We start from the raw sequence: 144,179 nt of genomic DNA, 5'->3' as shown, positions 1-144,179 counted from the left end.
AGCTGCTCAGATGGTGAGTGTGGTCACTAACACTTATCTGTTGTGATGATCACTAGAGCCACTCTGTCATGAAACAGGAAATACATGTATAGGTTCTCTCCTCATGCATGGCTCTCCTCAGACTATACCTTAATTACTGATTGCTGGGAGCTTCCACTCCTGACACTCCAGAGAGAGCACGAGTCAGAAATTCCTGAGAAAATGTTGCAACTACTCATTATGTTCAGAAGTACCAATGCATTAGAGATCCATAAATGGTGCCATTTGGAGGAAGCCTCACTGAAACATCCCAGATGGGATATTTATGGAATTTCTGGGTGGTCCAAATGACCATGGGACTGCTGGAAGTTAATGGGTCACAAGAAGGAATCGGTGAGGCTGAACATCAGGCAACATTCATCACAAGGGTGGTCTGGCTAAGTCTTAAAACACATTTCTACAAGGAGCTAAGCCACATGAAATGTCACATTTGGGCTGGGGAACCAAAGGATGTGCACAGGTGTGAGAAGATCCCTATGGGCAAAACTCATCTGCAAATCACCCTCCAACCACTGCTCCACCAGGGAGCCTTCTCACCACCTTCTGAAATCATCTGGAAAAGCTCAAAGTCAAAGAGAAATAGAAGTCAGAAGGGTCAAACAGCTCCCTTCCAAGTATTGTTTCATGCTAAAAATCACACCAGCTTTCATCAAGTGCACCAGTTGAGGTATTTCAAACTCTTTTCTTTATATTCATTGATTATTGACTTCACCCTCTGGCATCATTTAGCTTTCTGAAATCACACAAGATTATATGTATAATATAGACTTGATCAAACGGCTGAAAATACTGAAAAATTGGGTGTTCAACTTACACATGATTATCCATATAAAAGAAACAAAAGAGGTGAAAGTACTGAGCAGCCTCTCCACTCAAAAATATTAAAATAGAAGTCAGAAGCTCTCCAGCCCTTATCAGCTCAGAAGCTGGCCTTATGCTAGGTAAAGAGAGTTTTCTAATACTTTGTGATGAGCTATGAGAAGCTGGTATTGAGACCTCTCTCAAACAAAGCCACATTTACAAACATAAAACACACTGCAGCTTAGTTAAGTTTGAAAAAAAAAATACTTTCAAAGAGGATGTAAGTTTTGTGAGCTCAGCCAAAAAATCTCCTGGAAACTTTTCTGAGGGAAAGAAAAGAAAAATGCTCTTTTTCTCCTTCCTCAGTGAACAGAAACCCTGAATTTTTGCAAATGGTCACCAGGAGTCATTTATCACTCAAATCAGGCTGCTTGTTTCTGTAATGAATGAGGAGTCTCATGGAAGGAGCAGCAAGGCAGCTGTCATAATTCATTGGGCTGGCAGTAAATGACAGGAGTCAGACAAGCTTAGAAAGAAAAGAAAAAGGAAAGGCTTTACATTAGGTTTTTAGCCTAAAGGGAAGTTTTATATATAGATAATAAAGACATTCTGACTTCTGATTTATGACAGAATAAGGAAGGGGAAGCTCCAGTCTGCCTCCAGGTGAATTGCTCCCAGCAGTGCACTGTGGTGCAGACAGGAGATTGGGAATGGCCACAGTGCTGTGGAACAACCAGGGTCCTGCTGCTCTGCTGGGCAGTGCCAGCACCGCCACGCTCTGAACCCACTGCAGATGTCAAGCCCATTAGCTCCATCCTCAGGGTGAGCCAGCACAGCTGATGGCTTCATATCCATATTTCTACTTCCCACAAGCCCAAGGAGCTGAGAGATCCTCTGCCTACCACGATCAGAGGCAAGAGGAGCTCCCCCAGCCCACACACCAAGTGTGCTGGCTCAGGCACCGAGCCCTGGGGGAAGCTGTCCCCGTGGGAGCTGGCCCATGAGGAGCCAGCCTGAATTCCTGCTGCACAGCTACCACATGGCATTACCAGGGGGCTGCTTCTCCTGGCTGTCGTGCCATCAGTTTAAATAGTCAAGTCCTAATCTCCCAATCAATCATCTTCAGAAGTAGCACGCTTTAGTCATCCATCAAACGCCTTTCTGCGGGCAAGCAGGAAGTGTTATTTAGCAAGGAGGCAGCAATTTTTAAGCCTCCATTTTTCTTCAGCTGCCTGAATTAAAGAAAAATTAGAGTCCCTGCAGATGTGTCTGACATCACAACAGAGCTGTACTGCAGCATTCTGCTCTTGCTGGGCAAAGGCCCCACATGGAGGAAATCAGCTCAATGGACAAGATCTACTGAAGGACCAACCCTGGATGAGTGCAGCCTTGATTCCTCAACCAAGTGCGCTCAGCTTTGGCCTTTACCTCTCTGAAGAGTCAGTGAGCGCTCATCAGTGACCACAGGAGCACAGGACCTCAAATACCAGTTACCAAGAAGCTCCATAAGTAACACTAATTATGAAATGTGGCCTATTTTCATGTTGCTCAAATACATCTAGCACAGGAACTCTACAAAGATAGTTGAATTCTGGAGTGAATGCAAAGCTGTTGAACTTAAAGGAGGAGAATTTCAAAGGCACAAATGGCACTTAACTTCCAATTATGCCTTGGAGAAAGTTCCACTAATGGCTAATTTAGCTGATTTATTTTTATAACCTTTAATTACTTCACACCATTTTTTTTTTAATTGAACAGTATAATCAGTTCAACAGAGCAGTTGAAAAACAATGGGCAGACTAAAAAAGGTCCTCTCCAATGCCAGGTTTCCTTATGAAAGTTTAAATTCTTTATCAATTTTAGGTAATTATGCATCTCAATAAGTGGGAATACTCGCACTTAATTACAACATCTACATACAACAGATAGTAGCTAATATGAAATCTGATTATTCATATTTTGTCTCAATGAGATTTTACCAGTGTTATTGGGAGGAAATAATTAGGGATGAAGACCATACTTTTGTTTTGACTAGTATAAAGTCAGGGGCTTCTCCTGTTTTAGTAACACAAGCTATAATATTGGCGAAGTTGATTGTTTTGACAGCTTGCAATACCAGTACCCAGGAGATCCAGCAGGGCCAAATACTGAAGAAAAACTGTGCCATTTTAGGTCTTCTCACAAGCTATTCCCTTGGGCCACAGGTGGAGGCTGAAACATTTGCAAACCATCCAGGGTGATGCAGCGGCACATTTTTTCGAGCAGAACTCCTGCCTTTTATTTAATTTTAAGCATCGGAGTCTTAATTAAGGTGTTTTACGTGCCCTGGGGATTTGCGACGCCTTCTGGCGGGAGCGTGGCCGGAGGCAGGGCAGTGTGCTGCGAAGCGTGGGGAGAGCCGGTGCTGCCTCGCAAAAGCAAGAAGCGATTGCCCTCTAGTGCCCAAAGCAAGCCGAGGATGCACAGCCCGGGGAGCGGGAGTTCAAGATTCTTTCCCAGTCACCTGCCTGTCTGGTGCTGACCGAACAGGCTTTTTGCAGTCAGCTCTTTGCTGGGGGGACACATGACCCAGCCCTGGAGGCTGCCCCTCCCACGGAGAGCAGGAGTCCTGATCTGATAAAGTCCTGAGGGAGTCCTCAATGCCACCCAAACTGCAGCACCATCTTGCAGAGGATGCTTCACTTGATCCGGTGTTATCTTTTGAAGGAATCTTAATTGGAGGTTTAATAAGAAGTGAAATCCCAGCAGGCAGACAATTGTAGAACAAGGGAAGCACCAAAGCAGGGCAAATGCTCTTAAGATTATCAGGATGACTTCAAGTTCCTAATGGTAGCTGTGATTCCTCTTACATTTGTTCTCTCACACATAAGAAATTAGTAAATGCATAAAAGGTTTCCTATTTCTGTCCCTACCTCACTCTCCTCTTGGCCAGTTATGTGACAGAGCAGGGTCACTACTGGAACAGCCCAGAATCCAGGGGTCTCAATATCTCCTTCCAAACTTCCAACTGAGGAAGGTAAATCAGATAAGAGCTTCAACCCACCAGCGTCACAAATGGTCTCAGAAAACAAACTCCTTCTTTCTAAATGCTTCTTACAAGCATTTTCCAGTTTTAGGTGCAAACCTTAAGATGAATGAATAGTTTTCAGAACACAAGTCAAAAATGTAATCTGAGTTAATGGAAGAGGACACATCAACTGGGAAGGATCTGCCTGGAAAAAGCATTTCTTCCCAGCAGTTCCAAAACAGTTCATTGTTTACTGTCTCACATTGTTCCAATAAACAAACAACATCAATAATTCACAAAGATGTTAATTCCTGCTTAAATTCATAGAGCAGCAAAGGCTATTTATTTAGTTAGCTTTAACTGCCTCTGAATCATGGGGTTTATTGTTACCAGTGGCAATTTCTCATGAACTTAGGCAGAACTGCCAGGAATTGCACAAGGGCTTCAGAGCAATGAGGTTTAAGCACCCTGTCCTTGATGCATACAGGAACAGACCAGAGGCTGAGGGCTTCAGCCAGAGGTGCCATGGACCAGCACACACACCACCTACTTGTCCACCCAGCACTAAAACAGCTTCCTTGAGGTACTTCTCCTTCTACACAGCACCTCCCACTGATCACTGAGGGAGGCAGAGCCAAGCACAGCTGTACCCCACATTAGCAGCAGCCTGCTCATTCATTTGGAAAATCCCCACAGAATCTTTATACTTCCTAAACCGGACATGAACTCTGATTGCTCTAAGTGCAGAATGGAAACTGGAGAGAAAGCCCTACAAATCTCTCCTCAAACTCCTGTCATATCTTTCACTTTGGTAACATTAGTTTTTCAACCCAATACAGAATTTATACCTTATGTAGTTTGAATTTGATGCAGAATATGGTCCCAGATTTAACAAATATTCACTTGGTCCAAACGTTGCCCCTAAAATCTTCCATTGTTCCATCTGCAATAGTAATGACACATTTTAGATAAGACTAGCAGATAAGGAGATGCACATCCTCAACTAGTTTTCTTCAGAGTTCATTTCTGTATCCTAAGAACACGGGGGAGCTGTTTAATGCAGTTTATCTTAATGCACCAAGAAAGCAAGTGACACTGAGTGCTCCTTGAACTACTCAGAACTTCCGTCTTTACTCACATTACCAGTATCAATCACTGGCCTTATTAATGTGTGGTTTTAATTGCTTTATGGATTTTGTTTTACTTACTCTTCTTTTACTTCTTGTTGCAGATAATGTTAAGAGTCCTCTTCATTGATTATTGGCAGCTGCTGCTCTGTGAGAAAACCTCTTCCAATTTGTATTTCCCGATCCTTTGACTTCCTGCTCCGGCAGCCTTACAGCCTCCCCGAACACCTCATAAATGCACTGCAATGGTCACATGAACACCTTGGAAAGGGAACTTCTGCAACTCCTCATTCCCATGGCACATTAGGAGGAGCACCTGGAAGAGTGCTAAGTCCAGCAGGAACTGGAAGCCCTGCCAAAGATGAATCTCATCGGGAAGCTCCACAGAAGCTTCCGAATGCTGGTCATTCTCCTGGCCACCTTCTGCTTGGCAAGTATTGTCATCTCTGCCTATTTCCTCTATACTGGCTACAAGCAGGAAATGGCCCTCGTGGAAACCACTGGGCAAGCAGAGTGCGAGGACCTCAAACTTCTGCCCTACAGGTCTACGGAGCTGAGAACACCTAAGCCAATTGATCCCTCTAGGACTGATCCCACTGTGCTCCTGTTCGTGGAAAGCCAGTACTCCCAGCTGGGGCAAGACATCGTAGCCATCCTCGAGTCCAGCAAGTTTCAGTACCACATGGTCATTGCACCAGCCAAGGGGGACATTCCCCCTCTCACAGACAACGGGAGAGGGAAGTACACCATCGTTATATACGAGAATATTTTAAAGTATGTGTCCATGGACTCATGGAATAGAGAGCTTCTGGAAAAATACTGTGTGGAATACAGTGCTAGCATAATTGGTTTTCATAAAGCCAACGAGAACAGCTCCCCCAGCAGCAGGCTGAAAGGGCTGCCCTTGCAGCTGTACAACAACGTGGCCCTGCGAGACTGCGTGGTGAACCCTCGCTCGCCCCTGCTGCGCATCACCAAAGCGCCCAGGCTGGAGCAGGGCCCCCTGCCCGGCCAGGACTGGACGGTGTTCCAGTTCAACCACTCCACCTACCAGCCCGTGCTGCTGGGCGAGCTGCAGTCCGCCAGGCCCACCCCAGCCTCGCTGCCCCGCGCCGCTCTCCACGCGACCGTCATCCAGGACCTGGGCCTGCACGACGGCATCCAGAGAGTCCTTTTTGGGAACAACCTGACCTTCTGGCTCCACAAGCTCATCTTCATCGACGCCATCTCCTTCCTGTCGGGGAAGAAGCTGACGCTCTCCTTAGAGAGGTACATTCTGGTGGACATCGACGACATCTTCGTGGGGAAGGAGGGGACGAGGATGAACGTCAACGATGTGAAGGTAAGGCAAGAACAGGGGGATACCATCCCAGACACGGGTGCCTGCTAATGGGAGTTTAAAAGGAGGCAAAGCTTGTACAAGCTGAGCAGCCCTTTTTCCTGGTAAGGGCTGGAAGTGCACAGGTGCAGCCAGCAGATGCATAAACCACAGCCTGAGATGAAAAGGCATTTTTCCCACAAACATACAGAGATGCACTTATGGATGTGTCTACGTAGGGGCATACACATGTTGCACATACATAATACCTTGCACATACATAATATCTTCTAGAGGCCTGTTCTGTATTATTTCTCTCATTATTGCTGTCAAGTAGCCAGAACCCTACAAGACAGTTGCCTTTTTAAACCTCACCATCACTGCACTTAAAAAAAACAAAGAGCAAAAGGAAAAAAAGAGCCTGAAGAAGTCACAGCCCCAGCATGACTCCTAAGAGTTATCAGGATAATTCTCATTACAGACTAGCAGGTAAGTATTTAAAGTTACCAGTGACAGGGTGGAAGCACATCATGCACTTGAGCAAGTGACATAACCATCTGACAGAGTGAAAGGCCCACAGACTACTCACTGGGGGCTCTTCTACACTTATTTTCCTGATTTGTTGTATCCAGGGACACCATTAAATTTGGTCAGAGTAATTCTCAAAGATGTGTGCAGCTCGGAAAGAATAGACAGAGCTCAACAGCATGACAGTTATTTCTTGTCATTTTCCACATGTGGGAATCATAGAGATTAATTGAATCCCTAAGCATGCAATATCACAATCTCCAGCATTTATTCTGGAGGGTTTTTCCTATAAATACCCAATGCTTTCAGGAACAATAAGCAAGCCTTTTGTTTTCAAAAGCACATTTCTATTTCATTTCTAAACCCTTATTTCCATTTCTACAATTTCTATGTTCCTCAGCCTCCTCTCCAGACCTTTGGGGTAGCCAAACACCCAGCAAGAGCAGTAGTCTCACAAACAATTGAAACAATTTTGCACATCAGAACAGTTGGGGCAATTCCATTAGCCACATCAGGTGTATGAATGCTCATCAGGGCTGATTCTGAGCACCAAGCACTCGGAGTGCCTGGTGCCTTTGAGATCTGAGCACTGTGCATCAAGTGCTTTCTCTCTGGAAATACATGGGGAAATGCTCTGAGCAAGGGCTCCTACACAAGAGGAAACTCACTCCAAAGGCACTTGTGAAACAAGTTTTTCAGCAATAGCTTCCTGCCTGCACCTTTTTGAGAGCACCTTTCTGATGTGGTTTGCTGCGCTAAGGAAGCCTTAATGTTACTGTCCCACAGCAGTCCAAGAGCCCCCACTGCCAGCAGAGCAGTGTCCACACAGGGACACTTGGAGATTCAGAGCTGAGCTCTCACTGGAATCACCTCATTGTGCAGGAAAAAACCCAAGTCACCCCCATTACTGTCCAGCAGTCAACAACATTGCCAGGCAAACCTTTCCAGCTGTGCTTGGCATAGCAGCCACACTTCTGCGCTCGTTATAGGCGACACGGCAGAAAACTCCACATCCAGGGGCTGCAGTAAGAGCTGGATGCTGTTAAAAGCATTCAGAATCATATTTATGTGCTGCTTGCCTTTATCCATCTGAAAATCAACCAGTCCACGCTGCTGAATAACTAAACAATAACAAGGAAAAACATCTGCCTGGGATTCAGACATTTTTCATTTTTTTTCCAAGCAATGCATGGTGAGCTTTCTTTCATTCATTATGTTTGAGTCAGGGTACAAAGGGAAGCTTTCATTTTCCCCACATTTCTCAATGCCAAATTAGCAGCCCACCTTCCTCACAAAAACACCAGAAGTGCCACTCATAGGATAAATCCCCTCCTCACCTCACACAAGTAATCACACCACAAACACTAACCACAGGGAGAAATCTCCTGCAGGCACAGGCTCAGAACGAACCTTCCCCTCAAGCTCTCTTTTGGGGACAATAAAAAGTTTTTCTCCCATTTTTAGGTGAATGTTTCACACATAAATCCACCCTGCAGCTTGAGCACCCACAGTTACTCTGTCCTCAACGTTATGGATTTCATTTCAAACCTGGCAGAGATTTGTTCCTCAGGGTAACTCACAAACACTTGCTACACAAGTCAGTCTGCTCCTACAGACTGGACATTCCCAGCATCCATTATAACCCACAGAAGAGAATCCTGTTAATGAGCATAACACTGAAAGCAGAGTGCACTTTGATTAGTTTACAGAAAAGGGTAATTACAGCCAGTTAGAGAACAATCTCCCAAGTCACTGGGGAAGGAGGAAATTAAGAACCAGCAGACCTGCCTTCACCTTCTAAGGCACAGCAGCTTTGCTTGAGAGGCAGAAATAACTACTTAGGAGGCTGATATTTCAGTGATGGCAAAGCCTTGCCCTGCCTTTGGGAGGAGGGGCTGTGGCTGCTCACAGAGAGCAGAGATTTAGGGACTCTCTGCTAGGCTCTCTAAAGGTGCCATGCCCACCCAAACCCCTCAGGAATGCTTTAATACCCAGCCAGTCCCTTGATAGCAATATTGGCATGTAACAGTAATCAAACAAGTCAACCTGTGCCTGTGTAATGACTTCCTGCAACCCAAATGTTCCTATTCCCTCACAAAGCCATTTGTCAATTAGGTGCCTCAGGGAGATAAACATATATATAGACACACACACACTTTTATAAAGGGTGGCATCAGCTACAGAAACAGAGATTAGAGAACAGGGGTTATTATGGGCTCTGTTTACCACAGAAGATCTCCTAGTCCCTGGTGTTGAAGAAGTTGTGCAAGGTTATGTCTGGCTAAGTAATTAACAGGAACTCAGCAGAGCCACAGAGAGCTGTTTTTCCCAGCTTTGTGGAGTTCTATCTTGAGCCTAGCGAGCCTCTTCAAATGAATTTCTCCCATTTCTGCCTGCCAATACATTATCTCAGTGCTTGATTTTCAAAGGCAAAAGAATTCTTCAGTTAATTTGCAGAAACAGTGAATTTGTGTTCTTGTAAATGATACTGGGTCCCAGCCACATGAGTCCAGTATCACTGGCATCAGTGATTTGGCAAAAAAACCCTGGAAAAGTCTTTTTATGTTGTCTCTGGGAGAGCCACACAGAAAAAACACAAAGCTTTCACCCTTAAAGTTTGCTTTTAACTGAGCACTAAGAGGGCTGCATTTCCCAAACAAGGAGTAAGAGCTTGCTGAAGTATTGCTATTTTTCCTGTTGCCATAGTATGAGCCAGTACAATATTTACTCCCCCAGGAAGAGCTCCATGCAGCCACCAGGGTTTTCCAGCACCTTTCACAAATACACCCTCTATTGTTAACTCAAAAGCCCTGCAAGAGCACAGTGCAAGCTAAGGCATTTACCCCTCAATAAATAAAACAAACCAAAACCTACACCAAATGAAACAAAAAGCTTTAGCTTTTCACTTGGTACCCTCCTCTCAGCCCCAGGATTTAGACTGCAACAAACCTCCTTCTGGGTGGAGTCAGAACCACCTGCTCCCCTCTCTTATCCCACTCTCCCAGCTGGAGCTGATGAGATAATCGAAGAGAAATTGCCTGTCCCAGCACCACCATATCCCAGAGCTCCCTTCCCTAAAAGCTCCATTTCCCTTTTCTGTAACCCCTCTAATTGTCACTATAGGGATGGGAGGATCCTGGGGCTTTCTCAGCTGCAGTAAATGATGGAGCCATGCTCAGGAATGTCATTTCTGTTAGTGCTGACTGCAGGCCTCCCTTCTCCCTGCAGCCTGTCTGCCTTCTCCTGCTGCCTTCTCCCTCTGAGCTCCACTTCCTTCAGTGGAAATAACAATTTGTCTCTGACACCCCCTCACTGCCACAGTCTGCACTTTGTCTTTGACCTTCATCATCATTAAAATGCCTGGAACACTTAAAGCCTGTGATTTCTGGCTCATTTTAGTGTTTTCAAGACAAAAATCATGTTGCAATTGCATCTTTCCTGGCAATTCCAAATTAAAGAGTACTGGAACAGCAGGGAGCTGAGCTCAACCTCTCCATCTCTCCAGCATATGATTATCCCTGGTTTTTGTGCAAGGACAGCTGCTTTCAGGTGGAACTACTGGAAATGTCTGGGCCACATCACCAGGTATGGCAGAATGGTCAGTCATGAGATAAAACAGTCACCATGATACCCTTTTAATCATAATAAGCCACTTCCAGTAAAGGAACCATGGCCATGGCCAGCCCAGGGAGAAGCTGAGCCCAGAAACCCAGAGCAAGCCAAGCATTAGTCACTGAGCCTGGGTGGCACTTCTGTCACCTTCTGAAGCACTTGAGAGTGACACAATGAAGTGGAGTCTGCAGCTCCCACTTTTGGACAGTCTTAAAGTCCTTAAAAATGAATTCAAAAAGCAACTGAGAGGCATTACATGAAAATTTTAATAATCTTTTTTTTTTTTAAATGGGAGTCCCTGCTCCCTTCTGCTTCATCAGAGATGACAGTTAATTCAATATTTTCCTTGTTCAGGTCTCTTGAATCACCCAATTCTTTCTGTAATAATTTGAGTGTTGAATACCGCTCAAGTGCCTTGTCAAGACACATCAGACAGAATGTTTCATTCTTCTTTTGTTTCAACAGGGCCTGTTCTTTCATTCACAACTTCAGTAGCAGTGTAGTTAAACACCACAATTCCCTTGGCACCAGCAGAACCCGTATCCTTCTCCTTGGCAGCCTGATGGATTGACTGTCTATCCAAGGACCCTCCTGAATTCTAATAGATTTGGAGTTTTCTCATCTGCCACCTTCCCACTCAAAATTAGGTGGTCTTCAGAGTGTTTTATAGAGTCTTGTCAGAAAACAGATTCTGGTGGCTCAAATTTTCTACCTCTTGAATTTATTGAACAACTGTGTCCCTAGCAAGATTTTCCTCAATGTTTGAAAACTCACTTGGTATTCTTCTGTCCCAGGGAACACACTGGTGTTTGGTCTGTAGGGTTCAATTTGGTATTGTTTGTACAAGCAATTAATCTCAGAATAATCTCTGTTAAACACAGAATTAATCTCAGATGTTTGGGGTTTTTTCCCCCAAGGAAAAAAGTCTAACACTGCACAAAACAACAAATGAATTATTTAAAAAAGGGAGAGAAATCATCCTTTATTCTGGCTATAAGAACTCAAGAGAACTTCATTTTGAAAAGCATTTTAAAATTTGATGTTTTAAAAAATGTCACAATACATTTTATAATATAGAAATGGCAGGTCTTCCAGGTCAAATTCAGATTTCTGGTGCTCACAAGCTGACTTGTGTCACATTGCTCTTCTATACTTGCACTGATTTCCTGGATTTGTACTTATTTCTTGAATCCTTTCTCCAAACTAATTCTGAAGTCATAGGTTATAGCAAAATGGAATCTATTTCCAGGATACACGTGGTACTCTATTTAATTTAGCCTCACTTAGGAATCCATAGGAGCCAAAAAACACATCTGCTTAATATCAACCCCTCCAGAGACCTGCATTAACCTGAGCTTTAAAACAACACATATTAGTTAAAAATGAGCCCTAGCAGCTGCTTCCTGCACAGAAAACAACACTCTGGAATGATGGAATGGCCTTGTAGAAGGGCCAGGCAGTGCAGACTGCAAGAGCAGTGATAATTATTGCCTTAAAAGCACTTGAAGCAGCAATAAACACATTAGCAGGAGCCCATCCATAATGCAGCTCCTTCAGCGGCGTTACTTAAGTGACTTTAAATAAGCCTTTGTCATCCAAATGGGAGCATGAGGAACACTTGGAGCAAAAGCTCAATTTAGCACTCTTGGCATTATTCAAATGATGTGCAAGTGGCAGTGCCCAGGAAAAGGGTGGAGACAGGGAGGGATGGACAAACAGGTGAGAAACTGAGAAAATCTCCCAGAAAAAATGAGAAATTTGAGACTTAACTACTTAGCAATAATTAACCAGGAGTTTTCTGCAAACCTCTGTGTCACAATGAAGTATAAAACCAAATATTTGACTATGTCTGGCTTCAAATCCTTAGCCATATCCATCCACCCCTATACTTTACATACATATGCTCACAGAAATTAAGTCTTAAAGTCTTTGTCTTTTCTGTGAATATGGCCAAAGATCCTTTCAGTTACTGCTTTTACTCCCAGTGTTCTACACCTCCACCTGCCTTCTTTCCATCCAGGCAGAAAAAAACCCCAACAAAGTACTACAGAGTTTTTTTCACCTCATGGGAAATTCTAATATAAGACTACTTAGGAATTTAACTTTGTCATTTTGTGTCAACAAAATTTCTAATGTTAAATACAGTAATTTATAACTTAAATAGTCACACACATTTTATAGATAATATCTTAAGATATTAAGTTAAGTTAGTTCACAATTTCTCTCCAGAAATATCAGGGAGAAAACAAAACCATTTTTATTCAATTCCATTAAGAATTTCATTTTCAGTGTTTACCAGAAAATTAAAGGACAAGCTAATAAGAATTTCCTGAAAAGCAGTGTATTAGTTAAAACACTTCATGGCTTTCTTTAGGAAACAAAGCCATGGATCAAGTATTTTTTCCCCCTTCAGAAGCACAAATTTTACATGTCCTTTACCGAGCCATGACAATTTCTCTAGGTATTTGTAAGTCTTACCCTTGTCTATGTTTCTGTTCTTTCTGCGAATTACCAGCACTCTCTTAGTCTGCTGTTCCCATTTTCCATCCAGACAACACCCAAACACAAGTGGGATCTGTGGTGTGGGACACACTCAGCTTCTCTGGCACATCACATCCCTGTTATTTTTAACACTTCTGATCGGAAAAGGATGAATCTCTTATCTCAGAGTTTAATTTTTTAATTGATGCCATCATTTAATTGGAATTTTAACATTTATTTTAAAAAACCCCACAAACTAAATCTATTAAAGCTAATACCACCCTCCCAATACTTTCTGACAAAGGTATGGAAATATTCAAAGAGTGAGAGGTTAGGATTTTAATTTTCCTTCCTTCCTACTTGTTTAGCCATTTATCCTTATAGATGGGTGGAAAATCCTTCTAAAATGGCAAAGTGACAAGGCAAAGGAAAATCCAGTTTATACTCCAGTTACTTGATCAACCTGGATTGCTCCACTGAAACAGCTTTCTGTGGCAAAATTTTGATTTATGAAATGCACAATGTTTCACTGGAATATGATTCAAACAAAATTGTGTTCTGCCAGCTCATCTGCTCTGGCAGACTAAAGGAAAAGGGGGCAGTTTGAAGAATATTAAAAAAAAATTCCAAAGATCATAATTAAATGTAGCCTTGGAATTGCTGATCTTCCAGAAATTAAAAAATGCAAGTAATTCACAATTTGCTGAGACATTCCTTTAATACAAGAATTTCAAGGAAATGGATATTTCAGGTTTTTGCTGCCTCTTCATTTTACTTAAGAGACAGAATTATTAACGTAGCTTTTACATTACACATTAAATCTAAAATACCGACAACTGAGGCAATTCCTAAAAGCTGTCTCAATATTCCACTTGAACTTCTGGGATTGAATCAGAATCAATTGAATCCATTGGCTTCAGCCCCTGTGTGTTTTTCACCCCAAAACATCAGCCCTTGAAGTAAAAAATGGTATTAAAAAATGATGGAATTCACATTTTTGACAGCAGACTGTATTTGCCTGCCTGGCCCAGACCTGATGAAATATTGGCTCTTCAAGCTGTCAGTGATTCTTGATAGCACAAGTGCTTTTTTTGGTGGAGACCCAATTGTTTTTAGAGGGCAGCAAGTTGTACCTGGGGAAAAGCAGCCTGGTGAAGAGCAGGACAAGGGAAAAGTGCTTTGTCCATTTCCCAGTAATATTTAATCCCTGAGGGCCGCAAGACTGGAGACCTCCTTTGTAATAATATTTACTGTAGGTTTTTCAACAAATTAGCACAAATGTTTGGGAACTGAATATACATACATAAATAAGCATTAATCTCCATGAATCTATAATTAATAGAGATTAAATACTCTATAATCTTATTACTTTAGGAGTTACAGGGACAAGTGTGAACTGTTGAGGCTATGCTCTGCATGGTTAATAGCAACAATAATAACAACAATAATGCATTACATTTAAAAAATAGGTTCATCTGCAGAATGTGAATTCTTTAATGAAAAAGCTCTCCATGTCTCTTCCTAGCAACATATCCCAAGATTTATGTGCATCATAAACAAACATGTCTGTGGTATTATCAAGTGTAATTCCTCTGTATTTGTTATTAGGAAAGGGAATATGGTTTCCCATATGCTTTCCCTCTTATTTCTGCTGTAACTGGGCACAGGCTCCCAGTACATTATCAGGAAACAAAACCCACCATCCCTGCTGTAAATATTGCAAGGTGAGTGTTAAAGACCAGAGAGAATTTCGGGCAGGAAACCTGTGCCTGGAAAGAGCCCCCTGCAGGATGGCTAAAACCACCTTTCTGCTCTTCAACTGCTCAAAGCCAGCTGAGATTGCACACACAGAAATATTCTGGATTATTCATTTCACTGGTGACCTAACACATAGGGTGTGCTGAACCCCAGCGGGGCAGAGAGGGGGCAAACAAAGGGGAATGCACAGCTCAAAGGAGAGCTTGAGGTGTAAGGAAGGATTTCCACAATGGAAAAAAACACCCAGCTTTTAGCACTTTCTCATCTTACAGCTGCAAATTATTTCCAGGATTTGGATGTACACCTGGCCAAACAATCCTGTTGGGCTAGCAGAGCAATACCCAAGCAAAGCCTGTCACAGAAATTCAGTATTTGTCATTTCTAAACAGCTATTCCCATATAAAATAAAATTATGGCATTACCCTTCAGCTGTGAGAGTAATAGAATCTCTCACTTCAGAAATGAGTTCTCTCACTTCAGAAATGAGTGGAATTTAGTGTAACAACTATAATTAAACCTTGATAGTTTGCTGAACATATTTTTCCCAGTTTAACGATCCTGTGTTACATGAAATCATACTTTACGCTTCAAGTAGCTACAGAGTTTTCAATGGGAATATTTAGAGGGAAAAGTGCTGCCTTTAATGATTAAGATCAAAAGCAGGTAGATTTAAAAGTTAACTGCCTCAGTAATGCCACTTTCTGGCTGCCACCAAAATCCCCATGAATGGCTCTGAAATAGCAATCTGTTTTAAGCAAAAACCAAACCTTCCTCTCCAACCTTTCTGTCTCAATTTAGCACTCTTGGCATTATTCAAATGATGTGAATTGTCTTTTTTAAGACGATGCCATGCAAGTATTCCATGTGCTGGTGAGATCAGCTCTCCTCCCTGTTCCCAAGTGCTGGAGACCTATCACCACAAGGGCTCACAACCAGGGTGCTCCTGGATGTGAGAACAGAGGAAAGCCACGAGATCCAACAGTTAGGAGACTTAGGAAAGGATGGCACATTCTGATTTTTCACTGGGCCATTATTGCCATCAGCCATTATTACTCTTGGAAGATATACTGCTCCTCTAGGGTGTGCTCAGGGAGCTTGGGAGCAGCTGGCTGGCTGTGGGCACTCACACAGAATCATAGAATAATGAAGTTGGAAGAGACCTCTAAGATCAGAGTCCAACCTATGCCCTAGGTATAGGTTCATTGAGGTTGAACACCTCAACTGCACTATAGCACCAAGTGACATGTCCAGTCTTTTTTTAAACACATCCAGGGATGGTGATTGTACCACCTCCCTGGGAAGAGCATTCCAGAACACAAGGAAAAAGGCTGGAAAAGCCATGTAGAAGGGCTTCCTGTTAGCACAAGTTTCCTTCCTAGGAAGTTACTGCAAGGACTGAAAGACTTCATCATTTTCCACAATTACCTTGGACCACTTGAATTTCTCAAGGTGCAGCTTTGAGTTTTTTGCCAGGTTCTATTCCAGAGTGATCTGAGGAGCAGCAGTACTTCAGTTTTGCTCTGAGTGTAATTTTCCCACATATGGGAAAGGTGTGGTGATACTTTTGAACCTGAAACATTTCCTTTGACTGTTAAAGAGCTTTGTTCTCAATTTTACCTGAAATCACCTAGTTTTATGAAGAAGCAGCCTACTGAAACTTCTGCAATTGTTCATTTCAAATGTGCCAGCCTCAGTTGGTGGTCTGGGTTGATTTTGTTGGACAACATACTGGCCTTTCATGTTTCTGTTCAAGAGAACTGAGTGGAAATGTAAGATGGGCATTGCCATTTAACTTTGGATCTTCAGCCGCCTCCTCTGGACAGCTCACTATGCTGTCTTCATGCTGGGAAGGATTTTCTGGCATGGAGGGATTTTAAACCTATCCTGGAGGACAACAAAGGCTTTAGCTCTCTCTGCACTGAACCTGATGGAACAGGGGGTGGCAGAAGCACTCTGATCTCTGGTGAAAGAAATGCAGTGCAAAGCAAGAACATTTACCTTGAAATTCCCTTTTTGTTCCACAGAAACATCCAATTCTAGTTATCAAAACACTGAAGCCAGCTCCCTGGATAATGGAAGGCAGCATCACAAAGAAGGGAGGAAGGTCAGAGAAGCTAAGCTCTGCCAGACAAGTATCAAGCATCTCAGAAATATTAAAAAGCAACACTTAATCCTAGTGGTTTTTAGAGCACACCCTTACTCATCAAGATTCTGCAAAATCAAAGTTTGACAATAACCAAGGAAAACAGTTCTCCAGACTTCCCTGGTTGCTGATTTTTATGGAGAGGGTGGGCAATGGGCAGACTCACACAGGGAAAAGCCCCAAACGTGGAGGCACTCTCTTAATGCCACAGGACAGATCCATCCTTGTGCCAACAGGCCCATTCTGAGCCCTGAAGGACACACCTCAGCTCAGGATGTATCACCTGCTCCAATCTCTCCTCTATGATTGAATGTGTGCAGAAAAAAAAACCTTAATTCCCCACCACAAAGCATATACAGCAGGTAGTTTTTAAGCAGTAAATTTAAGGCAGGGATTTGACACTGCTGGTCGGTGCTCAGAATTTTGAGATGAATGTACATGATGAGAACTTGAAGGAAGTTTGATTTCTGTGACAAGTTATCCAAGTGAATGATTTCCAAGGGCAGTGAAGGAACAGAAAACCACTCTGATTAAACCTTAGTAGATCCAAGTCCATAAATTAAAGTAGATAAATAAGGTAGCCTCCATTAGTCTAGTCTTTAAATAATTCATAGCAACTGAGTACCCACCTGTAACAGACTGTAGAGTTTATTTGTGATTATTTCTTTTTTTTGCTTAAGAAAACAAGTCTGAAGCACCAAAACACAAGAAAAAGAAAGAATATACAACTCAACCAACATGTAGTTGTTGCTGTTACTTGACTTTTACCCTATATTTGTATTGTGCCAAGGAGAGAGAGAGACTTTGGGGCACGGCCTAGTCATGACCTGAGCTAACTAATGAGCAGTGTGGGTTTTATGTGGGTGACATGCAGCACAGTGACTGCCACAAGACCACAATGGCTCAACAACCATTTTTTATTAACATACTACTTTAGACCTTGATGCTGTTCCTGAAAAGCCTTGAGACAGTTTTGCCATTCAATTTCTATTTTAGGGATTAATTTTGTGATTGATCAGAGCTGACATGAGGACTCTGTCCCTGCCTTTTGAGCCTCTTCCTTGGGGGCTCTACAGTGGAATTAGAGAGACAAACCCCACCTGCCTCGTGCAGATTGGATATGGGGAAATAGAGCATCTCTTCTTTATTTCATGGAGCTGTTGTGCTGGCCAGGCTGAACTGCAGCCACAGGGAGCAGAGCCACTGAAATCAAAACAAGCATTCCTGATCATGTTGTTTCAAAAACTGGACCAATAATCCTTGATCTCCCACTGGCAGATTGCCTTTCCTGATTCTCCTGCCTGAAGAGCCTTTCTTCAAGAGATTTCTTTTGCTGGAAATGCTTAAGCTTCTCAAAAGTCAGAACTGATAAGAAATAATCTCTAAGCCCCTTTGCTGCTCTGCTCCAAGTGCCACCAGCTCCTATCCCTGCTGCATGGACCTGCATGCAGGGAGGGATCCTGCTCGGCCCTGGGCTTGTGCCAGCAGCTCCCCACAGCCCAGGAGATTGCTCCTGCTCTCAGCTTGGGCACAGGCTGGCTTTTCCCCTCCCAGCACTTGGCAGCACATTTTGTTAGTATTCCTAGAAAATCCTTCAGCATCAGCAGTGATTGATACTGGAGACCCTCAGCTCTGGCCCAAACAGGCTGTAAATCTTCTCTCTTCTGACACACAGCAGCAATCACTGCTGGCAGGGAGCCACTGCAGCCACTCCCTGCTCCTGCAGCTTCAGCAGCAGCTCCTGTGGATGCTCCCAGCCAGGCCTAATGCCTTTGATCCTCCCCAGAATGGGAGCAATTGCCTTAACTCACCTGTGTGGCCCTGTTAAAATAAACCCTGCTTCTTATTCATGCTCCCTATTTTCCATTCATACTTTCTGCCCTGTTACACTGTCCCCTTGCTCTTCATTTGAGCTTTTTGCTGCTAGGTGCTCTAACAAGGCCAGGAATTCCTTTTTCCAACAAGAGACTGAATGATTGCCATGGATATTTTTATGTGTCTGTGCACCCACACTTGAGCAGTTGGTCAAGGTGCTCTCACTGACAGGCTGTGTCACACTCAGCATCATCTCTCTTCTAATACTGAATCAAGAGCCACCTCCTGAGTTCTCAGGGATGTTATTCACCACTTAGTCATCAGCAAGTTGTCAATTTGCTGCAGGATCCCCCCATTCATCTCCTTCAGCTGGAACTGGCTGAACCTCTACTGGAACAGATGCACTCCTCTAGGTCCAATTAAATGCAGGTAGACTCCTGACAGTTTTCTGACTTTAGGACAGAGTTACAACACAGCCACAGAAATGGATCTGATAAAGTGGGTATTCCATTCAAGAAATAAAAAGATTTTTTTCCTGTTTCCAATAAACATACTACACAAATATTTGCAGATCATCACCTGTTTCTTGCTTCTAAGAAATGCACCTATCCTGTCAGACCTCACACAAAGGCAGCCAACTCCAGGGAAATGCTGAACAGGCTCAAGTAATAGCTCTACAATAAAAAATAGATCTGCAGCCAGAGCTGGCTGCGTTCAGCCCCAGCTGAGAGCTCCCTGTTAATTATTTATATGGCACTACGGATTAGCAGGCTGCTTCACAGGAATAAAAGCACCAGGAAATGCAGTCCCAGCCCTAGGGAAGGCAGGGCCAAAGCCCTGGCTGTGCCCAGTGCTCTGCAGCCAGCACTGGGAGTGGCACCATTTGCAGGAAGGACTGGATGAGACGTGCCTCCAGGTCTGTGAGGTTTGGCAGTTTCCCTCTGATCCAGGCCCTGCTATTCCAGCCAGGACTGGCATAGGGTATAGAGCAAGTGGTTTCAAAATCCCATTAAAGATTTTACTGACACTAACCCCTAAACTGCTTTCAAACTCTAGCCACTAAGTCAATAATGTGGATTCTTGCTAATTCCTACACTCTGGTATTATCTGCTATAAGCATGGGAAGTTGGCTAAAATCCTCACCACACAGAAATCATCATCTCAGCTTCCCTGGGCTTAAAAATTCCTCAGCAAGTTGAGTTTTAACAAGTGCAGACACAGCTGAGTTGACTGTCCCCCTTATGACAGAAATTTATGCTCCAATCTGAAAGCTGAAAATAAGGAACTTAAAATCCCAGTCTTGCAGTGACCCCATCAGTAATGTCAGGCTAGACATCACTTTTTTACTGACGGCTTTCCTGTCAGAAAATAGCAGTGGCTAGTTATTTCACACCTTCCTTACAGTCATTACTATGATTTTAAGTTCTTTGTGGTATTCCTATCAATTCCAATTCCACCAGCTTTGAAAATTGCCAAGACCACAGCAGGCTTAGTCAGATTTTTTATCCTAGCATAGATTTCAGGGAGGGAGCAAGAGCAGGACGAGACAATCAAAAAATCACATCCTGACAGCAGCTGCCTGCAGTGCAGAGAAACATTGCTGGAAGTACTCTTTGCTTTCTCTTTTTTCCTTCCAAAAAATTTCAGCTGGAAATTTAGAGTAAAAACTATTACTTTGTAGCCCTCCAACTTTGCACAGACCAGCAGCAAAGTGCTGCACAGAACAGCTTGGGAATGAACCTCAGGGCTACGTAGCTGCACAAGCACTGAGGACAGATGTTAGGGACAAAAATGAATGAATGCATTAAAAATTGTTATTAATACCATGTTCTTGGTATTAATAACAACTATGTATCATAGAAGCCTGAGAAAGCTGTCTGGAAGTGAAAAACAATTTTGGTTGGAAGGATTTTCTGGAGGTGAGCTAATCTAAGCCCCAGCTCAAAGCAGAGGTAATGTTAAAGTTACGTATGTGCAAATATTTGCACGTATTTTCTGCCCACAGTATAGATAAATAAAAAGTATTGTGTATATGGTGAGCATATCCATATTTTATACACACAGACCAGAGCAGAAACCTGCAGCAGTGCAATCACTGTCCAGCACTAGGATCTGTCCCCAAATGAATCATGACTTTGAGTAATGGCAAGTGAGCCCATTTTTGACAAGACTCTCAGTCATACCCTCAGAAGGTGATGGGACAGCGCAACCTTGGCCAGCACCCCTGGGAAGCCACGCACTGGCACATCCTCCTGTGCCAGAAGCACTTCCTCAAACCAGTCTGTGCAAGTCAAATAACTCAGGATGACAGCAAATTACAGATCCACTGCAAAGCAGGGATATCCAACTTCCCCTCCTTGCCTAGATCTCCTTCCAGACTGAGTGAAGAACTTCCTCACCTGCCCCACCCACTGAGCATCCTCACCAGCAGGCTCTGCAGTAAATTGGGATGGGGTTTCCTTGGGCAGCTCTCCCTTGTGGAATGCCCCAGAGCACCCCAACGACACAGACCCTGCCATGGACCTCCAAGACCTGGAGGTTTTGCTGCTTGCCAAAATTCACATTCACAGCATTGCCTCTGGAGGGGCACATGTATGAGCAGGAGCCCTAATGAAATGCCAGGCTGGCTGCTCCACAGTGGGGAAATGTTCAGTCCTGCAAACCTTGTGTCCCTCCTGTGCTTTTCCTGATGCTCTCAGTTTCTGGCAATGTCCCTGAGACACCTCTGAGTGTCAGGAGTTGGGTTCTGCTTTGCAGAAATAATGTTTAGAGGTGTCATAAAGATGTTCTGACAACTGCAGTTTTCAAGCTAAACAATGTCTACATCTCAGAGACTTTCAGGATTTTTCCTCCAAAACTAGACTAAGTTTTCACCAGCTGATCTCACAGGCACTGATCCTTTCTTTCCCAAGAGCCTTTCTTGTCTCTAATGCTGTTACCTGCTGTGGGAACAGAATGAAGGGCACAACAAACAACACTGGCTAATAGAATACTAGAAAAAGGACGAGGATCTGTGCATCAATTCCCATAATGAATCCATTTTTGGTTTAACTGAAGTTTCAGGGATCACCAGTCCCTGTCTGTGCACTTGCACACACACCAACCCACAGCTGCACATACATCTGTCTCCCTACAGACAGCCCCAACATGGAGCCCCAATATTTGCCTCACTTTCCCCAATAAAAAGATGGGATTCCATCGTGCTGGCTCAATCCATGTGGCATCTGCCCCCCTCCCCCCAAACACCACTGCCCATGCAAGGAAGGGCTCGTGCTTTACCAGCTCTATTGATCCACTCAGACCTTTGGGTGGGAGGAAAGCCTCTTTAATACTTTGGCTGATTTTCGAGTTCTGTTTTGCCTTTACAATGTCTTCAGAAATCCAGTACTGCATTTTAGCATTGTTATCGCCTAACTCAGATTTGGAGTTTTGCTCCTCAGAGAGGCACCTTCTACCTCAGCCTGGCCAGCCCATGTTTGGCATCAAAACCACACCAGTCATTCATTTGCCTTCTCTAAGGATTTGATAACCTCTACACTTCCCTCAGCCACAGGTGTTTTGACCTTTAATTAAAAGGAAAATTTGTTGTCTTCCACTCAGAAGGCAGCAAATAATGAACTCATTAAAATGAGGTTACTGTTCAGGCCTTAGAGCAATAAGAGGCAAAGTCTCATTAGCAGCTAACAATCCAGAACATAGCACATAAATAAACCTAATATGGCAGAGCAAAATGCCTTGGTGCATTAAATTTGAGCAGAATCAAATGTTTACAGTCAATGATGTCTGGGGCATGAAGTCTTAATGTACTTAATGAAGGAAAGCAAATTACTTCTTATTAGGCATGAAATGTTCCTGCAGAAATCGCCCCAAAAAGTTTATTATGTAAATGAGGGATAGAGTTAGAATTAACAAGGACATAGCAGGGAAATATCAACTTCTTCCTAATAAATGCAGCAATTATGAAGAATAAAGACACAGCAACTTCAAATCTAGAAAACGTAATTATATGGATTAATGTAGAAAGCTACTGAATGCAATATAATGAAGAAACTGTATCTTGTGAGTGTCAGAGAGAAGCTTTGCTGACAAAGCAAAGAATCAATTAATAAAGTAAAATCCATGAGTTTTGAGAGATTCCAGGCAATTAAGGGCTTACCTTAAAAAAAGCCCTGTCTTTGCTTAGCCAGGCCTAGAGATGTGCCTGTTTGTCCCTGCACAGTGTGCTCCATGGCCCTTTCCTTGGAAAGTGATAATCACTAAGCATGATCTGTTCAGCCGTCCAAAAATAACCACCGGTGGTTCAACAGGGAATGCTGGTTTTACTTCCACAGGCATGCAGTGGGGACAGGGGTGGGATGGAGATCACTGAGCCCCCAGGGAAGGGGGGATGCCTGTGAAGCCAGGGACAGCAGGCAGAGGGGGAATAGCTGTGTGGCACCTGGCCTTGGAAAGGGATCAGCTTTCCAGCTGTTAAAATTCAATAGACCTTCTCCACCTTGCAGAGCCTTCAGAATCAAATCAAATAAATACCTTCTGCCTCCCATGGAGCCTGTGCAAATCCTAGGAAGGTTTCTGGCCCTGGGTGCCAGGGATAGGCAGCTTCTCCACTCTTTCATTAAAAATAGGGAAAGCAGACCCTAATCACCTAAAAAGTTGTTCCATATTAAGGGTGTGGAAGACATGAGTGGCCTTCCTCCAAACAGACAAGCAGTGACAAAATGAGTTTGCACTGCCTTAGCTGACAATATCTTCTTAGCATTAAATAGAGGGGAGGTCATGACAACAAAATTGAGCTGCCTATTATATGAATTAATATGCATATATGGAAATTGAAATGGCAAGAAAAAAGCCTTTAGGACCAAGCCAAAGCCAGTTTGAGTGACAGATTCGCCCTTTAGACAGAGGAGAATGCTTGACATGCTGCAGGTTCCAGGATTCACATCTTAATCCTTGCTCTGTGTTTTTAATGAGGCCAGGCTGGGCTGGGAGGCTCCTGCCTATCCTGCAGCTCTGTCATCTTGCTGAGATGTGAGGGGAGCAGGAGAGGAGCCCCGGTGATGAAATGATGTTTGTTCCCTGCCCCTTCTCCTACTGCACCTTAAGTGATGATAATTTCTCAAGATGTTCTTCCCTCAAAGGAAAATTCAATTGATTTTGCTCAGCCCATCAGTCTTTCTCAACATATCTAAAATGCTCTAGAGAGCTTGGAAAATTATCTTCTAAAATATAACGACTCTGATTCTACGTTTCTGACTTTAATGGTGTCAATTTAGTGGGGATTTTTACCAGCTGGGGGTTTTCCTCAATGTCTCAGCTAACAGTGGTGTTCATCTCTGAGGTTTTGCATTTTAGTGAACGTTTACTTGTTATATATTATGTAAATATAGTCCCACATGTGAGATTGTCACAGGATTGAAATAATCAACTTACAAAATGTCTGGCAAGATGGGCTGGAAACCATACAACCACCTTAATATTTACTGCTAAAGCACAAGATTTACTGACTTAAGATTGCTTTATTTCCTTCGGCAAGGAGAGGAATTTGCTTGGTGACTGTTGCAGCTGATAAACACTATCTCAATTTTACATCTTCCTTGCAACCCTAAGTATGTTTCTATTTTAAAAACTCAAGGCAGATGCACCCTGCCTGGAAGTCTGTTGTATTACACTCACCCACCTCAGCTGCTTAAACCCTACTTTTGTGGTTTATCCTGCACTGGAGATACTTCTGGTTTCTGGTCCTTGCTTAAATTAGATAAAAAAACTATTTTCCTATGAAGTTAAAGGAAATTATGACCATACAGAATGTAATTTTTTCAAATGAAGGACATTAGCTGGGCTGGGGTAGGGTGTAAACCACTGCAATCATTTTATCTTTGAACTCTGCAAGAACATGAAGGTCCAATCAATAGGAGTGTTATTAATAGATAATAGGAAAAGTTCTCAAGGGCCACATAATGGAGGCACAGAGAATGGATGAAAACAGAGTTTATAACCTATTCAGCATTGGCAAGGCCAACAGGGAGAGAAATGCACTCCCCATCTCACATGCAGCACCCCCAAATTCTAGGGGCTGGGGACCCAAAGCAGATCTGTGCGCAAGGAGCAGCTCCAGGAGCAGTGCAGAGCTAACAACCAGTTGTAAACATCAAGTAAAGCTCACACAGGTTCAATCATCTTCTCCCTTTCCCTAGGAGCTGGAAATACATCCAGAACAAAAACTGGACCAGTGGCCAAGACTATTTCTTCCATAAGCAGCACCCTTTGCTTCCTTTCATTTCCAGTGGATTTACCTTAGCTTGGAGGAGAGAATATAAATAAACATTAATTAAATTAAAAATGCATTTATGACATGGACACAGCTTCTACCACAGGCCAGACCTGAAGCTTTGCTCATTCACACTTAAGCCTGAATTTGCTATTCAGACACAGCCCAAAATGGTCCTGCAGGTAAGCAAATTCCAACACCTTCATGCCTAGATGATGAGCAGTATTCCTAATTTTATTTTGGGGTTTAAGCACATTTTATCAAGCTTCACTAATGAAGTGAGCCAGTATATTGCTGCCTCTGAGTGGCAGGGTTTGAGTCCTGCTATGGATCAGTGCCCCAGGGGAAAATGTCCTGGGCCAAGGCACAGAACCATCACCTCCTTGGACACTCAGGCACCCCCACTACCTTTTCTAGCCCATCAAACTCTCATGGAACAAATTAAGCTCTCTGTAATAGTCCTATAAAAAAAAGATGAGCCCAAAATAATATTAATTTTTCTAAATCCGTGTTAATTTCTTATTTATTTCAGGCTTTACTAGAGACTCAAAATTTACTGCGCACTCAGGTTGCAAATTTTACCTTCAACCTTGGATTTTCAGGAAAATTTTACCACACAGGTAAGAAGGAACTTCATGCAGTTAAATAGGTGACAGAATTTTAAATCTACCTTTAAACATTCCCTTTCTAAATAATCAGAGGGTCTGAGACATCATTTTCCCAATCTTTTATATTTCATCATACCTACCACACCTGAAAAACCTTACTCTGTCTCCTGAGGAAATAGAGAGATCTCTGCAACAACTTTGCCTCCTTTATAACACTAAGATTTACCACCACACATCTTTCAGGAAAACACCAAGGGCATCCTTGTGTACCTGAGCAGTTCATCCATAGTGTGTCTTTACCCCTTCGGACACTGAAATGGTGGAACATCTATTTGTTCTTCTTTAAAACAGAAAGGATTATGCTTCATCTTGGTTGGGTTTTGTTATAGTAAAAGTGCAAAGTTTTATTAGGTGTATATCTAAATGTACGAAAAAAATAATGGGGAAAAGTAGGTTTTTTTCAAGAACCACACTCTACTTCACAAGTTAATAAGGCACTAAATTGACCTAAATCTACAATCTCTTCTTCTAGTTCTTTTTGTATTTCAAATACCCACTTGTTTCCTCTCCATCCCTAACTTGGGCTTATCAAAGAGACCCACAGCTGCCTCACAAATTCCATTTTCTCCCTGCTCTGTCCCATTTTGAAGGCCTGGGTTAAGTTTCTTCACTTGCCCATGCCTGAGTGACTGCAAGTGAATCACAAACCCCAAAAACAGCCAGCAGTCACTCCCAAAATGCAGGGCACAGAGGGAGCAGCCATCAGGCCTTTCTCTTCAGTATGGAATTCTCCAGTAAACAAGGTTGTTTTCTTTTTCCTGCAGCACTCCCATCATAGGAGAGCAGCTTCCTTAGAACTCGCAGAGTGCTGCAAAGAGGGAAGCAAAGGGATTCAGTGACTCTGGGAGAAAGGTTCAAAGTACTGCTCTCCTTGTGTAGTGGCATTCTTCAAAAACCACGGCAGAAATGGAAAATAAAAGCCAAGAGCTGAAGTGCAGGCACTGAACAGGGATCTCTGGATGTTCCTGCCAAGTAAACAGTGACATCCGTGGAGCTTTCGCTTCCAATGAGTTTTGCAAAACATTAAAGGGCCTGTAAGAAGACAGGATTTCTGTGTTTACATCAGGAGACTGATTTTGGCAATTATTTCTTAGACTGAAACAAAATGAAAGCATTCAAATTGCAATGAACACAAAGGAAATGTGCTAAAAACCAAATATTGTTGGGTGGCTTGAAGGTGAGGTTACTGGAATGTCACTGTGCCTTTCCAGGCTGCAAAAGCAGGGCAGATGTGTCTGCAAATGGTGGCAGCATCATTGTGTCCTCTCTCAAATTGAAGGCTTTCTTTGTTACAGCCACAAATCCTCGCTTCTGCCTGAAGCAGATCCCCTTCACTAACACAGGAGGTTTTATTGGGTTTCAAGATTAAATCTGGTCAAAATTTAATATTGAACCCTAAGAAATATTTGGAAGCCTTTGCCATTGCAGCTTCATGCTTTCCACCTAGTTGTATTTTAAAACTTGTTTCACACTTTACCAGAAATGATCAGATTTCAATTAACCAAGGCTAATAAAGGGGTACTTACAAGGAGGATAGAGGGGAAGCTTTGCTAAGATTTCATTTTTATCCATATGTTGCCTTTATGGAGTGTACTTGGTATTTAACAGTGACATTATTATCGGGACAAAATGGAAAATAACTGATACCTTTTCTTTAATACCAAACATCATCATTTGTCCAGCTTTCAAAAGACCTGGAAAACAGCATTAATATTCCTGGCACTGTTTTGTCATATTAAATCCATCTGCCAGGTTATGGGGATAAAAAGATAGTGTGGCATTAAAACAAAGTAAATAGAGAAAATGGGGAGGGGGTGGTTTTGAAGATCATTATATATTAAAAAGAAAGTCCTACTGTTTATATTTAATATTCCCATAGTTAGTAAACATAATAGGAACACAGTGAGACAAGCCAAGGACACCAGGGTTTTTGGCAGACTCTTCTGTGTTTAAAAAGCAATTATGGGCCTTTTTTGCTTTCTAGTAACTTTTTTGTTCCTTTCTTCCCTCTGCAGGGACTGAGGAGGAGGATGAGGGTGATGACCTGCTGCTGAGATCTGTGGATGAATTCTGGTGGTTTCCCCACATGTGGAGTCACATGCAGCCACACCTCTTCCACAACGAGTCCTCACTGGTGGAGCAGATGATCCTCAACAAAGAGTTTGCAATGGTGAGGAAGAGTTCCCAAGAGATTTACTGGGATGCCTTCACTACCGTGGCCATGCCTTCCCCACTGGTTTCATGCTTGTCTATACAATACCTATAATTTACTCAGGCATGCAAACAGAGGCATGAGTGAGGTTAGAAACTCATCCCAAACCCAGCCTGTTTGTGACTAAAACTGAATTTTGTCTTGGCCTTTCCCACTGACACAGGCTCTCTGCAGAGGGAGCAGCCCTGCCCCAGAATCCTGGCAGGACCATGGGGATCAGAATCAGTGCAAACACAGCAGACAGCAGCTGGCCTAAACAGCTTTAGGCAGCACTTTGTACACAGGTTATCAGCTTGGCAAACTCTGCTGCAAAATACTCAGTAAGGCAGGGAGGAAGCTACAGTGAACTCTAAACCTGGTGTGTGGTCTGGGACAAATCTTGATGCTGACAAGTGAAGCTTCTGGGTTTCACTGTGTCTTTTTAAATGACCTGCTTGGAAAATGCAGGTCATTGAATACAGCTAACCTCTTGCTGATATTGACAGATAATTGTGCTTCCCTTTTCCTCATTTGTGCTCTGAACTTCCATGAGCCACCCTCCCCCTTGCCCAGACCTCACAGTACTTGTACTATTTACAGCCTTTTCAGGATAATTCTGCTGGCTTATTGCACATGGCAAAGAGAACCTGAAATCCATAAATGCTGGCTTTGGAAAGACACTGTGTGGTCTTTGGTGAGGCACAGAAATGCCAAGCAACCAGAGCTGCTCACAGGAGCTGAGGGACACAGTGGGGCTTTCTCAGCTGCTTTGGGAACAGCAGTTCCCCAACCCTTCCCAGCTTCCAAAGGCCAAGCCCCTGCCTCCCAACCCTCACATGAGCCAAGGCACATCAGGAAAAAGGCAGAGGCAAATGCCTGAACAAGCAGTTGGAAGCAATTTATTCCCTTGTTTATGGAAATACTTTCCAACCAACCTTTAAAGAAAATTAATTAAAAATGGCTTAACTGTTTACTTGTTATGCCAGACTTGCCTCCCTTCCCATCTCCTGCTTGGCAGGATGGCTTCCTTTGCTTTCTACACTCCTGCTTCCCTGTCAGCCTTCCTGGCACAGCCTGTTCATGCCTTTGGTGTAGCCTGGCCCAGAGACACAAACAGAGCTGAGACTTGAAATGCAAGAGTAATTTTTTAAATAATCCATATCTCAAAAATACACAACCCCTTCATCTTTAAACCTCTGGGGAAATTCTAGTATTTTCAGGAAGCATGGAGTCACCCAGGTCGAGCCACCTTTGGGAGTAAAATCTATAGCATGGCCTGAAAACAGAGCTGGTAATGGAATCTGTTTCTAACTTCCACTCCAGAAAGATAAAGCCTGTGTCCTGAAGGGTAGAGACTCCTTAGGGTGCCTATAAATAAGGAGCTGATGTCAGTGAAAAGCTGCTGTTATTACACTTTTATTTCCTGCTAACATTTCAACAGGGGTTGTATCAACCCCTTGACCTTGAATCTATATGAGCTGTACCATTTACTTATGAGAACATTTCTTTTCAAAAGGCTTCCTCTGAAATTCTCCCTTGTGGGAGAAATTCATCTTCCCTCTATGACAGCCTCCCTGATAGCTATCAGAGAGGTCCCAGCCATGACTTCAGAGTGGTTTCATTCCTCCCTGGCTGTCTCATCCTCAGCATCATGTCTTACTTAAGAAACAAATTCCCTGTTCTGCAGCTGCACTTCTCTAAGCCCTTCAAGTTAAAGCAAACCTCTTCCCATTATTCTCTGATGTCCAAGGTGGATCCAAATTTAAAATAGATGTCTGGAACAATACATGGAAAATTTGCTTGATGTTACATGTGTTTTGTCTGTTGTCCACTATATTATACTCAGGAGAACACAGCTTGATGCTGGTGCCATTTTCTCCTGCATTTCTCATTTATTGACCATATCTCCCTACCTCCTGTTTTGGCTGCACATACAGGTGACACTTTGTGTCAGCTTCTGCAAGAAAAGCTGCAGTAATTATTTGGAAGTGCGATCACATTAATTCTTCACCTAAGGTGCTATTACTTTGTTCACTTTTTTTAAACATGGCTAAGGAGGTAACAAGGTTTTCTGGAAGGGAGAGCACACCATTATATCCAAGAACAATACTCAACGTTGCTGAAGATGCCAAATAACACCCAAAAGTTCTGTTTATTATGACCTTTTGTCTCCTCTGGCTGGTAGATAAAAGCCTTGGCTCTGTTTCACATGGCTTTATCCACACCTCCTAACAAAGCTCTGTAAAATGGAGCTTACAATTGCAGCCTGCCTCAAATAGCCCTGTCAGCACACAGATAGAAATCAGGTACCTAAACAGCTTTTTTACACACAGAACTAATTGCTAATTAGGTATCTAATTGCCTTGATCTTAGTGCAGATATGGACACCTCTGTGCATCTGCCTTCAAGGATTCCCTTCCACGCACATTGCATGTGAACCAGGAGGCTGCCTTCACCCAGAGCCCTCCAAATTGTTCCATGCATCCCTGAGATATTTATCATTTCCACTGCCTCCGAGGTGAGAGGAAGAAACTTGCTCACATCCTGCAATAAATGTCATTGTCCCATTGCTCTGGATCTGGTAGGCAGCAGGGGAAATTTGCCTGGCAAAATCCTTATCCAAGTGTACCTGAGTGATGGCCCCACAGCTGCACCATGCATAGCCCCATTCCCAAAGTCCTCACAGCCAAATCTCTCATCAAGCATGAGATCCTCAGCCCCAGAGGAGCAAGAGGCAGAGGTTTTAACTGTGCTAAAGTTACAGGCTACCCAAAGCTTTGCTATCCCAATGTCATCCTATTTATGCAAATATGGATGGTGTGTTCCAGAGCCTACCTAAGGAAGTGGGAAATTAAAATTATTTTGATTATCAGTTGGATTTGAGTCGATCATGTTTTGTGGTTTTGGGTTTTTCTCTATCAGAGAATCCCAAAATCCATTAAAAACATTAATGAACAAAATCTCAGATTAAATTTTACAAACTGATAATTCCTCAAGTACTATTCTCCTTGTTTATAGGCATTGCAATGGATACACAGAGAGGCAAAAAAATTACTCAAGGGGAGATCTCTGATAGCATATATTCCAGAAATAAAACAAACCAAGCTTTCCCTGCCATCAATAACAAGATATTCCTCCTCACCCTTTGTACATCCTTATCTGACAAAAACAAGTAGAATGTATCTAATCCAAAGCCTGTAGCTCTTTATTCCATCCCTGGTTTGTTTGCTCAGTGATTATCTTCTGTGCTCATTTGTGAGTACAAAGCCCAAAGCACAGCAGAGACAGGGCAAAAACTGTCACTGGCTCCACGAGGCAGCTGGGAGCTGACAGGAAGGAGAAACAAAGATGTAGAACTAAACAAATCAATTGAGGACCTGTCTAGCAGCACTCCTTGGCTCCCACCTCCTGCTTACAGCCAACTGCAGATGCACATTAGCACTTCCTCTGCCTGCACCTCTTGAGCTGCTCAAACCACAAGTACAGCAGGAGCTTTTAATACACCAATTAAATCCCAACAATGGGAGAGCTCAGTGACCAAACAGTCAAGGCTAAAGCATCTACATGTGATGAAAAGAGCCTCATTTGGCCCATTATTAATATCTGTACTTCATGTGGGGAAGGAGAGCTGCCCACTGCCTCTAAAAATGGGCTGTGAATAGAGGATAAAATCATCCTGTGCAGCAGGATCAGATTTATTCTGCCTCACCTTATTTTGTTCTGAAATACTCATTTGCTGCATCACCTGCTATCAGACAAAGCCAAAAGGTTGTGCAAACTTAGCTGAGGTTGAATTTAGCTTTTGCATCTAATAAAAGCCTTCACACCTGCACCTTGACTGACTGTGTGCAAAGACCTACAGTAGACATAAAATTTATTAAATTAAAAGTTAGCATTCTTATTTCCTCTAACAATGGCAAATCATACCTACATTCCAAACTAAACCAACAAGCACAAATTTTGAAAACAAAAAACCCAATGTACATTTTCAAGGCAAAAATCAGGCAATTGCTCCTTAGAATACACAAGAAAAATACTCAGTATTTCTCATATCTTGACACACCAGTATACGCCTCCTTTAACACATGAGTTTTCACTCCCAAAATAAGTTTAATAACAAAAAATCAGAAAATCATTAAAAGGGGACACACAGTATTTAATCTTCCCAGGTAAACTGCAAATAGAACTGCCCAAAGAAAACAGAATTATTTGATAGTTGTTTCTTCTTAACTCCATATTGGCTATCGGATGTATTTGTGTGATGAGCTATGCAGTGAGCAGGTTTTATTCAGAGACTAACTTGTGTTTTATGTTGAGAACTCCTGAAAAACTGTCTGATTTGATTTGTGAATGGCAGATCACCATTTCAGCATTCTGTTGCCATGGCAATTCCAGCATCAAACAGCCAGGAGATAAACAGGATCTTACACATATTCATCCAGATCCCTACTTTGGGATAAGTCATCCGGAGCAGTGTTCATTGTCAACCCCAGGACACATTTGCCTTACATCTCTGTTTCTGTGTACTCCCTACCCCACATTTTGTGAAGGTTTGTCCATGAAAGCTGAGACAGGATATTCAGGTTAACAGTTTCACAGTCTGAGCATCACAGACCTCCCAGGCATGGCAATAAATGGCCAGATTCAAAGAAATCTTTTGATACAGCTTTTTCCTTTTTACATGTCCATGGCAAAAAAAAAAAATTAAATAGAGAACAGGGTGATTTACCATCTGTCATTATAGAGCTATCCCTCATTCCACCCTTTAACTGACTCATGCCTCTCAAGTAGGTAACAGCATTAACAAACTGAAATTACTTTATGTCCTCAGTAAATGACAAAATAGAGAGTTTGGGTTTCTCTTTTACAGGATTGGTCTGTAACCGGAGGTCTTTACTATAAGGAGTGGATCATTTAAAGTGGTTGCATTATGTAATGTAGGAATTAGCGTTCCCTACAGATTTAACCTCATTTTTGCCAATGAATCAAAACCCTTTCTTTGTTAAGTACTTGAGGATGCCCAGCAGAACCTGCTGTTCCTGGAATTAAAGTAATCAATGGATAATGTGGGCAAAAGGAAGGACAAAAACCCCCCCATAAAATAATAATTTCATATCTTAGCCATTTCTCTCTGCAGATCAGTTTTAAAGGAGTAGAAAAGGGATGACGTATCTGGTAGTACTGGGAGCAAGATGAATTTGTGTCTTTGGAGGAAATTTGCAAGATAACCTATAGATTATATGATGAACACGCATATATTTCCATAGAGGAATTGAGCTAAATATAGATATTGATAAAATGTAAAAGTAGTCCAAGCTATTTTTTGCTATACTCTAACACCATGGAAAAAATCAGGAGATTCAGAAGATATGAGGAATATTTACTTATAAAACTAGGAAGGAATCTTTCTCCTATGCCAGAACTAGGAAACAAAACCCCATATATGTCACTGCAACATTTTTTTTCATCTGTTTACTAGCTTAGTAAATAAGCAGCAGTGGTTCACTAGATTACCTTTAAAAAGAACCAGGCAAAATATGTGCAATATGTAATGGATCAGGAGGCAAATCTATTCCATGCAACAGCAATGGAACATAATCCAGAAGGATTACTTCTTCCTCACTGCAGTCACCCAACTGTAATTCCAGTTCCTTCCAGCTCGTGCTACAGTAGGTACAACTCTGTCTAGGGACAGCAGCTTCTCCAGGGCCACAGTGTGCAGGAACACAGCTTTGAATGATGACGTGGGAGGGTGTTCTGTGTGTCCCTAACGTGTCCATCCCTGTGGTGCCCTACCCTGCAGGAGCACAGCATCCCCACGGGCATGGGCTACGCGGTGGCCCCGCACCACTCGGGGGTGTACCCGGTGCACGCGCAGCTCTACGAGGCCTGGAAGAAGGTGTGGCACATCCGTGTGACCAGCACAGAGGAGTACCCACACCTGAAACCTGCACGGTACAGACGGGGCTTCATCCACAATGGCATCATGGTACACTGCATTTCCATGTTCATAGCAATACTACTGCAGGGACTCCAGAGGGGGCTGCTCTTACTGGAGGCCTCGCCTCTGCCAGCATCCTTAACATTCCTTAAAATTCCCCAGGATCCAGCAGCTGTAAGGATGCCCAAAGAGTGCATTTGTTAGGCAGTTTAAAAGAGGGGGACAAAAGTCACACAGACTCAGGCAACTGTAGAAGTATTCCTCAGAAACTAAATGTGCTCATGGCCCCATCACTACCAGCCGAGTTGTGGCTGCACTCTGTGAAATCATTAAATGGCCTAAGACCTCTGTTCCCAGCTCTGCTTCATCTTTATGCATGAAAGGATTAGAAACCCATCACCTGGGAAGGTGAACAGGTGTAAGTAATCTCCTCCAGCACTTCTGCAAAGCTGAAGTTTCAGCTCTGCTCCTGAAATTCCCAGAGGCAGGACTGGGACACCTGCCTGACTCTTACACCCCTCACCCAGGGGGGAGAAGTCTCCTCCCATGCACTTAAAAGTGCACAGAAGACAGGAAAACTTAGCAAGCCCTTTGGCCTGTCCTACCAAGCTGGGTGTTCTAAAGTGAACTGACAAATATTCCAAGGGATGGTTTCAAGTCCCAAAAGCTGCTCTGAATATTGCCTGTGCATACCAAGTGCAATTTGTGATCCCCTAAACAAGGCAGAGGGAGTGGCTCAAAAGCAAATTCCTGCAGAGTCCAATTACTGCTGGAACAGACTCAAGATCAGCAGTATTTTTACACATGTACCCAAATGCTCTACAAATGCAGGTTTTGGTTGTTGTTTTAACTGAGTAAAACTATATAAAATATTGAATAAAGGGAAATCAAAGTCCTTCCCCAGGTTGATTATGGTACTGCAATACCTGAATAAGCTGCTGTTCCTCTGTTCCCAGGTGCTCCCTCGACAGACCTGTGGCCTTTTCACTCACACTATTTTTTACAAGGAATATCCTGGTGGTCCTCAGGAGCTGGACAAAAGTATCCGAGGAGGGGAACTGTTCCTCACCATTCTCCTGAACCCCGTAGGTACCTTCTGTGCTGTTTTTGGATGTGCTGGCTGGCAGGAAGGAGGGAGGGGGAAAGGGAAGGAGATCAGGTTGGGAAATCAAAGCCAGGACCACTTGCTCAGATGTAACAAGCAGTTTAAGAACAAAGGAGAAAAGTGTCTTCTGCCAATTTCCAGCTACAACTGTACCTGCAACAATTTCCTGGGAAATGCATTAATTCTAGCTCCTTATTGTTTCCCAGCCTGAAGCCAGGTCCCCCGGAGAGACATGTGTGAAGCTGAAACTAACCTGTGAGGGTAGAAAAAACTGATCTTGTTCATTTTTTTTCTTTTTTTCATGAACTTAGCTCCTCAGGCGCTCCTCATATAGCTCGATGGAAACCCCAGGGCTCAGGCCTGATACCATTCCTCCATCACCATCTCCTAAAAACAGGTTTTGAGCTGCTAAAAAAAATGCCTGGTACCATTTAAGACAGGGGCCTAGAGGTGCAAGGAGCAAGCAAAAGAGCCAACCCCCCCTATGTATTGATTATTTTTTCTTGACATTGTCCTCCCTCCTTCCCATTGCACCCAAACAAGCTGCACCAGGCACAAGATGAATGTCCCTGTCTTTCCAGGTGGCCTCATTTTCAGTGAGTTTAAACTCCAGTACTCATTGACTCCTCTGCAGAGCTAAAGCAACTTCAGGTAGAGCTGACTCAAATCCAGGTCACTTTTATTTAGACACCTAAAAATAGATTTTTGGTGCTATACAGTTAGATGCTGGTGAGTGAACGTTTGGCTGGGTAAGTGAGTTGGTGTCCGAGTGGGATTCAGTGGTCTTAGAGAAATGGAACTTTTCTATCAGGAATTTTTCTATACCATACACATGACACCTCACTTGAGAATAAAACAGATCCTTCTTCTTTATCCTGCCTCCCCACTACCTGCAGTTCTCTCAGGCTGGCTTTTCTTCCCATGCTTTCCTGAACTGTAGCTTGGAATTCACACTGAGCTTTATCATACTTGGATGAATACCTGTGCATTTCTCACTGAGGTGAAGATTTCCTCAGATTTGGGCAGGGCAGCAGCCTGCAGCAGAGCATGTACTACTCCTAACCCCACAAGCAATGCTTAGAACAGCCCAAATTCCTCAGCCAATCTGTGTCCCAATAACTTGAGAGCGCCCTAGATATTGGTGGTGGTATTTGAAAAAACTGCCATGATCAACTTTTGATTAAACAGTTTTTCAAAAGATATATACAAACTCCATCCCTTCCTCAGATCATGGTTAGCAATTTCAGCAAATATATTACAAATACCTATTAAGCTCAAATACCAAAAATGTTTGTGCTTCCATGAAGCAATATCACACAGATGATTAAATTAGAAAGTGCCCAAGGGACACAGCATTGAAATAAAGTTTGCAGAGAGATTGTCAAGGGGATCTTCTGATGGAATTTTTTTAAAATGGCTTCTGCTAAATACTCTGTGGCTCAGAGAGATATTTTCACTGTATAATTTATGAATCCTAAAGATGAGTCATGTCTGGCAGAGATGATTTAGTAGTAGGCAGAGGAGGGATAAATTCCACCAAGACAGACAGAAATCAAACCAACTTCCTTGGAGTTTTAATGAGGGTTACAAGAATCCCAGGCAGACCTTTCCAGAATCCAGCTAAGGCAGCAGGCTGCTCAAGTCTGCAGTCTGGGGTACTTACTCTTTGCATAAACACTTCAAAGCAAAGCTCATTGAAGTTAGTGGGGAAGGCTCAGCAAACAGACTGGCCTTGAAATAAACCCAAATAGCCAAACTCTTTCAAAGGTATCAATCCAGCTCCCCTCTGAAGGGTTTCCTTCATGTGGAGGCTAAGAGCAATAACAAGGAGCTTCAGATGTATGTACAAATAAGAAATGCAAATACAGTTTGGGGCAGAAAATTAAATATTATCTTCTTGGACTTTTGCTTTACTATTTGATACAAGTAAGAAAAATTTCAGTTTAAAGTTTCTTACCTCCCTTGCCAGACCAAAGCTGACTGTTCAACCAGAGTTAAGTTATAATCATCTTTGATGTTATTTACTATGTGGTTTGACAAACATCAAAACCCAGTTAGTCACTAAATCTTAATTAGGACAGACCTCCCAAAAGCTGTAGCATCAGCACTTGCACAGTAGCAGTGAAAAGAGAGCAGCAAAACCACCACACTCACTAGAAATAAGGGAAGAGGGAAAAATTACATCTAAAGCTACAACCAACCAAAATGTAAAAAAGCTTTATAGAACTGGTTTTGTGCCCAATCTTATTTTGATAGCAAAATAAAACTTGTCCCAACACTATGATTCTTGTAACAGCATAAGTATTTCTATTAAGTATAGGTAGATCTTAAGCCAAGAAAACACATTAATACTCCAAAAAGTACATTGCTGCTCATGATGTATCTTCAAAGACAGGAGTGCAATATCAAAGAGCATCTTAAAAAAAAAATCACCATGTCCTTAATGGGAAAGTAACACTACCCAGCTATGTAAATATGCTAGAAAATTCTCTGGTTCTGATCAGCATTATGAAAAAAATATTTAGGTTTTCTGCAGGTGTGCAGCATCCCACAGCTCCAGCAGCAGAGGCAAAGTCAGCTTGAAACTTGCAAAAATTTATTTTCTGTTTAAAACCACGTTGAACAGCATCATGTGATTTTTTTCTCTTCCTAAACTTCTCAATTCTTTACAACTTTTTGCAGTGCTTTGAGATATCTTTTTAACATTTGCTTCATTGGGTTATATAAGATGAAAAAAGAAAGCTTATGGCATTTCAAAGGAGTTCAACATTTCAGTTATTTTCAGTCTTTTAAAAATTCTACCGCTGGTTATTTGCTTAGCTAATTGTGCTTTAGAATAACTTTTTCTTCTCACAGAATATGTTCTTACAATCTCCCTCCCTCACTGTTTTTTTCACCAGTGCTGTGCCACATTGGTTTTCTTTTAAACCTCTTCCCATCAATTCTCCAGGCACTTCTGGTTTTGCCACACTCCATAGAGAAACGAGCAGTAGAACCAGCCTGCTTTTTTTTTTTTTGGAAAGGGAATTTGGTGTGGAAGCTGTGCTATTTTCCCAGGCTCCCATCATCTGCTATCATGACCAAACACAGAACAGGAGGTGGAGAGAGCAAATGGGATGAACAGAGCAAATCCCTCTCTGCTTCCAAATGTAACCTGTGAAAACTCAGAATTAAAGGCAACCCATTTGTAACAAAGTCCCCAAAACGTTAAAGCTTTCAACAGCAGAAAAAAAAAAAAAAAAAACAACAACCAGGTTTCTCATAGGCAAAGTTAGAGAGCTCCATTGGTGCTGAAGTTTTCAGGGAGATTTTCCACATCCAAATGTCAGACTCAAAACCGAGTGGGTTCTCTGACCCTGCCCTTCATTCAGTCTCCCGGGAAGAGCCTGACATGTTTAATGCTTTTACAAACTGTTCTATTTATCACCTCTTGAGTATCCACAAGGTCTCCCACTATCTGTTTGATGGCTCCTTTCCTTTCCTCCCCTGCTCCACAGGCCATAAACAACAGCCATAAACATTTAACAGCCAAGATAAGCTAATAAATACAGCCCTAAATATTATTGCCTCCACGAACAACAGCGAGAGAGTCATTTCTCCTAAAAAACACCTCCTTAAACCGGAGAGCTTTTTATTAAGCCAGCAAGTGACAGCACAAAAGGCACCTCAGTCGGGCACTACAGCAAAAATGAGTGTATGGGGCTTTGAGGAGAAGCAGCAACACCCACGGGCTTGGTTGAGCAGTCAGTGAATTGGATTTATTTGCCAATGGGATACACGTTTTCCCATTACCCATTCATCTTGAAAACTTTTGGATAACCCAGGATCCTGGCACCCCTTTCCTGCAGCACCCTTTTATCTCTCCCTGTTACACAGGAATTCATCAGGACTGACTCTTCCTTTCCCCTTCCTCTCACAGGGTGTTTTCACTCCATCTCCCACTGACCCCTTTCCATAGTTCCGCCATCAAAATGGGCACAAGTAATTTTCTCCCTATTTTTATATGCATAACCCTCCCTATTCTAGGTTTACACCTGCCTCACCACACAGGATGTAGAGTCGGGCACACCCTGCCCAGGATTTGGCCCATAAAGCCACCAAAGTATCACATATTTGCAGCTGACAGATCAGGTTAAAAATGGAAAAGCAGCAGAAAAAGGGTGAAGTTAAACACTTCAGGCTTCTCTTCCCACTTCAATCAAACACCCCTAAGAAGCTTTAAGCAGAGGTGAAACGTGGCAGATGAATTTCAGAAAGATTAGCTTTTCTTCACAGGAATTTGGTTGTCGAGAGCGAAATCAGACCTGTGATTGAAAGGTAACTTTGAACTCCCCTCAGCAGAAGCTACAGGCAGCCCATAATAATGTTCATTATTATTCCAACTCCCTGGGAAGTGGCATGGGACACTTTTAATTCTGAGGGCCACTTAAAGGCATTTCCATTTTTAAACTCTCCCCATGACTAAAGGGCTTTTGCTCATTCCCAGCCTGTTGGATCTGCATTCTCCACATCCTGCATGTGCCACACTTGGAAGACTTTATTCTTGTTCCCTGCTCCCTCTCATCGCAGAGACAGGAGAATCACACGTTATTGCTTTGGCATATTAAAAGCAAATACAGAGAGGGGTTAATTTATACCTTCCACAAGAGATTTGGGAATGTTATTATGGAACATCTTGAGTGCTGGTAATGTTTTTCTTTTTATTTGCTTTGTTTCTCTGAGCATAGTTATAGAAAGAATAAAAAATAACCTTGGGCATTGTAGGAAATGTGCTGCAATCCAAAAGTAATTCACAGTGCGGTTCTGCTGAGGGCTCTGTGAGCTGAACATCTCAGCACATTTTGGGGACAGAAAAAATCAGGCAGGCAACCTCCCAATAAAAAATGTCAATATTTGTGGAGCTGCAGTTATCAGGGTGCAGCCCACAGGGACACACGTGTTCCTCTCCAACCTGACAAGAGGGAAAGGCTCATTTCACCAAATTGAAAGGGAGTTTTGTTAACAAGTTACATCAGAATTTATCTTAATGTTCATAAACACACAAATCAACCCTGACCTTCCTCATGGTCCTGAATATTTTTCCCCCCCGTGGTAAATCATTATTTTTCCCCCTTCATCCCACATGGCTGCACAGAGCTACTACAGGGAAATATTATCCCATGGAAACTCAAGCCTTCAGCAGCACATTTAGAAACTAATTAGCTTGAAACCCAGAGGATCAGGGAAACATTTCAAGGATAGCACATCTCTTTTCCTTCTTTCATGACATTTTCCTGCTTTATGAAAGCTGCTGCTCCACTCCACACATTTTGATATTTCACCAGAATTCCTTCCCAGCAAGTTGGGTGATGGCAGAAATAGCAGCCAACGACTGCATGTCAACAAGGGGGTACTGGGGAAAGAGGGAAAGAATCTGATACCTACATGCACACAACATGCAATTATTTATTCAAGTGAGAGGAGCAAGTCTTCCAGGTGAAAACAAGCTGACTCAGAACTCTCTGATTATTGAAAATGAATCCTTAATAGAAGTAAATGGCCAAGAACTAAATTTCCTCACTGTGCTTGCCATTCAAATTAATTGGAAAGTGGCTGATTTGAGAATATTATATCCTCTAGTGAACTGAAAATGCTGCCTTTTTTTTCTCTGAAACCAAGAGTGGAGAATTAAATTAACTCTGAGGTTTGTTTGCTCAGAGTAGGCCACCAAGCTGGATTAATTAATCATCATTTATGAACACTCTATCACCCAGAGCAGTCAGAAAACTGCTAAGATAGCAACATGACAGTGGAACTGCTATAAAAACAAATGATAAATTTCCTGCATCTCCAGCCTATAGTAACTTACCAGGCATTTCTTTGCAGTTCAAAAGAAAATATCCTGGTGAAAACTCTGTCTTAGTTTTTATAGGAGTGCTCAGAATAAACAGAATGATTTACACTTGTTCTGTAACTTGGGGTCCATAGGGAATGCCAGGGAATGTTTGCTTCCTCCGCCTGGAGATTACAGAGTGTCATGTCAGGGATAAGAGACATCATTCCTCCCATCATTCCAAGCCCAGTTAGAATCAGATTTTCATTTACCACATGTCTAAAGAGAAATGGCAGACAAACTGTCATTTATAGGCACTTATCCAAAGTCATCATCCTTTGGGCTTCTTTTTGCCTGCATGTCCCTTGTCCTCCACAGCTCTGCTTCATGTTCAGCTTGACCTAAACCAACAGTATCCAAAACCCCTGCAATCTGCTTTATTTCCTTAATTTGAACTTGGGTTTGTCCTTAAGTCTGAACTGAGTAGATTTATTTCCTTTTTTAAGAGAGAGTTTATAGTCTGAGGAAGTCTTTTCAATGAGAAAACACAGATGGCAAGAAAACAAATTCCTGTACCATGAATTTCACTAGAAAATGGAAATAACAAGAGAATTGAATTGCTGTAGACTTCTGCAAAGTCTTCCTGGGGCCCACAGATGTGACTGGCAGCAGCTTTGGCCACAATTAGCTGTGCTGCTGATCACTTGCACAAGTGTGACAAATGAACAGCCATAAAACTTCCATTCAGATCTTCCACTCTCACCCAGCTACACACCAATTGCACAAATTCATCAGAAGCAGTAGTTACTTTTTTCACAGCCTCTCAAAGCATGTGCTGAGAGGGGAAAAAAACTAAAACCCCTCTTTTTTCTACTTCCAGGCTTTGAAAAAAACCAATATATATAACTAATGGATTAGAACCTCCCAACCAGTTTTCTTCATCTGGGACCCCACACATCATGAGGTGTCACAAATGTATATGATCGGGGGAGCGGTGGCTGTGTTGGAATGTGCTCATGATTTAGCCTTTACTTTAGAAGCAAAACTTGGAGAGATAACAGGAAAAAAAAATAAAATATCAAACCTAGCAACTGTATTCTCAGAAGGAAAGGAACAAGGCACAAGATTGTTCTGTCAATACTGAGGAATTCATTTAATCCTGCCAACTAAACAATGGAAAAGCAGAAAGCGTTCCTGGGTAAATGAGAACCAATTTTGCTCTTCCAATAGGGAATTTTAAAAGAGCATAGAGGCTCTGCAGCATTTGTACAGCTGTCCCAAGGCCACTTCCCACCACTGCTGGACAGCAGCTTCCAACTTCCATCCTGGGAGCACTCAAGGTGGAGAGCAGACACAGTAATGAATATGGGCACAGGAAATAAAATGCCATTCTGTGCTTCTGTTTCCCCTTCAATCAAAGACAAAAATATTTCTGTCCAAACACTGACTTTGTTGCTTTCTTTAGAGATATTATATTTGGAAAACATTTGATTATCCTGTCAAGAGTATTAAATTATAAACAGATGTGCAGAGTGGAAAGAGAGCAAAACTTAAAAAAAAAAAAAAAAAAAGTGCAATTTTCAGGCATATAAATGATTTTGCTTCAGCAGCAGAAGGGTCATGAATATGAATAGTGCTGAATTCTAGAGAAGCCATTTGTCATTATTAAAATTAGTGCTTTGTCAACACAAAATTCTCCCTCCCAGCCTCCCCCTAGCTGCAGAAGAATCCACACATTAATTCCTCCCTTCTGGCAAACCTTATTTAAAAAAGCTAAAGACACTAAACATCCATTTCCTCCCAGAACAGTGGAATTCCCACATGACACCCAACTCTGGCTCCTGGGCTTTCCAGCAATGGGCCAAGCAGCAGGAGGAAAGGACCTAAAGGGGAACATTGATCCTATTTAATTGTGGAGTGGCTGAGAAGATGAGGTGGAACACATTTATACCTAAGTTTCCTAATGGATTTTTTCATTGCAAGTGCTTGATCGATGGGTAGGGAGAGTTTCAGATAGCAACAGAAAGGAATCAGCCAATCTTTTATTCCCAACACAGAATTGCCATCCTTGAGATTGTGATGCACTCCAGCTGTGCCCTCCAGAGGCAGGTGGCTAATCTTTGTCCAAAACCAAGTGCTTTTAGGTAAAGCTGTGCTAAGTCTGGCAGTTACAGAAGAAAAAAAGCGCTTTATTCTGAATTAATAGGGCAGTGCATCCAGAGCAAGCACACAAACTCTGAGTAGAGAATACAGTTTCAAGCCACTGATTTCTATTCAAATAGTTTTTTTAAAAAGCCCTTTGTTTCTCTCTACTAACTACTGTAGGTTTCATTTTCTATAACACAAGCCTGCATATACAAACATTCCATATAGAGAAAACAAAATTCCATATAGAGAAAACACTGTATATCTAAATTCTAGATGTAAGTGATGTGAAATAGCCCTAGAGACAAAAAGCACACAGTGAGAGGGTGCGATGGTCCTGCCATTAGTTTGCAAACAATCTGCGATCATCCATGCTCTAAAGTGAGCAGTTAAAACCCATCACCTTTCATCCCCAGTGATTTGGAGGTAGACAGCAAAGAATTAAATCCCATTTTACTCCATGAATAATGCATCATATCTGGGCCTTTTTCACTTCCAAAAAGACCACTGGAGCAAAAGAAGTCAAAAGAGTGTCCAAGATCTTTTGACTCCATGAAGAGCGATTAACTGGATCTTTTAAATTGGTTTGCAGCAAAATGAAACTCCTAGAATAAGCTAATACTCTTCTCCTACAAGTACATTTTAACATTGAAAACAATCTCATCCATTTTCAAGTGTAAACAAAGCACAAGGAGCACACAGATTTACTTGCATACTTCATTTGGTGCAATAACATTAAATGTCATTTAGCACTCATCAAACAAATGCTCCAGAAACAAGGTGATATTCTCCAGCAACATTCCCTACAAATGGTTTCCTTGTCAGCACTTTAAAACAGTTTACAGGAAGAACTTTGCACATTTGCGGGAGTTGAACTAGCAAGGATCTGTTTGCATTGGCTGGGGTTTATTTTGTGAGAAGAGGATGATTTATTACCTTCCTTATGGTTTCTGGGGTAGTACTTAGGGACATGCAGCAAGTTCAGGGCAATTTTAAGAGTCACTCTGTTTATGTCAAACACTTGGGGTCATAAAAGGAAACAAGAACTGGAATCCACCAAATCAATCCACAGAAAAAAACAATTTGTACAGCTTCCAATCTCTGCTTAGCCCGGGCCCAGAGCAGAATAAAAGGGAAGAATAAATTACCTTTTATGGCATAAAGTGTGCAGAATGCCATCCCACTGCAGAGGAGCCATGAGGGACACTTTCTCCTAAGCTCCATCTGTCTCCCCCTTGGAGGAGCACTAAAAGCTCCTTGTTAATAATTTAACGAACTGATGGACACATTCCCAAGCATGGGGGGCTGGCGCTTAAAGAAGCACCACCTTGGCACAGCAAGAGGGTGAGAGTGGGAAGCTGGTGGCTTCTCATCCCCTGATGGACTAGGGACAAGCCTGGGACAGCAGAGCAGGAACCTGCAGGAGGGAAAGCTTTTCTGCAGGTGGATCACTGCTAAAAACCCTCCTGAGACACACACAGAGGTATTTCAGAGCCTGTCTCAAGCATATCTGACCCACAGCCCAAGCTCCAAAGGAGTGCTGCATAAACACTGTCCCTCAGGCCTGGGTTGGGCAAGGCATCGCTCAAAACACACCCAGAAACCCTCCAGCACATCAATTCCATTCATTTTGAATTTACAAACTCAAAATGCACTGACCTAAACATGACTCCTGTAGCAGCTTCCAAAAGAAGAAAGCACAGCCACTGTCCTGCACATGACTTTATAAACTTCTCCCGTTCCTAATCATCTCAGACGAGGCTCACCTGGACACAATTATCTCTGTGCAGAGCAAACCATTTACTGGGAACCAGGTGTCCCCACTGTCGCCAGGTGTCCCCACTGCTGACAGCTCATTTCTTCAGAATGAGGTTGCTTCAGTCCCCCAAATCTGCCTGCAGCTGTGATCCCATTTCACTGTCAGTCCATCCCAGCTCAGGCCACTGCACTCACTAAAACAGCCAAGTGACAACATTCAGTTTAGTGCCATCTTCATGAAAGTAAAAAATTACAATCTACAGGTAAAACAGCCACAAAACTGAGTTTAATCACCTCGTGGAAAGAAAACGCTCGGAAATACATTTCAAGTTATTCTTATAAACTCTCTTTATTCCTCTGAAATAAATCATGAGATCTACAAGGCAGTGGCCACGTAAAGGCTGATAACAAGAAGTTATATCAGCTTTAAGAAGAAAATGAAGACAGAGATACTTAGCTGAGATACCATCCTTCACAAAGCCTGGGAGTGTTTGTGTCAGAATTTATTCCCTTACTTACATCCAGGCTATTCTAGGCACACCAGCCAGCACCGGGGGGGACAGCAAATTGGATTTGTGGTGTGCCACGCCTGAAAGGCTCCTCTTGCCCCCAGATCAGCATTTTCATGACCCACCTGTCCAACTATGGCAACGACCGCCTGGGCCTCTACACCTTTGCCAACCTCGCCAGCTTTGTCAGGAGCTCCACGAACCTGAGGCTGCAGACGCTGCCCCCCGTGCAGCTGGCCCAGAAGTACTTCCAGCTCTTCCCCGAGCAGACTGACCCCCTGTGGCAGGTAAAGGCACCTCCTTTCCCTCCTCCTGCTGCAATCCCCTCGTTGGAACGAGCAACTTTTCTTCTAAAAAGCCTTTTTCGAGCGTGGGAATGTGAGTTCAACACTGTCATCTAATGGTTACCTGTACCTGCCTCTTCTACCTGGAATACTGTGAGCCACACTGAGCTTGTGGTTACACAGGGTTAAATCCAGGAGGGCACCAAGGAAACCTGTGCAGTTATTTAGGGCTTACACTTGCAAAAAGGTGCAGAAAATTTCCCCTATAATTTTTGGCCCTGCAACAAAGGAAGTATAAATCTACAATATTTTCACTGGGCTGCAGCAATTCTGTTCAGCTGATGATTTTCTCCATCATATTTAGTTAATTTTATTCACCAGCAAAGTGTATCCTCTGTTACCTCTGCAAAAGCAGCATCTGTACGGTAACTGCTTTGAAGAGCAGCCAGTCCCAACCTCTTCTGCAGGGCCTTTTGTTCACAGGTTTTTATTTTGCATTCACAGGTAGGAAAAAGATAAGGAGATGAATAATATCCCACATTTCTATTTTGTCCTTCCCTTTTGCATTCTCACGTAAATTAAAATTGGCACTAAGCCCCATGCATCCAGAACCACTCTGACAGCTCAAAAAGTAATGCCTCAAAGCCATCTAGAGGCTTCCATCTGAACCTCAAATGGAAATTTGATTAAATCAATGTTCCAATTTTTTTCCCCCTTCTTTTTCTTTTCTGCTAATGACTGAACCTTGTCCTCAGTCATTCAAAACCACTGTACACACACTGTGGGGTGTTGCTGCTCAGTGTAGGGCTCTGGCATTAGTGCAGAACACTCAGACCCTGCAGAGGTTTCAGATTCCCAGTGTGATGGGCACCACCACCTTTTGTCCTTCAGAACCCGTGTGACGATAAGAGACACAGGGATATTTGGTCCAGAGACAAAACTTGTGACCACCTGCCCAAATTCCTGGTGATAGGACCCCAGAAAACAGGTAAGGAGCACAAGGAGATCTTTTAAAAGTTTCTACAGAGTCAAAGGTCCTTTTTTAACTTTTTAATATTTCCTAATGGTACCTCTTTTCATTGTCATAGGTACAACAGCCCTTTATTTATTCCTTCTGATGCACCCTTCCATTATCAGCAATCTCCCCAGCCCAAAAACTTTTGAGGAAGTTCAATTCTTCAATGGCAACAACTACCACAAGGGAATTGACTGGTAAGGAGAATGACAAAATCGAGGTGTTCATTCTTAATGCATGGAAAATCACAGTGGAACAATTCCAGGAGCGGGTGTGACATCCCCTTAATTACTGGATGAATTTGTTATGCTGGAAATTATCAGATGGAAAGAGAATCTAATTGGTAATGATGGGGCATTTAATCAAGCCCCTAATTTTGTTTAGATATTACAGTAAGAATTTTCTGAGTTTTCACACAAACGAATGCAAGAGGCAGTTCTGTCATGAGTAACATCTCTGTCTTGTCATAGCTGTAGCTGCACTGACTTACACTCTGTTCCTTCCAAAGTGGCTTTTCATGAAGTGAGGTTCCATTTATCTCTTCACAAGGATCCATCCAATCAATTTTAAATGGAAAAGACCATTCAAAGCCAAAATTCAAATCATGTAATTCTGAAAGCGTCCAAAAGCAAAAATGTGTCAGTCCCAAAATGAAGTACTTCAACAATGTTAAAATTAAACAGTTTGACATTTAAATGTTGACATTAAATGTTGACATTTTGAAGCTTTTCCCAATTTTTTCTGCAGCTAAAACTGAACTCACTCCAAACTGGTGAAAGATATCCCTTTGACACTGAAGTTATTAGCAAAAATCCTATCCATCACAGGAAAAACCTAATTACCAGACTTCATGAGGGCTTTAGCTATTACCAGCACCACCTAAGAGCCAAGATGCATTCCCATTACTCCAGTCTGGGCTGAGCTGAAAAATTCAATTTTGCTTCTTGAGAATTATGTCTGAAAATTCACCTTGTCACCCACCATGAAATGGGAAGCATGGGGCCATGACCCTGTTGTGCTGCTGCTCATTCTGACAAGTCTCTTCCCCTCCAAGGTACATGGAATTCTTCCCCACTCCTTCCAACACCACCACCAACCTCCTGTTTGAGAAAAGTGCCAACTATTTCCACTCTGAGGAAGCTCCCAGGAGAGCTGCTTCCCTCATCCCCAAGGCCAAGATCATCACCATCCTCATTGACCCGTCGGACCGCGCCTACTCCTGGTACCAGGTATGGAATTCTGTGCCCCAGGAATGCACAGTGGGGCCACTGCCAGGGGATGGTGGTGGCATCAGTGGGAACCTGTGTCCTTGGGCAATAAAGGGAGTTGTGGCACAGCCTTGGCACCCCGTGGGAGCAGGAGGGTGCTGGATGCCACCTTGTGCAGCTGGCACCTGTGACACTGGTGTTGGGAATGATGGAAGTTCCCAGCACAGAGCTGCCACCAGCTGGGATCAAACAGTTCAGTCTCAATTACAGCTGACAGGGCACAGAGGGAGAGCAGGGCTCCATGCCCAGGGACATGCACAGGGAAGAGGAGCATGGCCCAGCCAGGGAATCAGAGCTCCTGATGCTGAGGTCTGGCCCCACTCCCCTTCCCCCAGCGTGTGCTCAGCAGCCTGCAACCTTGCTCAGATGCACCCAGCGTCTCCTGAAGTTTCCAAGGAGGTAAAAAGGGCTGTGACTGGAGACACTGGCTTTTTTCTCTGCTTGGAAACAAAAGCAAGCCTGTTGTTTTCCCCAGGAAACTCCAGGATGCTCTTCTTTGCCTTTTACTGAGCCCACACCCTTCCATAACAAAATCTGCGCTACTTATAAATTCTATTTTTAAGGAAATATATAGTCATGCTTGTGAAAATGGCATAGGCAAACACATAAAGGAAACACTAAATGCAGTGTTAAAATAGCCTGGGATTAATAATCCTGGGACAGCATGAAATACATCATTTCTGATCCCGCCAGCAAGTTCTGCAAGGAGCAAAGCACGGCCAGGGGCTGCAGCTTGTACCGGGTCACGTCTCACTGGCAGCTTTCCAGCTGCCGAGGCAAAGCAGTAAAACAGTGATTTTTAAGATTTTTAAGAATTCAGGCTTCATCTGCAGCATCCATACCGTTGCACGTATTTCCTTCCCTGCGTCCCCGCAGCACCAGCGCTCCCACGAGGACCCCGCCGCCCTGAGGTTCGATTTCTACGAGGTGATCGCGGGCGGGCCCCGGGCGCCGCCGGAGCTGCGGGCGCTGCAGCGGCGCTGCCTGGAGCCCGGCTGGTACGCGCTGCACATCCACAGGTGGCTCTCGCACTTCCCGCCCGCCCAGGTAAGGGAGCCCGCCCGGCTCGGCCGCCCTTGGCACGGCCCGAAGCTGTCCCGAGGCTCCTGCGCCCCGGGAAAGCCGCGGCGTCACACCTTGTGCCAGGGCTTTTAAGAAATATAAATTTCATCCTGCTCCCTAGTCAGTCCCCATCATAGAAAGCTTCACATGTCTTTGATCCTCAGATGGAATTGGCCTTTCTTAGAGCTGGAGCACAGATTCCTTCTTTTGCCCCCTCTTCCTTCAGATATTTTATTGCATTGTCTTTTATAACTTTGCCGTGAAAAATTTACCTAAATGCATAGATCTAAAGAATACCTCCATTCTTGAAGTAATAATAACCTAATAATAATAAAATACTAAAATAACCTAAAGCAAACATTTTAGTACTGCAAAGCACGTGCATGGGCACTCCTTATCCAAGGACACTGTCACATGGCAGTTCATGTCTGTGCCTCCTGTCAGGCAAAGCTGGAAAAGGCTCTGTCATCACCAAGGATCCCCAGAGTGTGCCCTGGGTGGGACAGAATGTGCTGAAAGGAGGCAGAGCTGAGCATTGCCTACTTTGTCAGGGACCTGGGGGGAAAAAAACCAAACCAAACAACAAAAAGAATTAGACGCTCTGTCTTCTTGCAATCCTGATTTTTCTTTTTATCCAGCCTCAGCTGTAATAAAGAGAGGAGAAGCAGGTCAATCCCGTTTCCACGAGAAGGGAGGAAATCTCAGTCATTTACTTCTTTCTTTCCTCTGTCCTTTGTACTCTCTGATAAATGGGGAGGAGTCCTGCCCAGAGCTGCTGAGCTGGCAGCAAGGGCAGCATTGCCCTGGGAGCAAACAGGCCACGTCTCCTCCTTGCCCACCTCATCCCAGCTTATTCCTCCAGAGGAGAGGGGGATGTCCTGGCAAACTCTGAGCATGCAGAGGGTGCTGAGCATCCCATGCCCTGTTCCCTGGGCTCCTCCTCTGCCCTCACCTGGAGGTGCTGCCTTCTCTCCTCAGGACTTCCAACAGACACATCGTAAACCTCAACAATATTTTACATCCTTTCCTTATCTCTTTTCTCAGAGTTGTCTGAGTGTCAGGTTTGGCTTGGGAGGTTTAACTCCTGCATTTGAACAAGGTGCACACTCAGAGTTACAAGGTGCCCACCTATGCAAATCCAACTCAACAAAGTAAAAAGCAAACCTAAAAAGGGGTTAATCCACATGAATGCTTTTAGCACTGTACAAAGTCATTTAAAGCTAATTTAAATCCAGGTTGTCACAGAAGTGAAATAATGCCATTTTTTGGTTACCCATAGTCCTGTTTCCAAATCAGTGCCATATTTTCCCCTGCAGTTGCTCATTATTGATGGACAGCAGCTGAGAAGTGACCCTGCTACTGTGATGGATGAAGTGCAGAAGTTTCTGGGAGTCTCTCCTCACTACAATTACTCTGAAGCCCTAACGTGAGTGTATTCCCTTTCTTATCTGCCCTGTGGGGTCCCAGGGCACATCCCCTCCCACCAGGATCCCTGCATTACTAATTACAAACACATCAGGACAACAATAACTTGGAGAAGCCTGAGGTTCTTTCCCATCAGTGTCCAGAAGCTGAAGCCTGCAGTGTCAGGTGTGGAAAGTTTGCCTTTACCATTCCAAAGGAGCCTGATGGCAGAGGCTGGGTGAGAAGCGCTCGTTCCCCAATCCCATTTTCCTGTCTGCATTTCCATGTACAGCTGAGACTCCTGCAGGGGAGGGAGTGGGCTGAATTCCCCTCTCCCCTCGTAGTCCAGCAGAAAATTGTAAGAAGCTTTTGCCCTGAGCCTCCCTGTGTGAGGAGCATCATCTCTTACAGCCCCAGCCCTGGGATATCTGTGGCCTGGGAAGCCTGGCACTGCTTTTCCAAGCCCCTGAGCCAGCACATGGAGTGGGAAGCAGCACAGCCTCTGCTTCACCTTCCCTGCAGGCTGGTCCTGAGGGAAACACAACCACAGACTTTGCAGCTGCCCCACACTGCTCCTCTCTGCTTGCAATTTCCATTTAATATTTCCTCTCCTGGCAGGGTTCAGCTTATTTATATCACAGGTTCAAAGTAAGACTTCAGTGCTTAAGGAAGTTGCTCTGCCAAAACCTTTTTCTAGAGAAAGAATTTTGGATTTCAGAATGCAATTTTTAAAGTCATTAGTTTCCAAAGAGGGTGGAGGGGAGGAGGAGTCTGATCACAGAGCTGAGCTGTTGATGCTTGAACAACTCACAACTGCACATCTGCAGTGCCTTCTGCTGGGTTTTTAAAATCCACACCCACAGACATACATCTTCCTTGCTGGAACTAAATTAAAGTCATGGAGTCGCACAGCAGGAAGAAATTTGGCCTCTCATACTGGTTTGGACAGGAAAAATGGATTGTAAACAGATCCATAAAATTATGCACTCCCTGTTTAGAGGCATCAAGAATGCAAATGTGCTGTGGTAGCCCTCACTTCTGCATGGATTTGGGATGGAAGGGGAAAATGCATTAAAGTGTGTAGCTGCTTTCTGGCAGGGCTTGTCAAAGGGGAAAAGATTGCCTAGGATTGTTCCTAGTCATTACTGCCTAACCACTGCACAGCACACATTCCTAAAGGTGTCAGGAAGCAGCCTAAGGAGCCAGGCCTGTGAACAGCACTGGGCAACAAGTCCATCACCCTGAGTAATTGTGTGAAAGTCCTGCAGGAGAGGGAAATCAAGCCAGGCAGAAGGGAGCCATGGGAGGGGAGCGGAGGGGCACAGAGGCAGGGCTGGAGGAAAAGACAGGATGAGAGGAGTGTGCTTAGAAAAGTGTTCTCCCTTGGAGGGCTGCTACATTCTGTCAGAGTGAGAGAGAGATCCTCATGGTGGCATTGCTTGGCTCTGCCCTCCCAGGCATTCCCTGCCTCTGGCATCAGGTACTGCCTTCCCAGAACCCTGCCTCTCCCCCAGGCTTCCTCTGCAGGGAAGAGAAGATAACCAGGCCTCCAAGGCTTGCTGCTGACAGCTCTAAAATGCTCCCCTGTAGCTTCAGCCTTAGGGCTATCACTATTTTTAAATAAATACCTCCACTGTGCCCAATTACATTCACAGAAGCCCTGAGAGTTCTGTGATTTCTGAACATAGAGAGTTGAATTCAGCCTGAACTGTCTCACCCTCTTTTCCCCTTCCCAGATTTGCACATCATAATGTTCAATAAGCTGCTTCTGAGGCAGAAGGATTGTTTGGGGCATAGTTTTGCAGTTTCCCTTTTACCCAGCACATGATGTTGCTGCTCCTCTTGGGAAATCAATGCAAGGCAGCTAAAGCACTTCACCATGCAGGGAGCAGATGGGAAAGGCCAAAGCAGAAATGAATCTATCATCAATATACCCATTTAATCAATGATTTATTTGTTTTTAATTGATACAGCTGCAGAGACAATTTAGGAAACAAAGGTCAGGCTGCATTAATAGGCTGGGCAAGAAAAAACCCATGGAGAAGGTTCACCCTTCTCCTGAAATTCACTCACTTCTGCATCCATATCGTAGGGACAGGGCAGGGGCAGAAAGGTGGTGTGTAATTAATTAACTCTGTGCTCCAGCCAATTATCTTTCATCCCTCTCAAACATCTGCTGAGCAGCAGGAATGAGCAGTGTTTGGATGTTTTATGGCTGCTTCCAGTCCCAGAGCAGTAAATTCCAAACCCGACGCCACGTGGTGCCGTTCGTTCCTCAGCGAACCCGTTTCCAAGCCCTCATCCAAACCCCTTCTATCTCTGCATTTCAGACTCCACAATCAAATGGCATGGCTCAGATAAGGCTGCTAAGACAGTGTTTATGCTACAATGCCACCCTAGGAAGGAAAATGGTATTGAGATGCAGTGATAGGGAGCAGCCAGCTTCTTCCTCAGGAAGGTTAAACCATCAGCACCCAAGCAGCGCCTCCTCAGGAGACCTGCACATCACCCTGTGTGCTGGACAAGGACAACAAAAATTACCCAGTGCAGGTAGTGGGAAAAACTTCCTGCCTTTAGACACTTCCAAGGCAGATTTGTGGGAAAAAATGAATCCCCAGAGTTTATACAGGTTGCCCCCTCTGTCCCCAGAATTCCAGTCATCCAGGGAGATGCGTGCAGCATTAATTTTGGGCTAACACTGATGTCTCAGTAACCAGGAAATGTTTCTGTAGCAAGGTCTTTTAAAAGATATGATCCTCCACAGGTTTGACCCTCAGAAAGGCTTCTGGTGCCAGTTATTGGAAGGAGGGAAAACAAAGTGCCTGGGGAAAAGCAAAGGTCGGAAATACCCACCAATGGACCAAGAGGTAAGGGCTGTTCGGAAATTTATGGGAGCAGTTTTAATACTGACCTTAAATAAACACACTGATTACTTTCCCCCCTTTGTTGTATTTTCAATGGATTGATGTTTTTAAAAATCAGAAACTCGAGCTTTGGAAGAGAGGGCATTGAGTTCCCCCTGTGAGAGCCAATTTGTGGGGGGTGTTATAGGTTAGTTGCGGTGGGGAATGAATCACTGACTAATAAGTCCAAATAACATGAAATTTATTAATTGATAGAGCAAGCGATAATAGGCAAAGTCAGCGCCCCGGGCACGCTGGACGACAGGAGAGTCTCCGCTCTAACACTGCCGCACTCTTCTGGTTTTCTGTGGAGTTCTTATACAGTCCTTCTTCCGGGCTGATGTGTAGTACTCTGCATATTCTTCTTTTGTGTTTAGGTGGTCATAGTCCACCTCCCGGGGTCTGAAGATGAAGGTTGGTAATTTTCCTTTGTCTGATTCCTGGAATTTTTAGGCTCAATCTGCTGAGTCCCTGGAATCTTAGGCTTACTGAGCGGATAAGCTGATACTGTGTTATCAATCATAGCAAACCCCCCACCCATATTAACAGTTTACTAAACAGATAAACAAATGTTTGTGAAACCTATTGTCTTTTGGTTTCACCTTCCTTATCTTTTAAAGTCTGGAAATTTACTTAAACAAACTAGAGATGTTGCAACAGTCTTACTGGAATTACTTTGTCAGCTTCGATGAACAAACTTAAAGTTTTAACCCATTACAGGGGGGGTCTCCTTTAACCTGATCTTGGTTTGTTTCTCCCCCCTCTCAGTCCCGAGCGTTTCTGTCGAGCTACTACCGCGAGCACAACGTGGAGCTGTCCAAGCTGCTGCACAGGCTGGGCCAGCCGCTGCCCTCGTGGCTGCGGCAGGAGCTGCAGAAGGTCAGGTAGCACCGGGGGCGCCCGGCCCGGCGCATCCCTGCCCGCCCGCACCCTCCCGCTCCTCCGGCTCACTCGGCATCGTCAGGACAGGACCTCACGGACCGCGCCCTTCCCAGCGAATCCAGACAAACCACAGGAGAATACATAAAACGCCCCAAACCCAAGCCCGACAAGCGTTGGAATGGCCGCGCTGCCGGCGGAGCGGCACCGAGCCCCTCGGGCGGCTCCCGGCCGCTCCTCCTGCACCCCGGCCGGGGCCGCGCCGAGCCTCGCTCCTCCCCTCAGGGGGCACCAGGAACTCTGCGTGGGACGGACGGACACCGCACGGACAAACTGCAGTCTGTCCGGACACGGGCAGAGGATGGGAACGTCTCTCGCTGGACTGGGAGGTTGGTCATGCGCTGGGCTTTTCCCGCTTTGTTTGCAAATCCTTTCATGTTCTCAGCAGGTCGTGCAGCGGGCACTGCCTGCGGCCTGCTATTGACAGCTGAGCTTCTGTCTGCTGAGCAGCGCTGTGCTTTTGAAACCTCAGACACTGCGTGAGTCATTTAGGGTCTCAGTCTGCAGACTGGTGCAGAAAAGTACCTTTAATTACCTTTTTCCGTGTTCTGGACACAAACAGTGTGCTGGAGCACAAACCCTTCCTGTAGACTTTTATGGAGTTGAAAGGACAAACACAGCCCCTGTATATCACACAAACATGTATGACATACATATCTTCACTCCTGAATATCTGCCTTGTGTATCTCTAGATCAGACACACACTCACTTTTAAATATCTGCTTTTTGTGCCCACAGGGAAATGAAAGGGTGGTTTACCAGAAATGTGACATGAACTGTGCTTGGTTCTCAGAGCTGTGGGGGCAAGGTCAGCAAGGCAGGGCAGAAACTCCTTACTTGTCCTGGATGGAGGTCATTCCTCAGACCTGGAAGTGGTAAACACATGTATTTGTATGTAACATAGGAACCCACAATCCCTTATCTTAGAGCACTGGCAACACCACAGATGACTGGAATAATGAGAGCTCTGGATAAGTAAGGCTTGGTCAGAGAAGAGTATCTAAATGGAGCATTTGATAGAATTATAGCTGTTAAAATGCATTAAAACTGGCTCAGCTTTAATTAGAAGAGGACTGCCTCACTCTTGATTAAAAGCTGAATAAACATGACACTGGTTTCAGGAGCTTTTCAAGGAAATGAGACAAACACTAGAGAATCCAGAAAATTATTTCTTGTTCTTAACTTTTTGTTTAGAAAGAAGTCCATCTCTCCAGCTCTCAGCTCTGTAATGGCACCATGTCCTGAAAATCCACCAGATATTTTTATACCTCACTCTTATTTTTTAGGTTTGAATGGGCCTCACATTTCCGAGAGATCTCATGTTCCATTGAGAACTGACATTTGAATTGACTTCTTTATGTGTCACAAAGATGAAATAACATTATTTCCACGTTCACTCCCTCCACTTGTAACAGGACCCACCAGCACAGAATTTCTCTGCACCACCGTGTGACAGAGAAGCCTTTGTGAACTGCCTGGAAATGATCTCCTTTGCTTTTTTATGCCTTTTTATGTCACTGACCACATCGTTGTTGGGATTCTTACAGACCAGCAAAACAAAGGCAGCAAAAATGCAACAATTATTGAAGGCAAGAGGGCTGTGGCTGGGAAAGACCGTGCTGGTCCTTCTTTCTGTCTGTAAGCCACGGGATTCCTGTGCTGCAGGCTTTAATTCAGAGTTTCACAGTGCTGCAGGGGGGCTGCAGCTGCAGTTTGCTCCCATTGCCCTGGAAATGAGAATTCCAGGATGTGAGCCTGTGGGGCAGGGAGGGGAGTCAGGGCCCGTGGCAGCAGAGCTGATGATGAAAGCAGAGCTTTGGGAAAGCTGAGCTCCTATAACTGAGGTTGTCTTTGAGCAAGAAGCAATCAGAACGGAATCCAAACCCCTCTAAATTATGCATTGACCTCTCAAGGTCTAAAATAAAGTTGCAGGATTAACTGCTCCGAGATGTTGTCTAATAAACCAAATTTCCTCTCTGACAGGGGAGCAGGCTGCCGAGAGTCCCCCAAACAAATTAAAATGGTGGAATTAGAAATTCCTGGGGGAGGAAGAGGTTGTGTAATGAAAGCGCTGATGGGTCCGGGCTCTCTGATGTGATAATGAGGCAGTGGGGATGTGCCCTGAATACAGAACCAGGAGCTGAGTGTTTGCTCCTCTTCCTTCTCCCCCTCCCCACATGAGGCAGGGAGATGGGGGATCTTTCATCCCCTGAACTACCAGGGGGTGGGGTGCTCCTTTCCCCTCTGCTGGGCCACCCAAAAGGGAGACATCAACCACTCATTTAGCTCCCATCAGTAACAAATTATGTTCATAATAGGCTTAAAATTGATGTTTCTAACAGGAATGTGAGTGTGCGACATCTGTGTCAAGCAGGGACATAAATCAGCAGTGACCAATGGCTGATTTGATTGTACTGAACTAAGTTTGGGGTTTTTCTGCATAACTCTGTGTTCATGGGACAGGAATTTCCCCGTCAGACAACATTTCTTACACTGTCTTTATCTCTCTTTTTGTGTTCCAGTTCATCCTTTTAGTGTGACTGCAAAGGTGTGGACCTGCCCACGGACTCGATTCCTCCATCACTCTCCTACCTAGAAAAGCTGCCAAAAAGAAATCAGGACTTGCAAGCAACACAGATTCTGAAGTGTTCAGTGCTCCAGTGACTGGATAACTTTTATAAGACTTCTATGATTTCTGCAGTATTTCAGAGCAAAGGACATCCTGTTGATAGACCTGAGGAAAAATTTCACTGTCTTGCCCAAGCTCTTTTTACTTAAATTTTTCTTTCTCCTCCTACATGACGACAGCAAATCCAGTTGAACAAATACTTGGTGTTGAAGCAGAAGGAATGAAAATAAATTTTGATCACTCAAAGTATTTTTGTTGGGGGGGTGGGGATGGCGAGGGAGGTCAAGGGCTGTACTTGCTGGAATTGTTTTAAATAATTGATGTGCTCACAGCTGATTATGGTTTCTTCTCACTGCCACAGAATAAACACTTCTGATGGTGTATTACAGACAGAGCTTTGCTTCTTCCCTTAAACCCTCCTTCCCATTCCCTGAGCCAAAATCTGGGCCTGCCCTCCCTAAGTTTGGCCTCCCTGCACCCCACAGGAGAGGGACACGCAGCCCCAAGCAAGCTCTTGCCCTAATTAAAAATAATTTTCTTCTGCCCCGTTTGAGGAATCTTGAAAGGCCCTGATTCCAGCTACTGGAAATTCCTCAAACTGTGCACTCAGAAGTATGAGACAGCTTTTTTTCTCTCCCTAAAATCTCGTAATGCTTCTATTTTTTATTATAAAATATTCATTTGTTTTACTGATCTGTGTCAGAATGAGGTTAAATCACAGCAGAGTCGAGGATTTGTTCTACAAACCTTCCAGAATAGCTAATTCCACCTCCCTAGAGCTTCTATCATTGAGCAAATTAGAAATGACATTACAGATATCTCACCACAAGTTTTGCCCTTTTTTTCCAGGTTTGCCTGGTGCTTGTAGACAAATTTTCAAAGGTAGCTAAATTTCCAAAGTATTTTAGGAATCTAAATCTGTTAAAAAAACCCAGGAAAACAAAAAACCCCAAACTTGTGGGCCCCTCTACTTGTAGGCCCTAAAAATCAGCTGGCTTTCCAGGTCCAGGCAAATTTCCTGCCTCAGTCTTATTTAATAAAACAACAGCAGAATTCTTGAAAAATTTTACTACTCCCAGAAAATTCATGAATCAGACTATTCCCTCCTAGAACCTGGAAACCTGAACTAACTTGTGAGGTGATCTGTTTGTGTAAAGAGCTTTTCCTATGTCCAGGGAGAGAGGAGAGGAGAGGAGAGGAGAGGAGAGGAGAGGAGAGGAGAGGAGAGGAGAGGAGAGGAGAGGAGAGGAGAGGAGAGGAGAGGAGAGGAGAGGAGAGGAGAGGAGAGGAGAGGAGAGGAGAGGAGAGGAGAGGAGAGGAGAGGAGAGGAGAGGAGAGGAGAGGAGAGGAGAGGAGAGGAGAGGAGAGGAGAGGAGAGGAGAGGAGAGGAGAGGAGAGGAGAGGAGAGGAGAGGAGAGGAGAGGAGAGGAGAGAGGAGCTCTTTGTCAGGCCTGTAAATATCCAAATCCCAGTCAGCAACTGATTTATAGAATGACAAATGAATCCTGCATATAATTTATACTCCTATTTCTGCTCATGAGGAATTAAAGACTTCCCAGGAAACCAGATTGATATTTGCATTTCAGTCAGCTGCAGCTGCTGGGTGTGGAGAAAAACATTTAAAACATCTCAATAAGGCCAGATCTGCCACTTTGGGTTTGCAAAGCTGTTTGTCCTGCTGCAGCTCCCTCTAACCAGACCTGGGCCAGTTTTATAGTGCTCCTATTTCGTTGGGACTGGGAATGTGACACGTTAATACACAAATCTGTCTCCATCACAGAAGGTCAGGGGGGTTTATGGGCTGGCAGTTGGAGTCATCCTGGGGTTTTCTCAGAGGTTATTTTCAGCCAGGAGAAGGTCAGCAGCGGGTGGAGTGGGATTTCTCAATCTGAATTGCAATTCCATAAAATGCTGTGGGGGTGGAAAAGTGTGGTTTATAATTTGGGAGATAACTGCATGCCATTCAATTGACTTTGTACTTGCCACTTCTCAGAGTCTGGTGGATGTTCTGCTGCCTTGCAGAACTTATCTGTAACACACATCCCCTGTTGGTAATTTCTCTTCCCTTCAGAGGAGGAGCTGAGCTACAAGGAAGAGCTGGATGTTGGAGGAGATGAGTTTTTTCAGAACTTGCTCTGAGGCAGATATTTATTTACAGTTTTTCTTTAACTCTCTGTGCGTGTTTCACTGTGTTTGCCTTAGCTGGGGAATCATCTCCACATTAAATCTGCACGCCCTCCAAAGGCTCTCAATTCCCATCAGCATCAGTGGCAATTAAATATTCTGGTGAAGGAGAGAATAGACCCACCAACAGAAAATGTTATTTAATGACATTGTAGCTGCAGCACATCTTCCTGCAGAGCTTTGTGTAATCACACCAAGTAAGCAAAGAGAAATTGTTCTGCAACGTGAAGCATTTAATATTTCATAAGCAATCTGATCTAAAAAAGAAAAAAAGGCACAAAATCACCTTTTGGGTACTTTTTTCTTTTAGGAGAAAGTTTTGTGTCTTAGATTTTGGGGTTTCTGCCTTCCTACAAGGAAGTGCTGTAGCCTGCTTCCCCTTTGTGCTTTCCTACTCACCCACACTCCTTGGGGCTACTTCTCATCATCAGCATTTATTCATTCACCTGCAAATTTCAGTCCCAACTGAATTTCTTCCTTGGCTAACTTCTGCTCCCTGCTTCCACAGAGGAAAACTGCAGATCTCCCAGGGAAGCATCACCTTTCATTGCCTAGACCATACAGGCTTCAATTACTTTTAGGTTATCCCTATTTTAGGTTATGACTTTTAGTTAATTAAGACAATGTGTTCTAGGAGAGTGCTGAGGATCTCTCTGACGTGGTTTTCCTGCATCATTCCCACAGTTTTCACTGTGTTCCAATGCAGGGAAGCTCCTTGGTCATAAAACACAGCAGAGCTGGATGGCACTGTGAGTAAATCTGCCATCATTAGCCTGGGAGCTGCAGCTAAACTATAAATTGTCATCCTAACTAGGAAGAACATTTTTATGGATCCTGGCTCACCCTCTGCAGACTTCAGCTATTTCCAGTAACTGCCACACAGAACACACTACAATTTGTCAGCTGCTTGGAAAAGGAGACTTGAGCCTGGGGACTTAATTCCCTTCAATCTTCTTAAAAGATATGATCCCAAACCTGGGGATGAAAGCTTAGCAAGGTACAGGGAGGCAATCCAAAGCTGCCAGGACAATCAGAAGGGACAAGCACCTCAGCACAACACTAAAACTCATTTCTCCAAAGGTCAGATGCACAGCCAGGAAGCCTCTTTTATTTCCCTCCACGTTAGAGAAGTGGCAGAATAAGAAGCATTTGGAGGCTTGCCTGGATTGCTGTGGGAAGGTGTCGTGTCAGGGCTTTAACACAGACCACGTTGTCACATTCTTTCTAAAGCCCAGCTCATGACAAGCCATTTTTCCCCCCTCCCACGTGGGACAAGCCAAGACATAAAATTTTGACAGACATGTTTTATATTGGTGACATCCTGTGACAGTGTTCTGGCTCTGGTGTGCAAAACATCTGTAGAACAGAGGATTTTTATTGCCACAGGAGCCTGCTCGGCAGCTGAAGGTTTTAGTGTGGATCCTAAATCACCATTCCTGTAGTGCTGCAGATCCTTTTTTCCAAAATAGCTCCATATTTTTATAAAGCCCAAGTGCTTTTACTTAGGGCTTGGCACGCTCACAGAGCCAAGCACTAATCAGGGAATGAGGTGAATTGTGCAGGGTGAGCCCATGAGTGGGCCTAGAACAGAGGCAGGAATCAGGGAAATGCTGTAAATTCGGATGCTTGTTTATAGGGAAATCCCTAAGGAAGAGAACTGTGAGTCCTCTGGGAAAGCTCAGCAGTGTTTAGAAAATCTCCACCAAGACTTCAGTGCTTCTCCAGCTCTGAGAGTCTGACAGCTCCAGTTCTGTCAGGAAAGCACAGGCTGGGCAATTCATCCCCCTATCCCCAATGTCAGGTGCTGACTCACCTGCACACGGACCTGTCCAGGCTGTTTCCATCCACAGTCCTTTGGAAATGGGAAACTCTTTTTTGCCCCCTTTCACAAAGACCACCCTGAGGAACTGAGCTCTGAGGGAAGGGAAGGGAAGCATTTACCAGCAGCCCACTTAGTGTGGGATTTTTTCATAAAATGTTCTTTGACAAAATACTGAGTGCTAAAGGAGAAATATCCCTTGGAGACTTGACTTTGCCATGGGCCTATTTAATACTGGCATATTAAACACACTTTTATTTTACACATTAAAGAATATTAATTCTGGACACTTAACAGTGACACAATGCAGACATTACAAAATTTGGTAATGTGCAATAAAACTCCCTTCATAAGTGCCCAACCATAAGTACACCCATTTTCTGGTTTCCTTCCAGTGTTAAGTTTTGCACTCTTGCACCTTCAATTACAGACTTTAGTGCCCATTTAAAATGAGTCTATTTTGCCCACAGACAATTCCCTTCCATTTTGGCTGCCTTTTCCATTTTACACCTGTTGATTAATGGCCTCAATAATTTATTCCTTCACAGCTTTGTTGTTTTTCCAATGGAAGAGCTGAATTGTGGGGCAGACACCCACCCTCCTGTGTAATAAAGGAGCAGAGGAAAACTCTGCAGCTCCTTGTGCTGGGATTACAGAGGGCTTTCCCATGAATCACAGGCTGGGCACTGCAGGCAGGTGTGTGCTGGGAAAGCTTGGAGATGCAGCTTGCTGCACTGCTGAGAGCCATCCCTGCACTCAGAGATGTGTGGATGGAGGGGAGACTGTAAAGCCAAGGAGAAATCACTGAAAGCAGGGAATAGGAAATGAGTAACACATCCCTGAAGGAGAAAGCACTTCTTTGGAGGCAGAACTTTGCCTGTGGAAAAGAAAATTTGGGCTCCTGGCAAACCACCTCAGGAAAAACAAGCCCACGAGATGCTCTGCAGGGTCCCTTCCAAACCAAACCCATCCATGTTCCTATGAATTGCTATATAAAATCCAGCTGACTGACCTGGCACCTGTGGCATTTCCCAAATTAAAAGCATATTCCAGTCTCTTCTCCAGAAACAGCACACAGGTTTCATGAACTCTGTCACAGGGTTAAGCTTGTATCTAATTTAAGAGGTGACTGAGATGTATTATTTTAGCAAGTGAGAGTAGGAGAAAATTGGCAGCGGCGCAGAGAGTGAGTCCTCATCCAAGGGATGTCAGTGGCACAGGGATTGGACAGCCTGCCTCCAGAGGTGCCTCTGCAGGGCCTGGAGCACAGGAGCAATTACCAGGTTTGAATACTCGGTGTTACTAAGTGTTGGAGGAGTGCTGGAGGTGCTTTCAGACACGAGCCAGCTGCTGGAAGCCAAACCAGCCTGGCACAGCTTCACCAGGAACTCCCAGTGCTGAGGGAGCTCCTGGGGTCCACCACAGCATCACCCAGGGACAGAGACAGCCCTGGAGGTGCTGACCCCCCGACAGCTCACAGAGGGGTTTTTTTTGGCTGCAGACTGCCTGGGAAAGCCAAAGCTCCCCCCTTCCGGGCGCCACAATTAGCGCAGCGAATCGCAGCCTCGCTCCCCAGCTTCCCAAAATAATCAAAAGCCGTGGGAATCCAAACCTGATCTCAACATGCTGCTCTGGAGCTGGAATCGTGGAGGGTTTAAAAGCATAATCCTGTTATGGTGGCAGAGTTGAAACACTTTCCTTATCCACTGGAACAGAGATGACAGCCAGCACCACGACCAGGCTGGGAACGCTCAGGAGGAGCCTCTGGAAAACCAAGCCCCATGACTGTAGGTACAGCTCATGGCCAGATCTGCACTTGTAGCACCACAGGAAGGAAGGAGAAAATAGGGATTGAAGGAGAAAACAGGGATCAAAGGGAAAAGCCATGTTAATCTTAAAAATCCCAAATCGCCGCTTCAGGAATAAGAAGCGTAATGCCCTAAAATCCTTTGGCTGATCCCAAAACACCAGGACGACTCAAGAGGATCATGCAGGAAAAGCTGCTCTGCTGAGTGGAGCTGCACAGAACAGAGCTGAAATAAGGCTATTAGGGCTGGAAATAAGAGCAGGTGCTCAGAAAATTCCAACAAATTTTCTCAACTCCTGGAGCTGAAAGAAAAGTTAGAGATGAAGAACACAGACCTCAAAATCAGGCATTGTGCCTCAAAGCAGCTGCCAACTCAAAATTTAATAATCACATATAGAGTGCCAAAAGCACATTTGCTTTATTTGTCTCCTGTCAGCATTTCCTGTCAGTGGGTAAAAATCCCAAATTCATTGCTACCATAAAATCACGGAATCAGAGAATCCTTAAGGTTGGAAGAGACCTTTAAGACTGTCAAGTCCAAACACAGCTATTAAAAGAAAAAGGGGAGGTGGGGAAAGCTCTGCCAAGAAATTAGCTAAGGTTTAGCCAAATTTAGCTAGAAATTAGCACGGTATTCAACTTCTCCTTTCCTCACACCTCTGAATATCTTGCAAATGTTTAACAGCAAATTCACAAAGTAACCTTTCGTTTTCCTGGACTTGAGATGAGTATTGCTTTAGGCAAGGGGAGAATGAGAAGTGGGATAAATATATGTCTATAGGTGCAGAGTATGGCAGATTAAAAATAAGATCCCTCCAGTGCAAAGTTCCCCCTGTGTCAGCCTCCATTTCCCTACCAGCCCAGCAGTGAAGGAGGCACTTTTAATTAAGTGCAAGATAAGTATGGAAAACTGAGTTGGAGAAACAAGGAAGAATAGGATTATTCTAATCCAATGTGACATAATTAAATGCAGGAATCAAAGGCTCTTAGTGGCACAGAACTTGTTAGAGCCTTGAAGTGGGTATTTGCACTTCATTCTGACATGCTGCAGCCTCTTCACAAAAACAAAGCTTTTTCAAAAGGGATGAAAGGGTGACAGAGATGTTCACAAATCACTTGGAAAAAAGAAACTAAGAAAAAAAAAAATCCTTAAAACAACATTACAGCAAAAGGCTGTTCCTCAATATCACCAAGCAAAACAAAAGCAAAAAAAATCCTGGCAGCACTGATGATGACATTATTTTGAGATCTTTTTTCTCAATTGTATCTTAATAATAATAATCTTCCAAGCTACTAGAAGGAGATTTGCCCTCTGCAAAGGTGATTCCAGGGAATGCCTGGGGAGCAGAGAGTTTAAGGCAGAAATAAACTCATGAACTAGCAGGTGTATTTTGTGTCTGAGCTCCAGTTTTTGTTTGGTTAGTTTTGGTGGGTGTGGAGGAGGGGGGATGGAATGATCTCACATCACCCTGCAGTGATTGGTGCGGCTGGCTGCAGCTCAGGGGTCTGCCCTGGAGCTCACTAACTTCTCACAGGAATTTTTGTTTTCCAGCACCACACCTCCCCACACTGGCTACAATAACTACATTTAATTCCAGGTATCAAGCTGGAGAATTCCACTTGTTTCACTCTCGACCTTCGCTTCTCACCAAGCTTCTCCAGACCCTGAGAGGTGCCTGCTGCTGATGGAGACAATTCCAGCTTCTGCAGGAACTCAGGAGATAAACAGGGATGGGTGTCCTCGAGAGGTGGCCTTCCTGCCCAGAAGGAACTCTTCTAATTCCAGAATATGCTGAGCACACCTGGAATTTTGAGTGGGAAAAGTTGTGCCAAGGCAAGGTCTGGAGTGCTTGCAGTATAAGGTCAAATCCCCCCCCTTGGAACACAGCTTCCGTTTCCCATACCAATGAAAAGTAATTCTGAAAAATTTTTTCAGTAATTCAATACTAAACCAAATTCTCACTAGATTAATAGAAGCATGTCAGGAGCTGTCTTTTCAGGGTTGGGTTTTTTGTCCTGTTTTGGCATTCTGTCTTTTTTAGCTGTCATCCTTGTTTTCTCTGCTCCCAAGATGCAAAAAGAGGACAGAAGGTCAAAAGAGAAATATATTAGATTTCCCCACTGTCTAAAAAAATAAAAGAAGACCCATCATCCCCAACCTCTTGCCCTGTTGTTTTGGGGGTTTTTTCAGCTTCTCAGAAGAGAGAAATAGAGAAGCAAACCAGGCCATTTCTTTCCTTTTAACAGGCTCAGAGACATAGTGGGAACACACAAAAATTTATCCTCATCCCTTTCTGGGTAATCAATACACCTAAAGAAGTGTTTGCTATCGATCCCCCAGCTCCTGTACCCTTGTCTGGCGTCAACACCACATCCAAGCATCCTGGGTGGTGCAGAAACAGCAAATAAAAGACAACATGTCTGTTGTGATATATTGATTACCTGGCTGTAAAACCATTGGGAAGAGTTATCCGTGGGTGCCTGTCTTTTATTGCTGTCAGAGCCACGGTGCTTCGGTTGGAAGCCCCTTTGATACTCACACAGATCTGATATTTAGGGCAGACAGAGCGCTGGGAATAAATACTATGGCTCATTTTAGCTGCCTGAGTATCAAACAGATGTTTTTCTGGCAGACTTTGTTTGGAGTGTGAGGAATTGTCTGTCTCCTGCTGTGGAAAATCTCCTCTCCCCACACAGGAGCAGTGACAGGACTGCTGAGGCACTTGGCTGATCAGTGGTGGGCTCATCACTGGGTGATGTGCACAGGGTGACAATCCAGCCTGACAATCCCTCAGCACTGGAGAGGAAGCCCCTCTCCCACTGCATCTCCACTAAAATAAATGTGGAGGTGACTCCAAGGCTGCCTGGACACGTGGGTATGGGAAAAGGAGGGACCATGCCTGAACTCAGGTATTTAAAACTGCCCTCCCCTCCTCTGAGAAACCAGCAGGAGTGCAGCCATGGCTATTAGAAGAAAAGAGGGCAAGAATGTTCTCAAAAGAGGACTTTTCCTCCACTCCCCTCTCCTGGGCTCCTCTCCTGGCAAAGCCAGTCCAGCTCTCCAGGAAGGCTGATGCAAAAGGGCCACAGCTCTTGTCTCCCACCCTGCAGAGCTTAAATACTCTCAGTAGCAAGGAGCTGCGTCTCCTCCCATAACTGAATTTATTCTTTTTTTTTTTTTTTTTTTCTTTGAGGAATCAAACGTTTCAGCTCCATCTCATGTGAATGAGAGAGGCAGCAGCCAGCAAGGCAGAGGAGCGGCTCAGAGCCCCGCGCCCCTCTCCCGTGCCGGGTGAGTGGCCCCACAGTGCCACCTGGCTCCCTGATGGGGCAGCGGCTCCAGGCAGGGCAGGGCTGCATCAGCTCCCTCCTGACTCACACACACACACACACCGCTCCCCGCAGCGTATAAATGCATCAAAAACCCCAAAACAAGAAAACAAACCCACCCCATTCCCCCTAAAAGGCATTTTCCCACTGTCCAGCCCTGGTGCAGACAAACTTCCCCATCCCAGCCCAGGGAATCGGCTTCCTGGGCAGCGTTGCCAGGATTATAAAGCTCTCTGGTGCTGCCATCCAGCAGCTTTCCCCTTGTTGGCCTGTGAGGGGAGAGAGCTAAAAGCGCCCAGGGGGCTCTCAGAGAGCTCTTGGGAGTAGCATTTCTGCACTCCTAAAATGAATTCATGTTCCAGGCAGCAGGGCAGGGCTGCCACAGGCAGTTTATGCCGTAAGACCTTCCCAGGAGCAGGCTCCACGCCTTCTCCAGGTGGGAAATGTGCCTGTTTATGGACTTCAGCTCCCTCCAGCCTCCATAACCTCCTGCCACCCTGCCCACAGAGCCACCAGCAGGTGCCACCCTGGGGACAAAGCTCACAGGAATGACTCAAAGGCTGCTCACACAGACGTGGGCAGCCAGGCCCAACCTGAGGTTACCTGAAACAATCTGCTCCAGGGTTGTGTGGATGCACTCAGCAAAACCTGAGGGGCACAAAAGATGTGCCCCAATGTTGCCTGCTGAAAGATTGCTCCTGGTGGGAATGTCAGTTCTCCAGGGCAGTGCTAGAGAAGAGAGAGAATTTTTTAAGGATCTTTTAAAAAAAATTTCACGAGCAGAAAAGCCACAAAATCCTGAAACTTGCTTAACAAAAAGCTGTTCCTGGATGATACAGCATTAAATTGGTGAACTTTAGGATGGTTAAAGAATATTAATATACAACCTGAGGACCACAAATGTATCTATGCACTCCTTATCTGCCCACAAATAAAGCAGCAAAGCTTGGGAAAAAAAAATCTGGAAGAAATCCAGAGAAATATTGTAGCTATGAGCTGCAATCCGAAGAAGATTCTGGGATAATGAATTAATTAGAATTAAATTAGTGAATTTAGGTTTTTAATTTTTTTCTTTAATTCCTTAAGATCAAAGCTGTCACAAAGCCTATGACACTGCAAAGCCTGGAATACTTATAAGCTGCCAAGGAGAGAACCTGCCTTTATTTTTTATGGATTAATTACGTGGTGCTGGGTAGGAGGCTTTGCTCTTGTAGGGCCACCTGCTAATCTCATTATAAAATGTCTTGTACCGAGTCAGGAGCTGTGATAAACCACCCAGTGATGCTGCACAGGCACAGGGAGTGTTTGCAGAGCTGCTGTCAGGCCTGGTGACACCCAGAACCTGCTGTTCCATCTCCCCTTTGGGCCTCCAGCAGCTGGCCAGGACCAAAACCAGCATTTAGCACACTCCTCCTCTCCCTGCACCGGCCCAGCGAGAACTTCCTCGGGTTTTGTTCTTTTGTTTGCTCTCTGATCCAGCAGAAATTGAAGAGGGGCTCTGAAAACAAAGCCGCCTTTGTGGCAGCTGTCAGCAGAGTTTTATTATTGTTTCCATCCTGATGGCTGTCGAGATAAAAGGAGGAGCTCTTTCAGGTGCCACAATGGATGTAATTTAATAAGTGATCAGCGCAGTGGTGCTGAGCAAAGAACTCCTCCTGTTCTTTCTCCTCCCTTCCCTCTGCAGTCAGGCCATTTTTCTCTCATCCCTCACAACTCCGTGTTAATTCTTGCCTGGCCAGGGAGCAAACAGGAGGTGCTGGGCAGAGCCATGTCCCCCACTGCAGGTGGTTTAATGCCTACCTGAATCAGGAGCTCTTCTGGAAAACAAAGATGATTTTCTGAAAAAAGTAATTGAGGTCTGTACACTTATTTTCTTTCTAATTAGTTATTATATTCCCTCCTTTATATATCTGTGCAATAAAGAACTGCAGTATCTGGCCTCCTGTGAGGAGGATGTCATGACCTGGATTTTTAGCATCATCCAAGACCCTTCACCCTCAGAAAGGAACCAATAAACCCCATTTCAGCGTCCTTGCAGAAAGAAGCCAAGTGCTGACAGCTCAGCTGTGCCTGTGAATTAGAGGAGCAATGGGATGGAGACAAGCAGCAGATTTACAGCTGGAGCAGCAGCCTCCAGGGCTCCTGTTCTCCACCCCAATCCAAACCCCATCTGCCTTTGCCAGAGCCTGGGAGAGCAGGGTGGGAGCAGATGGGTTCCTCTGTGTCCTGCCACTCCTCCGATCACCCCAGAGAAAGAGCTCCCTGAATTTCCCACTGAGTCTCCTCATTTCGGGGGTTTCACAACCCAGACTTACCTCATCCAAAGATGCTTTTGTCCCCAAGGCCTCCATTAACAGATCCAGCAGCAGGGAAGCGCTGCCCACATTCCACAGAACACTTGAGCACTGGGGAAGTTACAAAGGTCCAAACGCAACTGAACTATTCCCCAGCAAACCAGGGACTGCTCCAAAATCCTGAACTCCTGAGGAGCTGCAAAGGTACCCAGGACAGAGAGCAGCTGAACACCACCATGCCAAGGCAACAGGGAAGAGGCTCCCATCCCTGCAGGACAGCTGCTGGATGTGCCAGTATTGTGAAAGATGGGTAACTTGTTCCCTGAGTAAAACCGGCTCCTTGGCTCCTGCTGAGCCTTGGGGAGGTCCCTTGTACCCACAGACAGCGGCTGGGACCAGCTGGGCTTCAGGTGGAAGCTGCTGCCAAACCACAGAGCCCTGGAACGGTTTGGGCTGAAGGGACCTTAAACATGGCCCAGGGCCAAGGCCCTGCCACGGGCAGGGACCCCCCCAGTGCTGCAGGCTGCTCCAACCCGGAGCACTTGCAGGGATCCAGGGGCAGCCCCAGCTTCTCCCCTGTGCCAGGGCCTCCCCACCTGGACAGGGAGGAACGAAACAGCTCAGGATAGAGCTGGATCTCTGACTTTCCTTCCTTTCCCTGCTGCAGGGCCAGGCACACCCAGGCTCCCCTCACGCTGTCCCGCGGCTCTGCAGGCTCCTAAGGGATCCCCTCGGGCCACAGATGACTCCCATTCATGGCAATTTGCAGCAGGGCCGATTTTGAATCGTTCTGGGCACTGTAACACTTTGTTCTGTAAATGTTTACCCGGCACACATGAGCCTGTCCACTCCCAGCACCCCGGGAGAGCGATCTGCATGGCAATGAAAGGGAAATGGAGACAGGCTCTGCTCTACAGATGCTCGCAGAATTGCTCACAGAGCTTTGGATGCAGACACTGGGAAGACATCACATCGTTCCCCTGATTTATGTCCTGTTGTTCCAGCCAGAGAAAATAAAACCTTAAATAATTCCATCACTTTTGATGTCCGGCCTTTTATGAATTCCAAGGGACATTTGTGGGAACGCTTCCCACTCAGCTTCTAATTTGATGGAGGTTATTTGAAGCATGCTGATTTTTTTTTCCTCCCTTTACAGATAAAACAGCCCCTCCAGGAGGACGTGGAAATAAATAGCAAGCAAGGGAGACGAATGGGAGCCCTTCACTCACAAGGTAAAGATAGCGTGCAAAAAGATGGACAGAGCATATTCATGGAAGCTCACAGGGAGAATCCAAACACTGCATAAATCTGTGGGATTCATAATTAAGCTGCTTCAGACCATGCACCAACAAGCTCACTCATCCTTTGCACCAAAGTTCAACAATTTGGTCAAAATGTTGGTTTCAGGCACATTTTCTGCAGCACAGCCCTCAGCACACTCAGTAGGACACCTCCTGGGGATTGAATTCAAATGTAAAGATTGATTCTGGTTTAATCTTCAGGGCACACAGGAAAAGGGGAAAACCAGTAACCTGTGTTAAGCCTTCATTAACCCTAGACTTGACTAAGTTATTAACATATTTAGAGAGCAACGAAGGAACATTTTAACAGAATTTTTTCCATCTGCTCTGCTGGGAAGCAATAGCAATTAATTTTGAAAATATTTATAATTTTTTCTTTGCAATTACTCTGTGTTTTGAATTGCTATTCATTTCTGTAAATATTTATTCTTAGAGATGGTGATTTGGCTATCCATTAGAACAAAGTAATTTCCCTCATTTGTGCAGCCACTATTAAAATCTCCTCAGAGAGAGAATCCCAAAATGGTTTGTGTTGGAAGGGACCTTCCAGACCATCCAGTTTCCAGCCCTTGCCATGGGCAGGGACACCTTCCACTATCCCAGATTGCTCCAAGGTCCATTCAGCTTGGCCTTGGACACTTCAAGGGATGGGGCACAGAGGGAATACCAGAGGGGATAACCCTGTTTTTGCCCCAGGTCTCATCCCTAGGGCTGGTCAGGCTCTGTCCTGTCTGCTCAGCTCAGAACTCCCAACTCACAGGCTCACCACGCTGCTCCCAGTGCCCTCGGAGACAGGGCAGGAGGGAAAAGCCTAACTCAGAACTGTTTGCCCTGCTCTGGAACCTCCAGTAAAGACATCCAGAATTCAGGCAGTGATCTGATGGAGAGTACCCTTGCTGAGTTCAGCTGGAAGAGCCCTGATTAAGCAGGATAACACCCTGGGAAGCAGAGGGATTTCTGTTTACCCTAAGCCAACAGCACAGCTTCACCCCAGGACATGCAGCCCTGTGGGTGCTGAGTGTTCCCTAAGCTTCTCTGGGCACCGCTGGAAGTATCCAGCAGGCTTTTACCATGGGCACTAATGTTTGCCATCAGGGCAGTCCTGCTCCTATCCCATTTATTCCAGAGGGATGCTCTGCCAGGCTTTCCCTGCCCCCCTGACAAGCAAACAGGCTCTGGAGGGAGAGCAGGGGGAAGCATCCCGCAGCCCGGGCCCTGGCTCTCTCTGCAATTCCTGTTTCCAGGCACGCTGAGCCCCTGGCAATAAGGCAGCCTGTCATCTTCGTCATCTTCCTGTCACTGCTGTCTCTGTCAGCTGCCCCTGGGGAATGGGAATCAGACAGAAAGCACAGCTCTCAGCAGCCAGCACCACCCCTCTCCTGCCTGACAGCAAATCCCCAGCTCTGCTGGATTGTCCCCATCAGAGGCCTCGCTGTCATGCAGGCAGCGATCCGGGGAGCAGGGGGAGGTGGTGGCAGGCCGGGCAATGAGCTGTGGGTCAGTGCACAGGGCATGTTTGTCCTCATTTGTACACAAGCTTTGACTTTGGGTTTTGGCCACTTCATTTCTCTGCAAATAAAGGCACTGACTGAGAGCACTCTGCAGGTGTCAATCCTGACGGTCCAACAGCTACTCCACAGTACAATCCCAGCAGTGACCACTGCTGTGGGCTTCAAGGGCAGGCTGGATGAGGCTTGGAGCAACGTGGCCTAGAGTGGAAGGTGTCCCTGACCATGGCAAGGGTTGGAACAAGATGAGCTTTAAAATCCCTTCCAACCCATACTATTCCAAGATTTTAGGATCTTACCTAAAGAAAAAGCTTTAGACCCTATTCCAGGAAGAACTGAAACGAGTTCAGGCATGTAAGTATTCCCCACAAAGGGCACACACCTCCTGATGTTTTCACCCATCCTCCCCAAAAACCATTGGGTACTTTGCCCCAAACAAACGGTGAGGTCACCAGAGCCCCCTGGAGCCCATGGAGTGGCTGTGGAATGTGCTAAAGCAGCAGGAAAACAGCTGCAATATCTGAAATTCCAGTCACCTTGGGAGACCTGGCAGAGCGCTCCGGCTCAGAGCTCCCGCCGCATCCATCGGGAAGGCCTTGTCTACAAGGCAGCACCTGTGGCAGAGAAAAATCCCTGTCGGCGTTTTCCTTTCCAGAGTGCCATCCATCCTGAGCAAATGGATCTTGTTCCTACAATCCATCTGCTCTGGCTCCAGGCTGTGGCAGAACATTTTGTAAATGGGGACGTGACCAAAACCATCTCCCCACAGTCAAACTCCCCCATTCCCTCAGCCACCAACACCCCCAGACTCCCCTTCCTGGAGCAGCACAAGATCTGTGTTTGGATTTGTTTATTTATGTGCCAACTGCCTTTCCTGGTACACCTTGTGTGGGAGGAGGAACGATTGGAATGGCTGCTGTAATTGAGGAGCACAGTCCATTCTACTTCTTTGCTATAATCGGGAATTCTGACAAATCGTTCCTCCCCAAGCTTCTGGCTGGTGAAATGATTTAAGACATCAGGATTGCAGTCAAGCAGGGTAAGAAAGGCTTTTTTCTCCAGCCCAGAGCAATGGCCAGCACAGCCCCTCTGCACTGCTGTTTATTATACCTCATTTACTCTGATCTACAGCTATTACTGAACCCAAGTTCAAAATCTGTGAAAGCCACATTTCCCTACAGGCAAGGCAAATTTGGCTTGTCAGAAGCACATCCTTCATCCCTATCCACATTGTTCCATTTGGGCTATCCTTGCCTCTCTTCCCTTAAAACTTTGGGTCTTGTACTATCTCTCCTCCAGCCTACAGACCAAAAGACCTGGAGCAGGCTATTTCATGTATTTATCCTTCCTGAAGATGAAGAAGTGGCACCATTCCCTGTGCCACTTGGGTAACACCCGGATTTCTCCAAGGCTTTTCTCCAGCTACACCAGCTCCCACACTCTTTAACCTCCTCCCTGTAACTTTTCCAGGATTTGTGTCTGTGCCACAGGGGATTTCTTACCTCTTTGTGCATCTCCACAAACTGGCTGTGTCTGCAGCAGTGGAACTCCAGCAAACACAGCATGACAAGGCTGCAGAGCCACATGCTGAATTTCACACTCCAGCTCCCCGACACGGAACACAGCCCCGTCTCCCTCGTGCATCCTCCAGCCCCGCAGCCCTACGGCGCTCAGCAATTTATATTCATCAACCACCTGACACACGTTTTTATGCATTACACTTCCAGCCTGGAGCCTATGAAAACATCAACAGACAATACAGAAGTCATTTAAAGCTCTAAACACCCCTCTTTGTCACGGCAGGTAAACAACATCCTGTAACAGTGCTTTAATACACACACCGTACCTGCCCCCAAAACACTTGGGATTCGCTTCAGAAGGGTGAGGATTTGAGGAATTTCTGGAAGCAGCTGCAGCAGGAGAGTTCCCTGTGTTTCTATCCTCTCCCAGATGCCACCACAGACCTGCAGCTTCACAGCTCCTGCCTTGGCAGGGCAGTTTTTCTAACAAGCTGAATGCTGCTGTGAGAGGAAGCCAGCCCCTGGAGCTTCAGGCTATCCCCAAGAATATATTTCCATCTCCTTTGCAATAATTTTTCCTATATACATATAAGCAGTCAAATAACACAGGTAAATACAGGTAAATATCCCACTGTATTAAGGAGGCCTGAAGCAAAAAGCATTCCTGGAACAAAGCCACATATTTACCAACAGAATCAGGGGGAAATGGGTCCTGTGGGGAATCACAGGAATCATCCCACCATATAGTGCACTGATATGGCACCATGGATTTACAAGGCTTACATGGAAACAGAAGTTGGAATTCAGCTCATTCACTTCTCTGAGGGGCTGATTCATCTCTGCTGATGAAGAAAGACCTGAGGTGCTCAAGCTATAAAACTTGGAGTGTCTTTCCCCTGATTTGTGGATTGAAATGCATCTGAAATCTCAGAAGAATCATTCCCATGACCAGCAAGGTCAAGCCAAGCAGAATTCCTTTTCAACCTTTCAAGCACTAACTTGCTTTTTAATTTCTTTTTTAAGCTATTGCAGAATCCATTTGGGTTGAAGATGGATGTCGGAGCAAAGCCATTAAACAATGCCAAGGATGCTCTGAACAACCTCCAAAGTCGTCTTGAAGAGGTCAGGGTGTTAATTCATCAGGAACAACATTATTTATGATATCTGCTGATTTCCACTCTGTGACTCATTCCCACCTTCCCAGAGTTAGGGATGCACTGAGGAATGGAATACAGTTAAATCTTAAACTAGCAACTATTCTTCTGTACTTAGGAACTGATTATGTAATTTACTCCATACAATCTTCGTGAATCTGGAAAGGTAAAATGTGTGGAGAAAATGTGTTCGTTTCCCACCCAGGAAGGTGAGAAATCCCTCTGTTAAAAAACAGGGGTTTAAAAACATTACCAATTCTTGAATTCATCTTTGAGAGAAAGGATGCAGCAGAATGAAGGGGTAAGACATGACCTTGTAGACCTTAAAATTATTCCTGCCTAAGGTCACCCGTGTTTGGCAAGGCTGAGATGAGACAAACTGCTGCCTTGGGGTTATGAGTGCATGCATGGATGTTATTCCCACATCGAAAATAAATCCCTACCTGCCCATTCTGGTTATAATTTTATCTCACATTTACCAGCCATCACTGACTCCTTTCATAGCTGCACTTACATCAAGATTTTCTTTCCCTCAGCTTTAAAGCTGTGGAGCAGCAGCAGATTAGGGAAACAAGGCCCATCCTCGGCACAGTGCAGGGGCTGCAATTTCATCCTGGGATGGGGCTGCTCCACCTGAATCCTGCCTTTGTGCTGGGGGCACCAATGGGAGCCCCTTCCAATCCCTGAATCACCCCCTTGTGTTCAGGCACAGACTACACTTGGTGCTATCCAGCTTCTCACAAATCCAAAGGCACTGGGAAGGACAGCAAGGGCAGGGCTGGAGCAGGATCCACCCAGAGTTGAGTCCCCCAAATTCCACTCGGGCAGTGGTGGCATCCTTCAAGTCTGCAATTAGTATTTGCCAGGGAGATTCCCTGTAAAATAGTAATTTCCCATTGTCCTAAGGAAAAATAAACATTACCTTTCTGTTTCCCCAGCCTTCAATCCCTAAGCCTGGCATATTCATGGCTGTGACTTTTGCTCCTGACACCTGGCCCTGCCCTCAGAGCCTTGCACAACCCAGGAGGTGTAAACATGGGAAATTAGTGGGAAAGCACATCTCCTGAACCTCAGGGATCCTCTGGGACAAGAGCAACATGTGAAAGACATGGAGCAACATCCAAAAAAACCCCTTCCTAGGGAGGAAGCTGCAGCTCTATGGGATGTGGAAAAAATGTCTCTGTGCTTCCCTTCTTTTGTTGTTGGTTTTGGGGGTTTTTTTTGTTTTTTTTTTTTTTTTTTTTTTTTTTTTTTTTGTTGGTTTTTTTTTTTTTTTTGTGTTTTTGGGGGGAGGGCCGGGGGGATTTGTTTGTTGCTGAGGGTTTTCTGAAGGTCGCACAGCCCCAAGGGGCAGCAGAAAAACATTTTTCCCGAGAAGCAGGAGGCTCCTTCCTGGCTTGCGGGAACATGACGCCAGGTGGCAGCACAGCCCCACCTATGGAGAACAGCGGGGGGACTGGAAAATGGGAGGGCAAGAAATGAAAACGGAAAAAAGCGGCGGATGTCTAACAGCGTGTCTGCAGGGAAAGCCGCTCTACTGTGGGAATACCTTCAGTGGGATGCTCCAGCTTCCAACCCCGGGAAAAAGCAGCCCAAGGTGCTAAAGGGCTGGCACAGCGGGCAGGGATACATGGACACAGTTGGAGGATGTTGACACGTGTACATGGGCGCACACATTTGTTATTCTTCCTCAACCCATCAAAAAAACAACAAAAAATCCCGACTTATTTTTAACCAGAAACACAAATTACTGTAAATTTCAAATAATGCCATGAACTGGGATTTCAAATCTCAAGTTCAAATATCAGCCAGGATGAGAAGCAGATTTTTGATTGGTTTAGGCCTGTTAAACTCCCTTTTAAATGCAAAAGAGCACACCTCCTGAGGAAAGCCATCCTTTGAATCAGAGAGTGAGAAGCCAAGGTGATGCTGGGAAACACTGAGATATTTCCCAGCCCAGAAATGCCCAGAAGTGAAATGGAAAGGGTTTTCCAGTCTGCACGTGTGCCAGAAGGGTCTGGCTGCAAGTTCATCAAGCTCCAGGGTGAAACTAAGCTGCATTTTCTTCCTGTGGTACAATCAGAAAGCCACCAGCCTAAATCACAGAATGAATCATGGAACTACTGAACAGTTTGGGTGGGAAGAGACCATACAGCCCATCTGATTCCAACCCCTTCCACTACACCAAGTTGCTCCAAGCCCCATCCAACCTGGCCTTGGACACTTCCATATTCTCCTGCCCAACTTTCCCTTTACCTTTCTGGTCTTTCCTCACAGAAGAGTTATTTGGTTAAACTCCCTTCCCAGGCCCTTTTCCACACTTCTTGCTGTGTAACCTCAGCTCCTCCCAGCCTTTGTCTGTCCTCTGTGGGACAGAACAAGCTGGGAATTGGCTTTTCCTTCCTTGAAATCTGGTGCAAACAAACCCAGGGGTTCAGAGATGCTGAGAGCAAAGAGCAGCTCCAACAACTGTGTGCTGGAGCAGCCTGTCCAGAGAGGGGCTGGGGAGACTCCTTCCCTGGGAATATTCAAACCCTTCTGGACATGATGCCCTGGGAGGGCAACTCCTGTCGAGCAGGGATTTTTCTGGGAGGTGGTTGTGTCTTCATATTTCTCACAGAGTGAGGCAAAGCATCAGGAGAAAAATGCAAATAAAGGCAGTGAGGAGAGTGAGGGGGCAGCAATGCTTCAGTAGTTACAGGAATATTGATGTTCAGCTCAACTGAACCTCCCCAAAAATGTCAGTAAGAGCAGTTGTGGCTCGCATGACTGGTCCCTTGCCATGGATCATGATCTCTCCCACCACACCTGACATACCTTTCCATGGCTCCAGCCCTGAGAAGCAATTGTTCTCTGCCATGAACTTCCTGAACCGTGCACACTCAGGAGGCTGAAGGAACTCTCCCTTGGCACCCAGACTGTCCCTGGACACTAAAGGGGAGCTACAACCCGGCCTCCATTTTACACAGATCATGGTGGTTCAGGCAATTCAGCCTCAAATATAGCCCAAATTGAGTTTGTAGGCTAAACACTTGAGAAACCAGCCTTTAAAGAGTGACCAGAATTACATGGCTTAAATCCCTCCAGCCTGAACACTGATATTTGAACTTGGCCTGGACATCTGCCCTCTGGCTGCCACCCACACAGCTCCTTTATTCCCCACTCCCAAAACTGGGATGTAGACCATGTTCCCAGTTGTGGTGTGAGAAAAGGGACCTCTCATCCCTTGAGGGCTCCTGCATGGCCCAGGGCACCTGCCATCTCCTGCATCCCAGCCAGGAGCACAGAGGGCAGGAGATGAGGAGCCCCTACACAGATCACCCAAGATCAACCAGCAAGTGCTGGGAATAGTCCTTCCTGTCCTGGAACAGAATGGGCAAAACTCAGAGGACTGAAGACAACCACTAAATAGCCCAGCCAGAGGAAGGCCACAGGGGTCACTTTTTGGGCAGGGCAATGACCTGAAAAAAGTGCAAGGACACAGCAGAGCATGAGGCTGAAGTGACACAGCATAGGGGGACAGTCCTGACATGAGCTCCTGAGAGATTCCACAAACAAATTCCTCATGCCATAGGATGGATAAATCAAGGAGAAGGTCACACTCTTGCCATTCCTCTCCCACCCCTCAAGGACTCCCTCTGTGTTTTCTCTCTGCCAGCTCACCAGGAAAGCCACCCAGGTGGACATGTGGTGACTCCTACACACAAGGAGTGTCCAGCTTTCCCAACCTTTCCTCCCACACCCAGGAACAGCAGGACTGCCCAGAACCCATCCATAACAATACATCTGGTGAAATGGTTTAGGTCTCTGGGACATTTCCTGAAGATGAAGAAATTATCTACGAAAGTAGTAGCAAGAAAATTGGTCACTGGTCTGGGAATGGTAACCTGCCCTAAAGTTGCTCTTACATTATTTTTTCAGTGATGACAATTTGTTACTTCTGAAAAGTTGTTTTACCTATAGTGTTACTTTAACCCTCTTAACTAAAAGCTTTTTTTTATACACCCCCCTCCCCCTTAATTTGATACAGCAATCCCATCAGGCTTCCATGGATAGACTGGAATGTTTCCTATTGTTACCTTGAGATACTCTTCTCTTTACATCCACTAAAAAAAAAAAAAAAAAAAAAATTAAAAAGAAGCTGATGAATCTTTGAGGAATCCCAAGATTCATGCATAGGTGTGGATTCATTTGCCTTTTTTGGAAAAGGATGGAGTCACAGAGTCCTGCCCCTCATTACATGCCATTCCTCAACCCCTGGTTTCTTCAGTGCTCCATCTGTGGTGTGAGGCTGCTCTGAAAGAGACAAACAAACAGGGAATGACCTGGGGTTTATTCCCTTGGCTTATTTTTAATCTGGATCTTCTCACCATGTTCGTTTGTGGTGCAGCTCCACACAAAGGAGATCTGTCTGCAAAAACGAGGAGCCACTTGCAGTCCACAGCAGGAGAGGTGACCAGTAGGAATGAGTCCTTAAAAAGAATGGATTAAATTCTTGTACCTGAGTAATTCAAGCAATGCGATCCAGGGAATAAACTATTCCCCTTGCTGTGCCCAGCCATCAATCACACTCCAAGTTCCTATCATTTAATCTAAAAAAGCAAATTCCAGCATTTTCTTCCAGTAAAAGCAATGCAGATTTTAATCACGTGTCTCCTTGTCACGCTTTTCTCAGCGCCACCAAAAGACCCAGCACTGCACCTTTTCCCAGACCAGAGGCTGCAGAGCCAAAAACAACAAAAAGAAAAAGCTAAATAAACATTTCTTTCATCAAGAAGCTCATGGGTGAGGCCTGAAGCGTTGAAAGGTCTTATCTGCAGTGATATCCAATGTCCAAACTTAAATCTCAGCTTGGAAACGCTCCCTGGAGTGAGGCCGCCCCGACCCAAGAGCCAACAGAGCCCGGGGAGGACATCCAGGATCCACAGGATCTTTCCAGACCAGCAGAGCTGGGATGGAGCTACTGGAATAGCTTCCGGCAGAGTTAAGGTGTCTCCAGGTGAGTTACCCTGGAAGGCAGAACCAGGAAGGCAGGGAAATACCAAGGGGGCTTTGGGAAAATGGCAAATCAAAACTTGGCAAGCTCAGAAACTAACACACAGTAAAAATGCTGCTGAACCAAAAAGGGAAAATACAGAAACATTCAAAAAAGATGCATAAATGCCCAAAAAAGCAGGGCACAACACAGTAGAACCTCTTACAAAAACAGGCACATGTGTTAACTCCTTACAGAACTCTATTTTCTCTACATATACATTTACTGTCTCAGTAAGTTTTCCTCAGTGGTCATCTCCTGGAGCTGAAAACTCCTATCCTTGCCACAAATCTCACAGGAGCAGAAATTAGGAATGTATTCAAAGTCTCTGAGATGATCACATATCTGCTGCTTCAACTCAAGAAGCAAAGAACTGTTTGTGTTTAGAATGAGAACAATTCCTTCCCATCAGGCTGTCACAGGAATTCAGTGCATCTTTTTGCAGAGAGCTTGGAAAATGACCAGGTGAGCTTTGAGGAGCACAAATAACACAGAGACATCACAGAGAATGCTGAACATCCCTATGCCCACTGCAGCTCATCATTCTGTCCCCTACTCTAATAGTAAATTGCAGAACAGGAATTCCCAAGCTTTCCCTAAATACTATTCAGCCTTCCATCCTCTCAATCTATGAGGAACACAGTTTTTTCTATCTAATTTTTTCTATCTAACAGGATAACCAGGACTGCCCAACACAGTGTGCTTCTTCATTTTACAGTGAAATGAGATTCAGCATTTGCTGGCCTCTGTTTGAGAAAACACAAACATACCCATAAATAAATCAGGTTTATAGCTTCCAAAAGGTGTGGTTTTCATTAGGATAAGTAAGGCCCAACTGTGGTATTTTCCAATTGGTGGCAGAGCACTGTCTTGGAAGATGAACTCAGTTTCGTTTAAGGATCTTCTCTGTTCCATGCCTAGCAACTAATATTGATCAGAGGGGTGACTAAAGCCTCAGCCCTGACACTGTGATGCACTCTGGAGATACACGTGTTTTAAACCCTTGCTTTAACATTCCTTCAGCCATCTGGCTGATTCCAACACTGGCTGGGCACCAACAGCAATCACTGCTCCATTCTGTCTCTGAAACACAGGAACAATTTGCTTGCTGTGGCAAAGAGGGGATTGAAATAACCACAGTAACAGCTTGTGCCTGAACTTAGAAGGAAGTTGAATTTAGAAGGAAGTTGAAACACAACAGGTATTTCTAGACATGAGGTGGATCAGCCTTGTCAGGAATTTGGCAATACAATGAACACAGCAACTGCCTCTTCCTGCAAAAGAATTGCAGCATGTTTTTACCTACAGAGACTACTCAAGAAACCAATCCATCATCTCAGCTAACATCACTGTGAAAAACTCTTCAGCCCTGCTTTTGAAGTGAAGATTTTACCAAGTACAGGAAAACAACAAAACGGAAACCACTGTGCCAGCTATGTCCACCAACCTCAAAAAATTTAAATTACTTTCAAGAAACGTAATTAACCATTTTCTCTTTCAATTCAAAGCTCCTACAGGAAATGGAGCTACACTCACAAAAACCAGCAATATTTTTGATTTCAAATATATATCATGCACCACAGTAAACACTGAAAAGTCGTGTGTATATCAGTAAGCATCCACGTTAAAGTACACACATACAGTGGATACTTGGAGACAACCAGCATCCAGCTGAACAAAAATATACTTCCAACAACAGAATTTCTCTATTAAATCCATGTTTATTGCTTAAGTTTTATCACAGTGGAGATTAAATTATGCTTAATCATCCGGTCAGTGCTTTTGTACCTTCTTTAATGCCAAAAAACCCCCACATTTTAAACCAAGTCATTCATACACTCGAAGTCTTCTCACCATCCCACCATTCATCGCCTCTGTGTGCTCCTGTAGTTGCCACTGGCTGCGAGATTGTAAAAAGGTATAGCTAAGAGGCTTATATTTATAATACCATTTTTGTGTTCAAGTATTCAGAGAGCAGCACGAGGAGCCGCCCTGCGTATTAGAAACATATCTGCACTGTTATTTATTGCTGTAGGACCGAGGCTCCTGATGGAATGGTGATGAAATTTTGCATCACTGTGTATGAAGATGAGCTCAGCATCCCGTCATCATCCCAACTCCTCCCATGTTAGTGAGCGACACAAGGCAAAACCTCTGGACTTCCCTCCTTTCCCTCTCAGCCACGGGACCTCGAACTACAAATAAATAAAGCGTACACTCACAATGTGTGTAGTGCAAATTCCAAGTAAACAGAATGACGCAGAAATAAAACTCAGAGTTGCCAACTTCGGTTCAGCAGGGCAGCAAGGATCCCGCGCCCGGCATTCCCACCCCAGGAGCGCGGGGCCCCGTGTCGGCGACAGTGATTGAAGGAGGCTGCTGGGGGCAGGGGGACACGGGGCCACCTCCACAGCCAGGTGACCAGGCCTCACCCCACACATGCCACCAGCCCCAGGCAGGACGGCCGGACACAGCCCGCGGCACAGAATTCCTATTGGCAACTAGGTGGAACATGGATTGCGTGGCCCAGACTAATAGAAGGTAATGTTTCTGTTTCTCCAGAGACAACTGTTGAAAGAGAACATCTACAAACATTGCGATTCAGAAAGAACTTAATGAGAATTAACAGGAAAGACATTCAACTCTGGGGGAGCACTGTGTGGGGGTCGTTCCCTTTCAACAAACCCCAGGGAGTGGATCGAGTCTCGCACAGCTCTGGGCCATCACAAAACCTCCTGCACTAAGCACAGAGCTAGATTTTTGTAAGGTTTTTTTTTTTTTTTTCTGTTGCTGTTGTTTCACTTATTTTTCTTAATTATGCGAATCTACTTCCCACACAGCCGTATTTGGAACTGAAATAAGACTCCCTAATATTTTTGTGGCATAAATTCTGTATGCAGAGAAAGGCGACAACATTTTGTCTCAGTTAAAGTTAGGACACACTGTAGACTCACTCAGGACCCTTTTCTCCAAAGTACTGGTAGCGAGCAGAAGAGTCATGCAGCTTTATCAGTAAAACGAGTACATATTTTTGCCATTTTTCTTCAGTGCTCTTTAAGATTATTCCTATTTTTTTAACGTTTGTTTTCTCAGTCCACAACTTGCTATTTCTCACATAAAGACTGGGGGAAATCACTTGTGTTTTAAACAGCATTCTTACAACAGGTTGAACCTTCCACAAAGGAAACACAGAACTAGCACTAGAGAGTTCTCTCAGCTAAAAGGATGGAGATATTAAAATAAAAAAATAAAAGGAGAACACCTCTGCAAATAAAAAGAAACCTCTCCTCATTTAGGACACACACACTGAGCTTTTAAAAGCTGAAAATTCATAAATACGGTCATTGTATAGAACTTTAGAGAATTAAGGCTTCTAAAAACTTCAGTGCCAAAATAACCTCTCTGCATATCAGTATTAAGAATAAAATATTTTCCATTTTAGGTTGTGCTTGCCTTTTTTTTTTTTTGTTTTGTTTTTTAAAGACCTCTCTTAGTTCCGTAGAATTTTGTCACATAATATTACATACTGAAGGGGAGTGTTAGAACTGCTTATTGAGGTTTTAAGTAGTTGTTAGACTAAGTTACAGCGATAAAATTCGATTACTGATCTGATTCATTACTACTTTACATGGGGCTGTTGGCTCATTTCACCTTTTTTTCATGCTTAATGTGGCCGTTCCTTCTATACTTGCCATTGGGGATCCCGTTCTGGTAGTGTCCATTAACAGCGCTATGTTTGTCATTGGACCAGAGATGTTTGCTCTGCTTGCAGATTAACTTGGCCATCCTGGCCAAAAGATAGTAAAGTAAGGCAGCACCCACTAGTAGGACCAAGGCAATATCCAGTAAGAAATACTGAAAGAGGGAGATGCTGTAAACAGCAGCACGCAGGTGCTGGGCTCCGTTGTGGCGCAGGATGTAGTTGATCCAGTACACAGTCCGGTTCACTGGGTGGCCAGGCTGGTCCTTGTGGATCTCCGACAGCCGCCGTGCCCGCTGCCGATAGCTGGGGGAGGGAAGCAAACAAGGAAGAAAGGAAAAGCTGTCATCTCATTGTGCTACTGAGAATCACCAGAGAAATGGACAACAGTGAGAAACCTGGGGTTGATTTTGTAATAAACCAGTTCTGCCCAGGTCGGGAGTTTCGCTCAAAACTTTTGGGTTTTCACCCCAGCAGCTGACCCTGCCAATTTCTTCCTCTCCTGTCTGCAGCTTTTTTACACAGGACTTGCTTTCACACCAAGGATAATTGCACAAGGGGAAGGTGATGCAACTGATGTTATCGAGGCTGCTTTCAACATTCCCCCTCTCTGCTGCTTGCTCCTGACAGCAATCTCCTTTCCCAGAAAGACTCAGCTGCCATGAAAGCAAGAAGCATCAGTAGCACCAGGCTCCAAAGTTAGGGTTATCCCAATACAATATACTGCCAGATAATCCTTCACTCATTTTTATCTGGATATGAATGGTATTATCAGCCAGAACATGAAAATAACACTAAGTATAATTTTTTTAACAATAAAATCACAGAACTTAGAGTCACTCTTCCTGAGTATCTCCCCATTTCAGCTAAAACCCAAACCATGTACATGTATCTTGCTTCAGGCAGCACCACAGCCAGACTGCTCGTGTGGAGTAATCAAAACAGACACAAAGGGACCTTGGTCTGCAACACGGAATAAGTTGGGACAGGTTTGTTTCCATAACCTCTGTGCCCTCCACATGGCAACTGCTACAAAGTACAAGCAAGACAATTGAGTTTTGGTGCTGAGCAACTAGCCCAGCACCCACACAGAAACTTCAGCTGTTGGGTAATCTTGGGAAATAGGACAAACACCCAGACTTGCCCCAACTGCACACACAAATCATACAAGGCAGTTTTTTTTCCACTGCACAACAGTTTCCTATCCATTCACACACAAACACAATGGCTCATTCCATACCTGGGGTCATTAATAACTTTTACTAGGGCTTCATAGAGCTCACTCTCAGTCATGGTCTTCCAGTTGAGCAGAATTCCCATCCCTTTGGCCTGCACACGGGTCATGGTGTCGTAGTGGTCTCCGAAGAGGGGGATGCCCACCACCGGCACCCCGTGGTACATGGTCTCAAAAATGCTGTTCAAGCCTCCGTGACTGAGGAAAGCTTTGATGTTAGAGTGACCTGGAACCACAAGAGGCATGAAGGTTACAAAATGCACTTTATCTCCTGTTGTTGAAGCACCTGGGTACAACAAATTGATCACCATGTTTCTGTAACTGCAACTCAGGCAGATTAAAATTACTGCAGCTTGTTCTGAAGTTCTACCTAAACTCACTCTGCTGAAATTCCTCATGCATTAAATCATTTCCTTACACACTGAGAGAGAGAACAGCCAAAGTAAAGAAAGAAAATTCTTATGTGTATGAGTAGTGTAAAATGATTAATGGAGTAATTCATATGCATTGCCCACTCCTGAGGAGCTGCAGGTGGTGAGTCCAGCAGGTCCAGCAGTACATTTGAGCAAGGGGGAGCACACTTTGGTATGGAATATCATTTTTTTAAATGGCAGGACAACTGAAGTCACACACTGCCTAAAGTCTCACATGCCTTACTTGAGCTTAGCAAGACCTGACAATCACAGCAACAGCCTCATGTGATGGGAAAAGCAGCCTGGCTGCCTCAGAGCAATGCTGTAACCAAAACAAAACTACCTGCTCTAGGAGTCATCTGCCTACTCACTACCTTCTCCAGCTCACACACACTGATGCTTAATGCACTCATCAGCTCCCATCAGAGCTGTTTTGGGAACACACAGACATCCAGGTGTACCAGAAGCAGTCAAATACTCAGCGGCCTCTCAGATCTGCAAGGGGCTCAGGCACCCTTTGACAGGGAAGAGAAAGAAAAATAAAATATCAAGTTTCATTTTCCCCTGAGAACCTGAAGCACCTCAGTTCAACAGAAAGGTTATCAGCTTGCATCACATACCCAGGTTCTGGAAGAGCTTTCTTGCCTTTATAAAACAGTATTTACAGACTCCTAAAACTTACTCTGATGCTCAGTTTCAGGACTCCTTGAACAGTGCTTGAACTTAGGGAAAACATGCAATTTTCATCAGGGAAAAAGACATTTAACAGAGAGGTGTTGATCTCTCTTCAGATCCTAATTTCATATTCTTGCTCCATGACAGAAATTATCCTGGCTTTATAATAACTGCTAATTCAGTAGAGTATTTTTGGAAGAACAAACTGAACTCAAGAGAGAATAAGCAATAAATAATGGAAACAGATACTCACCAAGGAGGTCATTTTGTGGCAACCATTCGATCAGCTTGGTATTGTTGCCTAAATTCCTCGGTTTGTTTCCTGAAAACCTAAACCAGTAACATGAAATGGAAACAGTTATCAAACCCTCCCAAGTAACTACCAAAGGAAAGGGTTGTTTTGTTCATTACAGAGGACTGGAACTGCAACTTCAGAAAGAACCAGCTACACTTTCCCAATGAAGCAAAACGTACATTGTTGGAACTCTGGTTACTGAACAAAGAATCCACAACACATCTTTTAAGTGGCCTGTACTTCTGTATGTTGAAAAAAGCCTAAATTATTTATGCTAAGTTATATAAAAGCAATTAATTAGGTTAACTAGATAAATAGTTTTTTAATGCCCTAACTAGAAGGGCATAAAAAACTACAAAAATCCCTTGATTTAACACTATGACATTAAGACTGCCAAGTAGTACTCACTATTTTTCTGTCCAACACACAGGTCCATGATCTAAGGAACAAAACCAAACCCCAAATCCCCAAAAATTCCAAGTTACACTTGACTGATCTATAAATACCTAAATTTTAATAGAAGGCTTTAAATGAAATTGTTGGGTTGGCATTAAAAAAAAAAGCTGCCCTTATGAAAAATCCTCCAGATTTATTTACTACAAAACACGGATGCTTCCTAAAGAGGCATATTCCAGGGAAAACATAGTAAAAGGACAGAAGAAAAGCACTAAGATAAATTGGGATTATTAATTAGAAGCCAAGAAGTGTTGTGGGATTAATAAGAAAACAATGGCTCTACTCCTAACAAAAACTCATGTTACCTTCACTACCACAGATTCTGTGCCAGAGCCTGAAAAAATTTCCATTTTTCCTGTTCATTAGTGAGATTAGATCCTTGAACTACAGACAGCAGCAGGGACAGTCCCTAAAATATTGTGGAGAACAGGCCACCAAAACTATTAATACAACTCCAAGAGTGTGGCAGGGTTGTGAGACACCCACATGAAGTCTAAGACACTGCATATTTGAAAAAAAAGAAATAGTTCACATGAACTCCACCAAATCATATCAGAGATGCTTGACACCAAGAAGAGCTGACTAAACAGTTTTTGGATTTTTACAGGGAGTTGTGAGCACCACTCAAGATGTTTTTAGAACTAAGAATGCTTCTTACTGACTCTGACTTCGGAAAATTTCTCTTCCTTCAATTTCTCACAGAGAACAAGCAAGTGGGAAAATCAATAATGAAAGGCTATGTTTACACATAAAAGAGGAAAAGGGCCTAAAAGAGTGAGAGAAAAGGGGTAGAAGAAAGAAAATGGAGGCTTTTCATCATCAGAATTCATTCTTGAGCCCTGGGGTAGTTCCTTCATCAAATACAGAGACAGTATGTCCTTAACGGTATAACCTTAGCTTGTTTTCACTGTCCCTAATCCTTCCAAGGACATAAACAGCCCAGGAGTGTAGCCACGCCTTATTCTGCCACAACAGTAACTGCTTCTCCTAGTTACCAGGATATTGCAGTATTTTCATGTCAAGTGTTTTTCAGGAGTGTCACATTTTCTGTGCCACCCAGGCAGCCTCAACTCCAGTGGGAAACAAGCACTCTCCAAACCCCCCCAAGTTGCTCCAACAGGGCCTTTACCTCCAGATAACCCTCTGGGGCAGCCTTGCCAGGGCGTGTGCCAACTTATTGGCGATGTCTTCCGACAGGTACTTGACTCCAGCGCCGAAGGAGACGAGGACAAAGCCGTTCTCGTGAGCGCCGCTCACCCACGCCTGCAGATCCTGTGGGAAACAAAGTTCACACTGAGCACTGCAGGCAAAGCACAGGAACAATAAGGAAACGTGGCTGTAAATGAGCAGTTGGTGGTGCATTTGATGCTTCAGAAGCTAAGGTCCACAAATCCCAAACATCCTAGAAGTCACCGGGAACAATGGCTTGAGGTTCAGAATCCAGAGCAGAGACCACGAAAAGCAAAACCCTCCCCTGTTTGTTTTAGCTGCACTATTAACCACCAGCAGCTTCAGACAATTTGTCCCTCCTTAAAGGAGCAGTTGACACACATTGACAAGTTACCAGGCTGCATTTTAACTCAGCAAGGCTTAAATAGATCCATAGATCTCATAGTCTCAGCTTGGAAGCCCGGCACGGGAGAAGCGCGAATGAAGCCCGGGACTCAGCTGCATGATTTCCAGCCTTCAGCAATGGGAGAGTGCTTCAAACGCCTCGTTTTGCTTTCATCTATATAAAAAGAATTAACACAACTTGAAAGAAGCCAGAGCTTCTAAAAACACTGTCAGTTCCTACTGCACAAGGAGTAAAGAAAACATACCTTTTACTTTTTAAAGCATAGATTTAAACTCTGGATTTTTCCTAATCATCAGTCGCAAGAAGAATATCTCAGGATATGGTTTAATTCTGGTCTCGTCAAGTTTAAGCATAAGCCTGCTCAACACCAGTGCAGCAATAGGAAATGAGCAAAGAGAAAGTGAAGAGCCCTGCTCACAATGTGCCTCTTGTCCTGGTAATCAATAGGAGGGCAGACAGTAATGGAGTAACGCCGCGCTGTCGTATCCCAGCACAAAATCCAGCACACTGCACCGGGGGCTGTGTACTGCTCTCTGCTGTAAAGCAAAATAATTTCCATTTTCTTTAAATCCACTGCTTGTCCTTCTCCAATGCATTCTTTTCCTTTTTTTTTTTTTATTCATGTGGAGGGAGAGAGAGAAGGCAAAGGAGGGGAAGTGGCTCTGACCTGCCTCAAAGCTGAATCATTTATTAGGGCCTGAACTTCTGACGCCAAAGTTTCCAAGTGGTTTTGTGATTTATTTAAAGCTCGTCCTTGAATCTTACTTCAGGACCTAAGGCACACTGCAAATGTCATTATATTAGTCACTGTAGTGCTTCAGCTAGTTACATCTTCAAGTCTTTCCCACCAGCTGTTTAAACTAAAGAGAAACGAACTTTTTGTGGGCTCTAGGACAAACCATCCTGAAAAGCTCAATATTCACAGGTCCTGGTCTTCACAAGGCACTCACCCAGCCAAAGGTGAATGGGACTAAGGACCTGATGTCAAGAAGCTCCAAGTGCTTCCTGCTTTCCTCACTTCAGCCTTTATTGGTTTGACCTTTGGCAATGCCAGGTCCCTCAGAGCAGAGGGAAAGTCTAAATAAACTGGACATAGACTGCTTACACAGGGCCTGATAGGATGAACCCAGAAATGCCAAGTGCCTGGTGTGGAATGGGTGAGGAAACAGGAAAAATAGCAAGTGTCACTTGTGCTTTTATAGAGGAAAATCCATGGAGCAGTCTACTAAGCCCCAATTTGATCCCTAGAAAGTGATGGAAAAGAATCCTGGACCGTCCTGGCATCAGAAGGTCCTACCTGTGACTACCTCTCCTTGGCCAGACACTTGATTTCCACTGCTGGAGAGGAGCCTGTTCTAGCTGAGAACTGGCTCCTAATGCCACTGCTCCTCTGTGCTTAATGAGAAATTCTGGGAGAATTCACAGAGCCCACATATTCACACAGTAACAACCACATTTCATTATAGAAGCATAGGGGAAGTATAAATATTTCCCTGTAATGGAATTTCTAAAATAGCATTCAAAAAGTCACCATAAATAATACAAATAGCTGCTAAGCATTTATAATTTAATGTAGAAAAATAATAATTTTTAAAAAAGGAATTTCATCACCTACAGACTTTTGCTGTGCAACATGAAAGCAACCTGCCCTGTGTTGTTATGGTGGTTTCATAGCCAAGCCTCTGTAATCCTTCCCTTTGAAGGTAATCCCACTGCTTCAGTGGAACATCACATGGACAAAGGTGAATTCAAAATCTTGACAAGATTGGTCTTGGCAAGACAAGATCCTACCATCAGGCTGAAAGCATGGGATTTGTTTGCCATATAAAATGTGATTACATTAAAAAAAAAAAAAGCTGGAACACTGAAAATAAAATAGTTTTTATCAACAGAACCTTAATATCCAGACCAGAGCTGGATGATGCCTGGCCAAAGCTGAAGCAGAGGAACCTAATGGAGTATCCTTTAGAATGCTAAATTAGAAAGAATGCAATTTATTCCTCAGGGTCAAAACTGCCCAGTGCCAACCTCAGGAAGACCCAGAGAGTTTGATCTCAGCTTGGTGTGTTTTGACATCAGCTGGAAAGTTCTCTCCTACCCCAGATTTTATCTGTGTTTTACACGGTGCTGTTAGCAAGAGGAATTGCTTCCCTGCCCTTTGACCTGCAGCCCCTTCCCAGCCTGCTTCCCCAGAGGGGTGCCAGACATCACCGCTGCAGAACATCAGCTACAGACTTGTCAGGATGAAGGTTTTTCCTGCAAACATCTGTGTCATTCCTGGCATAACACAGCCCTGATTCAAGGGAATCACTACAAATGTAGGGAGCTGGGTAAAACTTAGGCTATGGAAAAGAGGAAACTTACACTGCATCCTCTTAGAGCTCCTCGAGTTTGTGATCTGGATGAGTCCATTATTCCCAGCTCCTTAAACTTACTGTAATGATCTCTGTGGCAGCTCCTTAGCATGGAGTCTCTACACAGAGGATCAAGTGAAACTGAATCCAAGTGAGTGGCATTGCCAGGCCTTTGGCTTTAAGGCACATCTGAGTGTCCTGGTACAATCAGCCAGGCCATGGCACAAAGCCTCAGTATTTGCTTGTATTTTGCCTGTTCTTTGTGCAGTATACAAGGTGTAGCTGTGATACCCACAGCAGATAAAGAGCAGGCTGTGCTCTTGGCACATCTCTGAAAGGGATTGAATACTTCAGCAGCACTGTGACTGTGGCTGTGAATGTCACTTCATTCTTGCATGTACACTCCTAATGATCACCAAAGAGAAGCTGGGAGCAAGGCTCACAGAACCTGAGCACTGGAAAAAGCACACACTAATGCCACAGAAGAGTTTTTTCTGCCTACAATTTCAGCAGCCTTCAGTCACCTTTCCACTCTCCAGGGCCATATTAGCCCTGACATCCCCCACAGCAGCCTCGAAGGACCCACAAAAAAGCCCTCAGAGACAGCCAAGTTCATCCCCCTGAACTCAGCCCTTTCTTCCCCTTAAATCCACTTACACTTTTGACCTCCAGCACATGCTGCCCGGCGATCTAATTACTCTCTGTATGAAAAGGCACTGAATCAGGATGAGTCATTAGAGCCACCCTCATTAAAATCAGCATTCCCTGGTCGGGCAGCACACCCGCCTCCTTCTGCCCACTTTAAAGGATTTCCAGGTTTCCTATAAACTCAGGATGGTTTTCTTTTAACACAAGGAAAGGAAATGACCATTTTGGAGAAAAAAGTCGGGGGAGGGAGTTTGTTACATGATGAGCTGCTTTGAGCCTTCCTCAAACTCTGATTCAAACTTCAACTGAGCACAGAAGTGAGAAGTTAATGCAAACTTAAGATATATGTCATCAGGACATGCACTTCTTTAAATGGCTCTTTCTTTCAGTGACTGGAAGAGAACACCTAACCCTCTCCCTCACACAGAAATAGAAGTCATTTTCAGGTTTTCTTAAAAGTGAGGCAAGGGTTTTTCTTTCTAAGTCCTAGCACAGACAAGAGACAACATTGCCTCGCTGAGGCTACACTGCCAACTTGACAAAGCCAGCAGTGACTTAGAAACAGGGATCAGGCTCTTCCCTCCCAAACCAGCAACCAAACCTGGAGGAATTATAACCCCCAAACCTGGATGAACTTGACACAAAGCTGCCAATAGAAATGCATAATGAGCAATCAGAACAGACTCCCAGAGCTTGAGTACATCATGTCCATTGAAAGTGTAGGCCTGGCAAGCCCAATACAGCACATTCACATTCTGAATTGAACTGTAAACTATATTTTCCAGCTCCATATTGCTTTTCATGCAGTTACAGCTTCATACACATTCATAACAAAGGACCACCTAATACACATATTATAACCAATTCAAATTTTCACTTAAACAGTTTAAAAAATAATAAATAATGCAAATATCACCCAATCCCTATATTAATTACCATTTTCTCCAAAGTTACTTTAAAAATTAATAAAAACTACATACTAAAGTATAAAAAGCTTAAAGGGCCTCTACTCAAAACACTGTGCCCAACCCTGCCAGGTCTCTGCTTGTTTCCATGCAAGTTCTGTGCAAATCCATGTCCTTTGGGAGAACTAGTACAGGACTCTGTACTTGCATAGGGACAAGAAACACTTATTGATCCGTGCTGTACTATAGGAGCGAGGGGGGAGGAATAAAGACATAAAATCCATCTTTTGACCAGTGTGAGACAGGAATGCTATTGTGCCAGCCCCACTGTGTGGGCTTTGTTCTGCCTGGTTGTCTAATTAGCCATTCTCTGCAGGCCCCGGTGCTGAGCACACAGCTGTGAGCAGGGAGCGAGGGCCCAGCTGGCAGTAACCAGTGGTGCCTAATACTGAGCTTTGTTTCAGATAAACAAAGTGCACAAATACAAACATAACCGGGTGTAATATCCGAAGCTCCCCCTGTTCAGCTGCTCCATTCAAATGTGCAATAGCACAAACGCCTGTTCTTCGGATATGGTTGCAAAGCACCCTTTCCCCAAGGCAGAGCACAGGCATCCTATGCAACTTCTACAAAATGCTGCTTAGAGCAGAAAAAGACAGATCTATTTTAAATTAAGAAGCCACATTAAGCCATCTTTAGAAAGGAGATACTCGCTGATAAATTAACAGAAAGGTATAAAGATAATTTTTCTTGAGTGCCTAAACTTTTCTGCTGTCCTCTGAGTAGTGACATAGTTCAATTCTGTATTAATACATTTTTATTTCAGATTTTATTAACTCAACATATCAGAACAGGTGGTCTAAGGTCATACAGGTGCACTTATACAACCTTGACTATCCCAAAACAAACAATCACGCCATCTAACCTGAAAGTTATGAAATCCCATAATTCCACAGCAAACTCAGAGAAACTATCACTCCAGGCAAAGTAAGCGGTTTGTATTTACTTGCCATGAATTTTAAGTCAGTCTACAACCAAAAATAGGAGTTTTTATTTGCTTGGAGCAGCAAAGGACACAGAAGAGGCCAGTGCACACGGAGGGCACGAGGCAGAGGATGGAGTCAGCCTCCCTGACTCCGCACATCCAGCTGCTTCTGCTGGCTCTGCATCGCCCAGCGCCTCGCTTGCACTCAAGGTGATTTTCCACTGCCTGGACTCCTGCCTTGTAAAAACCAGGGGCCACCAGGCAAAAGCCATTGTCTCATTTTATCAGGACTTGCTCCTTTCCGTATCAGCCATCCTAATTAAGTTCTTGGTTCAATTATGGGCAGACACGCAGCTCCCAATGAGGACGGGACCCTCCCGTGCCCCCATGTCCCTCTGCATTAATGACAATTAATCCTTCTCCTCCCTGGGCTTGATTGATGAACTCTGCCATATACAAAAAGTGCATGCAGTTCATATCCACACAATTTCTTCATATTTTGTAATTCATACCGGCACAGAGTGAGCTAGCTCCACAAGAATACCTTGTGCCCATCAAAGAAGCATACCCAGACTGTGGCATTACACTAAATCCCTGCTTTCTTGCCAGCTAAGACTAAATCTGGTTTTTGCTACCTGTTGGGAAACAAACTCTTAAAATCTGAGCTGTTTCCTATCAGAACCCCAACCATTGCTAAGTACAGTCACCACATACTAATCTGACATTGCTGTTAGCATTTCCAATATTAGACACAGATTGAGTCTTGCTGAAATACAGACATTTTCATGCCATATATTTTAACTAATTATTTGCTGGTTTAATATACACACTGTGCATCTGCCTTCTCCAAAACATATGAGGTATAAAATTAGATTTAAAAAAGAAAAGGCTTTAAAATCCTACAAAGCTTTCCAGTGCCTAGAATGTTGTATTTTCTGATCCCAGACCTTAACTGCCTTTTCCCATTTAGCATCCAAGAGGGACAGCAAGTTTAAGTCCATTTAACTTTAAAGAGGAATGTAATTCACACTCCAAACCAGAGTGAGGAAATGCAGTCCCTCAAGCCTTTGCTGCTTCACCTGAGCCCCCTGTGGAGTTGGGGGCATATCCAGTGCAGCTCTGGGAACAGGCTCTACCCAGAGCTAGAGGTCAAGCAGGAAAGTGCCGTGCAAGGACTTCCCTGGTGCAAAAATCCATTACTCACCAGAGCTCTGGCAAGCACCCTGGGAAAGCAACCTTGCCTTTCAAATGAATGGGAGGAGTGGAAAACAAGGAGCTTGCCCTTCAGGAGAAGTTATTAAAATCACTGCAGAGGGATCCTCACACCCAGGGTTCCAATTGAAAACCCTGCTGGCATTACCCCACAGGCAGCATTCTGTTAAAAACACCCCCAAAACCACCTTCCTAAGCAGGAATGGAAAACTTGATTATCAAACGGAAATGCAAACCAAGGTCTTACCAACCCTCTGAGCTGCTCCATATGGAGGAAAAAACTCTACAGGCGTTAAGAAAAAACAGTACCAAGTATGGAGACTGTTTTTACTTATTCTGCCTACATAAAGTCAAATTCAACTGGTGAAAATACAGATAAGAAAGAAATTGACAAGAAGCTAAATTATAAATACAGACCTCTGTGCTACAGCTACTGACATACACCCCCACCCATAGATCCACATGATAATCTCATTTAACTGAGAAATTTGTCTGTCATTGTTCTAGTGTGACACCTGTGCTCTGTGCATGGTAGGACATAAGAACTCTAAACTGGAGCCTTAAATCCTTTAATCTAATAATTCCAATTTCTTCTTCATTTTCCTCTTTGGATAAAACAGCTTTTTGTTCTTCCTGGGGTTTACTTCCTCCCTTCTCTTTTTTTTTAACAGCTTTATAAGTACATGTAAAGTGTGTATATATAAATATGCATATACAAACCCATATATATTTATATTATATTTACATTAAAAAGCCATCAGTCCCCACAATTTCTTTGAAAATGTTTGGGTCAGCTGGCTTCTGAGCCTGTGTAAAACCCACATCTTCCAGCCAGACTCACCTTGCTCAGGGTAAGCAGCAGAACATGCTGCCTGCAGAATTCCCCTTGGGAAGGCTCAGGAAGATGTCTCCTCACAAAGCTGGAGAAACCTCATCCCCCAAAGCAAGGTATTAGCCATAAACAAATTATCCACTTCACCTTTAAGCTACTAGGACATCTGAAAAGCTGTCTTGATTAATGATTTTTTTTTTCAAGTCAGTAATATCAATAATTAGGTTTGCTACTTTGTAAATGTCAAGTTTTGAGCACATCCCAACTTGCCAAGTTATAGGAATATGGCACCCAAACTCAAGGATATTACAAATACCCCAGGAAAAAATAAAACCCTTTCAAATAAATTCCTATCTTCTGTTCTATGTTATAAATGGGAGAAATATGAGGAAAACACTGGCTTGTTATTTGTCCTCAATGGAGGTCATGCCTCAAAATTTCCAAGAGACGCTCAGTTAAACCACTGCGCATTCCCAAAATGAATAAATCTTGTTAGTTTCTGAGTTCCAATATGAACATGATAAACTAGAATATTTAAAACCACAAAGCCTATTTACAGCAGTATCTTAATAAAGTGTTGAGTTGCTAGGGGCTTTTTTTTTTTTTTTGTACAAATGAAAAAAAAAAGTCACTTCTCTTGGTTTTAGCTTTCAGCTTTCACCATCTGACCTATCCAACATCTAAGGTCTGCAACTTCTACTTTCCATTCCCAATACAAACAACTGCTTGAACTCAACAAATCACCATCCTGGACTGTAATCCATGAACCAAGTGAACTCACTTTTTGAGGGACAGCACAGGCTCACTGCAGGTTTGGTCAGCTCATGGGATGCCAGCTTTATGCACCTGGAGAACCTGCCTTCCTCACAAATTTAACTGGAGGCACAACCAAGCTCCACAGTCAGCCTTGTGTCCTTTTCCCTGTGTCTTGCACTAAACAGATGCTGAGTCACATTTCTTCCCAAACTGAAAATGCAGCAGTACAGCAGACCAGACATGGCTCACCAACCCAGTTCTGCTGGAGCAGCTGACACTGGACACTACAGTTTTAGGACAGTGGGTACAACTCTTTCTTGTGGAACATCAAATTCTGGGGGGAAGAAGCTTTATCTAAAACAAATTTCAGAGCCAAAAGACATGATCATACAGTTCAGTACAGAATTCACACAGTGCTGCATCATCTCCACCATCCTTAAAAGACTTTTTGCCTCCCCAGCTGACAAACACATGCATTTCCAAACAGCTCTAGAATTGCTTTACATCACCAGGAATTTACTGTCCAAACAGGTCTGTAAGAACCAGTCTCTGGACTTGAAAAATAATACTAAAGTGATGGTGCTATGCCATGCACAACAATCCACTGCTACAGTCTGCAAGGGCTTATAGATGCATTCTTGAATCTGAATGAGGAGAAAAGCCAGGTTTAAGGAATAAAACATCTCTTGATTCTCTCACCCCTTGTTCAAGACACATATCAGTATCAGCTAACACACCGAGTTAAACATACAACTGTCAGCAAGGCTCAGAGAGGGAAAAAACCCCAAAAAAACCAAAATACTTTTTAGTGAAGATATTCCAAAGGCACCAATTTGCTGCACAGACTTTGATCTGTATAATAACGAGCTCAGATAAGAGATGTCCATGGAGGAGTGAGGAAGTTCCTGTAATTATCTGTTGACAGCTGCAGCTGTAAGGACAAGTTATTACTCCAAAATGAGAGCACCCTCCTCTGCAGCATAAATTCAGTTTCCTCATGGACTCAGTACTTCCCAAGGCAGCTGCCTGGAGCACCCCTCAGCTTCCTGATTCAGGGACTTAGCAGGCTGATTAATGCCTGGTATGCACCAACCTGGTCACAAGGTAGAAATGCCAGAGAAGAGGTTTCCCAAAAGAGTGTCCCTTTAAAAAGCCAGCTTCATTCAGGTCCCTCTGGAGAAGTGTAGTGAGGAAGAGGCAGAGGAGCCTGTGATTTTCCTAATGGCCAGTGACAGTTATCTGCAAAATGCTGCCAGGGAAGAGCATACCTTCAAATAGTTTAAGGCACTGATGACCTTAAGGACTTGATAGCCAGTCTGTTTCTAGCTTTTCATCCTTTGAGGCTAGTTCTGTTCACGCTGTCCTCTAAATAATTCAGCAGACAGTTTCATGAGATATGTACACAAATCATGGACTCTGCACCCACCACCGATAAGCAAAATACAATTTCACAGGCACGTGGGATAAGTCACCTCTACCATCTCCTGGTCTTTTACTGAGCAGCACAGCACGCTTCGTGCAAGAAGCACCATCCAAACCCAGTGTAACCAGTGAAAATGTCACACTGGCTCTCACAGAACCCAACCACCATCGCCCATGCAGAGCTTGGCAAAGCCACCACAGGCCCTCCCAGCACGGCGGAGCAGAGTGACAGGGCGCGCTCACTCCACGCCCCCGCAGCAGGGATCGCAGGGGCGATGTGCCGCGCCCGGGCGCTGCAGCCGCCGCCTGCCCGGGTGGGGCCGCCCCTGCCCTGTCCTGCCCAGGGCGCCGCAGGGAGCGGGCAGAGCGGTCACCTCCAAAGGAGCCGCTGCTCTCGCCGCTGGCTCCCCCTCCTTGGCACGCCGAGCACTGCGACTTGCCGAGGGACACTGCGCCAAGCGCAGCCCGACACCGGGGCACTCGCTGCCCGGGAGGGAGAGAAGCGAGCGGCATCGGAGCCTTCCCGAGGCATCCGGGCAAGCGGCAGCCCAAAGGCAGGCTCGCAGGTCGTGTGCCACAGGCGAGGGCTGCAGCGTAATTGCTACGGAGCTCAGCAGCGACTGGAAATCGTGCTTGGCACACGCTAACTGCAGGAGCAGCAGCGACCATGTGCTCCAGGATCGAAATATTAATGCAGATGGGACAGCAAAGCTGGGTCAGGTTATGTATTTTTACATATATAATATTAACACAGACGACCAGCAAAGCTGCATCAGGTTTCTTTCCCCTCACACTGTTACACGACACGAATATTCAGCACCCACTGCTACATGCTACCTTTAAATCTGTGCTTTTCCAACTTTCTATTCAAGAAGTTCAGGGAACAGGTGCAGAATCTGAGAAAAAAAACAGAGCTACCCCATCCCCTGGAATGAAAGAATGGCTGCCATGTAACACCTTAAAAGATCTTGACCTTTATCTCCTCATTGACTGCTTGTTACTACCTGCCTCCTATTTTTAAGATGCTGCTTATGAGCAGAAAGCTAGAACTTTTAACTTACATATAGGCATTCCTTATGATTAAACCAACTACTGGGTTATTTTTGGTGAGGGAGGAAAAAAAGGAAAAAACTGTTGACAACTCAGGGATGCCATTACTGAGGTGCCCAGGTAGTCTGAGCAGGTATTTTGGACTTGAAAGAACACCCCTGATTTTTTCCCAATACTTCCCTAGCCGACAAAGTTAGGCTACTTACATGCAGTTTTGGTGAATTCAAGACATCTGAAAGACTTTTAGTAACAGCTTTAGTGGGCACATTTTAGCTGCTGTGTCCTGCTCACGCTCCCCTTTTCTAGTCATTGTCCCTGGACAAGAAAATGACTTGAGAGAGCTGCTGAAGCATCACCAATTCCAGCCCAGGAACATGAACTCTGCTTCTTGCTCACCTTAATGCACCAAACTAGAAGCTGCAGAAAATAAATTAGCCAAGGCTGCTGCCCTGGAGATGCAGCAGGAGAAGAGAGCAGCCACAGCACGGGCTACCCACACTCAGGAATTGCATCCAATTGCTCAGCAAACACAAACTGATTGCCCAGTCATTTACCTACCATACACACCACGGGGGGATGTGTAACAGCTTAGGCATGGACAAATGACAGGATAAAAAAGCAATGTGCTCACTTTGTCCCTCTCTCACTCTCAATGAAAACTCAAGCTTCACACACTAAGAAAGAATTGCCTGATAAAATTGAGAAAGTAAATAATGTCTCAGCTCACTAATAATTATCGGCAGTTTCTTTCCCCGTCTGTAACAAATATTTCCCACCATTTACTTGAAACAGACACTACAAGTCTGTTTCAAGGTCACTGTCACTCCTGTTACCCTGAACATCAAAAGACACAAAACAGCATTAACCTCATTACCCAAATCAATTACTCCAATACCCTTTTTCTCTTACAGGAAAAGGAAATATCAGTCTGGAAAACAAAGGAAAAACTCAATCCAGCCAGCAAAGTTTTCCTGGAGGGAAAATAGGGATGAAATTTAGATAGCAGAAGGGTACCTTCTCAGGATACCTGACCCTTCCTTAACACAAACACACTGAAGCACATGTGGAAACAGCCACTTAGAAGCAGCACTGCTACCGTCATCTCTGATGACACCCTGGAGAACAGACAGTAGCACTTTTCATACAATAACCGAAGGTTGAAACAGCCATTTTAAGAAGCAAATTGTTGAGCACTGCAGGTCTACCTAGCCCCTTGTGTCATCCAGCCAAAAGCATCCATTAAAAATCCCCTCCAATTCAAGATCTATTAGTTTATGGACACATAAACCAAAGTGCAAATGACATTGTTTTCTGTGAGATTGTTCTGTCACTCACCACTGTATTGCTCAACAGAGGCATTCTTAGGTACAACATATCACAGATCACTGAACTAATCAAACTTAATAATTAATCTGTGCAGCCAGGATTTCTGGAGCCAGTCCAGTCACTATCACTGTTTCAGTCTGAAGTTCTGAGCCTGATGTTGTGCACGTGCACAGTAACAACTCATATCTGAGTGCAGCCTTGGTGGTATTCTGGCCAACTCTTGGCTCCATTTCTCACTTGGTACAGTCTTTCCAGGCTCATGTATTCCTAGTCTTAGAGTCATTATCCTGCCTAAGGGAGGTACAAAAACAAATACCATAAAAACACCCATACCATGAAGTTACCTAGCATAAACTATCAGCAGGCTTCTTTAAGCATAAACAGTATTCAAACATTCTCCCTTTTAACCATGTCTGGTTAAAAGCTACTGATGTGATTTCCAAGGCAGAGTGCACTGTTTCTCACCTCTAGTGCAGCATTAAACACCTCACTCAAAAGCAAAGTACTTCCTGCATCCAAAAATTATTCATTTTGTTGAATTTGCAACCAACGGTTCCCCTCACCACCACAGGAAGTGACTTCCACAGAACATTTCACCAAGCAGCAAGAACGGGTCCCACCTGAAAAATCACTGACATGAAGTCAAGCAGAAAGCACCGGAATTACTGTAAAACTCAGCAAACCTTACTTCTGGCAGAGGGCTGGCCGGCTTCGTTAGGATTCCTCCCACATAAACAACGTTGGGTAGCGTAGGTCTCGGAAACTCCAGCGCTACATCAGTACAAAGCATCCACAGGCTGGATCCATGCACCAAGTCATACATGGACCGCTCTGGAAGAACCTTGTGTTTCTGCATAATCCTTTCATATTTTGGCAGAACCAAAAAACTGACTCCAAATCTTGAAATAAGATAAACAACAGTATTTTTAATCCTCTCGAATAGGTTCATGTGATCCGTGAGCAGCGAGTTAAATTCTGGAACGTAGGACAGGGGAGCCGGAGCGCCCACTTCTGCTGGATACCAGAGGCCAGTGGAAAACACGGCGTACTTAACCCCCAAAAGATGGGCTAGAACAAATCCACACATCTCGTTGGGATCTACCAGGAGCAGGTCAAAGTTCTCCTGTTTGAGGGCACGCATGAGGTTGCGGTTGCCGACGATCATGTCGCAGTTCTTGGAGTAGTGGTCCAGGATGTCGAAGAGCTCGAGGGCAGTCAGCCTCCCCGAGAAGATACTCCTCATCTTGGACTGGAGGAAATCATCTGAGGTGCTGCTGTTAAAGATCCCTGGGTAGCGCTGCAGTCTGTAGTGATTAGATGGAGGAATCTCTCTGCCCTCAGAGAGGAGAAACACTGTCTGGTGACCTTGGTCATGCAAGGCTGAGGCCAGAGTCTTGAAAATATAAAGATGGCTTTCAAACATAATTGGCGGCACAACAACGATTTTGGCAGCCCTCGCTATCCCAACAGCACTCCACAGGAGAATGAAGGCTGGAGCGTACGGCTTCATAGCTGCAAGGAGAAATCAGAGCATTACATCACAGACAACAGGACTGCACTTCGCTGCTTAGGCACACCACGCTTCAGTTTGCATGGTTACAAGTTCTTCTCTGATAGTTGCCCACAGGCTTCAAGTTGTCCTCCTTCAAGCTGCAACTTTACTCTGATTTTAGCATAACATTATCTGGGGTTTTGTTTTCACATAAGCTAACAGGTCAGAGAAGATAGAGGACTTTTTTCCTCCTAAAAGGACATGCAAATTCCTGCCATGTTTTTCTTTAGTACCAATGATGATCAGATACATAGGAGTGGAAAGCAAAAAATCAGGCAGGAAGATGCTACCACTGAGTAAGAACCAACTTTGAGCCTCCAAAAATGACACTCTGCCTACAAGAACAGATGTAATAACAGGAGTTAGTACTGCACACGTGAACATGGCAACTTCCACTGAAGCACTTGATGCTCAACCTACTTAAATCAGCACTTAAACACCCACTTGAACACCAGCTGAAAAACCCCACTGCCATCCTGAGAGCACTGCTCCTGACAGCAGCACACTGCTGGGGAAAGGGAAAATACTTTTCACACATGGCTGGGTGATTTAAAATGCTGTATGCAGCAGAGGAAAGCAAAGTGCCTCAGAAGCACAACAAGGACATGTCAGAAAATCCTCAGTCACCATCACCCTCCTAGGACAGAGAAATGAGTACAAGCCAAACCAAACAATCTGCTCTTGCCTCGTGCCAAACCAATCCAGGTGGAAGCCTGAGTCTGTTGCAGTGTCCTTTCTAAACAAAAACAACAGATAACACTGCTACTCAGTCCTTCTTATCTCCTTATGGTATAGCCATATAACCCTCCTACAACCCCTCCTCCCTCCTGAGATTGCTCAGGACTTTCTCTTAGTTAATGTTACATGGGTTACCAGCTAACAAATAGAGCATTTTATATAGCTATTTATAAATTACTACATTCCTATATGCATATTATGTAAAAATTTTAAGGGTTTTTTTGAGTTATATTACTCTGTAGCGAGTTTTCTGAAGGATGTCCCTTTCAGGTAGCTGTAGGCAGGAGTTAGATCTCACCTGAGCTTCTTTTTCCCCCTAGCTCCCTCAGTTACTCCTCACAGGAATTACTCTCCAGATCCTTCACCAGCTTCACTGCCCTTGTCAGGATGTGCTCCAGCACCTCCACATGGTTCATGAGGTGAGAGGCCCAGACTGGACACAGCACTCAAGGTGTGGTCTCAAAGGGCCAAGCACAGATGGAGAATCACTGCCCTGGCCCATGCTCAGTTATCCTGAACAGGACCCTGCTGGAGGGTTATGCTCCTTAGCTAAGAAAGGTATTAGGAAAAGGAAGTAAACACAGTTCACCAATGAAACATCCAAGAAAAATGATGACTCAAACTCAGAAAAACCCCAATATTGATTCCATGTCCCCATGCTAGAAGCGTTCCCACGGTATTGAGTTACTCCTGTCAACAAGAGCGATATTACAAAAGCACGAATGGAGGCGCAGGACTGGGAAACTCAGTTATGTTTTATCAGCAGCACAAATCAAAGGTTCCAGGAGCCTGAGGGCCCCTGAGGATCCAACACGCTGCCACAGGCCAGCTCCACTTCCATGTCCTGATGCAAGGCCTAGAGCACGGCACAGAAGAGACAATCCTTAGCCCTAAGGCATAGTTTCCATGGCTGGGGTGACACACGTGTCACCAAAAGCCATGGGAACTACAGCTATCCTTCCCCTAGGATGTTGACAGTGTTTCCCCACTGCTTCCTGTCCCCACACTTACCTGGCAGCCAAGTTTTAAACAGGAACCACATGGCACATGCTACTCCTTGTGAAGGTATTATAAATACTAACATGAAAACCTGGCCATATAACTAAAACCATTTACCAAACATTATTTTTTATCCTCTTGCAGTGTATCACTGTCCAGAGATTGACACAACACACTTCCCTGGCAGTCTCTACCTTGTGATATCCTCAGAACTGGTAAAACAATCACCACTTCTCAAAAACCTATTATGCAACTCCCCTTTTCAACATAAGCACCTGCTGCCACAGGAGCTGGAAAATATATGTACAGGACCTGCCAAGCCATAGCAATATTAAACACATGATGCTATTAGAGCAAGGCCGATTAAGTGACATTTTTACTGGGGAAAATTGCATTGACCTTCTATTGAACTTCTGGCAGGAACCTGCAGCCTCATCATTTCATACCCTGGCCAGACCGAAGCAGGGAGCTCGGGTTTGAATTCTGCAGGAACAAGGGCAATAGTAACAGCATTCTGTAAGCCAATTCATCACCAGCCTGGGAGACTGGGCAGACTGGGACTGGGGAGTGGGTGGGTGCCGGGTGCCATCAGCAGGGAATCAACACACAACCACCCCAGCTCAGCTCCAGGCTCTCTCCCAGACACTCCCCCACTCCAAGGGCCCTCAGAAGTGAGCTCCCCCAGCACAGCAGGTATTCCCCTGGGACACTTGCCTATTCCAGTGGGAATTTCTGCTTCAGCCCATCTCCCCAAGCAGCAGGCAGCACCCAGGCACAGAAGTCTTTACAAGTGTCAGGACAAGGCCAAGGTGGTGCTCAGCTGAAGCCAGCTAGTAAAAACCAGAGCTCAGGGATTCTTCCTACTAACTCCCAGCCACAATCCAGCTGTCAACTCCCAGAAAAAATCACTGGCCTAAAGAAATAAACATCCAAGGATCAAAGGATAAAAGGATCAACATCCAAGGCAACTGCCTTCTGTTTCTGCACACCAGAAGCAAGAAAGCAACTGTCAGGTGTCCTGAGAGAAAAGAGGAAAAAAAAGCCCAGAGACACAGAATGATGCATTTCTCTAAGATGGTTGACAATATAAAACCATTTTGTACTTCTATCTTAAGTCCTTCTTCTTAGGATTTGCCTCCATTAAAGGTGACTGTTTTGGCATCTGAGCTGGCACGCAACGTTCTTTTATCACAGAGGGTGAAAAGGAAAATCCAAATTTGCTAACACTTAAAAAAAAACCCAAAACATAACACCCAACCAAACAACATCCATAAAATCATCACTGAATTGAAGCCATTCCTTTCAGCCAAAAAGGCCCAAAAACAAAGATACAGAGAAAGGCCAGATGTAGAACGGCATTATAGTAGTGAAACCAACTACTCATTGTAAAGGGTTTTCCTATTGGAGCATAACAAGAAAAAGTTAATGTTTAACTTCTTGATATGCCTTTAACTTTATGAGCAGCTGTTGGAGTAAGTTTAATGACTTCTGTGTGGGGGTTTTCAAATGAAAGAGGAAGCATGAGTTTTAAAGTGTTACAGAAAATCAAGCACACTCCTGGACAGTCAGACTGTTGGAGCAGTTTTCAGCTGACCAAAACACTTCTAAATCATAACTGTTTTTTTTTAAGGAAGTATTTTTCCATTCACCCAGAAGAACCAAGCAGAACCTACAACAAGAAGTGTGACTACACAGAAAATAATGACTTTCACAATTAAAAAATAGGAGGGAGGATCTTCTCCCCCCTTTGTCACAAAGTTTGATACTTGAAGGCTGGGCAATGTGGAAATGAAGTAATGACTTTGAAATAAGTGTAGTGCTAGCTGACTTGTAAAATACTAATTTAAACATTAAGACTTAATGTCATTTATATAAACATCAATCCTAAATTATTTTAGATGAATTCCAAGTAATAATTGGTATAACAGTCAATTACAGTCCTAGAACACGTACCCAAGATTACATTTAGATTTGCTGCCAATCCTTAATAATCTGCTAATCACTGCTAATAGAACTTTTTGGCATGTTTGAGGGCTTTCTCCTGCTTTACACTCCTGGCTGCCTACCTGCTCTTTCTGAAACTCAGAAATAGCTATTTTCATGCCAGCAATATCATTATCCACATTTTCCTCCATGGTAGAGAGATCCAGAAGCAGAAGAGCCTCTCACTCGCCTCCATCCAGCACAGCCTGAACACATTTATCACTACTCAAAAGATTAAACAGTTCTTATGCATAAGGACATAAAGAGTCCTTTTTATTCACTAACCAAGAACACTCCTGACTTCAAAAGCAGCCCAGGAAGTTTGACAGAGCTTCAGTTCAGCGATTCAATCTGCTTTTTTGAGTTCCTCCCTCCCATTCAGCCTTTTTTAGATCTGTTAAGGTTTGCAAGGTTTACCTGGGCAGTTTGAGCAGGACCTCTTCTGGGAAAGGTGCCCTTCATCCCAAACAGCAGCGCTCTCTGACAGCAAAGGACCAATCTCCGAGCTGCTGATCACTCACCTTACCCAAAGGGCTCAAATTACTCATTACCATTCCACAGAGACAGCGCAGGTTAAAGGAACAGGCTGCCACCTCTGCAAGCCCAAATCTGGGAGCTGATTAGCAATGAAATGACTATGCCCAAATGGAAAGCTAATGTGTGCATCCCAGGAATATTATTATTTTTTAAAGCGGGGAAATGTGAGATTTTAATGTAATTCAGCAAACCAGCAATTGCCACAGTTGTGGTGCTAACATATAGATTTATTCCCTCAACTTGCTCTCAGTATTGTCCCCCTCCCCTTACTACAGCTCACTACACATAACTCCTTATTTTAGAAGGAAGAACACAAACCGCTCTTGGAGCTGTAAAGTCCTTAAAACTTGACATTACTGTCTGAGCCAATTGGAACAAAAAGGCAGAAACACCATTTTTTCATCTTGCCTTTTTTCCAAAAGAAAGGTGTATTTAATCAGCAACTAACTTGCATTAAAAGCTGCAGATCTGATGCAGTTTTCACACAGGTAGAGGGACATTGACCAGTTTCCAGTTACATACAGCAACCACCCATGCCAGGGTGGTTTTCTCCCAGTGAGGCCTATTTGGCCTTAGTTATCCCACCTGAGGTCAAAAAACTGGAATCATGAGCAGGGCAGTGTCACCTCAGGAGCCAACCCCACCCCACCATGCCCAACTGCAGCCTTCACCAGAGATAAACACAAGCAGGGTGTTCATTCCTTTTAAGACCAGGTGTACTGTAGCTGTAGGAGGAGACACGTGGTTGAAAGCATAGCAAGAGAAACACTGAGGGAAGCTGCAGAAGAACTGGTCACAGAGAGCACTACAAACTGCCTCTGGGAAAAACCAAAAAAACCCATAAGCATTAGCTGATTATAGTTTACTACTGTTCTCAATAGAAAGGAAGCATTAAAACAGGGAAAGAAATGACCACTGATCCCAATTGTTGCCTGACATTACCCAATTGAGTGCCACTCCAGCCCTGCCCACTGCAAACTCCATTGACATGAGCGTACTTTGTATGCACTTCTGTTTGCTTTAGCTGCTATTAAAAACAGTTTTACAGGTAAAACATGATACCCATCCTCCAGAGGATTGTGAACACCTCACTTATACAAACACAGAGCCAAGCCCTACAACCCAGGCTGCCTGACCAAAGGCCCTGTAAGCAAAGCCTTTTATCAAGCCCCAGATAGGCAGGAATGACTAACAGTAGGCACTTGCAGTTAGGTATAATGCTGAAAGACAAATAAAATACTTCAAGACAAAGCAAAGGTTTCAGTAGTCCTGAGTACAGGATGATTCTATGCTAAAAATGCAGTACTCAACCCAAATCCTAGCTGTGCCAGCCAAATACACGCAGTTGATAATAAAGGCAAAATACAAATACACACAAATATGCACGAAGTGCATTGATTCCAAACCAAAGGAGTGACCAGAGAAAACAAAAACTCTTCCCTTTTGCACATCCCTCAACCTGTCTGATTTTTCACATTTCCCCCAAACATTTTAGGATTTAACAGCACTCCACATCAGCATTTTTTTTTTTGCTGAGCACCCAGAAATGGTACCTATTTGAGGAAACACACTGACCACATTATGTCTGACAGCACATCTCAGAATATAATTTTATCGTGGAGACAGGAAGATTTTAATTAATGGCATAACAGACAACAGTAAGGAAGACCATTATCTTCAAGCAAAACCTTGCCTCCTAACCATTCCTTTAGGCAGGGAAATGTAAAACATGTTCTTAGCCCATAATACTGTTTGCTGTGCTGTACATATTCCACAGGGAATCCGAAATACCCTAATCCTTTAGGAGCATTACAACATTACAGTCAGCATTGCACAAGCTGACTTGAGGCAGCAAACTGCAGTTTAAGACTAGGAAGCTCTTGGTACTAAGTGACCTGCATGCTGAAAAGCAGCAAAAAAGCACCAGAAATGCAGAAACGTGCAGAGCCTGGGAGCAACAAATCAGGAAATCATCTGGGAAGAGACTCTGGCACAAGGCATTGTACAGCCTTTGGGTTTATGTCCTTAGATTTTCTCTATCACACATCCTGTTACTAATTGCTGAGGCACAGTGTATGCTGTGATTGCTATTCTGTGTTGCAATGTTTTAGATGAGTGGTGTGATTTGGCTTCCAACCACAGGCTCCTTTTTTCAACTAAATGAATAAATTAAGAAATTACTAAGACACGTGTATCAACAAGAGCAGGTTTTTGCATTTGCTTTGTAGAGTCTCCCAAACAACAGCTCCTATCCAATGGCTGAAGCACTTCAAAGAGTACAAGAAAATCTCATCCACAGACAAAAGAGGAAGATTTATAGGCATTACAATGTCAGACTTACTGTGTCAGCTATGCAAACAGGAAAGGAGCTGTTAAGAGGGAGTCAAAAGGATATGCAATTTATGAAACCACTTTTAGTAACCACTTACTGTAAGTGCAACAGGTTTTATCAAACATGGAAGGGTTTTACCTAAGCTTTTGTACTCAACCATGGTAGAAAAAGGATTTTAGAAATCCTCATTTCACAGATAGCATGGCAGAAGAGGCACTTCTTCAAAATAAGGGTTCTACAGTTCATACATAACATATTTTCAAAAAGCATGCCAGTAGATGGATCTTTCAGAAGTCACATGGGAACAGAACTCCTACGCAAGGCATTCTGTCCTACTGAAATAACTTTATAGCAAGTGACCAAAGTATAACACTCCTGGTAACACTTCACCACTGGCTTTTGGAAAGAAGCGCTCTGTGGTTCTTCATGGTTATGGAAAACTGCCCCAAACTTCTGAAAACACTGATCATATCTAAAAAGATTAAATACTTACCAATATTATCTTTATAATGGTTCTGTTCTAAATCTACTCAGGATTTCCAAATCTATCAAGAGCAACAATTTGATCTTTTAATTAAGACCCTTAAAATGTGCATGCTTTGGAGTCATAATGCTGCAGTAGTGACTGTATCAGTCAAAATCTGATTTCCCTGAGAGTAAAGGATTCAAGTTTAATTAAATATTTTCATAAGGCGAACTAAGTTGCAACAGGGCCAAGGCACCTTCCACTCCACATGACCTACATTCCTCAACACTCCACGCACTAAAACTGAGCAAACAACGCACAGCAAAAATTATAAACTTTACAGAAGGTCAGCATTGTACGAGCATCCATTTTCCAAGTTCAGCCCAACTAACTGCATGGAATTGAGTTTCATCAAGATTTTAAAACCTGTGAAACATTAACCTCTGTAGACCTACCAGGTAGGGTAATCAAAACAAATCAAAACACATTCTTGAGTCATTTCAATAACCCAAATAAAAGCAAATAGAGCAAGAACAGCCAGTCCTTTTTGCCCTGTTTTGCACAGGGCATCCCAAACAGGGCATTTCAAGATCCCTATAATTTGTAACACTTTCCAAGGTGAGGATTAGCAAAGCCAAGCACTCACACACTGCTCCAAAACCAGCGAGCCTTCCAGCAGGGCAGCCTGACTGGGTGCAGCAGCAGCTCAGATTTCTCCGCATTGGCGCTCTCCGTGACACAGCTCCGCTCCGTGCTGCCCATGGTTATCCCAGCCCTGGCACCTTGCAAAGACACCTGCTGCCTGCACAGCCCAGAGCCATCTGCTTGTGAGTGAGACACACACTCCTGGGGGAGAGATTTGTCAGCTTCACCAACACAACAGGAGAACCTTCCCTGACAAATTGCACCTCTTCCTTCGCAGCTCCTGGGAACTCACTCACTGTGTTTTGGCAACAACACCCAAGTCCCTTGACAAAGTCTCCTCAGCTCCTTGGAGATCTTCCCTCCAAGTACCCAGACCTGAAACCCTAAGTTCCTCCACCTGCTGCAGCCATTCTGCACTAGAAAGAACCAGAAATATTCCTGTGACATCAGGGCTGGAGGGATCAACAGAGCTTATTCCACATTTCCAGGGGACACCAGTGCTGGTGAAGACATTTTTTACCATCCCTGTTCCTGCTGTGTGACCACTGTGCCCTGAAGAGCCCAGGAACAGAATAACTCACCACAGGACTAAGCGCTGAAAATAAAAGGAAACTTTCTACCTGCAGAGAGGACAAGGCATAAGTGCCACAGGAGTTGATGGAGACAAAGATGCCTCCACGGAAGGGTCAAAGCTGCCCATGGTGTCTTTGCTCTCACAATGGCATCAAAAGATAGGCTCAAAGAGCAGATGAACAAAGTGCCAAAGAGATGGAAAAAGGAAAAAAGAAAAAAAACTCACTCTGATTTTCAGTACTTGAATTAATGACTGGATCTCCCTTGCTATAACAACCCTCTGAAGAAGGGGCTGGAAGAATTGCAGTGCACTTTGCTGTGAGCCTAATTCCTTGGTGCCTGTAGTTATGTGCTACCATCACCCAAGCATGAATTTTGGCTCACAAACAAGCCCCAGGCCCTGAGACAACGTTAGTTTTAAACTGAAACCCATTTTACCGGGATTTTCACTTAACTTCAATAATTATTAGGGGGATGCTTTGCTTTTCACTCCAGCTGGCTTCAGCTTGGTACAAGCTCTCCCTGGTCACGCCATCACATGACACCCAGAAGCACTCAATGAATTTCTTTGTTCCTTTTCTGACTTCATCCTATAGCAAATAAGCACATTTTAACAAGCCACACAAACACAATCACAAAGGAAACTATCACAGGTTTGTTTCAGCAGTGGGAAATACAACCTGGAATAAAATAAAAACACTGCATTTCATCATGCTTTGCTCTTATTCATCTCCATTAAAATAATTGCAACACCACCACACATGTCAAAAACATTTAGCTTATTCAGTCTGTTAATTAACAGCTTCTGTTTTGAAATTTACGGGTCGGTTTTCTCCAAATTCACTTGTTGGGTGTTGCTTTCAGATTTGTATTTTGAGTGCCTTCTTTCAACTATCTCCTGGTAGAATCTGGGCCTAGAGTAAGGATAAAAGGGTAGTGTAACAGCTTTCCTGTAGAGTTTAATCCTGAGATTCTGATTTTAAGAGCAAAACCACATCACTTACCAGAGGTACAGGGGACAGAAACCAACTTGGGAATCTTCTAGAAGGAACAAAACACTCTCCAGTAAGGGTTGGGACTTTTTATGTTTCTGCAGCTGTACAAAAATTTTTAAACGCACATAAGCTTCCTGCAAATTTCTAGCACTAGTAGTTGAGTAAGACTAGAGTATAATTCAAGAAAGGAAAATCTAGAGTATAATTCAAAATGTAAAGACAAGGTTTGTAGATTTTCCAAGACAGTCTGACATTTAAGTACAATCTGTTAATTCACAAACACTAGGGCAAAGAGAAAATAAATCCAAAGATTACACGGGGTCAAGGCAAAGATGATTCCCATCTCCAAGACCACAATTCCCAGAATAACCTGGGTGTAAAACCAAAACAAATGAACAATAATCCATCCAGGTACACCCTAAGTGGTTCTACACATGCATATGTCTGTTCCTACCCACCAAAATGGCACTCGCCAGGTATTCCTCCACTTCTGGAAAGCAACTAAACCTTTCTCAACATGAACACTACAGAACAATAAATACCTGATGGGGGTTTAAAACAGAAATAACTTCATAGTCTATATCTGTAGTTATTTCATTGGTAAGGAGTTTAAGGCAAGACTTATTCTAATAAAAGTATAGTCTGCAACAAAATTATTTGGAATACTCCAATCCTCAAGTGTACTGCCATAAAAATAAAGCTAATTGATAAACAAGCAAATAATTACCAAACTATCACAAAGAGCAGTAATTAATGACTTATTAGGAGTGGTTAAAGAAATATGACAGCTTCACTCCTATATTTTACACACTCAGATCTGTTTCTCAAGATTCTCAACTTAAAAAAAAAAAAAAAAAAACAACCCCAGATAACCATCAACTGTCCTTGGGCAAGTTTCCACACAAATCCTCACAAGACTGACAGCAACAGCTCCCGTTTCCTTTCAGCCCCACAAGTCATGGATGCCCCAAGCACTAGACTGGCCTATCCAGACACGTTTCTGAAATAATACACGTGGAATTCTCCACTTTGTGCTGCTGGGAAGCAAAATGTGTGCGGACAAAGCTTCACATGGACACTTTAGGCTTGATTAAAATGATACAGTTTTGTGTCCAGGGACCAATCACCACACACCCCTCAAAGCTCAGTTTCCAGAAATAATTTCCTTCTAAGGACCAGCAAGGCTTCATCAGGGGTGCAAGCCTTCAGTGAAGCTTTGCTGGCATTCACAGCACATTGATGCACAGGTTTGAACCGAGCTGTGGTGACTTTGGGCCATGCCAGAGCCAGCTCTCCAGGGGCAGCACCCCAGAACACTCCAGAGAAGGATACTGCTGCAAGGTCCACCTCAGGAAACCATGCTGCTAAAAAGAATTACTGCTGAACAGGTGTTTGCCTTTTGATCAATTGGCACAAGTGGCTTCCCAAGCAAACAAAAAAGAAAAAATCTAGTTCCTTGTAAACAGCAGCTATGATTTCTAATAACTTTCTCATTTTAAAAATCCCTAGCACTCACAAATCTGAAGCAGCTACTAGATGAAGTGCTAGCTTTGTTTGCTTTGTGCTAGCTTTTTTGTGATTTTTTTTTTAAAGACAGTACTTAATTTTTGTTGAAAGTTTTTTCAATACTTTTAAAAACATCAATTCCATGAATTGGTACTCCTGGCACTAAAGCACCTTATTCATTTGACTTAAGTCAAATAACTTTCAAACCAGATGGGGGCTGCCAAAAAAACCTAAAACAAAATACAAAATATGTAACTGCATCTCAATCTAAATGCAGTTTAGATTAAATCCTGGACATCTACAATCAATGTTTGAAAGTTTTGGTTACACTTATGCACTCCATCTTCAGTTATAAGAAACAACTTTTTCCAGACTGATGGTGAAAATAATTTCTCTAATGGAATATAGCCTTGAATTAAGAAACTCGAAAGGTCCTCAAACTTCTACACTCACGCTGTTACCACCTTCTAAGTATAAGACACAGCTTTAATATTTCATTTTTTTTAAAGCATGCTGTTTCTGCAGGGCATCAAGGCTCACTTCCAGCTCAGAATCAGCAGCTGACTCAAGACTTCCCATTAACTCTCTTTAGTTACTGAGTAAGAAAGGAAAATAGTCTTAAGTTGCTTATTTTTTGTGCAGCGGAATCATTCATAGGAGGAGAGAACAGCACAGAGCAAAGAAGAAAGCTATGCTTGTTTCCCTATACAAATAAAGTTATGGGCATGACAAACCAGTTTATAGGCACAGTTTGGGCTACAAATCATTTAAATGCTTATTTCTTGCACAGAATAGCAGGACCTCACACCCTGAGCATTTTAACAGACATACATCCAAGTGTCATAAAAGATCAAAAACAATTCATCAAAAGGTTCAAGAAACCTTATGTCACAAGTCTTGGAAATCTCCTCCCAGCAAAGCTGTCCTGGAGGAAGGACAGAGAATTCTATTAAATGCTTCCAGTGGATTTTACTTCCTGGAAAACAGGAAGAAGAGCTCTCCACAATACCTATTCACAAACACTTGGAGCTGTATCAGAAAGTCAGTTTTCAGCCCAAAGATACTTTCTGAAACAACAATAAGAAGTCAATCCATGCTGAAATTTTTGTGAGGACTAGAAATACCAACAAAAGAGGTGAATGATGTCAAATGCTTCTCACGTGTCAGCATTCCTCAAACACACTTCTGTTCCCTTCACAAATATGACTTTGTAATAATCAAAAAGAAATAAAAATATTTGTTGAAAGTCTAGAGCTGGAGGAAAAAAGTTAATTCATTTGCTAATCATCTCATGAATTTGATCTCACCACAAACAACCCAATAGGCTTTAATACTGCAGTGGGATTTCTCTGGTGAGTAAAAGACAAGAGATTTGACCAATAAGGAACAAACCAAGGTAAATTCTTGTACTGTTCTGAAGGGAGAAACCTTCAGAAAGAGCAATGTGGACAAAAAGGACTTTAAAGAGCCCTAAGTGGAAAACAGCAGGAAACGTAGGCAAGGGCAACAAACGCTCAGCAGTATAAGTCAAAACTAATGTATCTCATGGTCAAGAGCATCAATTAGAAAATAACCAAGTCAGGACAGAGGCTGTTACTCTTTTAATTAGCTCAGAACACTCTTCAAGTCGTAGGAAGAGTATTCCAGCAAATCATGTCCTCTGTGCATGTCTCAGCAGGGGCAGGGAAGGCCCCCCACACAAAGCCATGCCAGCGAGGCACAGCAGCCACGCACCCAGCTGCAATTGCCCCGGTTCCATCGCCCCAAACCAGCCCACTGCTCCATTAGCACTTACTCAGCAAGTCACTCACACCGGCAAGGAGAGGACTCAGAGCTCAGGTGACATCACCCTGCACAGAAGAAGGATGCAGGATCATTTCAGATGTCCTCTCGTCCAGCCCTGGTTAATCTCATGGGTTTCTCCACCCAAATGCTGCTTTAGAGCAACCCAACTGTTTAGAAGCATCCTAAGAAAATAAAATCTACTGTTTATAAAACACTGACATGATTCTCACCTCTGAGTCTCAATATTTAACAGACACATCACCAAACAAATATTTTCTTTCCTCAGGTTCTATAAACAGCTTCTGTTAACAGGAAATACACACACAAAAAAAAAAAAAAAAAAAGGAAAAATAAGTCACAAATATTTTGTGCTAAATAATCATTTCCCTGTACTTCAGCTGAAATATTTTCACAACAGCATGAAAGCTGTCTCTGAGCACAAGACTCCAGCACAAACTGGTTGGTCTTTTGGAAAAGAAAAGCCACTGCAGTATCCAGTGTTTGGTCTGGATCAATGACTGAAACAAGCGAACAAAAACAAGGAAATGTGAAGCAAAGGTTAATTGCACATTAGGTAGTGTCAGTGCTTTAAAACTAGCTCAGCTAAAAATCTAAGTGACCTTCACAGAATCACAGAATCACAGAATTTTCAAGACTGGAAGAGACCTATAAGATCATCTAGTCCAGCCGATGTTCTAACTGTTCAGCTAGATCATGGCAGCAAGTGCCACATCCAGTCTTTTTTTAAATTCTTCAAGGGATGATGCCTCTACCACCTCACTGGGTAAATGATTCCAGTTTCTGACCACTCTTTCTGTGAAGTATTTCCTTCTTACTTCTAACTTACATCTAGCTTGACGCAACTTGAGACTGTGTCCTCTTGTTCTATCCGTTGTCGCCCGGAGAAAGAGGCCGACCCCCAGCTCACTACAGCCACCCTTCAGGAAGTTGTAGAGAGTGATGAGGTCACCCCTTAGTCTCCTTTTCTCCAGGCTGAACAACCCCAGCTCCCTCAGTCGCTCTTCATATGGCTTGTGTTCCAAGCCCCTTATTAGTTTCGTTGCTCTCCTCTGGACACGCTCAAGTAACTCAACGTCCCTCTTAAAGTGAGGGGCCCAGAACTGGATACAGTACTCCAAGTGAGGCCTCACCAGTGCCGAGTACAGGGGAAGAATGACCTCTCTGTTCCTGCTGGCCATACCATTTCTGATACTGGCCAGGATGGCATTGGCCCTCTTGGCTACCTGGGCACATTGCTGGCTCATATTCAATCGACTGTCAACCAGCACCCCCAGGTCCCTTTCCACCTGGGCACTATCCAGCCACTCCATCCCCAGCTTGTATCGGTACAGGGGATTATTATGACCTTGTGTGATAATTGCTTGGAAAAGCAGGCAGCTTCAGACTGGAAACACTAACTAAGAAAATGTTGGCATAAAAGTCTGGAAATAAGTAATATCACGTGAATTATTCCCAAAACTAAGTAATTTGGCCATAACACGAAAAAGACATAAAAACCCAATTATTTCAAGGTGTTTGCGTTGGAGGAGAAGACCTTCAAGGATGCCTACTACTAGAGTTGCTCCCTGCTGTCCATCCCCAGGGAACTCTGAACAGCACGCAAAACGGGCTGCGCAATTTCCAAAAATTCCCTGTTGTTCCACAGCCAGGGCTCAAACGAGTAGGTTATTTAGAAAATAAGAGACAAGATGCCACTCGATACCCGCTTAAATACCACAGCTTCAGCGATGTGTCGCCCAAAAAGTTCACGCTTCACCGTTTTCCTCCTTTCTGAGCCCAGCCGGGAGGCGCAGCAGCAATTACGCAACGCTGTTCCTTTAGAGGCGGCTGGGATGGAAACTGAGGGAATATCCAGCGAGGGCACTGCATCCCAGGCGCTCTGGGAGCCATCCCAGGTCCCCGCTGTCCCTCACACCGCGTCCCCAAGCCAGGTGGCAACCCAACAAGGGAGGGAGGGGGGGCTCTGCGCGGTGCTGCCCGCGCTGACACCACCGCGGGGCCGCTGTCGGCGACAGCCCCTCACGGCGACAACAAATAATAAACTGGGGCCCGCCGAGACCGGCCAGAATTCGGCGTCCGAAAAGCGGCGCCTGCCCGCGTCCCCCCCCGGCCCCGCTCCCGCCCTCAGCGCCCCGCGCGCGCCGAGCCCCTCGCGCGCGCCTCCCCTCAGGGCTGCGGAGCCGCCGCTGAGGGACCCCCGGGCAGGCGGGCGCCCCCTCAGCCCCCCCCCGGCTCCCTCTTCCCTCACGGCCCTCCAACTCCCTCAAGGAGCAGCGGCAGCACCTGCCGGGCTTCCCCGCACTCGCCGCTGCGGCGCCGGACGAGGACCACGCCAGAGCCCGGCTGATGAGCGCCCGCCTGCCGCGCCGCACAGGTAGCTGCGCGCCGCCCCCGGGCCCCTCTCGTGTTCCCGCCCGAGCGCCCCTCACGAAAAGGGCGGGAAGGGACGCGTCCTTCTGGCGCCCCTCAGGACATGGCGCTCCCCCTCACCCCTCAGCTCCCTCCTTAGGTCACACCGTCCCCTCGCTCGGAGGCACCGCATCGACGCGGCTCCCCTGCGTCTCCTTCTCTCAGTTCTCACCCCACGGCACGGCTCTTCACCTCAGCTCCCCACTTCTCACCCCTACTTCCACGGCTCTTCCCCTGAGCCCTCCTCCCCCTTCCACAGCTCTTTCGCTCAGCCCCTCGACTCTCACCCACCCCATCCCCTTGAATGGCTTTCCCTCCTCCCGCTACACCAGACCCTCCACCGCAGGCACCCTTCCCCTTGCGGGAAGGGAAGAGGGCGAAGGTAGACTAGGACAAGCAGCGAGGTAGAACGACATTGCCTCTCCACCTCCCCACCCGGACCCTCCGCTCCGCTCCGCACAGCCGGGACCCCTGGGCCCCCTCGGTACCGCCGAGGCCCCTCACCGTCTCTCCCTTCAGGGCCGCTCCTCCGCGTCGCTGCCTCTGGTAAGCGGCCGACGAGCGCAGCTCCGCTCGGGGCTCTTGTCCTTCAGCCGGGTCCGCCCGGCCCGGGCTGCGGCGCTGCTGCGGCGCCGAGAGCGCCGGGCCCGCCGGTGCCTCCGCCCGGGCTCTGCTGCACCTGCTGCGGGGCTGGGCTGCCCTGCGAGCAGAGGAGGCTCCCTCGCTCCGTCCTCCCTCAACTTCGCATCACTCCGGGCTGCCCCCGCTCCGCCCCACCGCATGCACCGGTGCTGCCGCTCGCCCCCGCGTCCGGGGAAAGGCTCGGCTGCCCTCCCGCCCCATGCACTGCCCCGCTGCCGGGACGGCGGGCAGCTCCCGGCACAGGGCAGCTCCCCTGGGCCCGCCTCTGGCGGGCGGGACCGACACCGCCCCCACCAATCGGCCCCAGCGCGGCTGCTCTTCAGATGCAGCCCTTCGCCGGGGGCTGAGATACCTTCTGCCGGACCAGGATGCTCCAAGCCGCGTTCAACTATTCAGCCAACTAAGCACCAACTTAACGTAGTTATCGCGATTTCGCTTCCCCGACCGTCTTTAAATACAAGCACTAACTACCCAGTTGGTTTCACGTCTGTGTGGTTTGGGTGGATGCGGATTTGGGGTTTTCTCCCGTTTTATTTGTTTGTTATCTAATAATGATATGTCAAAATATAATAAAGCTGTTATCGCATAGCTGACAGACAGTAAAGCTCTTAAAAAACAACAAGATTTGCCCCTCACCTCTCACACACTCCAAAGTCCAAACTTTCCCTGTTTCTTTTCACTTTCACGTTCACTGCAGTTTTTGCAATGAGCTTTAAAGGACAAGAAGTGTCAGATTGTCTTCCTGATTTGACAGATCAGGTTACTCCTTTAATAAAAGTGAAGGTTTAAGTTTCATCAGACAAAACAAAAAAGTTAATGAAATTGGAATGATAGGTTAATGAAACGGCATGATAAGAAAAATGAGCATAAGCTTTAAATTGATTTCCATTTTAGTCAAGATGGCTCACAAAAGAAAATGAAACTCAACTTTCATTCAAATTAATCCAATTTATTTGGGGCATATAGTTTTCCTCTATGTTCGTTATACAGCTCTTTAAGAGCTATTCTGTTTCTTACACATGGAACAAATCATTAAAGTTTCTCAAATCTCTAAAAGTGGCAATTGGTGCAGGTACCTGGGGAATTCTATTACAATTATTTACCAGACTTTGCTAAAAAATTAAAGTTTTCTTCATGGAATATTGTACTGAAGGTGTCTCACAGTGCTGGTAGCATATTGAATTTAATTACTGAGTGCTATTTAATTCTCAGGAGTGAATGTTACTTCTAAAATCTTTTGTATTATTTCCCACCCACTCTTCTGTCAGTACATCAGACTTGCTTGATTTTGTCATTGTTCTGCCTTCCCAGTTTCCTGTCTTCAGCAGATGAGAATAGGTCAGACACAATGTTTTACCAAAAATTAAAGTGTTCAAGAGCTAATGATTTTCTCATAACATCCTACACTTATTGTAATGACATATTTCCTTGCCTTCTAATGGCAACTTGCCTTGAGTTTCCATCAAGTCTAGGTACATGTACATCATAGTGTCCTGTCTCTGCCTGTTATGGTTCCATGCTATTGCCAAATTGATTTCATTTCCAACTCCAGATATGTGTATAATTTTGTATTTCTTTCAAAGTAAATATGAGGTATTCATTATCAGCTAAGGTATGATTATAACTCTAAGGTGTATAAGGCATCCAGCAAAATACTGAAACAGGGATTTTTTTGCTCTCCAGTATGTTCCAGACCCTGTCAAAGAAATTCTGTGTTGCAAAAGTTTTGGAGTCTTGAAATCTGAAATTGTGATACAGAAATCAGATTCAAATAAAAAAAATAAAATCACAAAATGCTATAAATATGAAGCATTCTTAATTTTTGTTAAAGTTTTACAGAGTTAATAAACACTTCAAAGCATTTTTGAAGAACCTTCAATTGTCGTCCAAAAGGACACCTTCATATTATATTTCAAGGGAGGAATTTAATTAATTTGCTTTTAATTTGGACAGTGATGTCATCAAAGTTATTTTTACTTGCTGAGGAGCAAGAAATGCCTCTTGATGTGACATATTTCTCTGAGGTTGTAGAGTGCCTTCATCCAAGAGAATGAGGTTAGAACTTGTGTTGGAGGAAGACAATGGCTCCCTGTCATGTTTTTGTCCTGGTGAAGTTTTTATCATGCTCATAAGAATCAAGAAATGCTACACTGTTAAGTCCAGATTTGTGATTCTGCAAATCCAGTTCATTGAACTGGACAATATGTGTAGGGTATACTGAAGATTACATCCCTCGTGCCTTTCTGCTGATTTGCACAGGTCTGGCCAAAGAGGAAGGAATTTCTCCAGTAGATTGCTGGATCATGATGATTCACATGGCGTTCTTCAAGTGTTTTGTCCTCAGCCATGATTGTTTTGGCTATACATGCACACACCTTTTTTACAGAGCAAAGTACAACTATCACCTTCCTTGTAACTCAGATCCCAAGGCAGTGTTAGCTGCCTTTGCTGCCTAGTTGGTATGCAGTCACAAACAGCCAAAACCACAAGCAGCCTATTTATTTATTTAAATAGGGCTTGTAGTTCTTTAGCCTTCCCAATATGCCAGAAGGAATTGATCATCTGAAATGTATAGTAGCCAATTTAACTGCAGTGTTACCAGACAACCAGCACTTCTGGGTCTGCCTGTCAGGTCTTTGGAACCCGCTCACAGATCCCCACCAAAGTGGGAAAAATGTACAAATGAGTCTGCCTTTGCAGTAGGCAAGTGTTGGCCTTATTGTCTGCCACAAGTGGCACTAACACACGAGTTAATTCTGCCTGAGGTTAAATCTCACAAAGGGTGAGCCCTTAACTGTGTGCTACAGCTGTAAACGGCGGCTCCCAACAGAGGGCTAAAGCGACCACCCCGTGCTCTGTGGCTCGTGGAGGTGTGAAATGGTAATTTCTACTTGGCCGGTGCCGTTTGGGTAGCAGCAGACAGCTTTTCTCCTAGGTGAGAAATCTGTGATGCACCTGCAGTTGTTCTTTCAGTGCAGCCCGTGTAATTACAAAGCACAACGTTCTATTTCCTGGGGCAAACATTTTAACAAAGGAAGAAAGAATCCTTTATGGACAAATTTAGGTGAGACCTCATGTCTTGTTTATTCCTTGCTTGGCAGTAAGTTTCTGAGCAGGTTTGTTGACCATGGGACCAGGAGGCTTTAATGTAGAAAAATGTTAAAACCATAAAATCCCACTTTGCTCTGCCTTGTTGCAAGGCATGTTCTGTGGTTAGAGAAGGCACAGGGAGGGGCACTTCAAGCATTTGAGCAGATCAAGCATCTCTCCTTTGAGGAAAGACTAAAGAAGGTGGAACTCTTCTGTGTGGAAAGGGAATAGCTGAGAGGGGATTTGGTCAAGATCTGCAAAAGCATGAAGGGGGTAGAGATGGCAGCTACACGGCTGCTTTTGACTAGAAGCTGTGATTCAAGAACAGGGCAGTGAGCACCAAAGCGGGTTGGAGAGGAGAGGAAGATTTTAATGACAAGCAGCTGACCTTGATTTCCTTGATTACCTCAAGAAGTTGAAAAGGCAGGCTGGGTGAGCAGGGTTTGTTGTGGGGTGAGCAGTTTGTGGCTGCGGGTGCTCTCTTTCAGCTCTGGAGGCTGCCTTTGACCCTGTGGTGGTACAAATGCAATAATTGAGCATTGTGAGTGAGTAGTGAGGAAGTGGGTTAACAGAAGGGGTTGTGCTGTTTTCTGAGAGCATCTTCTTTTCCCACTGTTAGAAGCTGATTAGTGGCTTGCCAGAACTTTATTAATCCTCATAGAAGTTCTTGTGTTGAGATCCATAGTCCAAGGAGTAGATACTCTCAAAAAATTATTATTTTGTAATTGTTTTCTGCTTTAAGCAGAGGACTTTTTTAAAATGTGCAAATATAGCCAGAAAATGGAAAGACCCTTTAGGTGGCTTTCCTGTTAGTAAGTGGTAATAACATGTTTTTACAAAAGTTGCTTCTGGAAACTTAGGCTGTGTTTATCCCAGAACCCTTTCAAGTTCTAGGTACTCCTGAAACAAAAGTAGGTAGGAAGTATTAGGTATGGGGTAGGTGCTTCTTAGTTGAATAAATCTGTTTATGTCAGATGTTCTTGTGACTTTTTGTTCACTTGGTTTTGTTCCTATGCTTAATGGTGGTTTAGTGAAAGAGGTTCAAAACCTGTGCCACTCCCTGTTTCAGTCCTGTGTTTCAATACTGTTTCTCCCCAATTGCTTAGTCACTTCTTGAATTGTGTGATAGCATATTCCTCAGTGTGCTTTTAAAAAGGAATGTGGAAATAGAAATATTAATGTTTCTGTTCATGCTTTGGTGAAAGCTGTTTTAAATTCAATTTCATAAAATTAGTCATTAAGTGTGTAAAAACCCTGCATGTGAGAACAGTGTTCTCTTAGTTGCTGTTAGAAATGTTTGCACATGTAGTTTGCTCTTTTATAGGTTTCTATCTCAGCAAATAACATCATGATGAGCTTTCTTCGTCATCCTTCAAAGAGGCACTAGGACTTCATCTCTTTAAATCTGAGGAAAACAACATGAAGTAGGTATTGGAGGTAGTCTTTTTTCAGCTTAAGATACCAAAAGGTGTTCCAAGTCTGTTACCTGGTGGAGGTTGCTTGTTCTAATTAGTTCATTAGACAGGAAGAAGTAATTACAGAAGGCTACTGCAATAGTCTTATTTCACAAGGCAAAAAAGTTGCTGAAATACCCAAGCATGGAGCTGGTACTAATTTTATGCCTAGCTTTGCAAGAGGCTTTTTCAGCCCCTACTGACATTATGTATATCTTTGAGCAAGTACTGCATTCAAAACCTGACTGCAGAGAAGTGAGCCAATCCAACAAGATGCTTGTTTCTGTTTCTACACTTCCCTGTGAGCAGCTTCAGGAAGCACTGCTTAGTTTTGCATTTGTGCTTCTGACTTAAATTATCCACGATAATGAGCTATAGTTTGTGTATCTTTCCTGTGTAAGCAGAAAAGGTTAGTTTGTGTATAATAAGTAAAATAATTAATAGTGCCTGGATACTCTACTGAAAGGTGTTGCTGTTTGACTGAAAGGAATAAAAAGAGCAGTAAAGCAAACAAATGTATTGCTCCAGCAGTAGTGTATTGTATTTGGCTCGTGAACCATTTCTCATTGATAAAAGGGCTCTTGCCGCACCTATTAACAAAATGCCAAAGCTCTGTGCATCTTGTTTGCTCTCCTTAGTCCATCTGGGCAGTAAGGGACAGAGTGAGAGGGTGGCACCTCAAAATGGCTTCAGGGGAATAGTTAAATGAACTGAGATCTGCTTGGTAATCCCATAGTGACACAGGTGATAGGGGTGTGGCATGGTCTGTGCATGTTTGGCTTTCTGATTCATAAATTATCGTAGGACAGTCTTCACAGCCTTGGCTATAGCACGGTAAAGGCTTGACAAAAGATAGTTGTGAAACTCTTCAAAAGAAGTTCTGCATTTCCTTTGTGTCTTATGCAATTGGCTCCTTTTCTCTTTTTCCTTCTCTTTTCCTTTTCCTTCTCCTGTTGTCAAGCCCTACTGGCCTTAGCGTTTTGGAGCCTTTTTAGTCAAAGGTGACACTAAGCAGCAGTATGAAAATGCTTGTTAAACAGTATTAAATGTCTGCTGAAAAGACATCATGTCCTTTCTTCATTGGATGTGTTCTGTCTCCTGAAGCAGTGCTAAGTTCTACTTGGTAAACTAATTATGACCCTAACCTGTTCTACCAGTTTCTTTGTCAGAAATCTTCTCTGATTTTAAGATCAATTTGATGGCTCTGTGAAAGCCATTGTAGGGCTGGGTTCTATTTGATTAATAGTCCCAGCCCAGGAGGTCCCTTTCAGTCCTGAATTGCTGATCAGATATTTAGAAGTGAGAGATTAAGAACTGGAACAGGGCTCTCCAGCCTTCTTTTTGGCATGTTTGGGAGCAGGGCAGAGGTCCTGAGTTTAAGCTCCAGTGCCAGGTGACTGATGTAAATACACTTGGATATAAAGCTGGGAGGGGTTGGGGACAGTGACTTCCAGCAATGGGTAAGAAGCAGAACAACCCAAGTCTGGGGAATGCAGTCTGCTATGGGGATCAAGTATGGCCCCTGATGTGAGTCTGGAGATAGGGGAGAGAATATGGCATTGCAGCTGCCATAAGCATGTCTCAGCTCTGCAGTGCTTTGGGAAGGCGGGAACTTGGGATATGGAACTCATGGCACAGCTGTGGGCCCTCAGCAGCAGTGCTGGTTCATCTTGTTTGTAGCTCTGCTGTTGGGGGTGATGGGGAAGCATGCCAAAGTCACTCCATGTACCTACCACATGCCAAGAAGTTGTTTCCCAATGTTTGGGTAGCCACCACCACATCCTCCTGCCAGATCTTCCAAACTAGTTCCTCACCTGCGTGTCTGTGTTTTGTTTTGCAAGCATTATGATACTGAGACTGTCATACTGAAACCATTGCACCCAATATCAGAGGACCTCTTTGCTTCAGGTGGAGAAGCAGACTTCCCAGGAACATCTTCTGGTTTTATATTTGATCTTTACAGTAAGACTTTCATCTTTATGCATTTCTGTCTGCCTTACAAATTGTTTTCCTTCTTCTGTGCTTTTTAAGTAGCCCTAGTAATAAAAATGTTCTGACAAGCTGTTTTCTGAATGCTGCAGAAGCCTTTTTCTCTTAGGTGTCCCTTCTGCTCAGCCCTAAGAAATGTATCCCTTCTGTGCAATTCTACCATCAAAGTCTAAGAGATCACAGCCTTTTGCAGCTGAAGTTATCTTGTTTTCTAGCTACAGCTTTTACAGTACCTAAATACCTGGGTCATTTTATGTTGTCCCTTTTGTGGCCTTACCATTTCTTACTGGTTTATCTGTTTTTAAGGAGTATGTCCAGTACCATTTCCTACAATGTCAAGTTTTTCCTTTTTGGTTGGTTTCAATTAATTCATGCTGCCCTTGTGCTTAAGGCACCCAGAGAGCTTGGAGGCCTGAAGTGCAGAATGAATCATTTAGGGCAGGCGATCGGCTTTGGAAGAGAGAACAAATTGAAAGTCGTTTTCTCTCAAAACTGCTCTTGTTAATTTAGTTCCCAGTGTAGCCTTTCTTCTTCCCTTTTATTTAGAAGATGGGCTAAATATCAAGAGAAGAATGGGAAAGACATTTCTAAGAATCTCAGGAACCCATTTCTATTCCTCCCAAAACTAGGGAAAAGAATAGCCTTAACAAATTAGTGCTCCAACAAGCTGAAAAGAAATTTCGAATTATATATGTAGATATTAGAAATCTATTGGTGTGCCATGTCGTACCCCTGGTGACATACTAGTTTCTTTCAAGTCAAAGGTCTCAAATGAGTCATCATATGTATATTTGTCCAAGTTCTTAATGAGTATGTATTGACTTTTGGACTTTTAGCACATTTAACAATTTTGATGTAATTCTGAATAATGTAACGTTAAAGGCTGCATTCTAATAACAGTGTTAAATAGAACAGGGGAAATATCTTTAAGCAAGTAGCAAGTTTGTACAGAATATCAGCAACATGATTTATACCAACTCTAGGAAGTCAGTTTTAAACAACTGCAGAAAAAGGAAACTAATATTTTTTATCACTGAAAATCTGTTCTCTCCTTTTTAAATAAACCTTCTGTCTGCTTTTATTTTCTAGCAAACTTTTCTCTTGGCAGGGAAATTTGCCTTCTGTTAAATCCACTGTTTATTTTTGTTGCTTTGTTTTTTCATTACTACCTTCTCATATAGTTGTGTGAAAATGGAGCTAACTAGCTTGTGTCTTGTATCTGTGTAACCCCATCTGTGCTTCTGATGTGCCAGGTACACCAAAATTGGCTAGGAAAAATGTAATTGCAAACAGATATGTTGGCCCAGCTTGTGATGTGGGGCAGAGCAGATGCTGTGTCCCAGTACAGAGCTCTTCCATCTCCATGCAGCCTGGGGCTGATACCATCACATAATTATGTGTTTCCTGTGTTTGTCTCCTCATATCAGTGATCGTTGATGTGTTTCTTCTGTTTGTCTCCTGTATCAATGGTCTTCCTCGGCAGGACCTCGTCCTTTACTCAGCCCTCAGTGATTTAATTGATGCTATTGTCTCTTGCTGAGTACGTCCATGTTAATGCCCTCGTAGGAACATTAAATAATGCATTGAAGGGTTTGCTAAGAGAACCTGGATCCTATTTCATATCGACAGGGTGTTCAACATATGCAAAAGCATGGGAATGTTTGGAGCAGTTACTCTTCCCTTTGTCCCATTTTCCTGTTACTCTAACTGTAGTGACTGAACTGCAGCTGATCCAAGTGTATGTTTGGGGAAGTAAATATCTGCCATTTCCCAATTAACCTCTCCCCTTACACTCTTGTTTTACCAACAGTTTTGAAGGTTGATTCTTTTATTGATAATGCATGGTAAATCTTGATCAATTTGCAGTTAATGTAATTTTCTCCTTTTGTTGTGGTTGAGGGAGAGTTTAGATATTTTCTATATGTGATTTTTAACTGAGACTTAGATTTTTGATTTTGTGTGCCGTGAATGGAGCGATGTGCTAAAATCCATTACGGAGCTGTCATATGTAGAGTTGAATATTTGGGAGCCTTAATTCATCTTCCTTCTGTAGAAGTCTGCTGCTTCATGTTGCCCTTGTAGAAATTGGGGAGAGCAGTTTTGGAGATCTTGAGCATAGGAATCCTAAAATAATCCAGGTTGGAAGTTGTCTGGAGGTCTAGTCCCACCCCTGGCAGGAAATGATCATATTAGTTTTGAGTGCTTAGGGCCTGCTCTGCTCAGTCTGGAACATTGGAGAATCAGGGTTCCACAGCCTATCTGGGCAACCTCTTTTGGTGTTTGACAACTATGTTGGTTTTCTCAAGTATCTAGGCAGCTCTTCTTGGCCTTTGTGTCCACTGCCTTTCATGCTATCACTGAGCACTTCCCAAAAAGCCTTGCTGTTCCTTTACCCAACTCCACTGGACAGCTGAGGATGGTAATGAGTTCTCATCTCAGCTCTCTTGAGATATGGGACACTAAAGAATTTATTCACCTGCATTTTTTCAGTCTTGCCAGAGTGGGAATTTTGTGTGAGAGTATGGAGATATCCCTCTACACCTACTGAAATCTTGGCTTGTTTTGTAACTCTGGTGCTGTGGGGTTTGTGTGGATCAGAAACAGTGATTCCCAAAAAGAAAGTGTTCCTGATTGGGATTAGATCTTGGAGTCTGCTAGGGCTGGAGGGAAGACAGAACCGGTTCCTCCCTTTGATTTTGTATCTGAGAGATGGCTGAGAGCACACTTGGGAAGGAGGTCATTGCAGAAGTGGCAGTTTGACAGATGGAGTAAAGCCAAAAAAAAGAGGATTAATGAAAATGAAGGCATTGGTAATAGCAAAACAAAGAGTTAAATGTAGGTGGTGTAGATGCAAAGAGCAAGTTGGAATTGTGGTGGGCAAGGGATTGCAGACACTACTGCCTTAATTGGCTCAGACTTTCTCTTTTTAATATCACAGTTATGCCTGTGGGCAAGTTAAGAGCGAAAAAATGAGTGCAAATATTGCAAGAGGAGAATCATGGATATCATGGAGTTTGGTTTTCCTAGAGTGTAGAGGGGAAGATTGTTGGTTGAAGGGGGAGGAGTTGTTCTTCTATTTCAGCCACTGCTTTGAATAATGAAATATTTATTCCCTCAGAGAAGAACAGCTGAAACAATAGAGCTGTGTTTATAGAAAAATGGTTATTTGTCCAGACTCTGATTTCTGGTTCATCAATACCTCTTTGTGAGCGGTACTTCCCTCAAATATGCCTTTGTTTCGAATGGAATGCAACCAGGGGCGTATAGTGCAAGGAGTCTCAGTTGGGCTGGCTTAAACAAACAATAAAACAGTGCAAAGGCTGAAATTAAAATGTATATATTTGTTCTATGCCATGTTCTATTCATTACCTGATTGGAGCATGAGGCAAAACAAAACCTCTTGAAGCTTCCAGCTGGCTGAGCTGTGTATCTGTACAGCAATGTTACATGTGTTTTAAAACATGATTAACAAGGCAGTTGCCAAGCTTTTCTTATGGTTTGTTTAATGAGCTTCTGAATGGTGGAAATAATCAGAAAAGTTCTCAATTCATGCCTATCCTTAAGGACAAACACCAACTTTTTTTCCTTTTTTTTTCTCAGACCGCTGAGCCCAGTGATCCAGTCTTACACTTGGAGGGACTGTGACAGGTGGTAAGTGAGATGGCTTCAGGTCACTTTGAGTGTAATTCATCTCCTTTCTGAAAAGGACATCTGCTTGCCCAGAGGGTGCTCCAGTCTATTTTCTTCTCTCCATGCCCTGGTATCCTCTGCTGGAAGCAGTTGGGAGCTCGGAATGTTTATTACTATGTCATTGCTCGTCATGTCCCTGTTGTGATGGCAGGGTGTGTTCAGGCTCCCTTTCTCTGCCAGGGAACCACAGCCTGGCCTAGAACACAAGTTTAATACCATAAGGCAATGTTTGTAATTTGATTTGCTATGCTTTTTTCTCTCCATTCTGGTGCGTTGAGCTTGTCTGCTGCTTTGACTTGATTTGTTTGGTTCTCTAGAAAGTACCATCTAGTGGTACAAGCTCCTTAAGGAATAGGTTAAGTAGCTTCTTTCTGGGGTAAATCTGTCTCTTGTTTTGCCTTTGCTAAAAATAAAGCTCAAGCACATTTCTCCAGATTGCCTACCAGCCTAGTTCACTTTTGGAAAAATTTGGCTGCATCCTCCCACCTTTATGGTGCCTTTTAAAAAACTTTTTTGACAGGGGCTTAAATCGAATGGATTGATCTCCAAGAAGTGATCAATGATAAGTAAAAGAGATGGTTGCTGTATTAGAGAAACAGGTGGTACTGCACTGTGGTCTGCTCTAGAGGCAGACATGAGTCTGCAGGAGGGGTAGGCGGAGGAGAGCTGCTGTTCTTCCAACTGTTTGGGGTTTTTCCCCCAGGGGTTTATGCATATTTTGGATCTAGCCAGGTAGTAAGGAGAATGTTGCCCTCTCTGCAGCAAGAAGGATGGCATTGAAGGAACAAGGAGTGCACACTTAAGCAGGGTGTGAAACAAGGACAAGGAAGGCAGCTGCAGAGAGACAGAGACAGCTTTTGCCACCCATTGCAGAGCAGGCAACGCCATGGGATACAGGTATGCAAGTGACCAGGAGCTGTAAATTGAGGAACTGAAGGAGCGGTAAATCATGGAGAATCTGAGTGAGAAGTCAGTGAATACAACAGTGTGAAGAATCCATTGAGAAGTCAGGACAAGTCATCAAAGAATTTGTGAAATGACTTGCATATGTTGGTGACAGGGCTGGCAGTAGTTGCTGGGTCGTGTCCATACGACAGCCTGGGTTTAACAGGATGGACATCATTGTGCCAATAACTTATTTGTTCTGGTCAGTGAACAAAACACAAATACATGCAGCGCTGTAAAATTTTTCATATTTCATTCTAGAAAACAGAGGAAATGTTCATGAACAGCTAAATTTCATTACCATTGACAATCACAGTGATGGGCAGATGGTGTCACACCTTGCTGTCTTGCCTGGATTAAACACTTTGTGACTAATAATGGGAAAATCTCTCTTAGAAAATTTATTTTTCCCTCCCAGATTAACACTACCTGCCCTTTTTAGTGTCCCAATATAGAGCAGCAGAGGCATCTTTGAATTTCCTTAAAAGTATCAAGGAAAAAGTGTTTACTGATGCCCAGTAAATATGTGAATATGTAAGGGTGGCATCTTTACAGATCATCATAAAAGACTTGCCCTGTAGGGTGGTACAGCCTGCTTGTTTGAGCATTTGGAGAGCAAAATCTGAATTTGAGCATCTTTAAATAGAAAGGGATTTGAAGTCCTGTGGTTTTTGGCCCATGAAAATGACCTATAACTACCAAGATGAAAATGCCTTTAATGTTTTTGATTCTAGAAATATTTTCAGCCTAACTTCATTCAGTTTTCAACTAATTGATATGAGGTTTGTGGTAAAATCCACCATTAGAAATGAAAGGAAACAAGCTGCTTGTCAGAGTTAGGCTTCCCTATGAAGCTCCTGGTTACAACAGAGCTGAGATGGTTTTTAAACAGGCAGCTTAGCTTCAAAGATACACTTAATAAGCAAGAGGGACCAGCTGTTTTGACTATAGAGGGAATGACTACAGACTGATAATGAAGGTGAAACAGAACTAATTTTTCGTGTCTGCGGTACATAGCAGATCCACCACTTAAGGCATGGCATTAGCAACATAAATTACATCCTGTTTTACTCCATATTGTGACAGTATATGCCCAGAAGGAAACACAGGAGGAGAAAGTCTACAGACTGGAACAGCAAGGAGGAGAAAGTCTACAGACTGGAACAGCAAGGACAGTGGGCAAATTGTGGAAATGCTTCACTCCTAAAAGGTTGCTGAGGTAAATGAAATTGAAGCATGTGAAGCTTGCCAAAATAAAAGTTACCGGCTCCTATTCCAAAATTGCAACATCCTGGTAGATAAAGCGTTTTGTAAATAGTGACACAACTAGAAAGAAATGCATGCTAAAAGCTGGGAGATATGGTGGGATTCAATTGACATTAATGAAAGGGTCATGGAATGATGCAGTGTCAAGTTATGTGTGAGAAAAGGTATTGATTTAGATACCAACTGTATGAGATGGGAAGTCACAGATCATGCTTGGGGACTTCCTGTTATATACAGGTTATATTTACCTGGTCAAGTACGAGAACATCTGGGGCCTGGAGCAGTGCAGGTTAACCCTGAAAACCAAGGACCTCTACTGGTATTGTGCTGGTATTCTGCTCTTGGTACACCACATACACGCAGAAACTCTAAACAAAAAACACTCCAATCCCAAATAAGAAAAATGCAAACAAAAAAACCAAACAACCCACCAACCAAGAAACCCAACACTACCCAAAAAACTCCAAAAACAGCCAAACTGAAAAACCTACCACCAATTAATAAAAAAAAAACCCCAAACAAACAAAACCAAAAAAACCCACCAAAGATACCAGAAAAACTTGCTTTGTAAGATGGAATTACTTTTTCTAGCTAACAATCGATCTATTTGCTGATTCTGACCAGGTTAAAGACTAAATAAAACAAGTAATTTTAAGGCCTTTTATGCCAATAAGGTGAAGAAATCACTGCTGCTGTCTTTGGTTATGTCTCTTTGCAAGTCAATCAATTTTTTTTTTTTAATTTCTTTAGTCTGAGTTGAATTTCATCTGTGTGGTGGAATTTTCAGTATCTCACTGGCCTCTATGCCATGGTATTGTAGTTGATGAATAAATGAGTTTCCCAATCATACTTGTATTAGTGTGTTGTGGAGAGATAGAATGTAAAAGAATAGTGCAGAAGGCAGTCTCACCCTGAGGCGCTGCAGCCATTCTAATCACCAAAGATCAGGAACAGGCCTGCCCTTAACAGGCCACAGCTGTGTCCAGTAAGAAGATGAGTGCTACAAAAGGGTGGGTTAGCTGGGTGAGGGGAGAGCTGGAGTTGGTTGGCTGTGCTGTGAAGGAGGAGCTGTCCGTGAGAAACCACAGAGAAGGTATGGGACTTTTACAATATGATGACAACAGTGTATTGGGGTTTTTTTTGTCCTTTCTTGGACTGTTCTGTGTAATGGCTGTCAAATTATTTTCTTTGCATAATGCTGCTCATCTCCTTTTGGAAGGCAAGATGTGACACATGCCCCTGATTTCTGTTCCACTACAATGCATCTGGACTAACAGAAGTCTTGACTGTCCACTAATCTGGCTGTGTGACCTGATAGCTTTTAAAACAGTGGGTTTATTGGCAAAGGGCTTCCCAAATGTAATTTTTAGTGGTGGTTGTGTTCAGACTGACATAAAAAGTGCATATATTGATATTTCAAAGCACAGTCATGCAATATATATATACATTTCTATTCAAAAATGGGTGAATTTCCAGAAATAGCTTGGGGCTATTTGCCATGTAATGCACTGAAAACACATGTGAGCAGCAAGAAAGCAGCGTTTGTGCCATGAGAAGTTAATTGGTAAGCAAAGTACCATTTGAGTTGTGGGCTCCTGAAGCAGTCTCAGGTTTTGTACCCAAAAGCCACATCTGATAGATGATATCTTGCATGTGTGTCATTGTATGCAAAGGGTTTCATTTTCCAGCTTCCAGAACATCTGCATCTGTAGTTTTATTGTAATGCTGATGGGACATGAATACTCCTTTTTACATACAGAGCAGACCTCACAAGTGGCCCTACTACTAAGTTTCACATTAGTCAAGAATTCATTGCATGCTCAGTCATCTTATTCTGCTGATTTTCAGTGTGTTCAGTTGAGTTCACCAAGGTGACCTTTCACTGAATTTTCTGTGACTGTGTGCCCAAGGGTTTGCCTAAGGAGACTGCCTGTCCCTATGAGCCTGACCTCTCTTAGATCACCACAGCTATGGAATTACTATCTCAATTTATTGTGAAAATCCTTGACTGGCACAGCTTTTGGGACATGTTTCTGCCCATCTTGATCTGAAGATCCCATTAGCTGTCTGAGGCACTGCCTTACAAGTTCATGGCAATTAAGGAGAACACAAAAATTAACTTGGAAATTTTATTAGGTTCAACCAAGGGATTTGGGGCAGCATAAGTTGGTTTGGTTTTTGGGAATGCACTTTACTCTTTACAGTAATTTGAGGAACAGAACTCTACAATGGATTTATTAGTGCAGGAGTTCCTGGCGTGTAATTCTTCAGGGTAAGCTTGTAGGTCCATGGTCATTGTCTTTAGTATGTGATTCTCTCACATGTTTTTAGATGTACTAAAGAAAAGCAAAATGGTTCTTTTCACAAGTTCTCCAGTCAGAGTTGTTGATAATATCCTGGTGTGAATGAGAAAAATATCTTCATCTGTTCTTTTTCTCCTTAAGAGGAATGCTGTGAAATGTGTGAAGCGTTATCTATGGGGTTTCTCCATTCCTATGCAATTCCTCTTTTTATTCTTCTCTGTGGTAATAAAGATACCCCTTTATTATAAGATATCTCTGTGCCACTTGCTTTTTACTTGGTCTGTTTGTTCTTCTTCCAGCTCAACCCATCTTGCTACTCCTTCCATTTTAATTTATAAGTTATCTATCGGTTACAAATTATAATTATATGGGTAAGAATCAGTGTATGTATATATTTAGGAAAATCTGGACACAAGTGTTCAGTCTTTTTCTCCCTTCATTCTGAAACCTTCTGGTGAGTGAAATTAGGATGAGAATTTCAATACAGAATCCTAAAATTGATGGTGACTTTTTTGTGAGATCCCACAAGGGCTTCAGTGAGGGTTAAATGTGGGCTTAACTCTGGTTTGGGCCAGAGGCAAACTTCCTGCCTTAATCCATTGTTTTAAATCTCTCAGACTCTGCAGGGGAAGGCAAGGGCTGATATGTGACACTGTGTAATGAACACTACAGCAACAAGCTCCTGTGAGCCATGCTGGGCGTTCAGATTGCCTGTACAATCCATGTTCCAGGACATCAGGCACTGAGTACCACAGGCATTGCTCTGGCTTTTCAGTAACTGTCACCCAGTCCGCTGGGGAAACTCACTGTGCATCACAAGGAAGTTCTGGACAAATATTTCAGTTTCTTTTATTTATGGTATGGGAACAGAAGCATGCTAAATGTGGTTCTGTTCATCTTCACGCTTGAGGTGCCTCCTCTTGGGCAGAACTGTTGGGTTGTGTCAAAGGCTGGCAATTGCCTTGGCACTGAGTGCCAGTGTGGCCACAGTGCCTAGGCTGGTTGTGCCCCAGATGGGTGTGGGGATGTCAGTGCAGCAATTGGCATCTCTGCTGCATTCACAGCCCAGCTCCAGGGCAAGGGTCATCAGTGTATGCCTGCGTCTGCACCTCTTCATGCACAGGTAAGCTCTGGAAGCCATTTGTCTGTGTGCCAGAGCGTGGTGAGGACTTAGAGCAAAGCCTGAAGTGCTGCTGCAGTACAATCATAGCTTAGGAAAGCATTCATGTGTTTCTGGTAGAAGATACATTATTATGCATAATTCAAATTGCTGACTCCATAGCCTTCTGTGTGTGTTGCATTTGGAATACAGATGGTAAAATCAACAAGCTTGTAGTTAAGTTCAAAAGGCTTCAGGTCATAACTCAGGAAATGAAGTTCTAATTTCTTCCTTTGCCAAATTTTAGTGACTCATTCAGATTACTTGATCTTTCACTGTCTCAATTTACTGCCTTGGAATTTAACATAAATCTACCTATTTCTTCCCTAAACTTTTTCCAGCCATTGTGGAGGCATAAAAGATAATGACTAATTTTAGATGTTCTCTTTAGTAGGATTGGGAAGGAGTGCTATTAACTTTGTGGTGTCATTCAGAAAAGTTACTGAGGAGACAAATGCCAAAAGTAGAGATTGTATCATCATCTGTGTATTGCATAGTTATTCTTGTCAGTGTGCAACAGGAAGACATCCCCAGAAATCAAAGGCTATGTAAACTTTATGGAATAGACCTTTTGGAGGTCTGCTTTCGATATCAGGAGATTCTAAATATGTAGTAACTTCATGTTTTCTGTGCTAAATGACCTTTATTTGTTCAAAATGTAAGGTGGCCAAAGCTAAGAATCCAGGGTGTTTTCAGAACTCTGTTATTGGAAAGCAACTTGATGCTAAAGTATTACATCTTGGGCTTTCTCTATTGAACTATAACGTTAAGGATAGATTTTTTTCTAATTTAAAATCTGGGTTAGGAATGTGGTTGAAACCGTAAAGCTATGTCAGACAATGGTAATCTTTAGTATCAGGAAACCTTCTGTGTGCTGGTATGCTTTAAGAGAAGTTGAATTAGTTTTGCACACTTCCTGTGCAGAGCTGTTCCTGACCTTGTAGCAGTTTTTCAAGGTGGTAAGCACTGGTGGGACCATGCATTGGATAATGTGGGCTCCTCAGCACAGGAGAGATAGGGAGGTACAGGAGAGTGTGCAGCCTAGGGCCAGGAAGGTGTTCAAAGAAAAGCACCATCCTGTCTGCAGGGAGCAGCTGGGAGCACTGTGCTTCTTTATCTCAGAACAGAAGGCTCCAGGGCATCTCATCAGTGGATAAATAGCTGGAGGGTGAGGGTACAGAGGAGACAGAACTTGGCCACTTTTGCTGCCTGGTGCCGGAACCAGAGCCACCGGGCACAAAATGAAACAGGGGAGTTTTCCTCTGAATGTGAGGAAATTTTTTTGCAGTGAGGGTGATCGAGCACCCACTAAGTCACAGCCAGATCTGAGAGCAAGGCTGGGACAGCAGCAGGTGCCTTCCAAAGGCATCAGAGCACAACTCTAGGATTTCCCTTCCAACCTCAGCCTGTGATGATGTTAATGATTCATGAACAGGGGCATCACAGGACCAAATCAGTTATGCTTTGAAGGTTTGAGATCTGACTCTCTGCCATAGCTCTGCTAAGTTGATGCATTAGTGTAGGAAATTGTGACCTAGCTACTACCTATAGCTAAAATGGTACTAGGACTGGGAATGTGTGGTCAAGTTGGCTCACTTCTGTGAATCTGTCACCCAGTTATGTTGTATGTTTATGGAAAAACACTTCTAATGATGCTTATCAGACAAAAAATGAAGTTCTTTTGGGTGAAGAGGGCTGTTGTCAGGGCATTCCAAAGGACTTGTGTCTGGAGGTCTGCAATCTTTTCCTTAACTTGTGAGTCTTCTTTGTTCTTCTTGCTGCTGTTAATGGTATGTAGTTTTTAGGCCTTTGAAGAATAATTGTAAGAGTAGTATAATCCAATGTGCAATCAAAATCTAAAATCCCATCTGTGTCATACTATTTCATATTTTTCTACTCAATGGCATTTTTTTTTAGTTTAGTTGAAAGGCTTTTGTTGTATCTGTCTGGTCTCTTACTTCACTATGTGGTTGAACACTGCATTCCTTAATAGATACAAGGAAACAGCACTGCTCAAGGTTTTCCAAACAACAGATGTGTTCAAATGTCACTCATTAACCAGTCCTATGAGCCATTAAAAGGCCACTTGCCGTTTTCCCAGCACTACTTCTCCTAAGCAGGACTCTCAGAAACTTGAATTTACCTTAGCTATGGCTCTACAGAGCAGTCTCTGGTGTTTTGGTGTTTGTGCCTGGCAAGGGACAGGTTATTACATAAAGACTACAGCCTTGAGTATGTTTGCAAACATAGGAAATAATACTTAGTAATTAGGTGAAATAATAGATATTATCATTACTCTGATCAGAAACCCCTCAGAATGGGCTATTTAATCAGGCTGTTTGTAGGTAATGAAGACTGCTGTTTAGTTTTTCTTAGGGCAATTATTGTCTGAGAAGTGTTGTGGTGGTGCTGCCTTAATGATTTCATTCTCATATTGCCTCTTATGTAGTAGATTTCTCTGTTGCATGCTGCCAATTTGGGAAGTCAAAGAGCTTTATTTGCACGTTGTTTACAGGAGGTGCTTCATATTTGCACAGATCCCAAACTGCTGGTGATTTAATCTCTTCTGCAAAGGAGAGACTATATAGCACTATGTCATCCAGATAGCATGGGAAAAAACGAGGTTTCTTTTCTGGCTTTTTTTGTCACCTTAGGAAATTATTAGTGACAAGTCATTCAGCTGATCTAATAAAATCTTTCTGTTATTGCTTCCATTTTAATTAGTTTATAAGTTATCTATCAGCTACAAATTATAATTATATGTGTGAGAATCAGTATATGTATATATTTAAGAAAATCTGGACACAAGTATTCAGTCTTTTTCTCCCTTCATTCTGAAACCTTCTGGTGAGTGAAATTAGGATGAGAATTTCAATACAGAATCCTAAAATTGATGGTGACTTTTTTGTGAGATCCCACAAGGGCTTCAGTGAGGGTTAAATGTGGGCTTAACTCTGGTTTGGGCCAGAGGCAAACTTCCTGCCTTAATCCATTGTTTTAAATCTCTCAGACTCTGCAGGGGAAGGCAAGGGCTGATATGTGACACTGTGTAATGAACACTACAGCAACAAGCTCCTGTGAGCCATGCTGGGCGTTCAGATTGCCTGTACAATCCATGTTCCAGGACATCAGGCACTGAGTACCACAGGCATTGCTCTGGCTTTTCAGTAACTGTCACCCAGTCTGCTGGGGAAACTCACTGTGCATCACAAGGAAGTTCTGGACAAATATTTCAGGTTCCAGTGCAAACTGAAGTCGATTATGATGGTGAGATTCAAGCAACTTAAGCCATTGGCTGCTTTGGTAGTGGTGACTTGTTATCTACGCAATGGGGAAATCGGGTTTATGAAGAGAGTTTATGACCACAAAACTGGGATCATAATGTACTGAGACTTTTTAATCTATTTTCCTTATTACACTGAGTTCCCCTTCTTTCAGGATATTTAGTGGTAGCCTGCCTGGTTTTAGTTGACTGGTGTACAGTGCCTACAAGACCACAAGCACATTTGGTCTAGACACAGTTTTAGCAGCAACTCATCAGGGGGAAAGGTGTTAAATCATCTTGAAGATTTTGGTTTCTTTAGGCCTATGCTGTGTGATTTTTCACAGCTCTGTGTCTCTGGCCTTGCATTAAATACTGTTTGAACTTTGTGGTATGGAGAAGCTTCTAAGAATGTTGATATTAAGGTTTTCTCTCCCTCTATAGATACAGATTTCGCTACTCTAGTCTCAAATACTCTGGATCCACTAAAGGAAAATCAGTAAAATGATTTTTGTAACAGAATGACTGTTGAATTTCAAATTATTTGATAGGTTAGTTTAAAAATAAGAAAACATTTATTTCTCCCCAGCAAGTTGATTTCTTATATGAGGTCTTTATGATCATGTCTCCTTGTAATTCAAGTATTACAGATGTTCAGGAAAAAGTTTTGTAGCATATCCACATTCCTTTTAAAAGAGTAACAGGCTTGGGGGATAGTAAGTTGGAAGTAAAAATACCAACCTGGGAATATAGGTAGCTGTGATGAGGAGTTGTCCCAATGGTTAAAAAAATCGTTTTTAAAAATTACCAAAATATAGCTTAGAATAAAAAGATGCTGAACTTTCTCACCTGTTCAGACAATTTGACCAAGGACACCTAGTGTTCTCAACTTCTAACATCTGATGGCCATCTTGACTATTGGGAAAGCTCTGTTCCTCCCTCCAGGAAAAAAAAAAATGAGAGAAACCTTCTCTGTTTGCCTCAGCGAGGCTTCTAAAGCTCTCTGTAGGTATTAATGCTTTTAGGACACCATTGGTTTTAATGCAAGCCTCTGACGAGCTCAGTTAGCCTTCTCTCCAGAATTTAGAGCTGTTGGAGGGAAGCAAATCAAACTGTGGTTTCCAAGGTATAACCTGAACTTAACTGTTCATAAACTGAACTTTCATGGGTGTTGCCCACTACACAGCAGTGTAAGTCCCTAAGGGACGTTCTCTTATCTCATGCATTTCCTTCTTAAACTGTACTTTCCTTTTCAGGTCTAGTTCTGGGAGTTACCTGAAATAATGCTATCTCAATATGTGCTTTAAAGATGGGAATGTAGATATTGGTGATGCTAGATCCACACACATTGTTAAAAGTTTTGGTATTGCCCCAAGTTGTACAGAGCTTTCCTGTGCTCCTGCTTTGCTATGAAGTAAATTAGATTGTCTTAGAATTCAATTAGCAGAATAAGATTTCAATTAAGCAGAAAAGTTTTATGTGCTCTTGGCTTGAAGTATTTTGCTGTTAGACCTCTAAGTACCAATAATATTATCAACTTGTTGTCCTTTGATGTGGTCCTGAAAAGATGTTTATAAAAAGTGTTGCTCTGATGAACAGGGCAGTCACATCTAGTAAAAGAAGTTGCACTATAAACATGGGATTCTTCTGAATAATGTACCTCCACTTTGCATCTTTTCCCCATGCAAACAAAAGGTACTGTTTGTGCAATAGAAGTAATTTCCTTGTCTGCTATTGCTGTTGGGAAGTATGAATATGTCCCCTCTGCACAATTCCCACAGTGGCCAAGGAGGTGCTAATGCCTCACTGAGAGTCCCAAGCTGTTGGCAAGTACCCCTTTTAGGCATCATTTTGTGGGAAATAGAGATGTAGAATTAAATAAGAAATTAAGCAGGGATGACAGCAAGTCCTACCTTTCCCTGTCCATGGAGAGTAACCAGATTTGGGTCTATTTCCTGTGAATAGGGTCCATTGTTAAAACCGTGGTGACCCCTCCTGGGACCACAAGCTGCTTTTAAAAATGTCAGAATACTGTGGTATGAAGCTTGGCTTGCCCTGTCACTGCCTGGGTGCTATCTTGTGCTTGCTGTCAGGCCAGGCAAGGCTGATTCCAACGGTACAACAGTGCAGAAGGTGAGGCTGAGAAAAAAACCAGTTCATTTCTTACGCGTGAGCCAATGGGGCTCGTAATACACTCTGCAGTCTGTACGGAGCAGCAAGTGTTGCCCGGGGCTCCAGGGCACGGAAACTGCAGCCTGGGGAATTCCTGCATCCGCCTGAGCTGCCGGCACCAGCTGAGGGCAAGCCGAGGGCTGGCCTCTGGGCTGTCCAGGGAGTTCCGCGTCCTGGGAGAAACGGGCATGAGACTAGAGATGCTTGGAGGCACTGCTGCTGCACTCCTGCTGTGGCAGATCAAAGACAGCCTTGTCCTAAAAGGGAGTTTTATTCCACAGGGGAAGCCATGTGTTTAGCTTAGTTTCAGCCAAATTTTATGATCGTGGGGAAAAAAATCAAGGTTGTAACCACGGGGTAGAAAGTGATGCAGTTAAGTGATGCAATGCTTCAGGCAGGTGCCCGTACAGCTATCCAAAGGCATTTTATCTGTTTAATGAACTGCATAGATTTAATTGTCAACTTTTTCCTTGGGGTTTGGAGAATTGGATGGGGTGGTTTTGGGAGGTCATGTGTAAGGGTAAGAAAAAGGACAAGATAACCTTAAAGGTGACTTATTGAGACACAACTAAACTGTTTCTACTTTGTTAGTTTAATGTTGGATTTCTTTTTTTCTGGTACTTGCTGAGTTTGGGGTGTTTGCATTCCCAGCCATGTTAGTGCTTAGAAGTTGAGTAGAGATGTTATTACACCTGAGATGTAAGATCTCATTTTAGTGAGTAATTTATTGTACACTTTATGGTTATTAGCAGAGAATAATCTCTCAGTTAAAAACCAAAATACAACTCCTGGTTTTCTGTATGGCAGCTCTGAGTCTCTGATCTGATACTAGTTTTATTGATCAACTTAGTTACTTCTGTGTTCGTCCAAAACAGGTTTCTAAATGGCAAAATAATTGTACAGAAGTCTTATCTTCTTTTTCTACAGTCACAGATGCCTTGCATGTTCAGTTTTGGGGAACCTCAGTCTCCAACCAGAATTCAGTTCATAGTGACAGAGGTCACTGTTCCATATACAGATATTGTGTTGGTACAAGGGGAGGCAGGTGTTTGCTCTTGTTTGGAAGAGTAGCCTGAGGAATATGACAGATCTAGGCGATTGCATCACAAAATGTATGCCCTGTGTGTGGTGTGCTGTATTTTATTACTGGTTAGTTTGGGGAAATAAAGAGAAGAGCTTTCTGTGGAATATATTAAATTATCATATGTGAGAAATTGTTGTCTTATCCCAGACAGAAATACTAAAAAATGCCTTATTTTCTCTGTTGTGAGTTGGTCAACTTCTGAGCTGTGGTCCTTGATTTATGGTCCAGAAATTTTTCTTACTATTGCAGAGTTACTATAAAACCAGTGTAGGTCAGTTATTAGGAAATTACAGGTACAGCTGCACTCTGGTTCCAAGCACCAACAGCAATGTGCAGATTAGTGAAAAAATGATGCATTTTGGATTTGGAAGTCCTGGTTGTTTCCAAAGGGTCCACACTGAAACAGCAAATAGATCCCTTCTGAAAGCTCAGTCAGGCATGCACTGGGAACTGCTGTCACAGCAAGAAGAGCCTAATTTGAACAGCCTGAGTAGCACAATTGCTCACAGCATTGCAGCAGCCTCGAGGTCACTCCTCAAGGTCTCACAGCACCATTTGTGTAGTTGGGCTTTTTCTTCCAAGGAGTTGTGATGTGTATGCAAGCTTTTCTGTACTGTCTGTATTAATAGCAATTGGGAAATTTATTAGTTTTCAGAAAAGCTGTTTGTACAGAAAATTGAATTCTTCCTTGAGGGTTGTGTATCAGTGGTTCCAGAGCAGAAAGAGGCTAGCTGTGGGAATGGGGAGGAGGAACAATAGTTTTAAACTGATGGGAATAATTTTAGGTGGGATATGAGGAGGAGCTTTTCATTATGAAGGTGATGAGATATGTTGCCTAGAGAAGCTGTCAATACCCCATCCCTGGAAGTGTTCAAGGCCATGTTGGATGGGTTTTGGGGCAGCCTGATCTGGTCAAAGACGTCCCTGCACGTGACAGGGGCTTGGAATGAGATGATCTGTAAAGGTCCCTTCCTACCCAAACCATTCTGTGATTCCGAGGACATCAAGTTGTTCTGTGCAGCCTCTGGGCTGCCTTTCTGCAATTGGATTTTCTCTTTTAATTATAAACTTTGCCATGGTGTCCAGGGTGAGGTACTTGGGATTGGTCACAATTGTGATTAATGTGTGATTTGTATCTATCAGCAACAATCACTGACATAATTGCATTTAATTATTTCTGCTATTATGTGGTATTAAGGACTTAGAATGTTGCAAAGTAACAATTACATAGAAGTTGTTTTTCCTGTCATTAAGTAGCCAGTATTACACTATCAAGTAGAATTTGAACCCTAAAATAGAAGCATTTCTTCTCAACTGTGTTTTTATATCTTAGCAAAGCAGTATCTGGGTTCTGGGAGTGTCTGAAAACGCAAATGAGAGCAATAACTGATCCATTTTAGAGAAGCAAAGGTATGATGTTTGTCTTCATTTCCTTTTTCAGCAAAAGATGTTATTTGAAGAATAAACATACTTAGTTCACATTTAAAAGACTTGACGGCTTGAGGCAATATGATCAAGTTATTAGTATACAAAGTACTTGATCAATGTAAATGTTCAAGATTTAATTATTTTTACTAGCTGTTTGGTTTATTTTTTTCTGTAGCATGTTTCTTGGGCTTGCATCTTATTAATGTTATCATTGCACTAATAGCAGATACAGTTCCTATTTCCTAAAAGTATGTGGTCATTCCAGAGCTAAAACTGCTGTGTGCTCCTGTGCAAATGTTGTTTCCATAATTCTCAGTCCTGATGAGGGTGTCCAACTGCAAGTTATATGGCTGTGAAAAGGACAAAAACCTGCATCTCCTCAGATTTTCTTGCTGTTTAACACAATGTCTGACATGCTGATAAAAAGTGATGCTCTGTATTGTCTACCTTCTCTTCTGGCAGTGGAAGATTCAGCAAGTCAAGGAGGCCCAAAGAGCTTGTTGCACTGTTAGTGCTCCACAGCAAACGTGCGTTAACTACATTTTTAAGATGTTATCTGTTCCAGCCTAACTCAGATGGAATAGAGGCTGCTGAGGAATAGGAGTTAGCATTGTAGTTAAAAATAACAGCTTGTCATTTCTATGGTTTTTGCCTCTTGGATAGGAAAATGACTGTCATTCCAAAGGGGCTGTGTTCTGGTAATGTTCTATACACAAGTACTTCTCTGTCTGTGTACACAAAATATTAGAGATAACAATACATCATATAGAACATGGTCTGTACATTCTAAAAGGAAGCTAAGACAGGAATGAAGATGTTAAGCTGCTATTTCTATAAGGAAAAGCATAATCTGCTGGGCATCACACATTTAAAACCAGACAACCATAGATAAAATTATGCAATAGTTACTTCTTGAATTGATAAGTTACTTGAGCTGTAATGGAAGCCCACTTGTGTTCTTCTGACTCATATTCAATCCAAGATAATTCATGGTCTCTTACTAATTGTGTACAGGCCATAGCAATAGTTGAAATTGTGCAAGTGTGTTCTGGCAACAATGCCATTATACCATAAGCACTGAAGTACTGAACCCAGCTCCAGTGTGCTCAGCATCAGCCTGGAATTCCCAGCCAGAGTCTCAGCCTGTTGCTGATAGATGCCCCTGTGTAATGGGGAAGTGAATCAGCTGTAACCTTAGATCACAATGATTTCCCAGTTCTGTTTTTAACTGTGCACTTAAAAATGGTCAGTGGCCAGGACCCAAGAATTGTTCTTCATGGTTCATGATCCGTCAAGAGGAAGTTGGAGTCCTAAGATGAAACATGTGTAGTGAATGGCCCTGGAAAAGAAAACCTGCAGATAGAAATGGGAAAGGAAAGCTGCATGTTTGTTGCCATAGAAATTGGGGATTAGATTTGCTGTTATTTATGGGGGGTACCTGAGGTAGGCTTTCTGGTGTGCAGTTTTTCTGGCACATGTGCTGCCTGTCATTCTACTTTGATTTGACAAACAGATTTCTAAACAGTCATATCTTGGTATAGATTGTCCTTTTCTGCCTTTTCTGCCTGTTGTTACTTGGACCAGCATAGTCCAAAAATAGCTTATTAACTGAAGAACTGTTATGTATAGAATTATGTACTTAGTCCCTGGAACTTGCAGAATCTATTTTTTACAGCACTGCTTATGAATACATTTCAAATTACTGATACAAAATCAGTTGGTCTTCTTTCTCTGTTGTATTTATCACAACCATGTAATTATGGAAGAAGAGTTTCATGAAGCGTGGCATGTCAGCAGTACTACTTTATTAGGAGTAAAAATGTGTCAAGCTCTGAATAATATGAATTAAATAGAAGATGAATTCTGCAAGAAGCTGGTTCATCCTGATATTCCCTGATGCAGCTCTCTCTGTCTAATCATTTGAATGATGCTTGTGATTCACGCACTAAGTATAGGCTGGGATTTTGGTTTCTGCTCCTTAGATGATGATGGGAATATCTGAGTTACAGAAGGTGCTGGTAGAACAGGATGATACTTGTTCATTCCTCCTTCTGCCACCCCCCAACTACATCTCCCCAAAAAGGACTCCTCAAATTCCATGTCGAGCATGGAGGTAGAGGGTGAGGCTATGGAAGCTGCACCATTGACTAACCCTGGGGTATGTTTCTGCATATCCTGCTGGGTGTCCTTGAGGTGGGCCTTCTTGTGTCCTTTGGGACTAAATCCTCACTGCAAGTCAGTGTTGCTCCATGAATCACAGCTGGTTTGTAGCCATGGGACTTGATAGAGAAAGAGCTGGGCACTCCTTGTTTCACTGTTTCATGAAAAGCACCTCTGCTAAGCAGTGTTTTTTTTGCTTCAGAGAAGGTAGTGCCTCTCTACCACAGTTTTATTTTGAAAGAGAAATATTCAGAGAAAAAATTTTGTTTGCAGTTGTGTGAGAAGTTAATTTCAACAATTTTTTTCTAAATACTCTAGAGGAGAAGAAAGTTAATAAGCAACTTTATTTACATTAGAAAATAGCCTAAAACCTATTAATGACAGAAGCAGCCAAAACACTCTTGTGTTTTCTTTTTACTGGGTTTTGCATTGCTTGTATCCAAGGTTCTGAGTCATGAATATAATTGGATTATTTAGTTTTAACACCTTCCCACTTTAATTCAGGTGGGGAAAAACAGGCAAAAGGCTCTGAGCTTTCTTGAAAATCTCCAAAGCTAGGAGAGAAAAAATAAGTGTACTCCTCTTTTGGTTAAATCCACCCCATTTCAGAGCTCCAGCAAGGTAAATTGGCTCCATGTAGCTGATTTCAGTGTCAGTTTTGAGACTCCTGTGTGATGAGTGTGGAGGCTCCTTTGTGTGGCAGGGTTAATTCCTCTCTCAAGAAGTTCAGGATTTAAAACCCATGCTAAGTGCAAGTAACCTAGAACAAAGTGCTTTGGTTCTGTGCTGGATTTTTTTTTTTTTGTCTGACAACAAAGAAACACATTCATTTTATAGAATGCATTTCTCTCACAGTTCTGGAAAAACTCATTGTTTATTCATGAAGGAAGGTCAGTAAGGCCTGGTTAATCCAAGCATTTCTTATTTGTAATTTATTTCCTAAAAGGGATGACTCTTGCCTTATCAAATAGGAAGACTCATAGGGAAGACGTCTGTGGCTTGCAGAAGGGAAAACAAATGGGAGATGCCAAGTGGGTATGTGTTTAGAGGAATTTTAATTATCAGAACAGGTTGTGTTTTTAAATTCTTTTTGATCACTGACATCAATACTATTTGTGTTTTAATTTTATTGAATGATGATGGGTGAAGAGAGGAAAATTATACAGCAGGGGCAGTTTGTGTGCTGTACCACTGTCCATTGGGAGAGCTGGTTCTGAACCTCTCCTCTAGAAGTGTGGTCCTCAGGTTCCACAAAGCTGCATCCTTTCAGTGAGACACACTGATTCCCATGGAGGAGGGAGGAGGTGTATGCAGGAGATGCCATGGCCTCCAAGCTGCTTGGCACACTGCAGTCTGCTGTTTCCTGAGCTGTGACTCCGATGGATGTACACATTGCCTTTGGATTTGTCCCTGATGTCATTTCTGTGGCAACTGACTTGGCCTTTTTTTAACAAGTTGTTTACCTTGTGCATTGCCCTTAAAAAATTAAAAAGCCTATTAGCTAGTTTAAATAATTCAATTAGAAGAAACTAAAGGTCTAGAATTCTTTCTTATTCTAAAATAAAACACCAAACTAAAGCAAATTTTGGCTCCTCAGCATTACATCCTGACAAGGTTCTAGTACACAGTGACAAAATTTTCCATTCTCAATTATTAAAATGCATTTAAGCAGCATTTCACAAGCATTGCAGAACATCATCTACTGCTAATAACTTGTTTATAAGAGTATGTGTTAAGGCTTCAAGGTTAATGGAAATGTAGCCAGTAAATGATGATTTATTTGCTTGTGTTTTTTAAGGCAGCACTGAAGCAGTTTTCTTATTGACATTGTTAGTGCAGCTGCCTCTGTTTTGATTTGGAGTTATTGTTCAGTGTAGCTGAGAGAGTGAACTGAGACACTGACAGTGTGGGAGTGTGCTCAGAGACAGAGATATCAAGTGAGCTATTTGAGCTGCTCATCAATTGTTAATTGTCTCCTGATCCTTAAACCAGATACCTAAACTGAAAAGACCACTTTCAGCAACAGATGCAAATTATATGGATCCTGTAGGTGTGTGGGCCCTACGACATAAGTGGGGTGCTAAATTTTTTATTATGTATTGTAGCTTTCATATCTGGGCAGTTCTAGTGTGGACCACCGAACCTAAATTTGCTCTGAACTCATTTGTGATGAGAAGGTAACACCTGAACTGAAGCTGGATTAACAACTGCATGTTGGCCAGTTGTCCATCAATATATTTATTTGGATTTCCCCTGTCAAATGCATTTTGTCTAGAATAGGCCAGGAGTTGGAGACCTTAGGTGTTTTCCATAAACTGGGAGTTTTAGGTGCATTTTCAGCCATGTTGCTGCTAATGCCTCAAAGCAACAAAATGCAAGTGTTGTTCATGGTTACCAGTAATGTGGTTGAGGTGTTTTGATGAAGGAGTTATTTGAGTGAAGCATCATACAGAAAATGTATTTCATGTTCAAACTCCATGGAACATCACCTCTTTGCTTTCAGTGCTATGGGATATTGTGCTTGTGTTGTGAGTCTGCTTGATTTATGACTCTGCATGCTTTCCACAGTTACTGTGTGGAAAGAGGAGAGAAGCACTGCTGGGAACAAGTTACATGAATTTTTTTTTTTTGTGACAGTATAGATTGTTTGCCCAAACTGAACCTGTGTGACTT

General features: G+C 43.6%; 2 protein-coding genes and 1 long non-coding RNA gene across 4 annotated transcripts; 2 read left to right on the top strand and 1 right to left on the bottom strand.

Annotated features, from left to right (window-relative positions):
* The first annotated feature begins 5,335 nt into the window (after positions 1-5,335).
* LOC131556857 (bifunctional heparan sulfate N-deacetylase/N-sulfotransferase 4) lies at positions 5,336-53,850 on the top strand. The gene is made up of 13 exons (XM_058803759.1): positions 5,336-6,316; positions 25,430-25,517; positions 27,581-27,735; positions 33,560-33,745; positions 34,654-34,782; positions 45,131-45,313; positions 46,202-46,298; positions 46,399-46,522; positions 47,380-47,554; positions 48,470-48,640; positions 49,972-50,081; positions 52,824-52,926; positions 53,731-53,850. The coding sequence occupies exons 1-13, from the start codon at positions 5,336-5,338 to the stop codon at positions 53,848-53,850; spliced, it is 2,622 nt and encodes an 873-aa protein (XP_058659742.1).
* Positions 53,851-81,888: 28,038 nt separating this feature from the next.
* On the bottom strand, positions 81,889-115,595 carry UGT8 (UDP glycosyltransferase 8). The gene is made up of 6 exons (XM_058803575.1): positions 115,367-115,595; positions 99,010-99,833; positions 86,385-86,527; positions 84,758-84,834; positions 83,423-83,642; positions 81,889-82,488 (listed from the first exon to the last, which is right to left on the bottom strand). The coding sequence occupies exons 2-6, from the start codon at positions 99,829-99,831 to the stop codon at positions 82,125-82,127; spliced, it is 1,626 nt and encodes a 541-aa protein (XP_058659558.1). The 5' UTR covers positions 99,832-99,833; positions 115,367-115,595; the 3' UTR covers positions 81,889-82,124.
* A 3,459-nt stretch (positions 115,596-119,054) lies between these two features.
* LOC131557164 (uncharacterized) lies at positions 119,055-128,557 on the top strand. 2 transcript variants are annotated; one of them, XR_009274693.1, is made up of 5 exons: positions 119,109-119,135; positions 119,919-120,018; positions 125,638-125,688; positions 126,490-126,624; positions 127,759-128,557. It is a non-coding gene; the product is annotated as an uncharacterized LOC131557164 (long non-coding RNA). The 2 variants fall into 2 exon arrangements; XR_009274694.1 differs by lacking the exon at positions 126,490-126,624 and having other exon boundaries at positions 119,055-119,135.
* Positions 128,558-144,179: the final 15,622 nt, after the last annotated feature.

Source organism: Ammospiza caudacuta, chromosome 4, assembly GCF_027887145.1.
Source record: "Ammospiza caudacuta isolate bAmmCau1 chromosome 4, bAmmCau1.pri, whole genome shotgun sequence".
Classification (NCBI taxonomy): Eukaryota; Metazoa; Chordata; class Aves; order Passeriformes; family Passerellidae; genus Ammospiza; species Ammospiza caudacuta.
The sequence above is the reverse complement of the archived record's forward strand: the minus strand, read 5'-3'. Positions and strand labels throughout refer to the sequence as shown.

What these genes read in the sequence shown, in the direction of transcription:
- LOC131556857 (XM_058803759.1), top strand. Translation starts at nt 5,336, where the DNA reads ATGAATCTCATCGGGAAGCTCCACAGAAGCTTCCGAATGCTGGTCATT. An exon ending in TCAACAAAGAGTTTGCAATG is followed by an intron (nt 27,736 to 33,559) that starts GTGAGGAAGAGT and finishes CCTACCCTGCAG; the next exon opens with GAGCACAGCATCCCCACGGG. An exon ending in GCGCCTACTCCTGGTACCAG is followed by an intron (nt 47,555 to 48,469) that starts GTATGGAATTCT and finishes GCGTCCCCGCAG; the next exon opens with CACCAGCGCTCCCACGAGGA.
- UGT8 (XM_058803575.1), bottom strand. Translation starts at nt 99,831, where the DNA reads ATGAAGCCGTACGCTCCAGCCTTCATTCTCCTGTGGAGTGCTGTTGGG. An exon ending in CCCCAGAGGGTTATCTGGAG is followed by an intron (nt 84,835 to 86,384) that starts GTAAAGGCCCTG and finishes TTACTGGTTTAG; the next exon opens with GTTTTCAGGAAACAAACCGA. An exon ending in AAAGTTATTAATGACCCCAG is followed by an intron (nt 82,489 to 83,422) that starts GTATGGAATGAG and finishes TCCCTCCCCCAG; the next exon opens with CTATCGGCAGCGGGCACGGC.